Consider the following 144,179-nt stretch of genomic DNA (forward strand, 5'->3'; position numbering starts at 1 on the left):
AGACCGACTGACTGCCTTCACGTTTTCTAGCTCCCCCATTAAAGATACATGCGTAACATCATATTAGCCAAATTCTTCCCGATACTGATATTCAAAGTCATAAGTAGCTAGCCCAGGAATGGGGAATCATGTGTGCAGATCAGATTGTTTTCTTCTACGTAGTCCATTGAATTTTAGGCCTACGAAAATGACACGTGCGGTCCTACACCAGATGTCAGAGTAGTAGTACTGTCGATTAAAAGGATGTTTGCAGTAGGTTGCCCACGTGATGCAATTGACTGGCCGTGTGCTACAACCATTCACATTTACACGTACGTTCACTGATTCAGACATGTATAGGATAATAGGAGGAATAAGCAGAAATTGTTGAAAGCACCGATTCGCAGCTCTGTAATCCACCTATACTACTACTACTACTCATGACATACAAATTATAATTTGTAAAACCAATTTGTTCTTTTCTTGAAAGTTTTAAATCTTAGGGGATTATATTCTCTTAGCTAGCTACCCAAAACAAATAGTACATATATAATTACTTACTTAGGAGATTCGAGCTTTTAAAGAAACATTTCCAGAAATGGTGCATGTAGCTCAAAACCACCAGTTATATATGTGCATGCCATGCATCTTTATGCCCCTCGGACCATTCAGAAAAATGACCAAATTAAAACTCTTAGCTGTTAAGCATCAGATCAATGAGCACTAGACTAGTGTCCACAGCTGGAAGTTGAGGTAATTAAGTCCTTGCTTTGTCCGGCCCAAGCTGATTATATATATATATTCACCATGATATTCTACTTACTACTACTACTACTACTACTGTTTACGTTCTTGTCATTGCTGACTTCTTCAATATTCTTTTGTACTTAACGAATACATTGCTGACTTATTGCGTAAAAAGTTGTCAAAGAACGTGAACATCGATCGAGTAAATCGCAAACAAATACGTCGGTTAGTAGTGCTAAACCTTTTCCCATGCATAAAGGGGCGGTCTGGTGTGGAGCCCTCGTACGTGTCGGTTTAGACAATCCAAAATTTGCTTTTGAAACTCACATCGTTTTTTTGAGGCAATACCATAATTAATTAATTATTAATTTCATGATCACTACCATTGGTTTTTAGACGTGATTGGCATGGCCGGAAATATGTGTCATCTTTGTCAGAACCATGACTAAACTTTATCTAATTGAACTTTAAGTTAATTAATTATATGAGATGATCATGAGATTACCTACTAATCTAATTGACAAGTGACTTGATTGATACAAAATTACCAAAAATGTTGGATATGGACTGAAAAAGTTGCATTAATTTCACTAAATCATATATATCTTTAGCAAACTTTAGATACATTAATCACACCATTTTAGTCAAACTAGGTTGTTGTAGTCATGAGGAAATTAAAAGCTGGGAACACCGACAAATTAAAGTGATTATCGTAAATATTGATTAATCGTGCATGGATAGAATTAATTTGTGAATTTCCACGTGTACACCGTTCATCTCGACTTTTATATATTCAACATCAACAATACACACATTTTTTAATGGAATGGATATATCATATACCCAATTTTCGCCACTGTAATCTATTGTACGTACGTTAATTAATTCGTACATGATGCGTATAATATTACAAGTTTTTGCCGAAAATTTTCTTTTTCGTCTCATTGTCAAGAACGGAAATTGAGATGATTTTAGGAGAAACGTCTGGCAGCCACCATATTTTTCTGTAAATTATGGGAGCTCGATCCTATTTCCAGACTATAATATATATATATATATATATATATGTTCATATAGGCGATTTATCTAAACGTTTCGTGAAAATTTTCCTAACTCAATTAATTGATTAGCTTGGAGACTTGAGAGTGAGATGATATAAAAATTTTATGAATAATAATAAGATAGTTTGTAAATAGTAGTGAGATGGTTTGAGTGGTTTGTTTGGAAAAAGTTTTCATCTCATCCCATCTCATTCTCAAATACAAATATTTTCAAACTAATCATTATAAGTTTTTTAAACTAATTGTTACAACTTTCCAAAACTTTTAAATAAAAAATAAAAAATAATTCAACTTTTTCAAATTTTCAAATAAAAATTATATTAAAAAATTATATTCTAACGATATTTTAACTTTATAATATTTTTTATTCAATTTTTTTCCTCTTTTTCTAAAATCCCATAAAATATTAATTCAAACTATTTCATTATTATTACAAACTCTCTTATTACTATTCATAAAATTTTCATTTTATCTCACTCCCAAACCTATCTTCGAGCACTTTTTCATGACCACTTGAAGATTTTACACGGCATATTGATCTACGTAAAGCTTCATTTATATTTAAAATTCACCTCAATTCATCTCATCTCATTATTACAATTTTTTCAAATTCTTACATAAAATATAATAAACAATTCAACTTTTTCAAATTTCAAAATAATTTTTTTAAATTTTCATACAAAATATAATAAAAAATTTAACTTTTATTCTACTATTCATAAATAAATTCAAATTATCTTAATTTATCTATAAATTAAAACCACTCCAGAATCATTAATTACAAGGTGACGGTTCATGAGTTTGTACTTGAGTTAGCCTGGCAGGGCATGTCCCGCATGCTAGTTGTCATACATGCAAGTTCTCTGTCATTGCTCTTTATACTAATGCATATATTCGTCCTCTCTCTTTCACTCACATATTTACCTGGAAGAAGCAGCATTAATTCGTTTCTTAGATTCTAATTAAGAAAACGATTGTATAAAGAATATTCTTAATTAAATTGATTTGATATGATATAATAAATTATAACTTTTTTACTATAAAATAAATTTAATGTATTACATCAAAATATGTTAAATTGTAAATTTATTTTTATAAGATATTTTTATAGCTAGATGATCTAACAGTAATATTGTATAAATGGTTCTGATTTTTGGATGACTCCTATAGGTATGGCATCTTAAAAGATTTTGCACATATAACTAATCACATTCTCTGTACAGTCTAACGTTGAAATATCCAATTAATTTTTTTTTTTGGAAGGGAAATATTCAATTAATTAAATATAATAAAATGCTCTTAGACTGTCTATTCGTAGCCTTTGACTACTCGTTTAGACGAAAATTCGACGTAAATCCTTAAAAGTTTTGACGAAGAGATCCGGCCCTTGACAAGGAGAAATTGAAACCTCCAAGAGGGTTACTATATTAATTGGACCACAGGAAGATCAAGACGTAAACCAATTTTCTTAGAATAATTAATAAACACCTCAATAACTTGTAGGACTTTGGCTTCAGTCATTCTTGAAAGCTACAATTTGAACACAATTTGCTTGATCATTCCACGCACGTAATTAATAAAACCTTTTTTTCTTCCTTAATTTCCAGTCAATGATATGACTCAAATTCACGAGCAAGTAATTATAACTTTGGAGAAATATACAATGGCTACTATCTCATCGACCTTGTACAGCTCATCATCTACCCTTCCTAATTAATTAATGTCTTTAAAATTTAGTTGTAATTCACGGCTTAAATATTCTAACTACAAAATGATTACACAAAATTAATTTTATAAATTGATATATCTTAATATAGTTTGTCAGATTATAAAATTATTTTTATTATAAAATAGATATAACAGATTATATTAAGTCATGTCTGTTTATAAAATTATTTTTATGTAATTTTTTTATAACTATAGCACTCCTCTAATGCCGTATATATAAATATATATATATATATGGGTATTTTTAATCTTTTCTTTTTCTCTCCGTTTTTCCACTTTTTATATGTTTTCTTTTCCCCAAGCTGCTTATATTTCGTAATCAAATGCAGAATTGGAAGACCCGTACTTGGCACCAACCATGGAGACGCGCGACTGATCTCAACTGGGTCCCGGCCCAGTACTACTGCATATTATATGCATGATCTGAATTTAGGTAAATTGAATTAACGAGTATCACTATATATCTTTGTAAAAAGCGAGAAGTGGTTGTCGCCAATTGGGATATGCCTCCAGCTAAGTCGACGCGGTGATTTTATTCAACCAGATCATTGGATTCAAGTGGCAGACCATTACGTGACATGATCGATCTAATTCTCAACAACACTATATTTAATTCAAAGCTAGCTAGCTAGAACTAGTACTACTACTGCGCCAGGATCTTTCTTTTTAATTAACTAGCTGTTGATTGTAGCTTTTTAACGAGAGGAACATAATCAGCATCCTCTCGTTCAAAATTAATAGTTGGAAAGATTTTTGATAAATTAAATAAAATATTATTTTAGAATTTAAAAAATATAATTATTTATTATATTTTGTGTAAAAATTTAAAAAAATTATCATAATAAAATGAATTGAATTAAGATGAGATGAAATAAGATGAGTATCAATTCAAGCCGGGGCATAGCTAGACTCACATTTCCCACTTTAGGATGCCTCAGACTCATCAAACATTTGGAGAAATGTCCTATCCGATTCAGTTGCCACGTTTTGTGGTGCTCTTATGCTATACCCACCTAGAAGATCATGGTAATTAATTAGTGGAGGCCGTGCCCACAACCCATTGATCAGGGTGTAACTTCTCTGGTTCGGAATTTTTCATAATTTTATTTTTTTAACATTTATTTTATTCAAGGTTGAAGTGATCTATATTACTCAATGGCTGCATTTAATATTGTGGTGTTCATGTGTAAACGAAACTTTTGGAACAGACAAATGGAAGAAATCTCATGATTCAATCCAATACTATAACCATTTCAGATCAACACGCCAACATGCATTAAGAGACTTGGTAGCCAGTATACATGGCGGCCTTGAATTCAGAAATATATACAATATATATAGATCACGAAGGCAGTCGGATCAATCAGAACACGTACACAGTACAGAAGCATCAAATATTAAATGCCAACTTGTATAAATAAAAATATTAAATGTCAACCAAGAAATATAGTACTGTTATTTCTTGAGTTTGATATAAGATACAATTTTGTACCCAAATTGAAAAGAAAAGGGTCATACACTTACGCATGTACTGCTCTTCCTCTAGCTATGGAAGAATATCGAGAAATCTCATTAATTAATCTAAAGGGGAACCATGGATATAAATCAAAATGAATCCTAAATGAAGGAAACGATGGAGAAATAAACAAATAAAGCCATATGCTATATATACGTTTCAACTGTCATATCCCCTGTGATCTAAAGCTCGCCTACATGTGATGGAGAAAATTGTGTTTCAAATAGAGAAATGAAGCCCGGTGATCTTGATGAAGATATTAGTGGCCAACACCGGGGCTTGGGACAGACCGCAGAATCCGATCAGTGCTAATAAGGTGCCGGCCAATGAGCTTTTCACCCACCACCACCGCATGGCCCTTCTTGCTAGGAGTAGAAGCTGGCACCGTACCCTTTGGAAGGGCACTCAGAATCAAAGTGTCCCTCAAAGCAGGGATCGATCTCTTCTCAGTTTGCTTCAAATCCAAGAGCTTCCTGCCTTCTAAACACGAGACAAATGCAGCAAAGACAACCAAGGAAAAGAGGATCACAGCGCTTAACCGAGCCATAGAATTGTAGATAACAATTAAGAGAGGTAGATCAACGAAAGAGGGAGAGAGAGGAGTAATTCTGGGTTTTGTTGTGAGAAAAGAACGCAAGGTTAAGTATGGAGAGGTTTGTCGGGGTTGGCCTGTGTATATATAGGGGATATAGGGATAATTGGGCAGAAAGAGAGTGTTTAATTTCATGCAGTACCCCGTGAGTCAGTGACGGCGAGAAAGAGAGAGCGTAGGGAACAAGTTATGGGTGGCCAAGTCAAAGTGAAGGAGTTTGAAAGTTGAGGGCAGTTGGATTGGCATTGCTTAGCATCGTGTATTTGAGCTTTCAGGTTTCAAACACTAAAAAGAATGTGGAATCGCCGCGTGGAGGGCTGCGTTAGGTGAGAATGAGCTAAGCTGCCGGCCAGTACTGTTTCTTCTTTCTCGGCAATTTCACGCACCGTCAAACATGTCAATATCCCAATATTAATTGTGACCTTTCCACTCGGCTTTATAACTAGGTAGCTGCAGCTCGAGGCAGAATTAAATTATAGATATATCCCATGCTAATTAAACGAGATCACCAACTACTTAAGTCCTGAACTGAAGTGTGATCAATAAAAGCAGATTCCTAAATGGTCCTACGTACTTCACCTAATCTGCCAACATTTTGTTAGTGAGGAGTTGAAATGTAATTAGTAATAATCAACATTTACAGCATTTCTTGCTCACGTAAAATTGTATACATCTAATTATCGTACGTTCTAATCCCACTAAAATCATATGGCCAACGTAAGACCCATGTTTCAAACAAAGATTTGAGATGTCACATAGAACATGAGCAAGTTATCTCAAGATTCTAAACACGGTGAAACAAGATCACAGACCAAACCAAATTAGTGGTCCAATAATATAGCGAGTAATTTAATCTGATACCTAATTCCGGCAAAAGTTGAGAGTGAAATTTGATCTCCGGATGAATTGCTAATCTCAGCTAGCTAGCCAAAGCTTTTGAAGCCGAATTTCCGAGCCAGGGGTCGGCAACTTGCACGAGTCGCAAAACAAAGTCAAAACCGTGAAGCCGAAGTATCTTACTATCTGATCCGAATGGTCCCCCGGCCCCATGTTGATCACAATGGCAAATATCTGGGTCGAGACTTGAATTAAAACTTTTGACTCTTGAGTAAATTCGGGAATCATCACCTTTTAAAATAGTGTCATGCTTACAGTCACATGGCATTGTTTTCAGCGTTTTCTGCATTAAAAAAAATAAATAAATAAATAAAAGAAAAAAAAGCCCGTCCATTCCATGGCCGCAGTTAGGTTCTGCTAGTTTGTCCGCTTTTTTTTTTTTTTTTTTTTAATCTTTTACGTAGCCGCTTCTCCCATTATGCCTACCTTTTTGTTTGCTGGTGTGATTATTGTTCTGTTGATGATTAAATATGTCATTGCTCTGAGGAAAATCCTTGCTATATACTTGAATTAATCAAAGCACTCTGTGGAACCAGATTTATTTATTGAAGGGCTCCACCTACCTTGATTTTCCTACCAACTACTGATACAGAGTAAAAGAAATAATAGAGAAAAGTGTGAAAGAAGTAAACTGGAACTTGAACTTTATTCATTCGACTTGAGTTTACAGTATACATCCTCTGTATTTATAACCAGAGAACAATAGAGAAAGGAAATAGAAATAACAGAAAGTAAAACTAACTAACAGAAAGCAAACTAACTATTACATGTATCAAATGAAACTATTACACGTGTTGCAATATGTCAACTATTTATTAGCTGTGATAGTCCCCCTCAAGATGATGTGTATATATTATGCACATTCATCTTGGATAGAAGAACTTCAAATGACTTAGAACCCAAAGGCTTGGTCATTATATCTGCAACCTGATGAGCAGAAGATACATGCAAAGTAGTAATCAAACCCTCTTGTAACTTCTCACGCACTAAATGACAATCTATTTCTATGTGTTTAGTACGTTCATGATAGACTGGATTAGCTGCTATGTGAAGAGCAGCTTGGTTATCACAAAATAAGAGAGCTGGCTGAGTGTGTTGTTGATGCAAGTCAGCCAATAAGGCTTTGATCCAAACAATTTCACAAACTGTAAATGCCATGGATCTATATTCAGCCTCAGCTGAAGATCTTGATATTGTGTGTTGTTTCTTAGATTTCCATGATACAAGAGAATCCCCAATAAAGATGCAATAACCACTTATTGATCTGCGAGTGTCAGGGCAACTAGCCCAGTCTGAATCCGAAAAAGCTTTGACATGAACCTTTGATGAAGCTGAGAAAAATAAGCCTTGTCCAGGAGCAGACTTGAGATATCTCAAGATTCTCATAGCAGCTTGTAAATGGGGCATTCGAGGGCTATCCAAGAATTGGCTAAGATGATGTACTGCAAATGTAATATCGGGTCTAGTGTGAGTCAAATACAATAACCTGCCAATTAGTCTTCTGTAAGCTGAAAAATCACTCACTAATTCACCATCATCTTTGGATAGTTTTGTATGAGTGTCCATAGGAAACAGAGCTGGCTTTGCAGCAAGTAAACCAGAATCTGAAATAAGCTCTAAAGTGTACTTTCTTTGAGACAAAGAAATACCCTTTTTTGATCGAGATATTTCCATACCAAGAAAGAATTTTGCAGGTCCCAAATCTTTTAATTTGAACTCAGCATTTAGAGATCTTTTAACACTCTCAATTGCAGCTATATCACTACTAGCCAGCAGTATATCATCTACATACAATAACAAGGCAACAAATGAGTTTCCTTCTTTCTTAGTAAACAAAGAATAGTCAGCCTTTGATTGTGAGAATCCCATGTTAAATAGCACAGAAGTAAACTTGGAATTCCACTGTCTTGAAGCCTGTTTTAGGCCATATAGAGACCTTTGCAATTTACATACTCTTTTGTCCCCCTTTCTAAGATAACCTGGAGGAGGCTTCATAAAAACTTCTTCATCTAATTCCCCATATAGGAATGCATTATTAACATCTAGATGAACAATCTGCCAATTGTGTATTGCAGCAAGTGATAAAACACACCTCACAGTCACCATCTTTGCAACGGGTGAGAAAGTCTCAAAAAAATCTAAGCCTTCCTTTTGAGTATACCCTTTGGCAACAAGTCTTGCCTTATGTCTCTCTATTGAACCATCAGAATTGTATTTTATTTTATATACCCACTTACAACCTATAGGAGTTTTATTAGGTGGTAGTGTTGTAAGGGCCCAAGTGTCATTCATTTCTAGTGCAGATAATTCTGTAGACATAGCAGCTCTCCAATGAGCATGCTGGACAGCTTGGTGATAAAATGAAGGTTCTGATTCTGAAGAAATAGCAACCGAGAAGGCTTTATGTGATGCAGATAATTTGGAGTAAGAAAGAACATCAGATATGCTATGTTTATTACCTGGATTAGTAGCAGGATCCCTTGTAGATGATTGAGAAGCAAGAGCAGCTAAATTACAATGATAATTTTGCAAATAACCAGGCCTCTTTTGTTGTCGAGTTGATTTTCTTAAGGGTGGAAATTGATTTGCATCATGTATGGGTAAGTCTGTACTAACTTGAGTACTTGAATCATGAGAAGAAATTTCTGATTGCAATGGTGCAGGAGAGGTGTTTTCTGTCTGTAATGATTCAGAGTAGATTACATTTTCATTGTAATCTGGAACTGGTTTTGGAAGAACAGAAATGGAGTTTTCTGACAATTTATTTGACTGATATGGATTTTCAGTCATAGAACTTGTATTCAAGTGAGATGAAAAAGGAAATATTGATTCATGGAATATTACATCCCTGGAAACAAGAAATATTTTCTGTTCCAAATCATAAAGCTTGTAGCCCTTTATACCAAATGGATATCCTACAAAGACACATTTTCTTGCTCTTGGTGAAAATTTTGATCTATTTTGTGTAAGTGTTGATGCATAACATAAACACCCAAAGATTTTTAAATGATGATATGTTGGAACTGATTTGTACAAAACTTCATGTGGAGATCTGTTATTCAGAATTAATGAAGGAATTCTATTGATGAGATATGTTGCAGCAAGTATACATTCTCCCCAGAAAATCAAAGGTATGTTTGATTGAAATTTTAAAGCTCTTGCTACATTCAATAAATGTTGATGTTTTCTCTCAACTATAGAGTTTTGTTGAGGTGTTTCTACACATGATAGTTGATGCAAAATTCCTTTTGAATTAAAAAAATTTGTCATTTTGAACTCTAACCCATTGTCAGATCTCACACATTTTATTTTTGTCTCAAACTGTGTTTCAACCAGATTGTAAAATGCAATAAAAATATTTTGAACTTCAGATTTTGTTTTCATTAAGTATGTCCAAGTAAATCTAGTGTGATCATCCACCAAGGTAAGAAAGTATCTAGAACCATTATGAGTTGGAACAGAAAAGGGACCCCATATATCAGCATGAACAAGATTGAAAGAAGAACTTTTATTGTATGAATGAGTCTCAAAAGAAAGCCTTTTCTGTTTGGCCAAAGGACAAACTGTACAATGACTATCAAGTTTGTCTGAGAAACTAATGTCTGGTACATTCTTTGAAAGAAGAGATAATCGAGATATGGAAGGATGTCCTAATCTACTATGCCAGATTTTGGAATTTGTAATGGAATTCACAGTGTTTGTTTTTGGTTGAAACTCAACAGCATAAGCACCTGATTGTTGCAAGATGTATAGCCCAGCAGACTTTCTAGCTATCCCAATCATCTTCCATGGGGTAAGTTCCTGAATAAAACAAAGATCAGGTAGAAATATGAAGGTGCATTTCTGAGATGAAGTGAGTTTGCTAACAGAAAGCAAATTATATGAAAAAGATGGTACACAAAGCACATCTTTGAGAATTAAGTTTTCAGACAATTTGACTGTGCCAAGATGGGTGACTGGTACAGTATTACCATTGGGAAGCTTAACAAAAGTGTTTAAAGACTTTGTTATGGAAGTAAAGATATCAATGGAATGAATAATATAGTCTGTAGCACCAGTGTCTACAACCCAATTATTCTGAATTATTGATGAAGATGTTGAACAATTTGAGGAAAAACTAGAAAATATCATACCTTGGGTTATTTGAGGAGTGCTAGAAACAACATTGGCTGCTTGATGGGTTATGGTTTCATTAGATTGTGAGTGGATTAAAGCTAACAATTTTTGACAGTCCTCTTGAGAGAAAGGCAGATTATTATAAGTCTCAAAGGGTGTAGCAAAAGGTTGGCTCGTGACTTGGTTTGCTGATGCAGACTTTCCTTTCTGTCGAAAATTAGTAGATTTGAATCCTGGAGGATAGCCATGTACTTTGTAACACTTATCAACCGTGTGATTAGACATACCACAATGAGTACAGAACAGTTTGGCTCTTCTTTGCTGCTGGTTTCCAGAAACAAATCTTTGGCCTGATGGAATTGATTCTTGTATTTTGCTCATGAAAGCAACAGTCTCAGTTGCATTAGTTCTGCTGATTTCTCTCTGTTTTTCTTCTTGGACTATTAAAGAAAATACTTTGTTTATTTCTGGTAGAGGTTCCATCATCAGAATCTGCCCTCTAACATGAGAAAAATATTCATTCAACCCCATTAAGAATTGAATGACATGTTGTCTATCTTGATATTTCAAGAATTGCCGAATGGCATCACAAGTGCAGGTTCTTAAAATCCCACAAGAACAAGTAGGGATTTGATTGTAATCAGCCAATTCATCCCATAAAGACTTAAATTTTGTATAGTAATCCCTTACCGACATGTTTTCTTGGATCAACATTGATAAATCTTTCTGGAGTTGAAAAATTCTTGGCCCATTTCCTTGTGTAAATCTATTCTTGAGATCTTGCCACATATCCTTTGCAGTTTGTGCACAAATGATACTGGCCCCAATTTCCCTTGACACTGAACTGATAATCCAAGAAGATACCATATTGTTGCATCTTTCCCACAAGACATTTGAATTATTTGTTGAAGCTGGACGAACTATCAATCCGTTTACAAAACCAATTTTGTTTTTCGCCTTCAAGGCCATCATCATGGACCTGCTCCATGTATGGTAATTTTCCCCAGTGAGGATATTAGACACCAAGATTGCACCTGGTGAATCACCACTTTGTAAGTGATATGGATTGCTCTCCATATTCGTAGAATTAGTAATAGAAGCGGAAACAGAATCAGTGGACATAGATCCTCCTACGCTGATACCATGATACAGAGTAAAAGAAATAATAGAGAAAAGTGTGAAAGAAGTAAACTGGAACTTGAACTTTATTCATTCGACTTGAGTTTACAGTATACATCCTCTGTATTTATAACCAGAGAACAATAGAGAAAGGAAATAGAAATAACAGAAAGTAAAACTAACTAACAGAAAGCAAACTAACTATTACATGTATCAAATGAAACTATTACACGTGTTGCAATATGTCAACTATTTATTAGCTGTGATAACTACTACTGTACGTCTCATTTTTTGTTTATTACAGTAGTACTCTCTTGTATTCTGGGCAAACTCAATAAATGCATTGTGATTCCTCATCGTATCATGACTAATATATGCAATTGCAGTGCATTATGACTCTTGCTTATCCATTACGAGAAAAAAACACAGACAGTACACATTGAAATTCTCCATCTTAATTGGTTTCTTTTTTCATACAAGCTTTGGTTGTTTTGTTCCTTTTTTGGGGATGAATTGGTGACTTTTTCTTTGATTTCGCTTTTTGGGCAAGTGCTTTTAATTTGTTTTATATCATGACAAAGTGATATCCACAAAGTTAACCATTGGTTTGCAGAAAGACCGTACCCTTGGCTTTTCGGCCAAGACAGAGGCTCACTTGGACAATAATCCATGCATGCAGACATGAAAAAAGCATCTTTAATCAAGTAGTATCGGTCGTTTCTTTTAAGAGCAAACGAGGAGCAGAAAGTAATTTTTTTTTTTCCCCGAGTTGCAAAAGACATTCAACAGTAAGTCAAACGCATATGTTAAATATTGGATTAAAAATATTGAGCAGCCTGCTGGTGCTTGGCTTGTAGTCACCCAAAAGCTGCCGTACTAAACCAGCTAATCCTCCGATGACTGTCTACACAATTTAACTAATAAGCAATATTCTCGAGCCAATGGGCTCTGCAATGTGATTTTAAAATCCCTAATAGGTATTTGATTATGATAGAATAGATGCCATCGAGCCTTTGACAATATTGTTGATCGATACATTATCTTTGCTTTCCTCATACCATATGTAAGCACAATTAATTAATTGTCTTAACCTCCCGAAACGATCGATCTGTTTGACTATTGCAGCAGAGGACATGCATCATGTCTCGATCTTAAGTGGGACTTCCTAACAACTACAGGAATATCTAATGAAATCCTAATAAGATATATTCCGAATTTGCTATGTACTTAAGATTTTATAATTCAGCTGATTTTGTCACGGCCTTTCTTAGATAATTAATTAATTAGCATATTTATTTTGTTTGGGACTGTGATTCAGTCACAGAATATGGTGTTAGCACGACAAAATTAATATGAAATTCTTAATTCCAAGGTTGGGGAGGATCAAATTAACAAGCAAACTTTTGTTCAACGCCTCCCATATTTATTTTTTTCAAGCCAGCGAGAATAGACAAAACATAGCCTCTCTGAACAGTCGTTCCTCCACTTTTCCTCACCACCTGAAAAAGAAACACCAAAAAATTCTTAAAGTTGTGCTCTTTTCCGTTGAATGCATCATTATCATACATTCATGCAACAAAGATCACAAGCTGCTAATGGACTTAGCGGACCTCAATACACCTGAGAAATATATAATTGTTGTACCCAACAGTAATGCAGAAGGAGAATAGTGCTAATTGCGTTGAGGGTCTAGAAGAATGTTAGAGCAAGTCAGTTATTGTTGAGAAAATCCCATTTTTGTTGTTGATATAAAAGTTAATATTTCCAAGTTCAGACTCCAGAGCCCTAATCATATCCAAATCGTGCAGAAAATCAACATAACTGATCGGCCATTATCACCTTCATAAAGGACATCGTCTGTGTGAAAGTCCTCAGTTTTGCACTTGATGTTGAACCACTTCTTGACCAATGTCTTGGGCCATTAAAGCTTTACCAAGTAATACAGAGTCAGGAATCTCATTACCCAGAAAAAGGGAAAAAGCGTACAAATTGAGAGAAGTGGCATTTCTTAAACCTTGCTTTTCTTCGAACTCTCATCTCTCATTGTCGAACAAACTTTTTACGACAATCAAGAATTACATAAGCTAATTTCATTGTCGCACAAACTTTATACGGCAATCAAGATTTATAGAAGCTAATTTCAATTAGTTCTTCAACTATACAAAGAAATTTCAGAGTGGAAAAATGAACCAAGACCATATAGAAAAATCAAATCTCAGAAGGAAAAAAAAACCGAAACCCCTCAAAAACCTGTATCCCCCCTTCTCTAGAATGAATTAAAATATAAGAGGAAAAAAATCGATTTAATCCAAAAACAACGGGGGAAAACTAAATGAGTTGCAAGAGCATAACCGAACAAATTGGCAGACAATACATTATGTTTCCTCAGGTAATGGAGAGAAGGAAACAATTGATGGAACAAAGAAAATCTCAGTTTCTCGGCATTTTGTCTTTTGGGCTTCCAAACGTTTAGATAAAGCCCAAGAATACTGAGAAGAAAGTTTTCATTTCACTTCCTATTTTCAGGATTAAGTTGAGAGAAAACAAAAGAAAAAGAAACAGAAGAATTTGAAAGGAAAATGTAGAAAGGGAGAGTGGGATGCCACCTAGATGCCATTTTTTAATCCATTCCGCACGTCATTGGGATGCCACATCAAGCGGGATGCATAAGCGGGATGGACAAGCAGTGTGCGTAGCATTATTCTATTTTAATTAAGGAAAATGCTACATGCCCTGCTGGGGGCTCCCGCTGGGGCATGTAGCATTTTTTTATATATATTTTTTAAATTTATTTTTATATAGATATTTTTAATATTTTTAAATATTTTAAAAAATAAAATAAAAATTATAATATTATTTAAAAATATTTTCTTAATTATGAAGTAGAATAAAAATTAATATTTAATGATTTGTATTTTACTTTTTGATTAAGGAAGTGTTTTTTTTTTTTACTTTCTGATTAAGGAAGTGTTTTTTAATGATTTGCTTTTTACTTTCTGATTAAGGAAGTGTTTTTTAATGATTTTTTTTTAATTTTCTGATTAAGGAAGTGTTTTTTAATGATTTTTTTTTTTACTTTCTGATTAAGGAAGTGTTTTTTAATGATATTTTAAATTTATTTTATTTTTTAAAAATATTTATAAGTGTAAAAAATATATATATAAAAAATAAATTAAAAAATTACACAAAAAAGTACATGTTAAGCTCAACGGGAGCCCCCAACGGGGGCTGTAATATGACTATTTTAATTTTTTTTTAAAAAAATCATAATTTTATTAAAAAATATTTTCTTTTTATAATTTTTTATTTTACTTCGTGATTAAGAAAGTATTTACTATTTTTTAATATATATTTTTTACTTTTGAATTAAAAAAATATTTTCTTAATAATATTTTTATTTTATTTTATTTTTTAAAAATATTAAAAAATCTATATAAAAATTATTTAAATAAAATATATATTAAATAATACTACAGCCCCAGCGGGAGCCCCCAGCCGGGGCTGTAGCACTACCCTTTAATTAATTATCAGGCCTAGACTTTAGAGTCAAAAGGTCATGTCAACGAGACTTGTCATAACTTTTATATATATATATATATATATATATATATCTCCTTCAACTTAGAAGTGACTATAAACGATGTGAACAGTAATAAACAGTATAGAGTACTATAGTACTACAGTGTTGAACAGTGCGAATAGTATGAGCATGCTACAGTATCAACAGTGCCGAACAATGCTACAGTAATAAACAGTGCTCGTGAACAATAATAAACCTTGCTAAATAATAAAATAAATGATAGAGTTTTGTTAAATATTTTTAAGAGAGTAAAATCATATAAATAATTAGAATTTTTAATATAATTTAAATATCATAATATTCTTAATTAACTAAAATTATTTAGATAAAATGATTTTCTACCATTATAATATTTTTAGAGTTTCCAAAATAGAAAAGACTTACTTTAATGATGAAAAAATGTGAGAGCAATATAGAAATAAAAGATTCTATTTTTTCAGTGCTCTCTGGGTCATTGAGTATTGTGGTTGAATTCTACATAATTCATATATTTTGCTAAGAAAATTATTATTAAAATATTCAAAATCTTTTAATTTTCATATTATTCATATTACTATAACGTTTTGTTATCATTATAATGCTTGTTAAAATTTATTTTCCTACTCCTGTGTATTAAATTATTAACTAATTAATTTTCTTTAAAAAAACATATTATTTTTATACATCATATTCTTTTTTTGGACACATCATTTTCAATTAGATAAATGGACAAATGTACTTTATACGTTATATAACTGCTAGTGTATGTGTATATATATATATATATATATATATTTTATCAACAACATCCTTCGCAATTAAAAGCTAGTTTAACATAATGTTAAATTTACTCATTCATATCAGTTTGGACTGTTTAAACGAACAGTATTTTTTATAATGGTATAAATAACTGGCCATGTATACTTGAAATATATTTATATGATGTAACTCTATCGTTAAAAGAAAATTGAATCAACCAGGAGTGTTAAATTAATGAGAAATGATACTTGCAGTCGTGAGTATACAAGCGCCGTACAGTCACTTTGAAAAAAGTGAATAAATATAGGACCCACATGAAAAGAAATTAATTTTTTAATAGTGGACTCCACTCTTTTTCAAAGCGACTGCACGGCGTTTGCGCATTCCAAGACTGTATGTAGCGTTACTCTAAATTAATACCCATTAAATAATTAAATTTTTTTTATAAGTTGATATTTCCTTTAGAAGTTATATGATGAAAGTGTGGATTAACATTTATTTATTTATTTTTACCATCCCTCAACTTTGCAGATATTAAAAAAATTCAGTAAAGGAGATTAACTCATTGCTAGATCTTTTTAATTGGGTTCTCGACTATTAATTATATCTTCCATCCCATGCTGAGTATTTATTGTCACGAATCTCACGATCGGCCTGTTTATTTTATTTGGGCAGTATCAATGGCGGAATTAGAAATTTGTTATAGGGGGTTGAGTAAAGTTAAAATTATAATAAAATATTTTTTATTTTATTTTTGAGTCAAAATAATTTATAAGATCAAAATAATTTTATAGAAAAGGTTAAGATAATATTTTAGAAAAAAAAATCAATACAATATAAAATAATATAATCTTATTAAATCATAAAAAAATTAATACATTTTTTTTTTTTTTTTTTTTCCAAACTTTAGGGGGCCATCCCCCCCCCCCCCCCCCCCTCTGTAGGTCCGCCACTGGGCAGTACACCGTGTGGTATTTTTTGTCCAAGTACGAAGAAAGTCAGCAACAACTCTCAAACGAGGCCTCATCAAGGGGACAAAGTCACAATTTAAATACTATTTTTATAGGTAAAGATAACAAAGATTATTAATTTGTGTGATTACGTACAGTGGTCTCGATAAGTGCCCCTGATCATGGAGTCGTATTGGGCCTCCTCTTTCTTTCTTTCTTTCGGGAGCATACTCCCCGGCAGTGACCTATGGTTGGTGTTCGTAGGACCCCCCGTACGTTCAACATCTCGATTGGTAAGATTTTGCAACCCTTAAAAAGAGTTGATGCATCCTACCATTAGAGTGTAGTTGAGTAATATTATATATTATATTCTCATTTTATTTTAATTATATTAAATAGTATGTAATACATTCATCACCATTAAATGATAAAGAAGTATGTAATAAATGTTTATTTAATGGTGATAAATTTATCACATCATATTTAATAAGATAAAAGTGGAATGATAATATAGTATATAGAATTTTCTAATAAAAAAATGAGTATAGCATGTCTTACGCGAGCTCATGTGGAGGAATCATATTAATATATAATATCCCACCTGATTTGCATTGGCAATATTGTAGATATGGAAAAAGAAAATATAAATGGAGCCACGAGGCCGACCACCGTATATCCACGACCATTTTGTAGCATGTCCTAACAGGAACGATACCAAAGTCGTCGTCATTGTTGACTAATTACATGTTTGCAAAAAGAAAAACACATGGAAATTAATGCCAACATGACGAACCCACATGCAGGAGAGAAGTTGCAGTAGTACTAACTACTAGTGTTGAATCGTGTAGGGTGTCGGCAATAATGGGTATAATAAATTAAGAAGAATGTCTACAAAAGACCATTGAATTTGTTCATCTTTGTCTACTGTTCAGGTGTCCGCCTTGCAACAGCCATCATCCATTGCCATGGCCGAAAGTAGTCGTGATTATCGATTACGATCAAGATGGGATTCGAAATTGGGTAAGGAAATATGAATGATTCAAATGGCAAGTTAAATTATGCGGTCCACGATAATTTTAAATCGGACACTTCAAATATTTATAAGAGAAATAAAAATAAAAATGCGTATAACGCATTAATGGTTAGAACAAGATCATGACTTGGTGCCCTAAAATGCGGGTCATAAGAAGGAAATTTTGAGAAAGGAAAAGTTTTCTTGAGCTGGTGTAGACACACGTGCATAGAAGAGGGAAAGATTACAAGGGAGAAAAAAGAATAAAGAGGTGTCCTCTCTAAGGACAGAAGTTTGACATTCACTTTTTAGATCAGTGTGAAACAACGTGAATAACAAGCGTCCGTAGCTAGCCTAACGGATAGTATAATTGCCTTTAAACGTATGTATGCCAAAAGAAGTTGTTCTTTTGCAACAAATTCCAGGTTTGTACCATAGGTCATTGAGGAATAAGCAAAAGAAATAAAGATATGTTTGTGTACGAAACAGTGCTAGCTAGCTTTAGGCTTTCAGGAAGACAATGATGCCAAGAAAAAAAAAACATCACAAAGATGGCCTAGTGATCGATTCCCTCCTCCTCTCAAGATTCTCATCTCAAATGCATTTAGAGGCTTTCTCCTCGAAGGAGTGTGTTTAACACCTCTTTTGTTGGATTTATGGACCTCTTTTGTTGGATTTATGGAGCCTGATTTATTCTTGTGGCACTTGATTTGATGACCTGACCTAACAATGATTCATCACAATTTTTTGGTAGAGTTTCAACGAGGCTTGGGCCGATAGGTGCAAGCCGAAGTGAACATAGGTATCGTGAGAGACAAAAAGTTTGCTCGATGTTTGCATGACAGGTCACTGGAGCAAAGTTTTAGCAGAGAGTTCGTTCGACACTCGCCTGACATGTCGCTCAAGTGAACATCAAGCAAAAAGTTTGCTTGAGATTCGCTTGACATCTCGCTCGAACGAGTAATGCAATAATTGAACAATTAGGACTTGCATTGTGTAACTAGAGACGGAACAAGAAAAACTGATTTGAGGGGGTCAAGTTACAAAAAAAATAATTTTGGGGAGTCAAATACTAATTTCCATATAGTCTACTTTATAAAAGTACATTTCAAAATTTAATTTCATAAAATTTTGAAAATTTTGGGGTGCTAAGGCCCCCCTAAGCCCCTTAGTAGTTCCCCCCGTGTGTAATTTATATATATATATATATATATTTATTATGAATAATATGACCGTTTTAAACATTGTAATTTCATCCCACAGAGTACTTTAATATTGCTCAAGAGAATAAAATCTTATGCAGTTTCGTGAACGTAGGTACGTTCTCAAATCACATAAATTTTTATATTGTGTGATTGATTTTTTGTTCTATTTTATTTTTTCTATCGGCGTTTTTAGAACATCTCTCTTTCATAGACATGCGATCATTCGAGGAATAAGATACAGATCATAAATGCTTCAATCTTCTAATTTTTCAAGGAGGTGGGTTTGGATAGAGAGTTCAGATGATATTAAATAAGATGTTTTGTTAAAAGTTGAATAAAATATTGTTAAATATAATTTTTTAATATTATTTTTATTTTAGGATTTGAAAAAATTGAAATTATTTATTATATTTTTATATGAAAATTTAAGAAAATTATAATAATAAAATAAAATTAGATGAGATAAATTTGTGTATCCAAACTTAATTTTAGCATAAAGTTTCCGGCTTGTAAATGCAAACAGTAACATATATTCAAGTATTATTACTTCAAACACAAGACAACCATGCTGGCTCCTTGCGTTAGCCCATCAACCCAAAAGAAACAGACTGATTCCCAAAAGCCCCATTATTAAAACCACTAGTTATTTGTTCAGTTTTATTTCAAACAGTAAATTGAAATGATATAAGTTGAGATAATTTATGAATATAAGTAAGATATTTGAGTTTAGATAATATGAGTTAAAAATAGTTTGAATTAAAATGTTTTATGTGATTTTGAGAAAGAGGAAAAAAAAAAGAATAAAAATATTATAAAATTAAAATATTATTAGAATATAATTTTTATTTTGAAATTTAAAAAAATTAGATTGTTTTTTCTGTTTTGTTTAGAAGGTTGGAAAAATTATAATAATTAGATAATGATTAGATAAAAAAATTAAAAATTAAAAATTAAAAAATAAAAAATATTTGATGTATGGATATTGAGATGACGTAGAAGCATCTCTCTATCCAAATCAGACCTAACGTTATTTGCCTAACACGTGGTCATTTTGATCTATATTAAAGTAGGCATCTCACATGTAAGATGACTTTCAGCTACACTAGTTTAACATCTTTTATTGAACACTATAGCTTTAAAAATGTTATTTCATTTTTCTCTTCACGCCTCAAATAATACCGAATACATATTGAATTGAAATATTTATAGTTTTCATTGTACGTGGGCAATATAATTCTTAGGATGGTTGGATTCTATAAAATAAGACCGTAATTGGAAATGTACATTTTTAAAAATTTGACAATTAAATAAAAAAATAAAACATGATCTATAGATCTGAAAAATATGACAATTGAAAAAGTGGATAAAAAAAAAATGTTTTATTACTATAGAGAGTTAGATGTCTAATCTAAGATGGGTTAAGTTTTTTAATAGAGTAACCAAAATGTAAAAAAAATGACAAAATATTGGATAGTGAGTTGAAATGAAATGAAAGTTGAATAAAATATTATTAGATTATTATTTTTAATATTATTATTATTTTAAAATTTTAAAAAGTTAAATTCTTTATAATATTTTGTTAATAAATTTAAAAAATTTATAATAATTAGATGATATTAAATGAAATGAATTAAGATACTTTTTGAATCTAAACAAGACTTAAAACTTTACCAAATCCAATAAGAGTCCTTAACATAGCTTATAATCGAAAGCCACTCAACCAAACACTAACGTGTCAATGGAATGTCAATCCCAGTCACAAAAAAAAAAAAAAAAGGCAATCCCAGTCATTCTCACTGTTCCAAAATGAGGACTGGAGTAAAACCAAAGATTCATATGGTGTGATATAGTATATATGAGACGTAAAAAAAGCAACTTTTAATCTTGAATCTTACAAAAATATATGTCCTATATATCCATCCGTGTAATGTATAACTTTTAAATTGATCCAACAGTTGTAAAAGATCACATATACCTAGGTTCAGAATCTTTAGGGCCCATTATTGCAATTGGCATTAAATGTTGTGTGGGTTCCTCCAATATTGAGGATCGCCCCATGTGCGTCCATTAAGCCTCCATGAAGAGAGGGTTTAGGTTCGGTTTAATTAGGTTTACTAAAGTGCTGTTGCTATTAGCAGAGTGTGTAAAAAATAAAAAAATATCGTGTGAGAGAAGAAGACAAAAAGGCTGTAAAAAACAGAACATGGCGTACAATTTCTATCAAACTTTTCAATCGGCGTCGTCTGTGGTCTAATCGAGTTGAAATTTTGTAGACATATTTACGACTCAAGGCCATACAATCTGAACGGTAGAGATCGGATACTGCATCTTCTTTGATAAAATCTCTTCTATTATAATGTTTGGTTGTTAAGAAAGTATTTTCTTGAGATTATTGTTGATTGTATGTCTCTAATGTTATATAGAGAGAATATTTGTGTATACATTATTGTTGATAGTGGAAGGTTTAACTGGACTAAGTCTTGTGATTTTTTCTTTTGTATTGAAGGGTTTTCCACGTAAAAATTTCTTGACTATTTGTGTGTATAATTTTGTTTTAGATTATTCTCTATTAAATTACTTCCACTTCCTAACAGATTCACACAAAGTATATGAGAATTATTTCTTATGTTTAATAATTGATTTGGTTATTCCAAATTGCTATTAAGATTTCTCCTAACATCAAAGATATAAAACAAAACAAAACCAGAAAGGAAATATAAGGATAGGATTTAGATTTATATAAAGTGGAAAAAAGATAATGTTAAGAGTCTCCCAAGGCAAGGAGCGACATAAAACAGGCTCCTAGAAGGAGTGTTAAATTAGCTCCGATTTGAAGTCTAAAGTTAGTTAGCATTTTGGGGTTCATGAAGTCAGCAGCAAGAAGATCAACAAGTGCCATGTATATCAAAATTCCAGCCGATCCTGATAAGAGAAGCCCCTGAACTATGAGTGCGGTAGGGCTATTTTCCTTGTAGACGTTCGAAATGCCTATGCCCACTGCTATCCCTGCTGGGGTGGTCAGGGAGAAGAATAGTATCATAATTGCTACGGTTCGATGCTTGAATTTAGCCTGAAAAAAAATTACATATGCTTCACTATAAGCACTTTGTTTTCTTCCACTTTTTTGGAGTAACGCTCCGATCCTTGGCTTGACTACCCAAAGCCACAAAGTTGAAAGTCACGGATCTAAAAATTCAGTTGAAAGTCACGGATCTAAAAATTCAGGAACAAAGGGAGGAGTATTCTACCCCAATCTTTCGAGAGTTGAGTTGAATTAAATTGAAAATTAAATAAAATATTATTAGAATATAATTTTTTTATATAATTTTTATTTTAAAATTTAAAAAAATTAAATTATTTATTATATTTTATTTAATTAAAAATTTTAAAAAATTATAATAATTAAATGAAAATATATTTTTTAAGAGTACCTGAGAGATGCATCCGCCAAGTCCGATGCCCTCAAAAAATTGATGAAAACTCAACGCTGCTATTAGAGGCTTGATTGTCTTTGGACTTTCTGAAGCACCAAGCGATACCCCGATAACAACAGAATGAACCAAAATACCCAACTCCAGAACCTGTGCATTGTATTGATTTATACGAAGTCAAGCTTTTTTTTTTTTTTTTCTTAACAAAATTATTGCAGAAATGCTTTTAGGCCTAACGTAAAAAAAAAAAAAAAAATTAATAGAAACGTAGAAGCCAGTGCCCAGCCAAAATTATGGAAGAGAGAGAGAGAGAGAGAGAGGGTAAAGGGAGTCCTCGATCGACTTACCTGGGATATTATGCGGTGGCGGATAAGATCAGATGAATTCGAAATCTCTGAGACAAATGCAGGACCATGAACATGTGCCCCATCACTTTCCCCATCGGCGTTCACCGGCTGAGCTTTTCTAAGCTCAGACCTCTTTTGATACCCTGTTGCAAAAGCTTCCATCATCATAGTTCCAATGGCCGACACCATTGCTACAAAACCGGTAAAGGGAAACTTTCCCCACGGATTTCCCCCAATGCATGGGCTCGTCAAGCTTTCAAAAGCATCAGGAAGTACGTGAATGAACCCGGTTGCCAAGATCACCCCGGCCGCGAAGGCCTTTATAAGGAAATAAATATCTTTCTCTGGGTGAAGAAATGTTTTCTTTACCAAATATGGAAGACAAACTCCTAGCGAACTGGCAACTAGGATCGAAGCCATGGCAACTAGTTTGTATTTGAGTGCGTCGGATGTTTTTCGATCTTCTTCTTGGGATTCACATATGCACTTTGAAGAGACTAAGATAGGACCCCCAACGAGAAGAATAAGAGAAGTGATGCTTAAGAATTTGCAGGAAAATCTTCGGAACTTGATCATTGTTAGGATACAAGTAACTAGGCATGCGCAAGACACAATCGAGGAAATAATTTAGCTTCGTTTTGAGAATTAAGTATTGACGCGAAGTATATATAATACATAGAGGTTAGAGTTAGACTCATACTACATTCCCAGAAATCCTTTTTGTGGGCATGTGTGTGAGAAACAGACAGTGACACAGGGAAAACAATTGGTTTAGTTGTTAATTACGCACCCCATTGGCTGGACGTACGAAGACCATATGTATAGGTCATTGAAGGCAGACTGCAAGATGACAAGCGTAGGATTGCTAGCTTTATCATCCTGTCATGTCATTCGACACAAAGAGATTCCATCCACAATAAATCAGGAGCAACTTACAAGGGCTTGTGATAATTTGTGTCCTTTCCTACCCCCTCTCCATTGAGTTCTTGCCTTTCTAATTCTACGAAAGAGAAATGTTTTGGTTCTCGAATTTGGGATCTTTTGAATAGGATTTTTTTTTTTTTTTTTTCAAATGATAAAAAATTTTTTTTTTTAATAATATTAAAAATTTTTTTTAATAATATTATAAATTTTTTATTTTTTTTAAATATTTATAATAATTAAAAAATACATATAAAAAATAAAAAAAATAAAAAATTCGGGACATGTTTTGAGCCCCGAATTCGGGACCCGTAGCACGAAACTGGTTTGGATTCGTAAGTGATCTCAGCTCATCTCAACTCATCTCAGCTCATTTCAGCTCATCTCAACTCATCTCACTACTATTCAACAACTTTAACTCACAAATCTCACTACTATTCACAACTCATCTCATTACTATTCACAATTCATCTCAGCTCATCTCAAATCATCTTAAGTCATCTTCGAATCCAAACGTCTCCATATGTCCCTTTCTTGCAAATACGAAACTCTATATGTCCCTTTCTTGCAAATAATTCAAAACTAGTAAGACAAATGAACATCTTGTCGAGATTATCTTCTCGAATTATTGGTCTACATAACACCTTTTGATTTCCTTTGTATATGTTTTATCTTTTCTATTTCTTTTTGTAGCCTTCGAGATAATAGGTCTAAGAGTTGTGCAATTATGCCGCCTGCAGCCGGCCATTGCCGTCCAGTACAAATTGTATTTTTTTTTTTTAAATATGCTTAAACATTTTTAACGTTTAAAAAAATTAAAAAAAATACAAATAAACTAATAGCCAATTCTTTATTAACTATTAAAAAAAATTAAAAAATAAATAAATATATGAACGGTCAAAATGAAGAAATAAAATGAATAGACATAATAGCATTATTCATAGTTCTAATGCCTTAATTTGATCGACCTAGGCAGTCTTTCTGTACAGATGAACTGTCAATTGCAACCAACCCATAAGGTGTCATTTGGTCACGATGGTTTTGGTGATATTTTTATTCTTATTGGGTGCACTTAGCATACAAAAACAAAAAGTAATCTTCATGAGTGCCACTCCCAAACACCATAAACACACATAACAGGGTCGAAGGATACACTACAGGCAGACGCATTTTTGTTGTTCCTTTCCGATATTCATCGTTAACTTAATGACCATTGACCATCATTCCAAGTGCGTGGACAGGTGTTAATTGTATTATTATTGATTACTCATCACTGCCTTTATAACGAATTGGATAAAAAATATCAATTTATTAGGAATTGATGATGAGGCTTTACAAGAATAAAGTTCTATTCTTTGCAACATATATAGCAATAGATGATAATGCGAATTGAGAGGCTCTCTAATTGCCTGATCAAATTGAAAGATTTCATGCAGAGAGATAGAGGCTCGCAATGATTTCTCCTGTACATTAATGTCAACATACCCTATAATTTACATCATGTGTGTCTCTAGAAAAGCCAAGAGTGCCAAACCAGCAGCCCAAACATCATCGTCCAATACGTGTTCTGCAGGGGAATGACTTACGCCTCCACGACAGCGGACAAAAAGCATCCCAACCTGTTCCAATTTTTGCATATTATGACCACAAAACACAAGGTATAGATTTGAAAAATGTGAGTGAAGCAAAAGAGAACAAACCTGTGTTAAGTGATGCATAGCCATTGCATCATGTCCTGCACCGCTCATTAAAGCAGGTATCTGTTCTTGAATCTCACCTGCCATTTTCTTGAGTGCAGAATAAGCTGCAGACTTGAGCTGAGAACTCAACTCAGAATCACAAATCACTGCATTCGCATCATGCTGAAATGGTACACAGAAAACTCTGTTATTTGGTTATTCTCGTTGCGAAAGAAGTTCACAGAGAGATGAAAGTCCCACACCTTACGGTCAATGACACAAGAAACTGATCGCCTTTCACATATTTGATAAATCTGTTTAGATAATTCATAAATAACTGCCTCACGTCCCAAGTCATCCATTGCTCGTAAATCCACCGTGAATGTCACCTGCATCCAAGGTTCATTTTCACTTCAGCTAACAATAAAGTAGTCCAATTTGGGCTTCATTGATAAAGCTCTTACCTGGCCAGGAATGACATTACTTGCACTTGGCCATGTTGATATCTCTCCAACAGTGCAGACAAGAGAACTGGAAAGCGATTCCACTGTTATGTCGTTGCAATGACTATCATAACTAAGAAAATCTTTAGGATTTTTACAGAGGCTTTCCAACAATACAATTAGTTCAGCCGCGGCTGTCATGGGATCCTGACGCATTGACATAGGGACGGTTCCTGCATGCCCCTGTGAACCTCTCACAATAACCTGCAATTGTATATTTGGACTGCTCAGTAGAGAAATTTTGTACTGTGAAAAGTTTTGGTTGTTTTAATGAAAAATAATACGGGAACTGTTTTGTATACCTTCAGTCGTGTCTGTCCGGCTATGCCTTTAACCACACCAAGAGGAAACCCGAGCCATTCTAATACAGGCCCCTGTTCAATATGAATCTGCAGCATCGAACCAATATGGGGAGCACAATGTGCATTCAGAATGCTAGAAACTTAAAGAACTAAGCTTATTGATGAACTTTAGGGCATACACTATAGGCTTGTTCTCAAGATAATTGGTGTAGGCTGTTATACCTCGATATAACCCCAGACAGATCCTGGGTCATACTTGAGCTGTAACAGGTTTTTCTCTGTAATTTCTATGGAGTTCTTCTCAAGAGCCTCTTGCACTGTCAAACCACTGAACAAGGATTATGCATGAATATATTGATAATAAACAGCCGGATCATGAGTATCTATAAGCTTCAAGTTGCTCAAGGGAACCTCTTATCAGATATTTGCAAGGCTGTAACTGGTAAAATACCAGCAACAGCGGCACTGCCCAAGAAAGTAGACTGAAACCTCACTCCCTCCTCGTCACTAAATGCAATCACCTGTAACAGTAACAAATTTATGACATCCTTGATCGGAATTGTTCCATAGGCACCACATCTAACATATTCAAATATAAAATTTAGAATAAAAACAGAATATAGTGCAGCAAAAGCAGTTAAGGAAAATGAATGGGTCTGCATTAATTAAAGCTCTAGCTGAATCAGATTACAAAAAAATAAGAACTGATCTATTCACACATGTCAGAGATTAGGTCCTACAAAATCTGCTTTTGATCAGTGACCTCACTTATATTGTTAAATGTCCAATAATCAATTCCTTTATTCCTTCGTTTTCTTCTATTTTATATGGGGGGATTGGGGATATTGTTCCCAGGATATGTTTCTGGACACATTTTATCACATATCGTATAAAATTTCATCAGAATCATCTCACATGCATGTCCAGATAAGACAGTAAGTACTTCGGAAAATACTCCTAGTGAATGATGACAAATGGTGGGCTTTCCATTCCAAAGTAAACTTGTGGCAAGACTCCTCTTTAAATTCAAACAGTCACAAATCATATCACTCGTGATAATGTTTCAAAGCAGATACTTCACTGACCTCAACTGGACGCTTTAGTTTTCCCAGTGTCCCATTGGTATTTAAAACCTTTAGTGCAGATAATGCACTGATTATTCCCAATGAGCCATCGAATATCCCAGCATCAACAACAGTATCCTGTTATGAAGGAGGATTATCCACAATTAATACTGATGAACTCTCTCTTTCTTGTCAATGTGTTCTCTAGAGTGTGTTCCTTTGTATGCAGAGTAAAGATTAAACTAAAATGAGAAAATGGGAAAAATAAAAGCATCACCAAGTGAGATCCAATCAACAGAGCCTCAGCACTTGCATTCATTCCCTCCACTCGGCCATGTACATTGCCCATCTGGTCTACCCATCTGCAAATGAACGTGAACATCAGTTTGAGTTTCCAAATACTTGTTTACAACAGAAAAAAAGGTAGAAAGCTAACGTTCTTAAGCCAGCATCCTCCATCCATCCACGGATAATGTTTCCTGCCCTCACAGAAGCTGGGCTCATGAACGTCCTCTCAAGATAGCCATCTGCATCACTTACCTGTTTATCCCGACTACAACATTAACATTTAAGATCACCCAAAGTATAGAACATGTATCCAAATCAAACCAGTAAAGCAAAGGATAATCTGGTGCTGCGACTTGGGTTTAAATTTGAGTAGGATGACTGTGTGAAGTATTCACTGACACCTCTAAATGCAATTTAACCATTTGGCTAGTCATTAGATTTTAAAGAAACATTGACAGTTGAGGGTACAACTATTGGGCACACATGACATGATTAATGTTATGGTGAGATGCAGATTCTGGCCAAATTGGGTGAGAAAATGGCATTGATAACCTGGCCCGTGTTTGCAAAAGGTGGATTCCTGATTTCCTTTTGGAAGCAAAAACTTTAATTTCAAAATATACTATCAATTTCAAATATAAATTTCATATCATTTATCACGGAAAAAGTAGATAATCTAGAAATATATCCATGTAGGTGTTTTGGTACATATTCAATGGAAATTTTCAAAATACTAGCAAATAATCAAGGAGGTTAAACTGTGCCAGATCTTTTCCGAATCCCACTAACAGCTGGGATGATGGTAAACTAGTTCTCCAAATCACACACACACTCCACATTGCTACTGTAGTCACTGGCATAAGTTTTAGCTCTGAAGTAGCAGTAGTTGTGATTACAACATTACTAATAGCAGTAGTACTTTGAGGCGAATTACATCAGAAATTGAAGTTTGGGCTCGAATTTGATACCTTTCCAAGATCATCAAGCCTTGCCACTGCCTCATCCCTTAGGATTTTGCGAAACAAATCGCCCCTGCTGCTTCTTTCAGCATCATCTACGAAACAAATTCATTTCCATCGTCATGACAACTGATAGATGTAAATCAAATTATCCCAATTGCCATTGTGACCGTCACCATCACCACCATCGTAACACAGAAAGATCCTGTAACTTATTGACGTGGTCAGTATTCAAAACTCGACATTACTGTCGCTTTCTTGGGTTCCAATGCAGAACAAACCGTCGATATCAATCCGAAGTAAGATCATAGTTAAATTAATTTCCTTTTCAAAAAAAGAATTATGAGATACAATAACCAAATCTGACCATTCAAAAAAGAATAATTTTATTGTTTAATGACAAAGTCAAACATACAAACTCGGTGTGAATATTCCTTGTTCTTATATACACCGGTCCCATATCCATAAACAAAAACTGGTCTATCTGGATTTCTTTTTTCTGTTTTCATTTCGATAGGAAAAAGACGATTGAGAGGGAACGAAAGAAGGAACCGAGGGATCGAAAATACCAGAGAAGATGAAAGCGGAAGCAGCAGCAGTAGATAACAGAAAGAGCACCAATAAGTACTCTTTTGTATAAGAAGAAATTGCCATGGCTGCCTGGGGAGTAGGGAGTCGCTTGCAAACTGTATAGCACTATAAAGGCATTGAGGCTATACAGAGGTTTCAATCAGATGAAGGGTTGCCAACGAATCCTCCACTCCACATGATTTTAAGGCAATTTTGTTTTGTTTTGTGGTTGTGGCGGCTATGGCTGCTCTCGTGAGTGATGCTGGTGAGTGGGGCCAACTTCCTCACATTACATTAGCCATGCATAGCGATGGGGGCAGGGAGGGATTGCTAAGGCGCGCCGTGTGGAATGGGAATATTCATTATTCATCGACGGCGGACATTTTACATGACGTGTCAAGAAGCCATGCACTTGATGAGCATTATTTAGGTTGGTGTTAAACTTATCTAGGCTCACACGGCAATAAGGGCATAGGCTAATGTCATATAAGATTATGATATATCTTCACTAACATCACTTAATTGTAGATACAAAGAATTGACAACTCATGATATATAGTAAATTGTCAATGTGGGCCCACGATGTATTATGTAGTGATCCGCATGGATTTTAATTGGAAGATTAATTATAGAATTATTTTAAAGAATAATCATCTCACCGTCATTTATTAGATATAATCATGCATTTTGACTTTGGTTCTGTTTGTAATTCAGTTTAATTTTAAGTTGAAACGAATATTCAAAAACACAATTTTTAAATTACTCAACTCAACACTTTTTTACATGTGGGATTCATAATTTTTTTCAACTTCTCATAAATACATTTAAATTCATTTTAATATCTAAACTCATCTTAGGTAGGTCTTACAAAATGAACTTCACCATCTCAAATTATTACTTTTTATAAAGAACTCATAATTTATCTCAACTCAGTTTAACATCTAAATGTGACCTTAATTATTTTAGTTGACAACAAAATTTTCAAAACTCTTATTAGAGAAAATTGAAAACTTTGGTCATCATGGTTCTGATATTGATCTAGGTAAACCTGTGGATGAAGTTGTGCTGTTTTATAAATGGTAAAAGTAAAAATAAAAATAAAAATATATATATGATTTTTACCTTAAGATTTATTACTGCTAAATTTTAACTACATCGATCACTTGATATATGTCACACTTTGAATAACACTTAAAGCATGGTATCGAGAGTGGGTCTAAATTAAATGGCAAAACAGACTGAGAGAGTGTACTAAAATGCGCCTCGCTTGGATTCTGTGAATCTATTTGGAATGGTACATGGATGTTGGGAACTGTGTGGGACCTCTCTACTTACTAAAAAAATAAAATAAAAAAGACAAGAGAAAGAGAAGTGGTCTAATTAGTAATGGGAGTCCACAAGCTCCAGCACATGGTCTAGGTGGACTGCAGTAACGTCTAATTTCGCAGGAGGGGTTAAGAGGTGAGTTGAGATGGTTTGAAATGATTTTTAAATAATAAAATAAAAATTAAATTATTTATTATATTTAGTATAAAAATTTTAAAAAATTATTTTAAAATTTTAAAAAATTATTTTAAAATTTTAAAAAATTAAATTATTTATTATATTTTATATAAAATTTTAAAAAAATTATAATAATAAGATAAGATAAATTAAAATAAATTTTAAATACAAAAAACACATTAGTCACCCACTCCGTTTTCTTTATAAGCTTAACTTTACAGCGATTATATTTTATAATTGTCATTACATTACCGTCTAATGTGTTTTTTAACAAGTATTGTTAGTCTGTCACATCATGGCACACGTATCGCCTAATGACAGGGATTCGCAACATAATTCTGCAGCTTTTAATTTAGAGGGGAAACGATAGGATTATTACTCATTTACTATTATTTTTATATTTGATTTTTTTTATAATTTTTTATTTTACTTAATAGTCAAGAAAGTGACAATTAATAAATTTATATATTTTTTTAATTTTTTCTTAATGATTAAGGATGTTAAAAAAATACTTAAAATAAAATGATAAAAAAATCAAAACATTACAAGTAGTAGATGGGTAGTAAGCCTATCACTACCCAATTTAGAGTAGCCTATTCATCATTCTATATTATATATTTTATATATTTTAAAATTATTTTTTATTATTTTTATTATTTTTTATTTTTATTAAACTAATTAAATTGTTCTACTTATTATCTATATATTATATATTTATCATAAGAAAAATCAAATAAATTAAAATAAATAAAATGTGTAGTACATAGATATAATAATTAAGAAGAGCTATTCTTTAATTTATTGTGCATTAACCAAGTATGGCATATAAAATACCATTCCCATATCCGTGATCTGGAATATGTGTGGTCACCAAATGCTAATGTCCAGCCACAGTTATTATAATTTTATATACTTTAGAGCGAGTGTCTGTCACAGTCATATTTTATGCTACCCAATAATGCTATTATGTTAGATTAATAAAAATATTTTATAAAAATAAATTTTTATAAATTGATGTCATTTGATATAGTAGAATAAAAAGTTATTTATAATCTGATATATTATATTAAACCATGTCAATTTATAAATTTATCTTTATAAAAAAAAGTTTAATAAATGAAGCATTTCTCTATCCTAACCTTTTATGTTTTTTGGGTTTTAATTGAAGGAAGTGTACGTAACACGTGATATATGTTTAGAAATGTGAATCTCATTTTAAATAAAAATGTGATCAGGATGAGCACTACTCAGCTGGCTTGAAATTATGTATTATTTTTTAAATAATATTGTGTTTCAAATGCATCCCGCAGGATTTATAATCTATTTTTTTAACATACTTATTTATTACAATGAAATACTTATGGTAATTTTTTAACAGCACCTATGAGAATAAAAGTCCATTAATTTGTTATTTTTAATCCACATACCCAAGATTAGAACACAATTACATCCTCCTTTGTATTACAGTAAAAAGAAAACCGTTCCTCTGATCACCATGTTACCATGTTTAAGTAGTAGACAAAATTTAAGATTAAAAATTGAGAAGTATGGTTACTGTTGTGATAATCCGGCCCAAAGGAGGCCCAAGACCTTATTAAAACAAGAAAAATTCTATTCATCCCTGCATATAACACTTTTTTTTTTTTCCTCTCTTACCAAATGTGTGATATATGGATAATGGGTAAAATAATTCAATTAGTTTAAGAAAAATAAAACAAAAAAAAAATTAAAAAAAAAATGTAGTATATAATATGTGGGGATGATGAGTAGGAAAGCTCTTAAAATAAACAGTGTGTTTCAAAAGGTTTGCAAAACACTAGAGGGTTATGGCTTCCAAAGTTCCAATTAACAGTTCCTCTTTGGAACGGCAAATCTGACGCCATGAGTTTAACAAAAACTAATAATGAGCTGACACATCACCTAAGCGCATAGAAAACTCTTGCACCGCATCACACTATAGCAAAAGCAAAATCAAAATCTCACCCGTGTGCAATTTTCTCTTGTGAAGAGACCCACTTTAACAAATTGCAAACTTTGCACGCCATATGACCTCCGGGGATCAGCGGAGGAGCTCCACACCATAGCAGTTTCTACGACAGTTGTTTATTGAATTAAATAGCCATTCTTTTCTTAAGAAAGCTGGGTGATCTTCCTCCATTGATGGTTAGGGAAGGCAACAAGTGCAGTTTTGGAGATTCTATCCTTGCATAGATTGTTTGAAACTTAAAGATTTTGTTAATACCAATCATTTCGTATGACACTGATAATTCAACTTTATTGTATTTGAAGCACATGGATCAAATGCAAGGTTTTGAATACAGTGTTGTACTGGTCGGTACGGAATGATTTAAAACATTAATGTGATCAAAATGTTTTTTTTGCAATAAATATGTGAATATCGTTATAGAGTTTCCTCTATAAAATGACTCTAGTTTAGATACATATGAACATGTCAGTTTTACACTAAGACCTCGTTAGGGAATGATTGTAGTTCTAGATTCTGGTTTACTCATTTTAAGTCTAACATTAATTATTGAGAATATGGGTAAGGGTCAGAAATCTATGATGTTTACCAAGATATGATTAATTACTACATATCAAAACTTTAGGAATGAAAATTGTGAAATCTTCTTATTTTTATATAGAATGGTTTATTTCAGATGTATTATTATTTTATCAAAGTGATGAAATATGAACGAGTTAGTTAGATTGATATACATTTATTTTGTTAATTTGTATTGAAAAACAATTGTATCTTTTGGGAAATGAAGGAAAATGATGGTTAAGAAAATGCAAGAATTGTGTCAATTAAATTTTGAAAGAAACAAGGACACATAAAGGTTTAAATGCCCTAAGCACAAGACATGATTCAAAATGAATGGTAAATTTTTTCTATATAAGTCTCGAATCAAATCTTATAAATGTTTATACTTATTTTGTAGGTTATATAAACTCAAGTACAAATGTTCATGTTTCTTTTGCTTGCATGAGTTTCACATGAAACTCTATAAATATTTATACTTATTTATTTAGTTTCTTTTTTGTGATTAAACTTGAATATAAATGTTCATGTTTCAATTTATTTCAAAATATCATTTATGTTGGTTCAATTTTTTCTTCGAATAAAATCTTTTATTTGTTATGCCTTCATATTAATATTTTAGTTAAAGTTTTTCACTCATGAGGCATGTACTAGAATCGAAGGAAAAATGATTTATAAAAACTTTTACAATTTGTGGCATAGAAGTTTAAAACATGATTGAAGAAAAATCTTATTTGTAGCATAAAATGTTAGAGAATATCTCCAAAGAAAACTTGTAAGGATTAGTAAATAAAAGATTTTCCGTATTTAGATTTTCTAATATTAAGATATGTGTTGATTTATATAAAAAGAAAGTAAATCAAACATATCAAGAAAATATGTCACAAGAAATAAAGAATTTCTTAAGATAATGCATATAAACGCATGTAAACCTTTTTTTCTATAATGTTTTATAGATAGAAGTATCTCATTGCTTTCATAGATGATTTTCATGGTATGAATATATATATTTGCTACATAAGAAGTCTCAAGCCAATGGTAATTTTTGAGGTACCTCTCATGGGGAGGAAATGCAGCTAGATAGAAAGGTGAAAATCATTGAATTGGATTGAAGTAGTGTCATGAGAAATATTAAGAGTTGAGCCATAATCCTGACCTATTTCGTTAACTTCTTGAAAAAAAGAAGTAACAAACTCTTAAAAATAATGGTGTAAAACTCATATCGTGTTCTTAGTAATGCAGTTTTAATGACTTATTTTTTAGTTATGGAATTATTTAAGGCATATACATGTATGGGTAGTCAAGTTAAAGTAATACTTTATAACCCAAATGAAAGAAAGTTAAGTCCTATAATAATTATTGGGTACATTATCATTATTGATTAGTCGGGAAATTCAAACGATTTGGGCTATATTGTTTCTATTTATAATTTGAATTTTGAGGAAATTGAAATGTCAAATTCTTTAAAGTTAGCAAAATTAGTGGGAGCATAAAAACTAGAGATGTAATTGTCGTGAAGTTCATTCTTGTACTTCGAAAATGCTTGTAGTTTTTTTTTTCTAATTATCTCAATGATAACATGGAATAACAAGCAAATCAGAGAAACACCACTGAAGAATTGGCCATGAAGACATCATAATATGTAACCTCATGTAATCTTCTTAATTTGCTATTTAATTAGACTACATTGTGTATTTCTAAAATTTGAATTTGACATAGAAACAAATAAAAATTCACGTGTTTTCACATGTTATAGAAAGAAGTGATTCTGTAAAAAACCGATGCGTTAAAGATTGATTGAAATCCATAAACCAATGTAAAGCTAGTAATTTCATCTAATTGTCTAAAAAGTATAAGAAGTCGAATGTAAATGGGTCTTGGCGACAAGATCCTGACTTTAAAAACAATGTTAAATGATATAAAGTCAGACTTGTAATAAAAAATTTACTCAGAAATGAGTATTGATCAGAAAGAGAGATTTTGTAATAACCATGAAAGGACTCATTCAGGATCACTCTAACATTAGTTACTCATTACAATTTAGAATTACATCAAACAGATGTGAAAATAATTTTAGAGTGAAGGTTTGAAATCTACAAAAAATGAATAAAAGTAGTACTTAGAAAAGGTAAAAGATTTTGAAAAATTGTATCTGAAATTTGATAATACCAATATTGATTTTGGATTTAAGAAAAATATTTATTGTTAATGTATATATCCGAAGGTCAATGAGAGTATATTTATATTTATGGTCATGCATTTATATGACATTTTGGTAAGTATAGGTATTGTAATTGAATTTTAATACGAAGATAAAAACTATTAGGATTGTCTCAGCATATTTGCATAGAGTTTGGAAAGACTTTGTATGTAGAATTGTTAGTCAATAGATGCTTTAAAAATAAAACGTGACATGCTCAGTATTTTAAAGTATTCTCAAATTGATTAGGTTGTTAAAGAAATTATGCATATGATGGTTATAAGGAATTTGATGGCTGCACAAACTTGTATACAGCTGAACATCAGTTTTACAGTTGACATCATTGGCTGTTGCCAAAGTAACCCAAAGATGTTTGACCTAAAAGCTGTGAAAATAGTGCAAAATTATTTGTAAAAAATTAAGGACTATGTTGTTGCCTTTAAACTGATACTCTTAAAGTTACTGGATATTCAGATTCTATTTTATGGAATTGCTCTAATGATAGAAAATACAGTTATGATTATATATTTTGCTATCTAGTACAATTATTTTATGGAAAAGTATGAGATAAATCTCTTACTGTTTCACGTGTAGTAGGGGCTGAGTTTGTGGTATGCTTTGAGGCCATAGTGTATGGTATAAGATTGAAGAAATTTATCTTAAAACTTAGAATTGTCAACTTTGCTAAGAATGCATGACAATAATTCCTCATAGTATTTTTCTCCGAATGACGAGTAGTTAATAAAATATTAAATGCCTGAGTGTTAAGGAGAAAATATAGAAACAAATATATCCATATCAATATTGCGTTAATAATTATATTTTAAAGAACTTGCTGAAAAGATGGGTATTATGTCTTTATCCATAATGTAAACATGTTAAAGAGATAATTGATATGCTTAGTATTTTGTTAATAGACATTGAAAGATATCTATTATGGTTGTTTCTGTTTTCTTGTTTGTCCACTTTATATGTATATTAAATGGTGTGAATGAATGATAACAAGATAATGTCTAAAATAGACATATATTGAAACCCAAGACACTACAATATTAGCCTTAATTGTCACAATTAAAGATCGTGTTAAATTAAGTTACTAGTGTTGTGGGACATAGAAGTAAATTTGTTGGTTATATAACAGAGGACCGCCATTACTAGCATTGGTAGCTGATTTGACATTAATATTACGAAACTCATGTAACGTATTTTGAACTAAGAAAGTTTTATAGAAATGAACGTGCGCACTATGGTTAATTTCCTATAATAAACCCATGAACGGAAAAAGTTATTTTATGGGCGTATGGGTCAAGTGGGAGAATGTAAGAGTTTTATTAAAATTTCATGTCCCACACACCCATATTCTTTTTTTTTTTTTTGATAAAGGATCTCATTCCATTAATAAAATAGACATACAACTTTGACTTAAAAAGTCAGTTACAAACGTTAATAGCACCTCAGCACACTTTCGTGGCTGACATGATCTAGCCCAGACGACAAAACTCTAAAGACCGAGGTCTAAGAGATTCGTCGTACACATCTCTGTCCCCGACAGAGTAAGCAAACCCCATACCCCGACTACGCGAGGTAGGGTACACCAATCCCATACACCGCCAAAGCGGAGATGGGGACATACCACCAGTTCGGACCACGGTCCGCGGGGACTAAATTTTTGATTTTTTTTTTTTTTTTTTTTATATATAAAACAGAACACAAGAAAAAATATTGAAACACAGCTAAAACCAACAGCAGAAGAAAAGCTCCGAACGGCTGCGGAGGCGCGTGCAGAACACGCGCCACCCTGGGAGAAAACTGTCGACTGATCTTGGAAGTTCCGGGCTCACAGACCCCAGCGGCGCCGCGCGTCGCGACGGTAGAAGGCCTCTCGACGTCGCGAGAAGGCCACTCGCCGAACGCCTACGAGTTTGTTGGCCGCGCGTGCGAGCAACTCGCCACTCCGGATGGCATCGCCTTCGGTAGACTTGAAGATCGGCGACTGGGCAACACCAAGGGGAGCGCGCGTGCTGATCTATTGTCGCCGGAAAGACCATATCCGGTGTTCCCCCTTATTAAGCCTACAAAACAAAAAACACAAAAACGGAGCTGCTGAGTGCACAGAGCAGACGGAAGAGGGAGAGGTGGGGCGAGGGGGAAGGAGCCGAAGCTCCCACCCCCTCGAGAGAGACGGGTTCGAGGCGCTGAGGGAGGCGGTGGGATCGGGAGAGACCGAAACTTTTACTCTATGACTATATTTAGTATCTCTCTTATCTTATGCATCGATGGTTGAGAAGACAAACCAACATTAGCAGCAAAACCAACCCACACACCCATATTCTAATAGGTTTAGACTAGTTCAAATATTATTACTTAATTAATGAGTCATAGTGGGACATAAATACCTGTATTCTAGTCATAGTGGGACACGAATGTCTTTAAATTTCATGATGACCAGAAGTTTATAAATAGTACTGTCAGGTTAAGGGCTCTTACTTACAACATAATTGTATGCCTCTAGCCATCGAGAGACACTCAAAAGTAAAATTATTTAGGTGATCATTCTCTCATAGTCAGGTCAAATTCTTTATCAAACTAAGATGGATGGAGATACATCTTTTAACTGTTATTATTTTATTATCATAGATCATAAAAAATCAAATATCCTTATATTTAAGGTTTCATGTTAAAATATTTAACATATATATGTTTGATGATATTTTAGATAAACATTATTGCATGTTGTAACTGAATATGTTATATAATGCCAGCATTTATCTTGCGTGGAGTGTTCAGTTTATTCCAAAAGGTTTGTTTCGAACTGTTTCTTCTCTTTCTTCCCTATGGAGAAGTTCTAGCAAGGACTTCTCGACAATCTAGTGCGTGATATGAAAATGGGTTTTCGTGAATTTTGTTTATAAAGGGTTAAAAACAACATTATTAGATGCTGGATGCATGCATCTGTGCGCTAGCTTTGAGCCAACTCATGTGAGAGGCCAAGGATTTGCTGCAAGTTGCTTGCTTGATCTATAGAATCAAATGGCCGGCATTAGTTGTTGTATTGACCATTGGGGCTGTTCTTGTTGGGATCTTCTCCCTTTTTCGAGTGAAGGACCTTTGGTTATCGTATAGAGATTTTCCAATATTAGCAGTTGATTTTGAAATGAATTTGGAGGCAAAGATCACTAAAATATTATCTGCTCAGACACTTTGACCCGCCCGAAGGAAAAAAATGAATCAAACAATTTAGTACAACATGTGATTTTAGTCCCGAACCTCCATGACATATTAGGCATTTTGGCAGATCATAACACCACAAAATCACCTAAAATGACTGTATCTATTTAAATAGGGCCAACCAATTTGGCAATCATAAAGGACCTGCAACTGCAATGAATGGATTCTTAAACCTGCTCTTGTAAGGAAACATTTAAAAAACCACGTGGAGTTGCTGCCGACAATGAAGACAGACGGACACAAGCATGCATAGAAATTTCTTACTTCTCATTTCATCTTCATCAATCAATTTACTCCACACCCAACACCTTACCTAAGACCGAGATAAAAAGTTATACAATGAGCCGTCCAGAAGTTATTTTCTCAGATGCATGCCTGTCTGACTAGAAACAATCACTTCCTACATAACTGTCCTTGTTCAATGTAGTTACAACTGTGACATTGATCTTATTTCTAGCTGTCTAGTCTGTTTCTTCCAAGTTCTGTATTTTCTCCCACTTTATCAATTTAAGAGTAAAAAAGAAAGCAAAAGTGACGGTAATATTAAGCAGAAAGTGGGGTTGGGTTATCTAAAGCTACCTAATTTGCACCGTACATGATTTCGGTGATGTAAGTAGATTTCATTGGATTATGTGACAAAAGATGTACTAGACCATGGATGTGATTTTATTCATAAGTTAGCAACTACGGTGTGGAAAAGGTAAATCTGTAGTTGGACCCAGCTAAGGTGGATGCGTTAATCCTGTGAATGTACTCACCAAATCCCATGTGTTCGAACCTTTTCCTCTTTTCCTTTGTAAATCACATAGATTTATGTGGGTTTTGGTTGAAAAAAGTTGGAAATTATAGCTCAGTTGAGTTGGAAATAGTGATTCATATACATGTTAGTCAAACTTTAATCCAAAATATGTGCTATCATTAATACTGCCAGGTTGAACTTACTCCACTAATAAATCAAGGAATGAAATAAAAAAAAAAGTTTCATCCAATCCTGATTCACAAACTAAAGTTAAAATTGTGATATTCTATAATGAAACTAGTGGAAGCGTAATCATAGCTTCTAACTGCAGGCAAATTGATTTGCCACATAAGCCAAACATCTAGTTCAATATATCTGAGTAGGGGCACCTTTTTCCTATAGTATTGTCTAATTTGTAGTGTCTCAATCTATGTAATTAATTATGTTCACCCAACCCAGATATGCAAGATTGTACGAGGTGAGCCCAACTTCTGGCCGGGCTTTGATTAATTATCCTCTCACATTCGATATATTCCAAGATTTGATTCTCCTCTCAATCACGAAGCTAACAACAGTGAAACAACATGTGTACCTATGTTGTTGCCGTCCTATTACCATACTTTCTACTCCTCTTGATTTGCAGTTATACATTAAAAAAAGGAAGATGAAAGGGAAAAAGAGTTGGCATAAATGGGTTTTCCTCCTCAGAGCACCCTATTACTCTGCACCATAACCTTCTTCACTGGCCAAAATCTTAGCTTTTCATTCAGTGCATCCCCTCAATGCCATAGAAACCATTGTAAATTGCACAGACAAAAGAATGCTTCATTATGAGATATGTCCACCAAACGCCCATTTTTTTATGAGTACCAAGGACCAATTATCATATCATCACCTACCAACTAAACCCATGATTTGGGATGCCTACAATGAGGTACACGGAGCCCCTATACATTATATTTCCCTAAAGTGTAACGCTTGTCTTTTTTTGTAAAAAAAAAATACCTTATATTTCCCTAATGTCAAACTTCTTAGGATCCCAAAAGTAAGAAGTTAGTAACTGCTCACTTTCTGACAGAGAAAAGAAGAAATGATTCAAATGCTTGAGGCAACTCCCATTTCTCACTCTTCATTATAGAAACATGGATACATTAAATAGAAAAGAAAAAAGGAACAAATGCTGGTGTTGTGTGTGTGATCTTATATTATGAATAAAGATCCCACCATCCTCCTATGAAATCGTATTAGGCTTCTCTTTCCATGTTCCCTAAGAACCAAGTCTCGTCCTATCAAATCCTATCACAAACCCGTCTTCAACGAAGGAGAGAAAGACCATGGAAGCAACAATGGCAAGAAGAGCTCTACTACTCTCCATGAGCATGACATTGGCTAGTTTCTTTCTAATTCATGTTTATGGAGAGCATTCTGCGGTGGGTCAAATTCCTGGCAGTCGTTATCATGACCAAATGCGTAAAATGCAAGCCTTCAGGGTCTCCTCTGCCCGGCATGATTCGGTTTCTCTTCCACTATCCCTCTCTCCTTCTCTTAGCTCTACTGGCCAACCACCGGTACTAAAACTTTTGTTTTGATTTACTTCTTAGAAACTTTTGTTCATTTCTTTATTATTGTTCATTTCTTAGAAAATATAAAAAATTCGACACTGCAATATATTCCTGGTCATCTCTCTTCAAACATGTTACTGATGATCATGATGATGGTTGATGTAGGAGGCTGCACCAAGTCCACACGTCTATCATGTGACGTCATATGGTGCAGACCCAACAGGAAGAGAAGACAGCACAGAGGCACTCCTCAGAGCAATATCAGATGCAGCTAGAGGTCCAAGCACAGGGTCATTACTGGAGGGAATCCAGAATCTTGGGGGTGCACAGATTAATCTTGAAGGTGGAAATTATGTGATTAGCCAACCACTACGATTGCCGGCCACCGGTGTGGGGAATCTCATGGTATGCTCACAAAGATGTTTGAGTTAATTTGTCTTTTAACTTTTAAGTGTTGTTTTCTTATGTGGAAAGGATCATCTTAGAAATGTGTCAGTGCCACATGGCACAGTGTCGCAAGCCAATGCTTCAAGACCAAATATCGAGTGTATGCCGTCCTCGCGCGTTCTTTTTATTTAAAAAAAGATTAGTGTCTGAACATTACTCGGAATAATTTTGACTTTCGAAAAATGAATGAATTCTCTTTATGTTCTAAGCACAGCCATGACAGGTTTGAATTGAGCACACGCATTCTGGGCACGTAGCTATATGCTTTGAGGAAGCAAATTCAACTTTTGGCAGCCTTTCGAAAATACTTTCCTTTAATCTAAAGGAGAATATCGTTCCATGGTTTGTTGTGAAAGCAAAAGGACCAAAGGCCTACCTTTAAAAATGTTAAAGCTAAAAGTATCCATGTTAGATCTTATACGTGTTAAAAGTTTGTAGTCTTGAAGACCAAGATGCACCAATTTCTCGTGATATGCAAAAAATCTTATAAGTTGTTGGAGTCTGGCACCTAGAAACTCTTCAGCTCTGCATAAAGTTTATAAGGGAACGTTTGAATAGTGAGGTGATATTAGATATTCAGTAAAATAATAATAAAAAAGTAATAATAAAATATTGAATAAAAGTAAATAATAGTAAAAAGTAAATGAAAAGTAATTATAAAATAATGAATAGTAGTACTACCCAAACGGAGACTTTATCTTCTCTATCACACTTGTTGAAATGTTGTAATTTAAGTGGCGTAATTCTCTTCTGCAGTTTTTGATGCAGGTGTAAATTTTGGTGTATTTGATAAGGAAAATGCTACTCATCCCGCACTAAGGTCCCGTTCGGCCATCCCGCTTGACGTGGCAATTAAAATATAAAAATCAAAGCGCCCAAATTAATAAGGGGCAGAGAAGAACGCAGCGGAGACCAGCCGGCAACACGAGCATCCCCGCGAGCTTCCTTCGTGAGCAGAGAACCCAGACCCCGTTCAAACCCAGACCCCGCGAGCAGAGAACCCGTTCCGACCCAGAGAGCGCGAGCAGAGAACCCGTTCCGACCTCATCTCCCTTACCTCCATCTCATCACCGACCTCCATTTGAGTTTTTTTTTTTCCTCACCCAGACCCCGCGCAGCGCTCTCTGCGTCGTCTCCCACCCGTCTATCCCGTTCGACGCAGCCATCTCCCCCAACCCCACAAGTTCGAGCACCACCACTCTCTGCCATCTCTCCGTCGTCGGACCCAAGGTCTGTTGTATTTGTTTCCCTTTCTCAGTTTCCTGCAATTGATGTCCGAAGGCTTATTATTATTATTTTCGGTTTGGGTTTGTCTGGAATTCGTATTTTCTGCAGAGCTATGTTGTTATTATCTCAATGTATTGTACTAAGGAAGGGAAATAAAATAGAAAGATGAAGAAATTTGTGAAACAAGAAATTGCACTTTACATGTTTGTGCAAATGCTTGTGAAAACCGAATATCAAAATGGGTTGGGTAAATTAATTGCGGGGGCTGCTACTATATTTGTTATATATATATATATATATATATATATATATATGCATGTTTGGAGATGTGGAAGTAGTGTTGATGATTTACATTTGAAAATGCTACTGTGATGGCGCCTGCTGTGATAATACACCCAAAAATGAAATTGTTTGAGAATAAGCTAGGCAGGCGTCTAGAGATTAATTTTAGCTAAGCTTGAGTACTTAGTATAAGTAATTAAACCATTACTAATTCGTATAATTAATAAGAATCAATAGTACGTAATTGCACCATGAATTTGTCTTTCTTTCATCAAGCTGGTTTCAACATTTTGATGGAATCATGGAAGTAATTTAATTAAAACAGTTCTAATAGATAGTGTAGCAATTAAGCAATACAACTATACAAGAGATACTAATATATATTTTGCCAGAGAACAAAATCTGGACTTAGTAGTAGTGGCATGTATATAATTTGAGCTGTCACTCTTAACGCTTTTCATCTTCAGTCATGTGATTTTCATTCAACTCCATGTATATTTGCTCTCACGGTCATGCATTATGAAATATGATATTTGTTAATTTATTAGTTGATGTTAATTTATAAGCTAGATGTGTTGTCTACCATTTTTTCAATTAATGAAGAAAAGCATATCTGAACCCAAGCTATGTTGCCTCTTCCTGCACGAGACTAGATATTCTACAATGTCGGAAGCACGTAGTAGCACTAGCAATATCTCACGCTCAAAGAACACTTGTCAAAATGAATACCCAATATGCTTTTGTGATATTAAAGCATGCAGACGAACTGCGCATACAGAGGATAATGACGGGCGTCGATTTTTCACGTGTCAAAACTTTCAGGTATCTCAAATCTAAATTTTGTTTGCTATAAAGTGAATGGTAATCCTTGTTTCCTAATGTGTTGGCTGATTTTGCAGGCTGGGCATTCTTGCAGATATTTTTGTTGGTATGACCCAGAAATACCACCATATGGCGAGAAGAAAATCAACCGTTTGAAAACCGAAATTGAAAAAATACAATTAGCAATGGATGTCCAAACAACTCGACGTCGACTAGAAATAGAGATTGAGATGCGCAAGAGAAATGTTGAGAGAGTCATTGTAATTCTAGTAATTTCAATGTCATGGATACTTTGTTTAGGCTTATTTTTTGGAGGAAATTCTAAGACAATATGTAATGTTTGAATATGTAATCTTTGAAGTTAATTTCAATGTCATGGGTACTTTGTGTAGGCTTATTTTAAAGGAAATGCTAAGACAATATGTAATCTTTGAAGTTAATTTCAATGTTATGAGTACCTTGTTTAGGCTTGTTTTGAAGCAATTTCAATGTCATGAGTATGATGAAAATTGCATCAAGCAACTATTATAAAAATGACGATTACAAAAACAGATTCAATACAATCCCAATATTACATAAACATGATCTAAACACGTCAATACAAAAATATGTTCAATAATATCCCAATATTACAATATAAAATCCCAAGTACAAATTTGTCTCTTGGCAACTACCAATCAAAAATAACTGAAGTCTTGATGAAAAGCTTCCGTAATGTTGTCCTATAAAGGCATAAAAAATATTGTCAGTAGCAATACAATTCAGTAAAAAAATTATCAAAATATTTTATTTTTACATTACCTGTGAGTGATGAGCAGTTGAAGGAGTTGAAAAAAATTCCGGCGCATGTGTCCAAACTTGACTTTGTTCATCCTAGTGTTGAAAGTATAAATTAAAAATAAATTAAAAAAATAACTACAAAAATATTCAAGACCAAGTGAATTGTAAATTTAGTATACAAAATTAATAAAAATGAACCTCAACTTGGTTGTTGTGCAATCGCCTTTTCGTACTCGATTTCTTAATACTCTTCTCAGCGGGGTGCACTTTTCTCTTAGACGGTAGTCTTCCCTTACTCCGAACTACCAAAGGACTAAGAACTCTAGGGGTTGAAGCCTCCGTCGAAGGAGCTGTATCAACTGTGTTGCTAGTGTCATGATCAGCGATACCAGGGTACTGTGTCTTCAACTGTTCTATCTGACTAATCAATTTAACACAACTGCTCTCAGCCTTTGAAGCATTGGAACACAGTTCATAGAAACAATTTTGGATCCTATCGTACCTTCGTGCATCGTCGATGCTAGTAGTGTCATAACTGCTTTTCACGAAGGTGTATTTTCGCTTAATATCTTTTCTCCACCGATCCAAGATGTATTTTGATGGTATTGTATGTTGGCCCATTTGAGTTAATACACGGAGAGCGTGTCTACACAAAATACCCCTAAACTCAAATAACTTACAACTGCATTTCACATCAAGGGGATCTTGATCAACTTCCACATTAAATGTTACACGTTTTAATAAGTCATTAACAACTTGAATCTCATCCACAACAACGAACATATATCTACCATCCTCACACCCCATCTCCTTAGTAGTCAAATATAAAAATCCTCGCAATTCCTCTTGTACCACTTTGAATTTAGTAAGAGTATATGCACTTTGAAATTGCTTCTCAAGAGGATAGCGACTGATGTAAGGAATGTCCGTGTTAAAGGAATTAAAGTTAGCAATTGCTTCATTCTCTACCTTCCTCCTAAGGGCCGAATCATACTGGTCAACAAATTGCTTCAGAGTAGTTCTAGAGTGAACATAGTCGTCAAAAAATGCATTCATTCCTTCACTTCGCTGTGTGGTAGACATTCCTGCCCAGAATGTGTCTCTAACATAGGCCGGCACCCAATAATGTCGATCACTATACAATGATACTAACCATGCATTCTCATGCAAATCATATGTATCGAGCATACGGCACCAATGTTCATCAAACTCATGCTGACTGAAAGAGTCATATACGCATCTATGTATGGTACTCTTTATTTTCCCGTATCGACAATGTGAGCCAAATTTTTCAGGAAGTTTTTTCATTATATGCCACAAGCAGAATCGATACCTAGAAGTTGGAAACACCCTCGATATTGCAATTTTCATGGCCTTGTCTTGGTCTGTGATGATTGCGTTTGGCGGTTGGTTATTCATACACTGCAACCATGACTGAAACAACCACTCAAATGTATCTGCGTCCTCATTGGATATCAATCCGCAACCGAGTAGGATTGACTGTCCATGGTGGTTCACACCCACAAACGGTGCAAAAGGCATTTTATAAGCATTAGTGAGATATGTTGTATCAAATGTAATAACATCCCCGAATGATTCATACACAGCTCTACTCCGAGCGTCTGCCCAAAACACATTCTTCAACCGCATTTCATTGTCAACGTCAATCTTATAATAAAACTCCGGATTTCTTTTTTGCATATCTTCGAAATAGTTACATAGAGCTACACCACCTCCAACCCCGAGGCGAAGTCGTCGTGCTTTGTCAATGTAGTTTCGACACTCCTTCTCCCCGAATGCGCAATTCTCATAACCCCCCGCCTCAACAACCAAAGACTTAAAATTTTTGGACAACCTTATACCTGCCTCGTCATTTATTTCAAGCCTCTTGGCAACACGAGCATCAACCTTCTTAAAGCATCTAAAATGTCTTGCCTTCCCCGGACTACAGGCGTGGACGTGATCCAATATCACCTTAGATATAGTATATCCACCTCCAACATTTAATACCACATTAATTCTAGCCTTACATCCCATCTTTACAGTTTGTCTTGGTTTCATAACATTGGCAACCGTACTCTTCGATGTGCCTCCTCGCGCGCATGCCAAGCAAAACCATCTTACTGTCCCATCATCATCCTGTCTAATATTCCTTTTGGATACCCCAAACCCTTTCTTCTTACCATACTTCATATAATAAGCATACACTTCTTCTACAGATGAAAATTGCATTCCAACCGTAGGTTCTTCAATTGTTTCATCACTTCCAATCTCCTTATCAATTTCTACCTCATCACACTCATTATTTGACAATTCTATATCGGCATCCATTGCAACGTTCAAATTCTCTGCAAATATAAAACATGTGAAACAAGGATATTAAAATAAAGCATTTGGCATAAGTCTTGAAATTCATCACATCAGCTATTCTATGTACTGATCAGCTATTCTCCACAACTTATTAAACTTGAATAAAATAAAAATATTACATTCAGCCAAGTATCTATTGTATAATAAAATAGCATAGGGAGATCAAGACTTTTTCTTTTTCATTTTTAATCAAGTTGTGTTCATCATTGACCACAATCTGTGTAATGACAATCTGTGTAAATGCATTGATGCTGAACAGAACCACTACGGAGAATTAGTGAGATATATTGATTTTCGGTTTTCACAAGCATTTACACAAACATGTAAAGTGCAATTTCTTATTTCACAAATTTCTTCATCTTTCCATTTTATTTCCCTTCCTTAATACAATACATTGAGATAATATAATAACAACATAGCTTAGAACATACGAATCCCAAACAAACCACAAAAAAAAAAAAAAAAAAATCTAATAAACCTTCGGACATGTTGCAGTGGGAAACAACAATGCTGGGAACTCGGGAACTGCTGGGAAACAAATCCTTGGGTCCGACGACGGAGAGATGGCCGAGAGTGGTGGTGCTCGAACTCGTGGGGTTGGGGGTCTCTGCTCGCGAAGGAAGCTCTGCGCCCGCTGCGCGGGGTCTCTGCTCGCGAAGGAAGCTCTGCTCGCGTGATGAGATGGAGGTAAGGGAGATGAGGTCGGAACGGGTTCTCTGCTCGCGCTCTCTGGGTCGGAACGGGTTCTCTGCTGTGGAAGGGCTCGGGATGCTGTGGGGGGGGGGGGGGGGGGTTAGTCTGTCCGCGTGCGTTCTTCTCTGCCCCTTATTAATTTTATTGCTTTGCTTTTTATATTTTAATTGCCACGTCGAGCGGGATGGCCGAACGGGACCTTAGTGCGGGATGAGTAGCAGCGCCCATTTGATAAAACAGATACATGGAGGATCATTACGTGCCTCAGACGATTTTCCAACTGATGAGAATCTAATCGACCTTTCAGCTTCATCGACTAGTAATAATGAAGAAAACAAAGAGAGCTCCAAGGATGCAGAGCTATTGTCCTCATCATCACCTTACAATTACGAGTATATAACCATCAGAGACCTCATGTTGGATTCAAACTACAGGGGTGGAGGTATTGAGGTAATAAACTCACTCAGGACTAGCATAGACAATTGTTACATTACCCATTTCACAACCAATGGGATTTTAGTCCAAGGTGGCCATGAAACCTACATCAGGAGCTCCTTCCTTGGCTAGCACATCACTGCTGGAGGTGATCATGGTGAAAGGAACTTTTTAGGAACAACAATAAACCTAATGGGTAATGATAATGCTGTAACCGATGTGGTAATTTTTTCAACTACAATGGGAATAATGGTTTCTGGTCAAGCCAACATACTTATAGGTGTACATTGCTACAATAAGGCCACTGGCTTTGGTGGCACTGGGATTTATCTGAAATTGCCTGGTTTGACACAAACCCGAATCGTGAATTCCTACTTGGATTACACTGGTATAGTTGCAAAAGACCCTACACAGCTTCATATCTCTAATAGCTTTTTCCTTGGAAATGCATACATTTTCCTGAAATCAATAAAGGGTGTTGCACATGGGGTCAATATTGTTGACAACATGTTCTGTGGGTTCGATAAAGGTGTTGAAATTGTTCAACTGGATCAATCCAATGGACCTTTCAAAGATATCGATCAAGTTGTGATTGAGAGGAACAATGTGAGAGGGATGAACATAAAGTCCACAGTTGCAAGGGGATCTGTGAATGGGAAAGGAAACTTATGGATTGTCGATTTTAATAACGTTCTTCTATTTCCCAACCTTATTAGGAATGTGCAGTATTTGTTGAGTGCAACTGGCAGCCAGTTCCCCAACCATGCCTTGCGGAATGTATCTAATAACAGTGTAGAGATTCAGATAGATTTGGATGTTCCGACCACTGTATTCGTTATTGCAGATCAAGTGTAGCAAGTTAAGCTGACCTAAGTTTTAAGTTCAAGATGTTCTGGCTCCCCAACTGTGAGTAGGTCGGAAGGTCCATTTATTCATGGCAAACTTTTTTACTTTCTTATGATACAACAACTTCAAAATGACAACCAAATCTCTAGTGATGGTGTAAAAGTATGGTAGACAAGAGAAAATGATATTTTCTTCATGTTTGGCTTTAGGATATTTTCTTCCTCGTGTCAAGTTTCAGATTTTAAGTTGGAAGAAACTTGAAATTCCGGCCAAGACCAAGCTAAACAGGATATTTAGAAATGCCACACGAAATGAATTGTTTTAATGAACCAAGCTCTCTAATTTTGGGTTTGCCTTCAGATATTATGTAAAACCAAATAAATCATTTCATGCAACCCTATTCTTTTATAAAATTGTCAACGTCTTTGGTCCAAACATTCATGGAGTTCAATGCTGCAGTCTGCAGACACTCCACAGACAAATAAATTCAACAAATGTTAGTCCAGATCTAGAATGTAAAAATCACTCTTGTTGATATTTTAGACATTGAAAAACCTGGGATAGTTGGTAATATATTTGATGTGAACATGAGCCCCCCGTGGTGAATTAGACAAACAATTTTCAACCCTTTCAGGTAGAATAGGCATGGAGTAGGAGCAATGGCAAAAGTTCTAAGGGTTCAAAAAAAGTTAAACTAATCTTGGCTGGGGTTTAGTTGTTAGTCATAATCATGCTGTTAGAGTTGTTGAGCCTACTTAATCTGAAATCCAACCTAAAAGAAATGACAAAGTAATTCCTATTGATAACAGAATTCCCCTAGTCAAATTTATAATCCCCACCAAAAGCAAAGCAAAACTAGACTAAAAACCTCTAAAGCCTGGTTTAGTTTTATAAAGCGTTCAAACCATCTCATCCCATTTTGTCTCATCTCAATATCCAAATATCATTCAAATACAAACATTTTTCAATTTCAAATTTTTAATTTTTCTATTTTTTCATCAAATCATTATCTAATCATTACAATTTTTTCAAACTTTGAAACAAAACACAAAAAAAATAAGAAATGATATTTACAATTGTGAGTGTGCAAGCGCTGCACAATCCTTTTGAAAAAAAAAAGTAAATACAAGACCCATATAAAAAAAATAAAAATAAAAACTAGTTTTTTTAATAGTAGACCCCACTTTTTTTCAAAAGGATTATGCGACGATTGCGTAGTTCACGACTGTATCTAGCATTACTAAAAAACAATTCAACTTTTTCAAATGTCAAAATACAAATTATATTAAAAATTTATATTTTTTTAATTTTATAATTTTTTTTATTCAACTTTTTTTTCTCTTTTACCAAAATCTCATAAAAATCTTAATTCAAACAATTTCACAATTATTCATAAATTACTTTATTTCTATTTACAAATTATTTCAATACTATTAATAAATTATTTTATTACTATTCATAATTTTTTCATTTCACCTCATCTATATAACAGCGAGATCTAAGACTTAACGGGTAGGTTGATTATTTGAGGCCCAACCTTGTCTTTAGAACGAAGGTGAAGAGTGCTCAAGAAGAAGCTCCACTGGGCCTGAACTCCCTCCCAAACTTTTGTATGGCCTTTTATTTTTTAAGCAATGCCTTTCCAATGAATTTAAAAAAATAATATTTATATGTAAAATTTCGTGTATTTTTTTTTTAAAAAAAATAAATATAAAATTCATATAAAAAATTATTTTTTTAATTATAGGTCTTATTTTTTTAAAAAAAATATATGACGCTTGCACCATTCATAATTATATTTAATATTACCAACTAATTTAATTGTTAAAATCAGAAAGTCACAGTAGATATGACACATTGTTTGAGTTTTACTGATTTGTATATTTCCATTCTGTTAAAATTAAAAATTCACTCGTTTAGACCTTGCACAGTACAATCTTTGCAACCTATTACTCTCGACCTTCTAGTTGGGGTTCATCGACGTTCGATTTCAGTACAACAAACAATTCTCAACCCGGATCATCGGCTGGTACATGCCCATGTTTCAGTCGATTTCACACTTTTGTGTCTTGTTTCATCCCGTACTTGATCTCTTCCTATATCTTTGCACCATGAGAAATGCTGTTTTTCATTTTAAAACTTTTCATTCTTAGTCACATGACTTGTTGATATCATGTTACATTTTAATCATTGTTAATTAAGTGACTGACATATGAAACTATTTAAAATGTGTCACATCAATAAGTGTAATTAATATTGACATGATTTAACGTAAAATGTAACATTACTCTACAAAAAAAATAAGATAATTATTTTACAAGGTAAAGCTTAATTATTAGCCATTCCACTTAAATCCCAGTTCCTTGTACGTGTTTGCATTTTTTTTTTTTTTTTTTTCCTTTCATGATCCGCATTTTTTGCATGTCCAGTGTAGATTGGACATATATTTCCTACCGTGTCTTGCACACAAGAGAAAGAGAATGTACTTATAATTACTCTTGATTTCTGATTTCAACATAATCCATTCCTTTTCCGTGTACTATACAGTTAATAAATTCATTTAAAATCAACAGCGTTACATGATCCAAAATATCAAATTTTAAAATAATAGAAATTTCAGAGTTCAGATGTTATTTCTCACTGGTCCACATCAAACATGAATATGGGATGTGAGAATTGTTAATGCTTATGAATATTGATAGGGGGACCGAAAACCTTGCCCCCGATGTAACGACAAGTGTTTTTCTTTTCTTTTTTTAATGTTTGTGTGTGTTTTTTTTAAAATACTAAAAAAAATACACACAAATACTTTATAAAAAAAAGCTAATGCCAATTACCAATCTTAAGAGCACCTCGTGACCAAATCTATGTGCAAGAGAGAGAGAAGAAACAGTGTCCCGCTTCTTCTCCCCCCCGTCCCTCTCTGTCCTCCCACGTACAGGCGCACACTGAATCGATAGATCCAGTGTCAAACCAAACAAATAGGTAGCAGTGCTTAGATCAAAAGCAATGAAACCCTTGCCAATATTGAGTTTCCTATTAGTATTGTTGGTACAAGAAGCCTTGGGTTCCAGCATTGAGCAAGCACTGTCTCAGTTTAGAGAAAAAATCGACGGAAATTCAGTCTATTGTCTTACCGAACGAAAATTTTCATCTCCGGAGCCTTCAGCCAAGAAAAGGGTACGTTATTTTATGCACGGTCATTTATTTACTTTCTTCATCATTTGTTGCGAGTTTCTTTATTTGTTTTCCTTATAAATAATGTAGTGTTTATTAACTGGTTCTTCAACGTCTCTGTTTTTTACGAAATGTTTATGCTTTGAATGTACTGTGAAAGGATGGGAGAATTTTCTATCCAATTGGGTATGGAGCAGACCCAAGCGGGGAACAAGACAGCAGTGATGCCATACTGCAGGCCCTGGGAGATGCCGTCCAAATGCAAAGTGGGTTGGAGTTGCTGCCTGGCATTAGCGACTTCGGAGGTGTGACGATCCATTTGCAAGGTGGAGACTACAAAATCAGCAAACCGATAAGGTTCCCTTCATCTGGTGTTGGCAATGTCGTGGTCAGTCTCTCTCTCTCTCTCAAAATCTCAGCCTGCGATCGAGTGTGTTTTGTCGGGTGCGCATCAATTACTTTGGAACGATCTTTGAACGAAGAACATTCTAATAAAAAAATTATGGCTTTAGGTTCTGTTCTGGCTTTTTCCTTCTTTCTATAATACATACGTACGCGATGAGATGAGGTTGCAGTTACAATATCGGATTTTCGTTTTTGTTAAAATTAAGGAACTAATTATAGGAAGTAGGAAGGAGTTTACAAGTTTTCCTTAGAATCGAATCCACAGAAAGGATCAGTATTTAATAAAGAGAGAATTTCTTTTCTTTTTCATGATCTATGATCATTACCTGATCAAACATCATGATTCATCTCACTCACGAGTCACCGTCCAAATTGTTTTTGTTTTTTGTTTTCACTCTTTTTCTTTGTTTATGCGAAGCAATCAAAGAGGGTGCCGGAGTTTTTTAGGTGTCTGCCACGTTGCACTAATGTTTCAGCCTGTGTTCTGCCTTTCGTGCGTGAATGGTACTGCATTGAACAGCGGAACGGAACCGTTCTTTTCGCCATTAAAACCCACCTTTTTAGTATTAGATCCTCTTCCTTCGATACTTTAAAAAAAAATATGACCCTTTCCAACAATAATTTATGATCCAACGGCATCCCTCTTGAAAGTGAAATGATACTGTGTTACGCTGCAAATCTATTATCTCGTTAACTTTCTTCTGAAATTTGTTAAAAGCAGAAGTCGTCAAAAGTGTAGCCTCTCTTGCCGAAAATCATGTATAAAGACAGAAGTTAACTTTCGGAGGATGCTGTTGTTTTGGTTGTTATGGTGGCCGTGTTCTTCCGCCATAAACGTGGATTTAAATAAAATTAAGATTTTGTCCTTTAAAAAAAAAAAACTTTCGAAGGATTTAAGATATGAAGTGCATATTTTAGGTATCGATTCCAGGAAATATTTGGAGTGAAAAATAGTTTAATTTGTCATTTAATGTTCCCATTTTTTCCGGGTAAGTCGTTGGTTGCTCCTATTATCTTATCTTAGTCGCTTTTAGGATTTTATGGTTTGTGGAAAAATTAGGGGTAGGGCCTGTTTAGTACAATATTCTAGCTGGTAAACATTATGACTTGGAACTTAGTAGCACCTTAGAAATTCCTAGCTAAGGTATAATATATACTCAAGGTCAAGCCTTTAGAATCTGCACTAGTCTAGTGTTGAATTTCTTTTGGCTCGAGGGAGTACTAATTCAGACCATTATATTTATTTTAACATGTTTAGATGTACTTATGGTTTGGTTAACTCCACAATTTAGTTACTATCTCCCCGATCATTTTGGATCACTAGGAATCTATAACAAGAGACCTCCTTTTCACTCAAAACAATTGTATTCAAAGCAAGTAATATTGGCATGTTTAACTAGGTACGGGGAGGAACTTTGCGAGCATCGAATACATTTCCCGGTGATCGACATCTTATAGAACTGTGGTCAGAGAATTCTCCGCAATCCGACCAGCTGTGGCTCCAAAGTAATGCATTCTACTATGAGGACATCACCTTCCGGGACATCCTCTTTGATTCAAGCTACCGAGGAGGAGGGATTCTCATTGTTGATTCAGTCAGAATCCGGGTAAACAATTGCTTCTTTCTCCACTTCACAACACAGGGAATTATAGTTAAAAGGGGCCACGAGACCTTCATTTCAAGCTGCTTTCTTGGACAACATTCAACAGCCGGTGGGGATAAAGATGAGAGGCATTTCTCAGGCACTGCCATTGATCTTAGCAGCAATGACAATGCAGTCACGGATGCTGCAATTTTCTCTGCAGCAATCGGCATTGTATTGAGAGGTCAGGCAAACATTCTCACAGGAGTACATTGCTACAACAAGGCAACAAGGTTTGGTGGGATCGGAATATTGGTAAAACTGGCTGGATGCTCACAAACCAGGATAATTAACTGTTACTTGGATTACACTGCTATAGTCATGGAAGACCCTGTACAAGTTCATGTCAGTAATGGGTTTTTCCTAGGGGACGCTAATGTGGTCTTAAAATCGATTAAGGGTCAAGTCTCTGGGTTGAATATTGTGGATAACATGTTTAGTGGGCTGGCTGGGAATATGGTACCGATAGTTCAATTAGATGGGAAATTCAATTACATCGATCAAGTGGTAATTGACAGGAACAATGTGAATGGAATGAGGTTGAAATCAACTGTTGGAAAACTAACAGTGGCCGGAAATGGGACGAGATGGGAGGCTAATTTCTCGTCAGTCTTGGTATTTCCCCACCGGATTAATAATCTGCAGTACTCGCTGCACACTCGAGGAGAGCCTAAGTTTACAGCTCATGCAGTGACTGATGTGTCTAATAATGTGGTGGCTGTGGAGAGCGAGAAGGCCGTCAATGGGGTGGTCTCCGTAATTGTTGACCAGCATAGTGATACTGGAGAAAAACAAGTCTTCTGCATGTAAAGCTTATAGTTGTGCTACTTAATTATATATACAATAATGATATATACGCGCGCGCACACACGTATATATACATATAGAAATAAAGGATCAGATTGACAAGCCTATGATTTCTTCTGCTTTTAGTTTTTCTTCCCAATTTATTGCTGACTTTGGTGCATTGAGCATGTCTCCCTACCACGAAAGCCAGTGTTTTCAATGCTGTGGCTGTGGCTGTGGCTACTCTCTCTTTGGTTTTGTTCGCAGTCTAGCTTACGTATATAATAAGGTAATATTATTCACATGAAGAAATGGATATATAGTACGTCCTTAGATGGCCACCTATCCTAACAATCAAACCAATTTTAAGGCAAATATACAGGAGGCGGTACCCATCAAGGAATGGAGTCGTCGTTGCCATCAAGGAAACAACTTCTCTAGTTGAGTCCAGTTTTGCATAAGAATGCTCAGGATGACTAGGAGATGGTTTTGGTGCTCGAAAAGAAATGCTCAATAGCTCATTTCTATACGGTCGAGTGTAATTTAGGAGTTTTCTCCAAAGAGAAATGCTACTATGCTGTCTTGATGTTCAGATCACTCGTCCAAACCTGATTAATCCTAGAAGTTTCGACAATCCTAACTCGTTCTTTTCAATCTCCAAACAAAATTAAACCAAGGAAACCAAAGCTTTGGGAGTCAGAATTCGAAGATGTATGTGAAGGCATCTTTACCAACCAAGAAGGAAAGAGTTTCAATAGAGCCATCGATCCGGATATAGATCAGACCATTCTTAGCTTGTCTAAAATAAGCAGCCCTTGGATCCCTATCAACTTCCACAGTAATCTGCACAAATTAATTAATGACGCGTATAGATAAAAAATACATAAAAAAGGATGAAGTTGCAACGATCGAGAAATCATCTACAAGAACAAAATACATAGAAACCATAAAGCAAGTCTGCTCAATGGCTAGGCAACTAAGGGAATTTCCAAAGGTTCACAACAAAACAAAATCCCCCCCCTCAAAATAGTATTAAAAAAGGTTCTAAAAAGACAATATAGGAATAAATAATATATTGCCAACCCTATATGGGCAACTGAAATTATTAGCCTGATATTGTTATCGAAAGCAATTTCCAAAAGAAATATATTTTCCTCTCGCTTGATGTCTAAACATAGGAGTGCCAACTCGATCAAGCAGATCTGTTCCATGGGATATCACCAAATCTCTAATATAATTAAGTGACATGTTAACCATGTGCCACGTCTGTCGCAAACTGTTCTGACATGTTGACCATCGTAGTAGATATTATACCGCATTACATAGAATATTCGGTCTAAATTCTTACAGCAGAATCCCTTCACAAGAGCTTTGCCTCCACCATACATCTTTGCTAACGAGTTACTTCAAACAGGAAACTACTTTTCTTTCCTCACAGCATATATGAACATACTAATAACTGAACAAGAAGACCCATCTAAGCTTTGAACCGTTTTCCAAGCTAAAGTTTTCTTGTACCTGCCGAGTAGATCATTTGACCAGGGGTTTACATATATTGCTACACATGAACAAGATCAATGCTCCATCCGGCATCCAGTATTGGAAAGAGCAGCTCATTTTTTGTCTTCGTTGTCATAGTAATGCTTTTCTTCTTCCTCTTCGTCATCTTCATCTTCATCTTCATCAGAGTCATCATAGAAAACATCAAATTCTTCATCATATATAAGCCCCCTTAACTGTTGCCCCCTCAGCCGCTCTTGTATTCGGTCTTTGATAGCTGTTCCCTGACATAAGCCCAGAATAAATGTTAAGATTTAAAAAATCTGAATGGCTCTTCCCTGACACATGTACCAGCAATAGGTGTTTAGAGAGAGAGAGAGACAGAGGAAGAGCTGACCATTTTATGGCAACCTTCTTCAAACATCTCAAGAAATCCAGCAACCAGTCGATCAGCATTCTCCACCCATTCATTGCGATGAATCCTAGCAGTTTTCGCTACAGTTTGTATCTGCAAACTCACGGCAAGAATTCCATCATATTACAAGATGTTTGGCATTGAAAAGCTGGTTTTATTCTATTTTATCTTTACAGGTATGGCATGGCACAGCAACCTTGAAAAGGGAGTGTGCGAGATGGTATTGTGTAGTCCAATTTGTAACATAAAAGCTAATACTATTTAATCAGTAACAGAAAAATAATACTGCCCTCAAACAAATCAAAGTTATTCCACAAATAGGAGCAAAGCATGAGAATTGAGGCATTTTGAAGGAATAAATTGGAAGCTTAAGATCTAAATGTTATTTTTAAAGGTTGACTTGAACTCAACCTTTTATTCCAAAGAAAGTTCCATATGGCAAGCACTACGTATTACATTAGAGGGGGAATGCAGGTGATAATTTCAGTGCTGTACTTGATAACTGCAGTTATAATAAGTGTATGCGCATGAGAGAATCACAAACATCACCATTTTGATAACTAGAACTTGGTGGGCTAATGACCGTTGATTGTGGTGGAATATGACCAAAATTGGTGAAATATTGACTAACAAGGGCCAAGGCCATGGAAAAGAACTGCACTCACCCACAAGTTTCCTGCTCCCCAATGAATAACTCTTAAAAGTAGCTTTTTTTCCCACAGGGACATTGTTGTGTGATTGAATAGTATATCTGAGTCCACGATAACAAAGCAGTTGTTCTAGATTTCAAAATTGAGATTCCATTTGAAAGGTAAATCTGAAAGAAGCAATCATTGGTAATTTTCCAAAAGGGTATACCGCTGGAGGAAAAATAAAAAAAGTGATTAGCTTCATTATTGATAATAAGCATTCACTAGAAGTAACTCTTATACTAATAGTGATGGCAATATGTAACGAAGTCTTTGTCACTGGGGAGGTTTCACTTTGTGGTTCTTCTCTAATTTTGCCATTGTCATAGGTACCTAGTTTCTGAAATGTCCCTGATGTCTCAAGCAAGCAATTTAACTATACTTATTTGAATTTCTCCAATGGCATTAGCCCCATTTCTCACACAAAACACTATCCTGCATCGCAGCCTTAACACTTCCACTCATTGCTTGAAAATGTCTAACATAAATCACAGCATTAAAATTTCCATTCATTCCTTGAAAGTGTGTGCATGCGTGTGCATAAAACAAAAAAATAGATTAAAGATAAATTAATGGAAGGTAACCTATCCCCATAGCCATAACCCCACCACTTACCTCCCTTCCCACAATGGCAACAAGGTAAAACTTGAACACAAGTTTCTTGTGCATAAATATGCAACGTTTTTTTTTTCTTATTCGATAATTGATAAATGCACCCATGGAGTTTTGACCTCACAGTCTCATCTTCCATCCTGTTCTTACATGTGGATGAAGAACCACTAGAGCTAGAGTTCATTGGCTATATATAAGCAACAATTATTATCAGTTTGATTGTATACTCAAAAGCTCTCATACTTCATGAAAATTCCATGACACTTCTGCAATCGACTTGACTAACATATACGAGCAACCATTAGTATTAATTATTAGTGATTTGGTCTGAACAGTTATCTCAGCAAAATTTGTAGGAAATCATCCGTGCTGTTAACACATCTAGCACGAAGTTCCAAAAACCAATAGCAGGAGATGCACAAACAGCGCCAGTTTATAATTTTCTTCATACATACCTTCTCTCCAACTTTCTCTTGTTGTTTCTTCACTCTCTCACGCAATTTCTTCAAACCCATGTTCACTCTAAGCCGCTTTTCCTGATAGTAAGAAATGACATGATTGAAATCGGTTCACACTGGAACAAATATCTTAAATAGTGCTTGAAAGAAGTACACAAAAAATGAATGTTTTTCAAAAGACAAAACGAATGTGATGTGTGTGTGTGTTAAGTAAAAATTTTATTCATAAAAGAGTATACATAGCCCATAGCCCAAATACACAAGAAGTATACAAGAGAAAACACCAAATTAGAAAACGAATGTGATATATGAACAAGAAAACACCTTGACATAGCTAACACCCAAGTCCTTTCTTGTATATCCACGGTCCAAATTACGCATCACATACTGATTGTAATCTTTGAGAATCCTCATTATAATATCAGATGTGGAGATCCCATCAGTCCGTTTTGTTTCCTTAAATTTCCCAATGGACTTGACCTGTATCAGATATCTATGTCAAACATATTGAAATAAAGACTACTGGAGCTTTATGTTAAAGAGCAAATTGAGCAATGAGACAATCAAGAAACAAATCCACAACACATGACAAGTGTTCAGAACAGTTAGAAGCAAAAGGCTTAACCAACTGGTGACAGGACAAAATAAATAAATAAATATAAAGAAACATCATCTGAAATATTTCCACACACATCACATAAGACAATTAAGGAAAGAGGGAAATACCGAGAGGAGAAAAAAAGGAAGGAATGACAAAAGTCAAGATGAAAGAAAAGATCAAGGGAAAGAAGAGGAGGCATTAAATGGATAAATAATAAAGGCCCACTAGCAAAATATTTCACAGGATTGAGCCAGTACACACCCAATATTTATTGGCATGAAGTAACTATGGAAAGGATTTATCTAGTAGATTTCAGACTTACAAATTCATAGACATCTTTTCCAGCCCCACTTGCATCAGCATAACTACAATTCTCGAGGAAAGAAGAGACAATTAACATATTTGAGAACATAGTCACCTTAAGATGCATAAAACTGTTAAAGTAAACAGTCTGGTAAAAAGATATGACATAAAAATAATATTTACTTCCATCATATTCACATTATATTTGAATACATTACAATGACATCATACTGGGATGCACAGTTACCATGTTATTTGGAGATGATGGCCCCTATATAAAAGTAACAAATGGGATTTCCTCCCCTCATAAATATAATGGACAGTGACACCATTGGTTAAAGGACCCACCAAGTGCAGGCGCAACTTATCAAAAAACAAAAAGCAAAAAGAAACAAATAAATAAAAATAAATAAAGTGAGCTATTCAAGTACTAAGGACCTTGTTTGAAACGAGTATCACTAAATTACAAAGAGGAAATTTGTAATGCTATAAAAGAAAATAAGCCAGTGTCAAACATTTCAACAACAAAACAAAATGAGCTTCACTTTATGTGGTTTCTAACCAAGAGTGAAGGTTTCCGTTGTTCTAGCCTGATCAACTCAAATTCATGCACCCATCCATCAAATATAGACAAGGGCCTGGGATTTTTGGAAAATCTTAAGCTAAAGAAACTGACAATAGTTAACTTGGGGCTGGTTAACCTTACGGAAGAGAATCATGTGCAACATAATCAATCTGGTGTTTGTCAAGGAATTCCATTGTTAGCACCCATGGTGCATTGGGGATAACCTCATCAACCCATCTGCATCAAGCATAACAAAAACGCTAATAAGAGATTTAGCATATATATACCATATCTGCAAATCAAACAGCAATACCGATGTGCTAAAAGCAATATGCTACCAGGTTCCATGAAATAAGACCTTAACCTCTCTTTGGATCTCAAAGAGACAAAGTGAAGCGGAAATACATTAAGATGCTTAAAAAAGGCTAATTAGAGCAGTACAATCATTGTCATTTCCATTACTTTGTAATATCTGACATACAAACCAAGTCTATTTACAAAGTGTACAAACCAAAAACTTGTGTTCATAAGTCCATTCTAGTTAAATGAATAAAATTTAGATGTTTAACATAAACCAACCTGCAGTGGCGGAGAGACTCGTATCGTTCCTTCTCATTCATGACAGTTTTGCCCTTGTACTTGTGGGTGAGTTCATCATTGCAGCATCCAACGAGCAGATATGTGTTTGGAAACCTACAAATTAAGATGGAGAGTGTAACTATAAATGAAGTCTAATCACATTCAAATCCCATAAGCATAAAAGCAAGTTCTTTTTCTTCAGACTCAGAAGAACTGAAAATTCAATGGGCTGTTTTCAGCTGATAAAATTGGATTTAATTTTGCATCCTAAATCCACCATACAACTGCATTTGTAAAAGCGAGAATCAATCAAACTTAATTTCAATGCTAAAGCAGTACTTAAAAAAACAGTGGAGGTGTTGTGACTTATGGAATTTCTGGTCAAAAATTAATTCCAAACCCAACCTAGTAAAATCATTTCGGTGGGGGAGGGGGGTGGGGGGATACTCCACTTGCACTTCAATATAAAGCTTCACCAGTAGCTACACAGAGAAATCTGTAAAACAGTATCAAAGATGGACAAAAATGTAATACGAAGTTCACCTATGGCCTTTTTGGACGTCCTATTGAAACTTGACCCAACCTATGGGGACGTCTTATTGCAACTTGACCCAATCTGTTTATCACAACGCCCAAACCTACACATGCATTATCGCAAAAGAGAGACCCTATAAAAGCTTTTAGCTTATCATTACAAATGACGACAATACAAGATAAGTTTGATAGGTTTGGATGGAGGGTGGAGGGTGGAGGGCTGATAGGCCGGAGCCCAAGTCAAAGGCCCGGCAAGAGTGGAGGGCTAGGTCAGTTTACACGGGTGGAGGAAGGAGGCCTTCTCAGATGCAGTTGTCGCCGCGCCGCCACCAGAGGGTGGTGGACTTGCTGGAGTCTTCATCATGACGCCATTAGAAGATGCCGATGAAGGTGGAGCAACTGGAGGGTGGGCTGATTCTGCAGGAGAAACAGCAAACGGCAACCGAGTTGGAGGTGGATCTTCCACCACGACCGAGTGCATTTCTTCCTCCGGGGAGTGCACAAAAACTGCCGACGGAGTGTGGGGGAGGCGACGAGGGTCCGGCGAGTACCCCTAAATTGTTCAACGACGTCATTTTATTGGGGGATAGCGAAATAGGGGACTCGGTCAGTGAAGATTTATTTCTTCCAGATGAGAACTCGCAGAGGCTTATTCAGGTGTCTAGCAACTTTGTTGGGGAAGTTGGTTTGGTGCTCTGGGAAGAGAACATGGAGGAACAACCGAATTTTAGAATGCAGAACCCTATCCCGTTGAAGTGTTTGTTTCCAGATTAGTCTAGTGTATCAGACTGGATGTTTAACACGGTGAAGGATATTCAGGAAATGGTGGGTTTGAAGTGTGAAGGTTATGAGGAGCAGTTCATGGCATTGCTCACTGCTATCGAAGCGGGTCACCAACAACGGAAAGATGGTTCCAAGAAACAGCGTAAACTCAAGAGGCTGGCTTGGTCAATGAACTCTGAAGGTGGCTTTAGCAAGGATAGGACTAAAGGAAAGAGGGCTGACCTTTCCCAAATGAAACCAAAAATTGTCTCATGGAATGTTCGTAGACTAAATGAGCCTAGTAAGCGTCTTCAAATAAGAAACTTGTTGCGAGGGTGGAAGGCAAGGCAAACATTGTTTGTTTACAGAAAACAAAGTTGAAAGTTATTACTACAAGTATATGGAGCTGCGCACACGTGGAGTAGGTACATTTGGCAGCTAACGGGGCCTCAGGAGGTATGTTTGTGATGTGGGACCAACGGGTGGTGGAGAAAAATGAGGAGTTTATTGGGTTATCTTCGGTAGCATGCTCTTTTAAGAGCGTATCAAATGGCTTTTTGTGAGCATTAGCAGGGGTTTATGGTCCTAATTCAGACAAAGATCGTAAATTAGTATGGGATGAACTAGTTGGAGTACACAATTGGTGGGTGGTTTATGCACGTGGGCCAATAATCAAACATGATCTCAATTAGATAGATTCTTAATTTCCCCAAAGTGGGAAAATCATTTTCCGAAGGTTTGGCAGAAGAGATTGCCTTGGCTATATTCGGACCATTGGCCTATCATGTTGGATTGCGGTGGGATTCAAAGAAGACGTCGGTATTTAAAGTTCGAAAACATGTGGCTGAAAACGGAAGGTTTTGTGGATAGGGTCAAACAGTGGTGGTCATCTTATCAGATACACGGTACTCCCAGTTTCACATTTGTAGGTAAATTGAAAGCTCTAAACAAGACTTAAAGCTTTGGAATAGTCAGTCTTTTGGGGACATTGGAGAACACAAGAAAAGCAAGACAAGGGAGATCCTTGAACTGGAACGGCTGCAAGAGCCCAAGACCTTAACATAGGAGGAATTAGCTCAAAAACTAGTGCTGGTTGCAGATCTTGAGAGGATCGTTTTATTAGAAGAGATTTCATGGCGGCAAAAGTCGAGAGCGTTATAGTTGAAGGAAGGTGATCGATGTACTAAGTTTTTCCACAAGGTAGTCAATTCTCATAGGAGATCGAACAATATTGAGATGCTGAAGATTGATGGGGTGGATTGTAAGGATGAGCAGAGAATCAATGATCATGTAGTTGGCTTTTTTGAACAGCTACTTACCGAGTGGGAGGGTTGGCGACCTAAGCCTGATGGGCTAATTTTTTACTCTATTGGGCCTATGGATGGTAACCGTTTGGAGAGGCCTTTTAAGGAGGTCAAGGTTTTCGAAGTGGTGAGGAAAATGGCTAAAGACAAGGCTCCAAGTCCTGATAGGTTTTCTATGGATTTCTTTCAAACATGCTGGGATGTATTAAAGGATGATCTCATGAAGGTGTTCCAAGAGTTTCATTCAACTGGACAATTTGAGAAAAGCCTAAACGCCACTTTTCTTGCTTTGATACCGAAGACGGTTAGGGAGATTTGGGAGTTCCGACCCATTAGTCTAGTAAATGGGATTTACAAGATTCTTTCCAAGGTACTTGCGAATCGCCTTAGTGAATTAGTGGGAAAGATAATCTCAAAGTCTCAAAATGCTTTTGTAAAGGATAGACAGATTTTAGATGTGGTCCTTATTGCAAGTTAGACATGAAAAATGCGTATAACCATGTTAATTGGGACTTTCTACTTGACCTTCTTGGGAGGTGTAGTTTTGGGGAGAGATGGTGATCTTGGATCCATTGGTGTATATCTATGGTGAAATTCTCAGTTCTAATAAATGGAAGCCTAACAGATTTTTTTAACAGCACACGAGGCTTAAGACAAGGAGATTCGTTGTCCCCATTATTGTTTGTTATTGTAATGGAGGCTTTGAGCAGAATTACCTCAACCCTGGTCACTAATGGGCGTGTGACTAGTTACTCGATTGGATCCCCAAGTGGGGGACTTGTTAATATTTGGCATTTATTGTTTGCAGATGACACTTTTATCTTATGTGAGGCAGATCATAATCAGGTTCAAGTAATGAAGGCCCTTCTTCTTTGTTTTGAAATAGTTTCTGAGTTGAAAGTGAACCTGGACAAATCAGAGATGGTGCCTATTGAAGGTGTTCAACGTATAAGACAGTTGGCTAATACTCTGGGGTGTAAGATTGCCTCACTCCCTATGACATATCTTGGTCTTCCGTTGGGGGGCCGCCTTGAGAACTGCTTCTTTATGGGATACAATGATTGAGAAAGTAGAGCGTCGATTAGCAGGATGGAAAAGAATGTACCTGTCAAAATGCGGTAGGATTACCCTGAAAAAGAGTACATTATCTAACCTACCGACCTATTTTTTGTCCTTATTCCCTATTCCAGCAAGTGTGGCGGTTCGTATTGAGAAACTACAACAAGACTTCTTATGGGGAGAAATAGGTGAAGAGTTTAAATTTCACCTAGTCAGGTGGGAGAAGGTATGCAGTCCTCTCTCTTATGGTGGTTTGGGCATTAGAAATTTGAGAATTTTTAATCGGGCACTACTTGGAAAATGGTTGTGGAGATACCATAAAGAACCAGAGGCTCTATGGAAGGTGGTGATTGAGAATAAATATGGCGGATTATGGGAGGGATGGTGTACCAATGAAGTGAGAAGGGCATATGGTGTGGGGTTGTGGAAACATATAAGAAGAGGATGGGGGTCTTTTCTCGCCACACAAGATTTTGTCTAGGAGATGGGGCCAATATCAAATTCTGGTTTGATACTTGGTGCGGTAATTGTGCTCTGAAGGATCTATTTCTTGCTCTTTTCAGGGTGGTAAGTGCCAATGATGTCTCATTGGCAGAAGTCATGGTAATAGTGGGGGAACAAATCCAGTGGAACATCAATTTTAGCCGGGCGGCACATGATTGGGAACTGGACAGTTTTGCAATTCTTTTCAGCTTCTTGTATTCACTCAAACCGAGTAACCAACAAGCTGATTTATTATGGTGGATACCTACAGGTAAAGGTCTATTCTCAGTTCACTCATTTTATACGTCTCTGTCCCAATAACTTCCAACTCAGTTCCCTTGAAAAAGGATTTGGAAACATAAGGTGTCTCTCAAAGCAGCGTTTTTTGTGTGGACTGCTTCCTTGGGTAAGATCCTCATAATGGATAATTTGAGAAGACGAAGGGTGATCATCGTAGATTTGTGTTGCATGTGTAGGAACAAGGGTGAATCAGTGGACCATCTTCTACTACATTGTGAGGCAGCTCGAGAGATATGGAATGAGGTATTTAGAAGATTAGACTTGAGTTGGGTTATGCTCGAAACAGTAGTGGCAATGTTGGCTAGTTGGACAGATCTAAGAGGTAACCAACAGATCAAGGTTGTATGGAAGATGATGCCTATTTGTATCATGCGGTGTGTGTGACAGGAGCGCAATGAACGAACGTTCGAGGACAAAGAGAGATCGATGGAGGAACTAAAAGCTTTCTTTTTTAGAACTCTTTATACTTGGGTCATTGCCATTAATTTTAATGGCCAAGATTTCCATGATTTCCTTGTTTCTAATGCTCCTACATAGTTAGTGCATTCTTTGTACTAAACATGGCTTTTGCCTATTCTTTTTATTAATATACTTTTACTTATCAAAAAAGAGTATCTTGAAATTCTCATATCAAAATGAGTAATGCTACAAACCACACCATCATCCCACTTTCATCCCACTAAAATAAAATGTGGAACTTTATCGCCCTTGGATCATTTTTATTTTTTTAAAAAAATTCAAAAGTTGATGGGTGTTGGGTTTGTGGAGTCTAGTTTATTCTTGTGGCGGCCCAATTTGATGATCCAACTCGACAAGGATTCATCACGGTTTTTTAGTGGGTTTTCAATGAGGCTTGGGCAATGACCCCCGATAAAAATTGTTGACCCTGTTTGTGACTCGAGTATCGCCAAACAAAGAATTCGCTCGACGTTCGCATGACAAGTCGCTCAAGCGAAGCTCATGCAAAGAGTTTGCTCGACAACTTGCTCGAGCAAATAACCCATAAATTGTAAAATTAAGGTTTCTGCCATACAACCCTCCCTATATATATATATATATTATAAACTGTATGACCAATATAGAACAATGTATTTTGTCATTCCTCGAGACAATAAAATCATCTATAGTTCTGTGGACGTAGGCACGTTACCGAACCACGTAAATTTTTGTGTCATGTGATTGATTTCCTGTTTTGATTTACTTTTCTATCATCGTTTTTCACAACAATGGTCAATGTCTACTCGTGGATAGGAGCGAATGTAGAATTTTCCTCTCGTAAATAGAAAACAACAGGAAAATGTATCTTTCAAAGGAGGTCCAAACGAGTCCTTATATTACATAAATATACGCCAAATTAATCTTCACAAATGACCAAATGATTTACTCCAAACTGCAGGTTGATATTCAGCATCAAGTTGCTAAGCCGATAATGTAATTACAATTATTTTTAAGTAAATAGTTACATATATAGACCCTATATCCACCAATCTAAATGTTAGTTCACGTATATGCACAGCTTGAATCAAATTATACAAAGAAACGAAGTAACTGAATTGACAGATAACATCGCCTGAAAAGGTAATGAAAGAGACATTACAAAAATATCTGCATATATAGGAGTTTCTTCCTGAAGACCGAAGATAATGAAAGAGACATTACAAAATCTACCATGAAGTCAAACAACGCATCCACCAAGGAAATAAAAATGTTTTCCAAAAAAGATGTTGAATTTATAACTTTCCGGGGGAAAAAACGGAATAGAAAGGGAAAAGGGGGAATAATACAGTTTCTTGGCTTGCTCGAGAGCGCGGGCGTGACCGAAGTGGAAGAGATCGTATATTCCATCGGCATATACTCGAACTGGTCTTTCCTCCACACCACCACCACCACTCTCCTTGTTGTTGTTGTTATTATTGTTGCCGTTGCCATTAACACTCTGCTGCTGATCCCCCATATCTCTCTCACTCTCTCTCTCTCTCTCAAGGAGAGAAAATTGAAAAGGGGTCGAAAAGAATGGCTTGGGTTTGAGGCAACATGGTACACTGAACTCCAAAAACAGGACTCTCTCTCTCTCCCTCTCTCTCTCTCGCCCGTTCCTCGTTTATTTATTTATTTTTTTATTTTTTTATCTTTTAAACGAATCCATTCCTTGGTAGAGCATCTTCATTGGTTTGGTCAAATGAGGAGATTAGTTAAAATTTAGATAATTTGTACTAAAAAGACTCTACATTAAATTGGTCATCTCCAAAATAATTTAAATTTCTGCTACAGTGATTAATCAAATATAGAGAACCACAATTGGTTTACCAAACATTAAAATAATAATTTCTCACTCTAATTAAGTTTAATCTCAATTTTTTTAATTAACATTAAATGACATTTGAAAATATGATTTTTTTAATATTAATTTAATTAGAATATAATTATTATTAATATTAAATTAATAGAATTATAAAATATGATACAAATAAATTAAATAAAAAAATTATTAATTTAATAATATTTTATTATTATATAGAGAGTGAATGGCTAATCCAATGTAGAGATTGAATTTAAATAGAATAGATAAATGTAAAAAAGTATGATATTGACTAAATTTTAAAGATAAATTTAATCAATCTAATGAGAATACTCTTACTTATCTAATTTGTTTTTTTGTTATTTTATGTATGTGGCCTCAATTAAAGCCCAATTAGTAAAAAGTTTGAATTGAGAAATATTCTCGATTTATCTTATTTTATTTTATTATTATAAATTTTATAAATTTTTATATAAAATATAATAAATAATTTAAATTTTAAATTTTAAAATTTTAAAATAATAATAATATTTAAATATAATATTTTATTTAATTTTTAATTTTCATTTCATCTTTAACTCACCGTAAAAACCAAACTTAGGTACCGACTTGTTTCCTTTTTTTTAACGTTTTCTATTCAAAAGCATAACTTTTTTTTTGTTTTTACTGTCTTTGACTCTTTCTTTGGTCTCTTTTTCCCTCGGTTGATTCCTTCTCTTCTCTCTGTTTTTTTTTTTTATTATTCTCTTTTCTTTCTTTCCACGGAAATGTGTTAAAATATTGAAGGAGAGTAAAAGAAAAATGAAAAATAAAAAAGGAACACTAATGCAGTAACGCGACTAGCTTCCATGACCGAAATCAATAACTCTTAGGCCGTCTGCGACGTACATATCTAAAAATACTATTTTTAGATATTTTTTAAAAAATATCACTCAAATATAAAATATTTATAAAATTTTAAATATTCAACCGAGAAGAAATCGAGAATTTGGGATGGTCATGACTTACTATTATAAATTAAACAATTGAATAAATATCATTTGATATTTATTTTTATAATCCACGGTACATTAGAGAAGAAATCTCAAAATATTAATTCCTTCATGACTTGATAAGAAAATCATGGTTCCTTCCATGCCCAAAACTCAAGGAATTATCTCTACTGTTAAGAGTGTATTCATAGATGACTTTGCATAGAAACATCATCAGACAAATGCAATCATTATATAGAAATTCAAACGAAAGCCTCGGGAGAGTAGTAACTTTGAATTCAAATCAAAATGGCCATTTTGCTGTTACTGTATGGAAAGAAATCGAATGTATTTTTGGAAAGATTTTAATTTGACTCAATGACTAAAGAATCAGATCGTCCAAATTTGAAGGAAACACATCTCATTAATTTGACTCAATGACGTCAACCCGACATTTTTTAATGGTCCATTTAAAATGTATATATAATTAGACATTGGTAGGCGAAGAACGAAGCCAACTAGGCACTAACTTGCTCAGTCAATCGGACTTAGCTGAACATCATCCCAACTTATTGCACCTCATGATCTTGTTGCTCCTGCAAATGCCGCAGTACATAGCTATGGTAAACCAGAGGTTCTTGGGTATCCTCCAAAGGCATCGCCTCCAGGCTTTGCCAGCTCTATATAAATGATTCTGTCATCAAAGTCTAATAAAAAAGAGAACATGAGAGTCTCATATCCTGAATAAGGTAAACCTCAAACTGTAACATACACAATTACAACATTCAAGAGAGGAGCTGTGTGGACAAGGAATTTGAGTCGTGTCTTGTATTCAGTTCTATATCTATGACAATTGTTTTGCCTCAGTTATTTGAATTGAGTTGGGAAAGTCTAGATACCTTAAATTCGTTTCATTCTTCGTTTAAAATGTGATAGTAGGCTGTCGAAATTCCTGAACATCTAGAGGATAGAGACTTTTAGAAAAGTCCTCTTTGTTGACCATGTCTCAACCATTACAATAAATCTAGGATCTAATGTAATGTCCATCTTATCCTTTAATCGTCATGTTTCCAGAAAAAGTTCTTTTTAATCTACTATCTTGAAATTAGGGCAGTGAGGTTCAGGATTTTCTACAGTATAATACCGATATATATCTCATGCAGCAGTTTTCAATGGACTCCGCCTTCCCCTAATTCTTCTCCTCTTTGACCCAAAATAAATAAATTCCGCTTACCCATAAATTGAGTATTCAAAGAACAGAGATACTAATGTAACAACAAAGTCTCAAACATTAACAAAACCCAAGAATTCACATGACTGGTTGAAGAAAAACCAGATGGGAATTCAGCCAAAGATGGAAACATTCAAGTAGTAACAAACTCTCAGAACTTAAACAACAGAAATACACGAATAATATTACCAATTGAAGAATTAATACCCATATGACCAAGAACATGAGAAGAAGGAGAAGAATAGCAGGATACCCATATGAGAAATTAATCAGGGGCGGCTTAATATATTTTGTGGCCTAACGCGATTATTAAGTTAATGACTCTTTAATTTAAAAATGATAATAATATTTATATATTAAATAATAAAATTTTATTGAAAATTTATGAGATGCAAAACAAATATTAATATTGTTTTGATTAATAATATCTATATAAGTCATATAACAATTTGAAAGAGAATCTAACTTTTATGTACATAAAGTATTATCCCTTATATATCCATATAAATACTTTTTTTAATACTTCATTTTGAAAACAAATAAGGCCATCAATATCAAAATAAACATCATATTTTATCAAATATTCAAGAGTAATATATCATCATTTTGCTACTTCTATTCCAACTATTGTCTGAAAATTTTGCAGCAAGATTTTTTTTTTAGTAAAACTTTTATATTGACTGTTTTTTTTTTTTTTTTTTACTTTTTTTACCAAATTCTACCATTTAAGATTGATTTTATTTTAGGGAAAAAATTTCATCTTTTATGCTAACTAATATTTTTTCTATAGTTTATTTTTTAGGGTCATAATAATTGTTTTCTTCTTTTAATTTGGGAGCCTACTCAAGGTGGGGGACCTTAGGCGGTGGCCTTAGTTGCCTACCCTTGAGCCGGCCTTGAAATTAATAATAGTTGGAATAGATAAATAGCCCAGGAGGAAAAATCAGATGATAAATTAATTAAATTAACATAACAAAAAATGGGAAATCAGAGACAAATGAAAAAAAAAAGAGAATGACTTTACTTCTAACCATGATTCTGCTTCCAGAGGGGATATTCAGACAATGCTTTGAGGTTCAGAGAGCTGGGTTTAGTGAGATTCATGGGAAAAATGAGACTTGTAGAACGTGCGGACTTTGCATAACATGGGAAAGAAACTGTTGTTGACAACGTGGTTTGAAAGCATAGACAATGTGAATCTTTCAGGCTGAGGCTAGCTGCTCTCGCACAGTCCCACTCAACCTAAACGAATTAAAGCCACGGAAACTGTGCGTTTGACACCTCTTTTGTCATGAGCTAGTTATTAGTAACGTGTTAGGTTCTCCTCGCATGGGTTGTGGAAGAGATTGATAATATTATATGTGTGAGGAAAAACCTCATCTCATGAGCTAATTTTTGGGATTGAGAGAGGCTCATGAACATGTAACAATATCAAAAGCCAAGATTCGGGTTTGAGGGAGAACGATGACTGGAGAAGAAGTAAAAATATCTGGGATCGAGAAGTTTGAGTGCACAGATTTTGGATACTGGAGGATTACTTGCTGAATAACATGGAGGATGTTGATTGAAGATAGAGAATGACAGTGCAAATGTTGTAACTAAAGAAGTACAAAATGTACTACTTGCAATTCACAGTTCGGTCGATGATTAGATCCTAAATTCAGGGGCTTCCTTTCACACCTCTTCGCAACGAGAGATCATGCAAAACTACATTGCCGAATCACGTAAATTGGTATCGTGTGATTGATTGTTTGTTTATTTCTTGTTTACTTTTGCTTTATTGTCCTTGGTTTTCGCAACCACTAGTATCAGAGCTCAGCTTTACCAACAGTCTCAGGCCAACGGTCTGCAGGAGAAACAGGTTATCGCTACTCCAATCTAGGGCCCGATGTGTAAAGGGGAGATTGTTGGGATTGTCTCACATTAGTTGTGGAAGAGGCTGGTGATCACTTTATAAGTGTGAGGGAAAACCTCACTTCTTGAACTAACTTTTGGAGTTGAGAGATGCTCATAACCACACAACACAACGTTTTCTCACTATTTCATCTCCTTTTTTTCTATTTTCCAATTAAATTATACACATACATTATCTACATTAGTCTGCATGAAGACAACATGGGACTGATTCACTGAAGTTCCAGAGTTGATAATGTTTTCTATTCATACTATAATAGTGGGAATCAAGTTTGGACAAGAAAGATAACATTTGCCCATAAAGAGTTAACTCAATGAACATGCATGAAGCTTCATCCTTAATATCTTATTCTTATCTGTGAGGTACTACTTTTCAAAAAATAATAATTTGTGAGGTAGTAAATGAAAGATGTTCTTCGTTTGTTTGAGAAAAAAAAAAGGGAAAAAAGAAAGCTTCAATATCCTTGTTCTGGGAGTTGTTGAGTTCAAAAGTACAATATCAATTAAATTTTTTTAAGAAAATTGACTTTTGCTCTCTCGAATTAATTATCAGTTCTTTCCCAATGAAAAAGTCTAAATGCAAGCACCATTTTTGGACTCCCCGCGCATGACCCAACGTTGCCAACACATTGATTAATGAAACACGGCATTCTGGACGCATTTTGGGCAGAAGGAGATTTCAGTTGCATTTTGTTCCCCTCCACTGCCTTTTTTACCTAAATTCATTTCAAATGCCTTAATTTTTTCACAGAAGTAACCTTTTCTTTGCATGCCAAAAATTCCCAAACTTTTCTCTTAATTGTCTCCAAACCAAATGAAGTCTATAATGACTTTCATCGCACCCATAGTGGTAGATTATGCTGATATTTTTAACGTTCTTTGTTAGGGAGCTCTCTAGAGAAGAGAAGGAAGAACGATGAAGGGAGCTCTGATGGAGGAGTTCGAAGGGTTGTGTTTTGTGGAGAAGGAATTGAATAGTTAAGGTAAAAGGGGCAACTAAAAACACAGTGTTTTGAGTTCTGCGAAAGCCCACCGTTTAAGGAAGAAGGGAAACACATCGTTTTGAGCCAGTTAAGGGCTCAGAAACTACCAACCGTTTATGTAATAAAAGTAGCGTGTCGTTTGGACAATTTTTATATTGTTTACAATTCATTTCAATTACGTTGTTTTCATTCTGTTGTTTACTTTCCACGTGTCTCAATATTATTATAGCAGTTTGTTATGGTTGCGTCCATATGTACGTCAAGAGGCACGGTGAAGAATCATATAGAAAAATTGAAGGAATATTGTTCATATTTTGGAGGTTAAGGGATCCCACGGAGTACCCTAATGGCAATATGAAATTCTCAGTTGTTTTTTATCAAACATCTCTTCTACAATTCCATTTCATTCTTGTTTACACTCTATTAATGCTTCCCATCGTCACTATTTACACATTCACACAAACGGAACCCTTACAATTGGTATCCAGAGCCTACGATTCTAATAGCAGACAATACTAGATCTAACAAGCAAAACCAAGAAATGCTAGCCCACCATGATTAGAGCATTCATGAACTCAGGGAGCAAATACGGCAAATGAATGATATGATGAGAACCAAGATAGTTACTCAGACCCAAATATAGAATCAGTTGGCTCACCATGAGCCACAACCTGAAGTTGAACATGAGAAAGTTGACAACAGCAGGCCCATGCACTGAGGCAATAAACTGGAGTTTCCACACTTTGATGGAGAGGATCCAACATGATGGATCTTCAAGGCCTCCCATTACTTTTACTTTCATCAAACACCTCATGCCCATCGACTTCTTATGGCTTCCTACCATATGAATGGTGAAGCTCTCATCTGGTACCAAGATGCAGCTTATACAGGGCAGTTTACATGCTGGCAAACTTTCACTCAAGTCCTCCAAATGAGGTTTGGTCCCATGGCTTATGATGACCCAATGGAGGCCATCACATGGTTGAAACAAACCTCTTATGTTGCAACATACAAAGGAAAGTTTGAAGCTCTGTCCAATCGACTTAAGGGGCTACCAGATTCTCACAAGTTGAGCTATTTTCTCAGTGGCCTCAAAGATGAAATCAAGCTCCCTCTTCGCCTGTTAAATCCTATCAACTTGAATGCAACATTTGGCTTCACATGGATCCAGGAAGAATACTTGATTAGTTCCAGAAAATCAACAAAACCATAGGGGGATAGAAGCAGCACATCAACATTTAATAGGGGTTCAGGGGGATATTCGAGTGACAACTACAACAGATCCACCAAACCAGCAATTCCAACAAAGAAAGTCTACTCAATGCAAATGGATGAGAAGAGGAAAATGGGTTGTGCTACCACTGTGAAGAGAAGTGGAACCCCCTCACATGTGTGTAAGTCCCCTAAAATTTATTTGGTTCATGCTATGAATGACAAATTTGAGGAAAAGGGAGATGAAATTTTTTATGACTCAAATGATTTACAAGACAATAGGTCTAACCAGAATCCTAAAAATAACCTTGAAATTTCATTGAATGCCCTCACTGGTACCCCATGCCCCAAGACTATGAGATTGAGGGGTAAAATTGGCACAATTATGGTAGTATTTTGGTGGATTCAGGAAGTACCCATAACTTCTTGGATCCCTCCATTGTATCAAAAAATAGAGTACCTATAGATGGGTCTGGTCAGCTCAAGGTTAAGGTGGCTAATAGTGAAATTTTTCAAAGTTAGGGTAGCTGCACCCATATGTTAACTTCTATTTAGTGCACCAGTTTTAGCCCCTCCTTTTATGTTTTACCCATACCTGGTTGTGATGCTGTTTTGGGAATATAATGGTTGTGAGGATTGAGCGTATTACCTGGGATTTTTTCAGTCTAAGCATGAAATTTTTGTGGGAAGGGAAATGGTGGAATTAAAGGGTGTCCAACTAAGAGCTTCTACTTTCATTAATAAGGGTAATAAATCATTAGTGAATGCATTTCACAAAGGGAAGGGGCTTCTCTTGCAATTAATGGTTGTTGAGAGTAAAAGGCTTAAGGAATCTTGCTGCCCAACAATTACTCAATTGGTGAGCAGTTCCACAAGGTGTTCCAAGAACCTATGGAGCTTCATCTACTAGGTCTCATGACCATAAAATTGTGCTGAAAGAAAGCACTAACCCCATCTCTACTAGACCCTACAGATACCCTCACTACCAAAAAGCAGAAATAGAGAAAATTGTGACTGAACTCCTTACAACTGGGGTTATTAGACCTAGTTGCAGCCTCTTTTCATCCCCAGTTCTGTTAGTAAGGATACAGGATGGGAGTTAGTGACTGGGTGTGGATTATAGGGCCCTCAACCAAGAAACTGTAAGGGACAGATTTTCAAGTCCAGTAATTGATGAATTACTGGATGAGCTGCATGGTTCTCTAGTTTTTTCCAAGCTAGACCTAAGGTATAGTTATCATCAAATATGAGTAGTTCTTGAAGATGTTCATGAGATAGCCTTTCGTACACATGAAGACCACTAAGAGTTTTTGATGATGTATTTTGGGTTTACCAATTCACCCTCAACATTTCAAGCGCTGATGAACATGGTTTTTAGACCATTTTTTAGGAGGTTTGTGTTGGTTTTCTTCGACAACATACTGATGTACAGTAGCTATATGGAGGAACACATTGGACATCTTAAGCAGGTGTTAAGCACTCTTGCTAGCTGCTGCTTATATGCTAAGAGATCTAAATGCTTATTTTGGGTACCTGAGGTTGAATACTTGGGCCACATAGTGACTAGCAAAGGAGTTAAGCCTGATCCTAAAAAGGTAGGAGCTATGTTGGAGTGGCCAGTGCCTAAAAACGCAAAATCGTTAATGGGTTTCCTAGGGTTAACAGGTTACTATCATAAATTCATCAAAATGTATGGTTTAATTGCAGCACTCATCACTGATCTCTTAAAAAAGAATTCATTTTTCTGGAATGACAAGGCTGCTAGGGCTTTTTTGGAGCTCAAAACTGCAGTGACTTCACCCCCAATATTTAAGCTGCCTGAATTCTCCCAACCCTTCACTTTAGAGTGTGATGCAAGTGGAGGGGGTATAGGTGTTGTCCTCATGTAGCAAGGGCATCCTATAACCTTCTTAAGTAAGGCTTTGAAGGGAAGGGTTGAATCTGTTAACCTATGAGAAGGAGTTATTGGGTCTTGTCACAGTTGTTCAGAAATTGAGGCCTTACTTGTTGGGCCAAGTCTTTAAAGTCAAAACAGACCAACAGGCCTTAAAATTTTTATTGAAGCAAAAAGTGGGCATTGTTGCCCAGCAGAAGTGGATCACTAAGCTTATGGGCTATGACTTCAGCATAGAATATAAAAATAGAAAAGAAAACAAGGTGGCAGATGCCTTGTCTCGAAAACATGAATCTGACAACTGCACTGAGGCTCACTGACAGTTATTACTTTTCCCACCCCTATTTGGATTGAAGAATTGAAAGACACTTATGCTAATTCACTAGAGTTACAAGGGTTGCTGGCTAAATTCAGTTCTAATCAAGAAGTACTTAAAGGTTTTTCTTTACAGTAGAGATTACTCTTTAAAAAGGGGAGAATTGTGGTAGATGTTCAATCTGCCTTCAAGACCAAGGTTTTGAAGTTTATACATGAAAACTCTCAAGCTGGACACTCAAGTTTTCTTAAAACCTATTAAAGGGCCAAAATGGATTTTTGGTGGAAGTGGATGAAAAATGATATTAAAAGGGCAGTGATTTAATGTGACATCTGTTAACTCAACAAAATAGATGTTGTACCCAGGCCTTCTCCAACCATGCACTCCCTATTCCTAGACAAGCCTGAGAGGTCATCTCACTTGACTTTGTAGAGGGTTTACCTAAGTCATAAGGGGCTACTGTTATTCTGATAGTAGTCGACATAATGACCAAGTATGACCATTTTATAGTCATGTCTCACCCTTATACAGCTGCTGGGATGGCCTTAAAATTTTTTCAAGAGATCTTCAAACTTCATGGTCTTCCCAAGACCATAATTTCAGATCGAGATCCTATTTTCCTTATCTCCTTTTGGAAATCCCTATTTGAACTCCAAGGCTCAACACTACACTACAGCTCAACTTATCACCCAGAAATAGATGGGCAAAAAGAGGCTCTTAACAAGACTCCAGAGGGGTATCTTAGATGTTATGCAAGGCTAAACCTAACTCTTGGGCCCAATGGTTGTCTATGGCAGAATTATGGTATAACACATCCTATCACACGACCACAAAGACTTCACTTTTTGAAGTCCTCTACTGGTACAACCCGCCTAAGCTTCTCACCTACATACTAGGCACCTCTTCAAACAATTTAGTAGACGGTCTACTAAGAACAAGAGAACAATTGAAATCATTACCCAAGCAAAATCTCGAAGCATCACAAGCAAGAATGAACCTTTATGCGGACAAACGAAGAACATAAAGACAGTTTGTAGAGGGGGATTGGGTTTACCTCAGGTTGCAGCTTTATCGTCAGAAATTTGTTGTAGTGCGACAGAATCTCAAACTTTCACCAAGGTTTTATGGGCCATTTAGAATCATTCAATGGATCAGAAATATAGCATACAAGTTTGATATGCCCACCAGCTCCATGATCTACCCAGTTTTTCACGTCTCATGCTGGAAATTGAAACTGGGTGATCACATCAACCCTCTGCCACAACTACCACCGGTAAATGTTAAAAGTGAGATCTTACTCGAACCAGAGGCCATCGTTGACAGAAGGCTCAAAAAACAAGGCCATCGAGCCACCATTTAGGTCCTCATCAAATGGGTAGAGGTGATGTCAGAGAACAAAACTTGGGAATCATTGTGAAAGTTGCGCGACCTTTACCCACACATTGTGGACAATGTACTTTAAGGGGAGGGGATTGTTAGGGAGCTCTCTAGAGAAGAGAAGGAAGAACGATGAAGGGAGCTCAGATGGAGGGGTCCAAAGGGTTGTGTTCTGTGGAGAAGGGACTGAAGAGTTAAGGTAAAAGGGGCAGCTAAAAATGCAGTGTTTTGAGTTCTGCAGAAGTGTACCGTTTAAGGAAGAAGGGAAACACATCGTTTTAAGCTAGTTAAGGGCTCGGGAACTACTAATCGTTTATGTAATAAAAGTAGCGTGTCGTTTGGTCAATTTCTATGTTGTTTACAATTCCTTTCAATTACATTGTTTTCATTCTGTTGTTTACTTTTCATGTGTCTCAATATCATTAGAGCAGTTTGTAATGGCTGCGTCCATATGTACTTCAAGAGGCATGGTGAAGAATCATCTGAAAAAGCTGAAGGAATATTGTTCGTATTTTGGAGGTTAAGGGATCCTTCGGAGTACTTTAATGGCAATCTAAAATTCTCAATTACTTTTTATCAAACATCTCTTTTACAATTCCATTTCATTCTTGTTTACACTCTATTACTGCTTCCCACCGTCACCATTTATATATTCACACAAACGAAACCCTTACATTCTTTTTATTTAATAAGATGCTTGAATTTAATGCTTCCATGGAGTTGAAGGCTATATCTGGTGAGATGATGGAAATTATAGATTGTTGACTTTGCTAACATTTCGATTGAAGAGTTATTAGTGAAAGAAAAAAAATGATTCATTTTGGTATGCTCATTTGTATGATGGCCTCATTTTTCTTTCTATGTTTGAGCTATGCTTATATATCGCTTATGGCCGACGAGCTTCTGGCTTTTGCTCAATCTGATGACGGAGCTCAGGGGAGGAGAGTAGTCAATCTCGGTCTAGACGGTATGGTCGAGGAGTGGGGAATGACCTGTTGATCTTAGGCTGGATCTCACCAAGAGAGAGAGAGAGAGAGAGAGAGAGAGATGATGGAGGAAAGAGAAAATGAGGATCTATGAGTGTTGGAGGAGATGAGCCACTCAATGCTAGTAAAGGGAGATTTTGGTGGTATGGGCTGGGTGGAATTCGGTTGCTGCAAAGCTTTGTTTTGGGACATCTATGGTGGTAGAGGAGCTGCACAGGTCGAAGATGGTGGAGGATCTGCATAGGCCAACGTTGGTGGAGGAGCTAAGCAGGTCGATGTCGGTGGAATGCACAGGAAACTCGAACGGCACAGAGGAGTGCAGGCTTGCTAGGCATAAATGAATTTAGTGGCAAAGGGATTTTTGGTAAAATCGAGAACATGAGGAACGTTTTGGTTATTGAAGGGAGTTGACATGGATTATCTGTACAGGAGTGCGTAAGGATTTTATGTAGACGATTGTATATAGAAGAACTCTTTTCCAATATCACGGATCACAAAAATATCATAGTTATCTGAATCCATGACAAACTCCTAGCTTGAATGACAAAAACAAAAGAAGAACCATGCATATACATAATATCCAGCAACCCATGCATCAATGATCAACACAAGATCAGTCTTCGTTCCCCTCTTGGTCTAGTACCTCGCCAACACATGATGATTTAGATCGTGATCAATGCATATGCGGGATTGTACAATGCTAGAATCAATATAGAATAGAATATGCTCCAATTTTACTGATGGATTGCATTTGAGAGAAAGGAAAATGATAGGTTTACTACTCTCCTACTACTCATTTACTACTCTTTTTGTATTTGATTTTTTTTTAATTTTTTTATTTTACTTAATGGTTAAGGAAGTGACTATTGGTAAAATTATATATTTTTTTTAATTTTTTCTTAATGATTAAGGATGTTAAAAAAATACTTAAAAGAAAATGATAAAAAAACAAATACATTATAAGTAGTAAATAGGTAGTAAATGAATTGTAACTCTATCACTACCCATAATAAAATAAAAGGGTCAAAACTTGCATTTAATTAAGATAGATTTGGATAGTGAGTTAAAATGAAATAGTTGATATGAAAGTTAAAAGTTAATAAAATATTATTAGAATATTATTTTTTAATATTATTATTTTGTAATTTAAAAATGTTGAATTATTTATTATATTTTATATATAAATTTAAAAAAATTATAATAATTAAATGAGATAAATTAAAATAAGTTGGAGAACTTTTATATCCAAACCGGGCCTGTTAATCACTGATGACGCCATCCCATATATATATACAAGCCGCCCAAAAGCACAAAATGGAGCTTCCATCGTGATCATATTGATTTGCAGGTGCAAATCTAGTGGAGCTATATATTTTGTTTGAATGCCGTAATTATTTGATGACAAACAGTATCAAGTCGTGATCATCTAGAAATCCGGTACGATCAAAATTGAAAAGGTGAATTTATTCAATAATATTATATTACAGTGGGGGGTTTTTATTTCTAAGCAATAATATTATATAATATATATATATATATATATATATAGTGGGTTTACTTGCCCCATGTGTTGGTTGGTTCATAAAATACTAATTCAATTCGTAAACATCTCTAGAAGTATAAATTGTTTACATGAACTGATAAAGTAAAATACTAATCAATAATCTTAAAGAATGTTCATCATTTAGCTATATATATATATATATATATATATATATATGAAAAATTCTATACATCATATTATCATTCTATTTTTATTACATTAAGTATGATGTGATATATTTATTACTATTAAATGAGATTTAATTATATACTTCTTTATCATTTAATAGTAATGAATATATCTTATATTATTTAGTATGATCAAAATAAAATGTGAATATGGTGGGTAATATATATATATATATATATATATATGTATTGCATTTATTTTTGTCGTTGCCGAAAACATACCGTACTTGACTTTTCTTCCCCGCCCTTTGTTTTGTTGGGTATAGACAATATTGATGATTTAAAAGCATACATAATTAGGGTATGCCCAGTCAAGAGGCAACCGGTCCGAAGATTGAAAATCAACTAAGATGAGGTTGGACTTTTGGATAAAACAGAATATTTTCTTTGATGGCTGACGCATGCATGCATATATATATATGGAGCACTTGGATCGACCCTCGAACTAGTTTAATTTGCGCGCACTTCAATCCTTCGTTCACCCCTTTTCTCACTCATGAAGTCAATCTTATTGACTACACCATTTATGGTGACGCCTATTAGACTTGTATATAAAAAGACCTGCAAATACCAATTAAATGCACTAGTGCTGGATATATATCATATATGATCATGAGAAAAGGCTTTTCTTGCACTATATATTGCTGTGATTTTGGAACTTTAGAACAATGTAATGGATTTTTGTGGTTCAAAATCAACACCGTCATATATAATAGGGTCATGCATGTTAACAAATTGTCATGCATGACGTTCACAGCCTTAAATGAGTTAGGATTAAAATTAAAAATTAAATAAAATATTGTTAGAATATATATTTTTAATATTATTTTATTTTAAGATTTGAAAAATGTAAATTTTTTATTTTATTTTATATGATAATTGAAAAAAATTATAATAATTAGATGAGATAAGTTGATAGGAGTACTTATGAAAACAACAGTAGTATGTTATTGAAATATTGCTTGCTGCTGTCAAATTATTGTTGTTATTTCCGACCAAATTAAAACCTTAAATAACTTGTACGTGTTGCTCATTTATATTATGTATGTACTCCTGAATTAATGGGATGCATCATCCTACACGCCCTGCTTAGAGCAAATAACAGAAAATATATCAAGTTGGGGAAAGCGAAAGAGAAAGCTTTATTAGAAGATGATTCAACAGTTAATTAAATTGTCAAAAGTGTTCCAAAGAACACGGCCAACTTTTTCAGTTATATGATTCATAACCTATGAGACTTTTCTCTGCTATTTTAAAGCATGCGTACTAGAAGCGAGAGAAAACATATGAACTCGCGGGCTATTTTATCGAAATAGTCATAAAAAGACAATAAAAATTAAAAGGAGAGCAAGAACAAGGAGAAGAGAGAAACAGAAAATAATACATCTGCTAGTACCATGTTTAAGGCATGTAAATAGAGAGCATATATTATATTCATAATATATAGCATATATATATATATATGTATATAATCCAAAGGGATTACGCAGAACAACAATTTACACAGCTGATTGATGATCGATCGACGGTGAAGACTATTGATCTGAAAGTCAACAAACTACAAACTAATTATATATATAATCTACTATTTCCTAAAACAAACCATCATTCTTAACATCACTGGAGAAAGAATCCATTGTTAGTTCATGAAAAAAAACATTATCGTCCATTACGGCAAACCCGTGATCAGCAGTATCCACGATGGGCCTAGGGGCGTTGCTAGGGGCGGACGAAACAAAAACATCGCTGGAAATATTGTTGCCAAATGAATACATACTGATCTGCTGCTCCTGTAGCAGCAGTTGTTGCTGTTGATTGTGGCGTTGATACTGATGATCATCTGCAAGTACTGGCTGTTGAGACTGCGACTGTTGATGATGATAATTGGTCCCAAAGGGTGCCACTACTGAAGTAACCATTCGTTGGTTTTCTTGATTCGCTTTCCCAAAGTTTAAGTTGACCGGTCCTCTTTGGTTCCCAAATGAGATGGCCGTGCTTGGACAACCGGTGAATTGCTGCACCAGGGCTCGAAAATTGCTTGTATTGGCATTGAGGAGGGTGGTTGGTGTTCTTTTGGAAGCCCTAGACCTCCTGCGGATAGGTTTCGATGGACTACCCTTTGGAGTCAACTGACCATTTGCTGCAAACGATGGATTGCTGCTTGGACTCGAGATATTGGTGTCAGTTTCGACGCTGGTCGTGACCACAGTAGCATCCGAGATCTGTGCTCCATGAGAAAGCACTGGCTGCCGTTCAATGGCGACCCGGTCGTAGAATGGCAGCCAGTCACTAGAACTAGGCCGGAAAGTGTTATCCATGGTTTTTCTGATCTAACTCCCTTCTCTAATCCTGTGTTATGAAAGGAAAAAGCAAGCTGAGATCTACTGCTTTTATACTGGCTATTTTTGGTCAAAGTAAAACATGTCTAACTTGACCATTCTTTGATAGTGAGAGGGAGAGAGAGAGAGATAGAGACTTTGTGCCAAAGTATATGGATGCGTTGCTTCCAGGAAAGAACATCTGTTTATATCAACGAGGTCATCATAATAAAAGAGAAGCTTTAGTTTTAGACTCCATGGAGGGTTATTGTGAGAAGGTCTCTAGCCCCATAACTGGTCAAAAAGTTATTAAAATGATAATAAATAAACAATCGAATAAAAAAAACACATCCTTTTACTAATTAATTACCTCTGATGTACTGCATTCACACCCACCATATATATCCATACATGTTCTCCATGCAAGTTTGAGATATATATCCCATCACCAAACATGTGTGTATGTGGCATTTATTTTATCATTATTAAGCTATCACAAACAGCCAAAGTTTCTTTGCCACGTGAATTGAAAATTCCTTGTTTTATACTACTAGTCCAAAACACATCATAACTAATCTTAGCCATTAAGTTAGGTATAAAAGTAATGCTACATACAATTTTAGAATATGTACGTACTCTTGTATACTTGATCATTTGAAAAAAAGTAGATTTATTCTTAAAAAAATCATTTTTTATGAGTCAAATGTATTTAGTTTTTTCAAAATGAATGCATGTGACTTACACATCCTACGACTTAGATATCATTTATTTAAATATAATATTTTATATATATATAATTATCCTAGAACATACAGGGATATGATACGTAGCTATACCGTACCCTAATCAATCCATATTTTCTTTTTTTTTCATTTTTCATAAACATGAGTTTTTACAGCTGAAGAATCGAATTAGCAACCTAAAAACATAAAGAGGCTCTAAAAAATAAAGGAAATTAGAACAATAAATCATATTTTTTGTGCCTGTTGGGCACAAATTAAATTAGATATCAAAGCGTGAAGTATGGGAAGCACTAGGCGCTAGTACGTACTGCTATAGTATATTGACTATTGATCAAGAGTCTTGTTCCACACATTATGAATTAATTCCAGTGCATGAAACGGACATATATAAATTAAGCTAGCTTCTTGCGAAGAAGCCAGTCCTCCATTACATTATAGCTAGCATAAAGCTCATGGCTGACATAAGAAAGCATTAGTACTATAGTCCAAGTACTCTAGAAAGAAATTAAAAGATCATCATGATGATCAGGATCGATCGGTAATGGCAAAAAGGTTGTGAAATTAGCTAGGTAGCTCGAGTACTTTGGTTTATTCTCTTGAGTCTTGCTAGCTTTAATTAATTAAACTCCCATCAAGCTTTGCTTCGTGCATGATCGCGGCATAATTGGGGAATTAAGGAAGTGATCTCTGGTACTGCACCTCACCCCAAGGTTCACGTCAATCGCTAGCTAATTCGTCAACCATATATGAAAAGTTGAAAACAATACATACAATCTTCCTGCATGCAGGGTCGTCTTTGTGGAAATATTACTAATGGATTCAAGCCTAGCTAGCTATTCTCTGGTTTTTGTTTCTTAATATCCTTTCCAGGAAATTATGCACGCACTATTAAACTTCGGATGGAATTTAACGCGCGTTTATACATGCATGATGAGAAAAGTACCACAGGGAATTGATCATGATATAGCCAGCTCGCTAGTCACCTATCAAAGAAAAAGTAATCCCGAGAATATTATAGCAAAGTCGAAGGTGTCAAATAACATATATATATATATATATATATATTTATATATATATGCATAATATCATGAACCGATAAGCTTAAAAGATTATAGATCAAAGAAAATGACTTCAGCACGCCTCTATATATATATATATATATATTTATATATATATTCACAAATTAATGTCTGCTTCTATAAAGAAATTATTCAAATTGTATATATACATGATCAACACCTAAGTACTCAAGCTAGCAGATAAAATAACAATATATATATATATATATATATAATTACAAGTACGTTCCGGCCCCATCCATATTTGTTCAAGTTCATCATGTTGTGTATGTTTGTGATTAGTGGGCATAGCTAGCTTGGTTACATATTTAAAGCGATCATTAACATTAAGCTAGCCAATATTTATGAACTTTTGGACAAGCTAGCTATAGCTAATTATATATATTAATGTTGTGTGAACTCGACATATGTTTTCTTCAAAGGTAAACTGAACAAATGAAAAACAAAGAAATTGAGATAAGGACATGCTTATCATGTACGGCTATGTGAACGTACGTGTTGGATATTAAATGCTCATTTTTTTTAACGCAGGAAACATACATATACATGTCTTCCAAACAGAAGTTGGTGTTAATGCATGCACGGCTGCCCAGTCAATATATCGTATAATCCAAGGATTTTATAGCTAGCCAGATCTGCAACCATAGGCTGCATGGGCCCTCCCATCATTATCACCAAGGAATATATAACTTGCAAAGCAAGCACATTGCATGTGAGTTTTGACCGAAAATTGTATCCAAATTGTCGTTAAATTTGACCTGTGAATCGTGGTTAAATTCTGTCGATATCAAAGTCGGACCTAGCTTCGATGGATATATTAATACCATGACCAAGTATATGAAAATTATCTTCATCATCAACCACTATTTATTATCTCACATTACACACCCCATAAAAAAAATAAGAGTAATACTATACACCACATGTACTCTCATCCTATTTTAATCATACTAAGTAGTATGTAGCACATTCATCACCATTAAATGATAAAAAAATATGTAATAAATGATCATTTAATGGTAATAAATATGCAACATCTTACTTAATGGGATTCTTTATCATTTAATGTTGATAAATGTATCACATCTTATTTAATGGGATGAAAGTCGGATGATAATATGATATATAGAATTTTTCATATATATAATATGTATCTATTTTTTCTAAAAGTTGTTTTCTTTTTAAAAAAAGAAAAAAAAAAGCTTAACATGGATAATTAATAATTAATGGTGTATGGAACAAAAAGAAAGGAAAATAACATCTTTCTCCTAAATTTTTCTATAATTGATTAGTACACAAGCTTTTTTCCTCCATTAATTCCCATTATATATATACTTTTATTAAGATATACATGAGGTAGCGTGAAAGGAGCAAGTGGTATAGAACTGATGCCTAGCTAAGAGGGTACAGCATGGGTGATGATATTGGGTCAAAGATAGCGCCAATCTTAAATCATAAGAAAACACAAAATAATCTTCCCAAGTGATTCTGCTTCACGAATTTATGACCAACCACGTTTGTATTTTGAAAGTTTTGACCAAGTATTTGGCGTCACCTCAAAGCTGCAAAATCTTTGATTAATCAGCGGAGAACTTTTGTTTGATTTGAACATTTGCTATATTTCTTTATATGCTGCCATCATTGAAAGCAACCATCGATCCTTTCTGAATGTTTATCATTTTTATGATCTAGAAGTACACCATGTATAATACAAAATCCAATTTCAAACCCAAGTTGGAAGCATGTCTATTGATTAAAGGAGAATAATGACCAGATCAGAGGATGAAGCTCGACAAGCAATACGAGAGAGAGAGAGAGAGAGCATAAATTAAAGCTTAAAGGAAAATTATTATACAAGTTGCAATTAAATGAACAGGGTACAAAATTTACAGTACCACCACTGCAAATGAAACAGAAATCATGTACAAAATTGGGATAACAAACTGAATTCAAACCCATCTAATAATCTTCATATGAAGCCGAAACTTAAAAAAATTTTAAGTTTCTCAATTTTCTCTTTCTACTCTACAGTAATTTCTAGTATGGTTGTAAGTCTGGGTTTTTTGTATCTCCTAAGAAGCAAAGAAGAGCATACTACACTTACAGATGAGAGAGCCATGCATGCACCAGCCGCCCATGGTGGTAACTTAATCCCCAGAGATGGATAGAAAACCCCAGCAGCAATAGGGATCGCAACCACATTGTAACCCATGGCAAACACATAATTCAATCTGATACGTGAAAAGGTCTTCCGCGAGATATCAATGGCTGTAATTACATCTTCCAAGTTATTTCTCATCAATACATAATCCGCTGCTTCTATGGCAATATCTGTCCCGGCCCCAATTGCCATACCAACATCAGCTGCAGCTAGAGCAGGGGAGTCGTTGATACCATCACCCACCATTGCAACTACGCTCCCATCTTTTTGGAATGATCGTACAACATCAGCTTTTCCTGCTGGCATTACCTCTGCCCTTACATCTCGAATGCCAACCTGCCCAGCATAAATATTTTTTTGTCTTTATAGTTGACATATGATATCAATTTGTATCCCACAAATTTAATTCTGTCTGCATAGAATAGCTAATCCACTAAAATTAATAATGGATAATTACTTAAGAACCATATGTTTGATGCTAAGTTCCTTTAACAATATTTTTTTTTTTTGGTAAGTTCCAATAACAATATTTATATAGAAATTAACAAGAAAACCATTTTCCCCAACGATATTGAGGATAAAACGTTGGTTAGAGTCTAATTTATTGGGACCCTAAAAAAGACATTAGCATTTCTCTAATATCATAATTCTAAGTTAAGGGTTTGATAGTGAAAAATGGGTGTTTAAATTACTAAGAAATAAAACTTTATACCTCCTTAGCAACTGCCCTAGCTGTTCTCCAGTTATCCCCAGTGACCATGGCTGTCCCAACACCCATTTTCCCAAGGCCCTCCACTACCACAGCAGCTTCTCTCTTTAGTGGGTCAGCAACTCCCAAAACTCCAATTAAGGTATTGTCATATGCAACGAGTATTCCAGTCTTGGCACTTTCTTCCAGATCTACTATGAAACTTTCAACATCGGTTGGGATAGCCATTCCATTTTCAGTTATTAGCTTCCGGTTTCCAACCTTTTTAGGATAAGTCACCTCCAATAAGCAAAATTATGAAGCATATTTGAAAATAAATCGATATTTGCAAATTTCAATGAAAAGAAAACTCACCAGGACCCTTTTCCCATTTATAAAGCAATTGACACCTCTTCCTGGCAGAGCATAGAATTCTGACACGTCAAAAAGCCATCCAGAAGTTGAGTCTTTGATATTATTTTCAGCATCCTTGGTTTCAGAAGACTCATCAAAGAAATGGAAATGGCGTGCATATTCCACTATTGCTTTAGCCAATGGGTGCTCACTGCTAGCCTAAGACGGGAAAATAAACAAATCAAGATAGCTTCTGGTATGGTGGTATTGCTTGATATTTTGATGAAATTCTAAACCCCGCCTCCCCCCCCCCGGCGGAGAGAGAGAGAGAGTAATGCAATGAGAAGAAGAAAATGAAAAACTAAAATGTTTGTATCTGCCCATCTATGCCGTTAATCCGAAATAGCAAAACATCTAAATACTGTATTAAAAGCAAGCTGTCTGTTTCACAGCGGTTAAAATAGTATGGTAACTATTTTGCTTTATATCATTACGATGTTATGAGGTCTTCTTTGGAATTTCTTGAGGCACCATATTTGGACCAAAAATAGGAAAACATGAAAAAGACAAAAAGTATGTGTTTGAGGGAAAAGAAGGAAACTTGTAAGGAAATTGGAAGTCACCTCTGCAGAAGCCACCAATCTAAGGAATTCTCCACGATCCATTCCTGCAAAAACTTTTGCTGTCGTAACTGTGGCTTTTCCCTGGGTTAGGGTACCTGTTTTATCAAATATCACATACTTAATCTTTTGAGCCCTTTCCAAAGCATCTCCTCCTTTTATCAGGACACCATTATTTGCCCCAACCCCTGTTGCAACCATGACAGCAGTTGGCGTTGCCAAGCCAAGAGCACATGGACATGCAATAACCACAACCGATATTGAAAACATGAGGGCAAATACGAAGTGGTTTCCATTTTCCGGTAGCCATTGTTCTGGGTAAGCTCCAAGAGATCCACTAATATACCTAGAGACAATGGGCAAAAGAAAATATTTAATAAAAAGGAGGCACAACCATTTTAACTATATGGAATAAAATTACTATCCACAAGTGCATGGCAGCATCCTCAAGAAAATGTGAACTCACCAAACCAATAATGTTAACAATGACATGGCAACAACTGTAGGAACAAATATGCTCGCTACCTGCATGTACAAAGACAACCAAGATAGGACCAATGATTGATACCAGTGTATATTATAACATCAATCTATAATTTCGAAAATAAAATTCAAGAACTGACTGCAGAAAAATGAGGGGAAAAAAGAACCCAGAAAATAAGGAAAGTAGCGTAAAGTCTATCATGCACAAATTGTTTATATATTTACGATGAACTTTCAATGAGGTGTTAATCATTATGGTAGCTGATCCAATCAGCCTCTGAAAGGCTTGCACAGAAAGATGCATATCATGTCTCATTCAAAATTAGGGTACTGACTCATTGATACTCAAACTCAACACAGGTACCATGTAACTAAGCTATGCAACAGAGGCTTAGGACTGGATAAATCCATCTCCACCAGAATACAGTAATCCCAGTAAGATTGGTCAGGAAAATACACCTGGGAATAAAACATGACCTTTATAAAAGGCAAAAACCAAGTGGAAGAGTAAAAGCTATCCATTCTGAAGGTATTTTTTAGGAAGGAGAAGGGGATCATATTCTGCCATTTATAAGAATGGAAAGGTAGAAGGCATACATATATATCATGAATGTCAAAAAATGACAGGTTGGCTATACAATAAGCACAAAATAATTGCTATTCACTCATCGTCACTTGCCAAGCTATAATGGAATGAGTCATCTTACACCGTATAGATTGCTTTTTCAGGTGACTTTAAAATGCATTCTTTTCTCATTTTCAAAGCAAGACTGGAGGAAAAGCATATACTCATATGACGCCTATATAGAGGATATAAATAGAACGAGCATGACAAGATTACAGTCAGACAATATCCATAACACTTACAAAATCAGCAAACTTCTGAATAGGAGCTTTTGACATCTGGGCTGTCTCAACCAAGCTAATTATCTGGCTTAAAACTGCATCACCTCCTACTTTAGTAGCTTGTATGTGAAGGGCACCATGTAAATTTATAGTACCTCCAATAACTGATGAATTGACTTCCTTTGAAACAGGTACAGATTCACCGGTTACCATCCCCTCGTTAACATAACTTGAACCCCATACAACTACACCATCGGCAGGAACCTTTGCACCAGGAAGAACTTTTAAAGTGTCGCCAGGCTGAATTAGCAAAGCATCTATTTCCCGTTCTCCAACACTCCTTCCAACTGAAAACCAATAAAATTAAAAGCGGTTACATTTTTATTAAAAAGCGTAAAAGGCGCAACTCAAGTACACAAGACATATACAAGAGAGGCACCTATCTAGAAAAAAGCATTGTGAATTGAGATTGTTCTATAAAATTTTGGAATCAACTTTTTACCCTACTCAATGTAAAAATAAATGATAAAAGATAGATACAATTTCAAAATTTTACTAAAACATCAAGGCTTCAACCATTCTGATGGGCAAATTGAAATACATCACCCTCTATTTAAAAGAAGAAGAAGAAGAAAAAAAGGAAGACACGTGCAAACAAACCTTTGTCTTTGACAAGTAACACTGCTGTTGCTGGTGCAAGTTCCACTAACTTCTTGATGGCATCTGAGGTTTTTCCTTTGGCAAGACACTCCAGATACTTCCCAAACAATACAAATGTTATCAGCATTGCACTTGTTTCAAAGTACGTTGGGGACCAAAATCCAGTCACTGCACCATATAGAAGAGCACATATAGAGTAGAGGTAAGAGGCTGAAGTTCCCAATGCAACCAAAACATCCATGTTAGTTGAACCATTCCGAAGAGCTCTGGCAGCTGCAATGTAGAAGCGCTTTCCAACAACAAATTGGACAAGACTCACCAATGCCCACTTCAACCAATCCTCCATTTGGAAGGGCCCACATCTCCAAAGCAAAAAGGAATACACCGGTGGTATGTGAGGACAAACTACCCTTATGAGAAAGACAGGAATCTGGAGCCAAAGGAAGGATTAATTTAAAAGGCAAGAATAGAAACTGTAGTATCATTGGTGTCTGCATGGGCTACAAAATCATTTTGTAAACCATTTGAAGGATGCATTTTTATAAGTAATAATTTATTTTTACATTAAATTAGACTCACATCTTCTAGCACTCCAAACTACCAACTCCTAGGGTGTAGGTTGGGGCGTGTGACACATTGCAATTCAAAAACATTCATATCAACTAGTATCATCTAGATTTCCAAAAGATACTGATAAATTATAAGATATTACATTGAGATATGAGTGCAATTCTCAATGTAAGATAGACAAAGGCTCAACCCAACTTAACCCTACTAACTGGCATGGACTCAAAAGGAAACATATCCAGGCATCATGACTTAGTTTCTGTTGGCATTATGTTGTAACTATCAGGAAAATGACAACATAAAGGAAGCAAAATACAAAAAGAAATATATTCCATATATTGAATCATGTCAATGAAAGAAAATACTTACACTGAGAAACAAGCTAGAGGCAAAAAGCCAAAACATATTTGAAGCTTCTTCAACATCTTTGGAAGTCATTCTTGCATAAGGGCTTGTTACGTGTAATTTAAACTTCCCATTGGATTGTCCCTCAATCCCATCAACTAAAGATCTGGAGCTGACAATTTCAGGATCAAAGAGAATTTCCACTTCTCTCGATGTTTTGTCAAAACGAAATTGTCTAACGCCTTTAAAGTGGCTTACTATGCCTTCTAAATGCTGTCCGTCCATCTCATTGTATATGCCAGCAACCCCAAATATGATTTTGTCCTGCTCACTGCTCTGTACAAGTGAAGCTTCAAAACCAGCATCTTCAATTGCATTGACAATTTCATCCTTACTAATCACAAGGGGGTCATACTCAACTTCCCCCAAGGAAGTGGCCAAGGCAACTACTGCCTTTTTGACACCAGGCAGATTTCTTAAAATACCTTCAACAGAATTTACACAGGCTGCACACGTCATACCTCCAATTGAGAACTGCCCTAATAGGGTTCCATGTGGATTTGTCCCAAAAGTACTGGGTTCAGGTAGAATCTCAGCCTCAAAGCCCGCATCCTCAATTGCATTCTTAATGTCTTCATCCTAAATTAAAACAAGTCACAAAATGCTTCAGTATTTTACAAATCCACGGTTCTCTGTGCCCATTTGGCAGATATAAACTTCTATGCAAGGTATTTTCACATGCAGCCAGACAGGAAGACGATTAAGGATTTCATAAGGATGCCCACAAACTCTATAACAGAAACCGACCGTTATCAGAAGTATTAAAACAAATTTTTACAATCTTTTAAAGTTTTCTCGTGTTGTCTAGAACTCATTACGTTCCATCAATTCCTCTCCTCTCATATAGCAGTGCCTTTCAAAAAGTTGGCCTTCTGGAAAATTTGGTCCAGCTTTGTCTCTCCCTAGTTTGGAAATTCAAGAAGTACAGTTGTGTCCAGTGGCAGCTAAAGGAATGGAGGCAGGCACCTATCCTGTAGGCGTGATTTATAGTTAATTTGACAGGCAAGTTTAAAATCTAACAATCAAGTTTTCTTTGGGTGTTTCTCATGAATACTTTGCCAGGTATTAGAGTGGCACCCCTTTATTTCGTTTTTCCTCTTAATGGTTAACTTACCCAAAAAAAAAATCATCACAATTTCTAATAATTGCATGGCTGATATCACAATCTTGTTCAACTGAAAAAAAATGAAAACATTATATGCCATATCAAGATACAAACCTAAGAGAGAACTCCGCACAGCACAAATTTAAAATAATAATAACAGTAATAATAAACGAACCCTGGACCCAATTCACCATAAACAAAAAGTAAAGAGAAATTTACAAGATTGAGCAAAAATCACAAAAATTGAGGAACCACTATCACTGGCCCATAGTTCGAAACACCAAGACGAGCTCAAAAGCTCAAAGTTTTCAGAAAACAGCACTAACCCCTTTACCAATTTATAACAAACTAACATTCAAACTAAACCCCAAAGCGAAGATGCGGAATTCCAACCCAATACTAACCTTCACCAACATAGGATCAAAAACCACGTCAGCCTTGTTCTGAAGCAAGGCAACAGAGGCCCTCAAAACCCCGTTGACGCTGTTTAGAGCCCCCTCAACTGAATTAGAGCAAGCAGCGCAGGTCATACCGGAGACGCTGACCTGGACCCTCCTTATTCCTGCTTCGATTTTATTAAAACTATCGCCATCATCGTAGGAATCTAGGAGCCGTACGTCCTCGAGGTCACCGGAATCGTCGCTGTCAAAGATCCGGCCTCCGGCGCCGGCAACCTTGGTGAGCTGTAGGTCTTTCAGACTCGGCGCCATTGGTGGGTACCGACCGAAAAGAGCAGAGAAAAAAACAGAGCAAAAGACACAGGAAAAGCAGAGCACGGATATAAAGAGGAGAAGTTAAGAAAGGACTTTCTTCCCAGAGGGAGAGAAAGGGAGGGACCGAGACTTTTGGCTTCCGATATTACCCTCGAGATGTACTTTGGAATTCCGAGCGAGTTATCGTTGTACTTGCATGATTGCTTTTGCGTGCTCTAGGTTTGTACTGCGCATGCGAACGAGGTATCTCGACCCCGTCAATGGTGTCTAACGTGTCTTCCAAAATGGCGTCCGGAAAAGCTAATGGATCGATTTGAAAACGACGTGGAGAATGATCCGGAGCTTACAGTGATTGCATTGCATATCCTTGAAAAGGTATTCTGTATTCTAATATGGGAGGGAGGTGATGATTTGATGCATCTTTTTCTTCCCTTAATTATCTTTGGACGATAGATTTTTTATCGAGCTAATACAAATAATTTAATTTTTATTTGTCATATCTTTATCTCATATCTTTATAATAATTTTTAAAATTTTTTATATAAAATATAATAAATAATTTAATTTTTTTAAATTTTAAAATAATAATACTGTAAAAAAATAATATTTTATTCAATTCATTTAAAATAATCTCCCCCATCATACAAATCAGTCTATACTTAAATGTTTTTTTAAGACCAAGTATCGAGTTTCCACGATTTGTGTTTATGTGTCGGATCGGATCATTTTATTTTATTTTATTTTTTGGCATTGAAGTTGCGTGTAGATTGCAGCACATTAGCATTCGGATCCTTTGCTTTTACGTACCAAACTAAAACTATGGTGCAAATTATTATTAATGTAACCAATAATCTCTAATCATAAAAATTATTATACCTCTGAAATTATGTGTTTGATCATTCGAGCAAGTGTGAAGTGATCTCAACAACTCCCACAAATAGCAAGAACGAAGGGATTTTGGTTAATGTTTCGATTACAAAAAGAGTTATGCTTAGTGTACAACCGGAAATCCAATCGTATAGGCCGTTGATCCGTCCGGACCAGACCGATTAAGGGATTGGCCCGTCCCAATCCAAGAAAGTGAAGAAATTGAGTTTTCGCTCCGATCTCGAGGTAAGATTTTTCCACCTCGACCATATCGAATTGAATATATAAATTTTTAAATAATTTTTTTATGATATTTATAATTTTTTTAAGTAATTATATAAACATAAAGCAAGTTATTGTATAATTTTCTTCTAACTAATTACAAGTAATTATTTGATTCTCTTCTAGTCTAATTATTTATGCTTATATTATATAAAAATCCAAGGGTAAGAATTTTAATACAAAGTATTAACTATTAATTATTGATAGTACACACACTATTAGCATTATTAATTTATTATACTTAATTAAAATATTTAACTAGTTAAGTATATACTTAGTTAAACAACTTAGATTATATAATTCATTTGATTTTTTTTTTTATCATTTTATATAATTCTTTTGTCAAAAACTTGAAAAAAATAGAAAAGAAAAAATAGTCCAAACCGAAATACCCTGAAAAGATCAACCAACCAAACCAAAACAGTTTGCTCCAGCCAAAGTCCTTACCGGTCCAAACTTTTGGTGGACAAAAAAATTCGGTCCGGTCCGAAATTTTCCTCCAAGATCGACCGAAGAGGACCAATTAAAATTTAAACCACTAGTGCACAGGGTCATAAAAACGGACGCACATGTGAACAGTAGATTTATTATTGAGTAGTGCTACATATACTTATAATTTTACATACAAGATTCATTTAATCAAATTTTTTTTGAAATTAAAAATTTTATAATTTTCAGCATAAAAAAAAATACTAACTATACTTAAGAAAAAAATAATTCTCCACATATAAGCTATTAACAGAAATGCTAAAAGCATGAACGTTGCACAAATGTTTCAATCATTCTAGAATTAGATCAGTTGGACAAGGGATAATTGTGCTTTATATCTTTTTATGAGATACTAGTTAGTCCCTCATCCGACAAGTCTACTTCTAAGTTCTAAAATGAGATGGATGGGTTCAAGTAGAGGTATACAAAATTCGGATCGATCTCAATCTCATACATTGCGGATTGAAAAAATTCGGTCCAGTTTCGAGATTTATAAATTTTAGACCAGATTGAACTATACATATTTTTTTTAATAATTTAATATATTATTTTTATATAGTACTTATATAATTTAATATAATTTTCATCTAGTCTATTATCATTGACCATATAAAAAATTAAATAATATGTGCTATCAATTAATAATATATCATAAATAATGTGATGAAGTTTAATGACAAATTGACAATTATTTATTAATAATATAACAAATGTAAAAATTTTAATATAGTTCATTATGTATTAACTATCATAATACATTTACATACTCTAAGTTAGTAACAAATTAGCAATTAACATCATAAATATAATTATAATTAACTATTTTTCAATGATTTAAATAGTTAATTACATAATTCAAATTAAATAGTTTACTTAATTTTAATTTTACTAATTTAAATAATTTTTTTATTAATTTATGTGCAAAAAAAAAAAAAGGACCAAACGAACTAACCCAACCGGACCGGACTGATAAGGACTGGTCCGATCTGGTCCTTTTGGAGATTCAGTCCAATCCAGAATGGAAAAATCATGAGCCGAATGGATTCGGTCTGATCCAAAAAATACCATCCAGACCAGACTGAATTCATCCTGGTTCAAGTCTTTTGCAAAGCTATTGACTTGAATGGTCTAAATAAGCTAAGTAAACCCGATGATTCAAATTCTCTCCATCAACAAACGAGGACTTCCAATATTCCAAACCCACCTTCCATTGAGTCTAATGGACGCGGCTTTGACCATAAGAAATTGCACCTTCGAGAACATCCTTGTCTCCCACGACTCTCCAAATGGAGGCTTCCTGGTTAACACTTTCAACATACTTGACCTAATCACAAAGAAAAATAAAATCTCGGGTTATTCAGAAAGGAGTCATTTCTATTTATTTGATTGACATTTTGGTGCCCCTTTCGAAATTGGTGCTCAAATTGTTAACATTTTTAAGAACTTTTGTTTGTAAACCTGACACGTTATTTCAATTAGCATATTGATAACAAGATTAACTTTGTTGGCTTAGAAGAAAATGCGAAAAGCTTTATGAGATATTAAACCATGATCGGGTGCAATTTCTACGAACCTTGTTAGCAATGATTTGGGCCCGTGCATGTAGCAGGACCCCATGTTTTTAATTTAGTTCAGCTCGGTGTGATGATTTCATGGAACATTAATTGTATTTTTGAATTTTTTTTCGAATAGGAAAATTCTATTTATTATTTTATTTATCATATTCCTCTCAATATTTCTTGATATGGCATTAAATAATAGACTCACAAGTAAAATATAATAAATAATCTCTAATTATTTAATATTATATAATGAAATGATAAGAAGATGATAGTAAAATAGATAATAAATTTTATTGCTATTTCGAATATAATGTAAGAAAAGTATTTAGTTTGTAAAAAAATATATTATAAAAATAAAACTAATAAATTGAAGTGATTTATTATAGTAAATCCAATTATAAAATTCTTTTAATTATAAAATTGTAACACTCATGTCCAATACCAAACTCAACTCATACCCGCAAACTATTAATTTATTGAGATTAATATTTATAAAATATCCATTTAGATTTAGCGAATAATTTTGAATAGATCACAAGTTTAAAATTTTATTTTGGTGAAATATAAATTTTTATTGAACTCAATAATTGGACAAAAGTCTATTTAATATTTATGGACCAAATAGACCATTTTTAATTGGTGATATACTCAACTATTATTTTAAAAGCTCAAAAAACCGACCCAACAACCAAAAACTTGTGGAGAACCCATACCCGGTTGCACTAAACCCCTAAGCCGCGTGTATTAAAAAAAAACAATGCACTATTTTTCTTCCACCTAACAACACTAGGGTTTCCCCATATCCTTTTCAACCGCACCATATGTATACATATCTATGCTAGGTCATGAAATAACCTTAAGAACAGCCCACCACGCACAACAACCTCTTCCCATACGTTTGAAAGCCAAACACACGGCAATCACTCCCGTGCGTAAAAACATGAGGTGTTGCATGCTGCCAGCCCACAACCTCCAATCACACTGCTGCCCTCCACATTCACGAAGCAACCAGGCAAGCCATCTCAATGACAATCATGAGCCATTGCACCTCCTCATGCCACCACCTCGTCCCACCAAAAACCACACAGCCACAAGTCATGTCCCAGAGTTATTAACTGTTGCACCACCGCTGCACAAAGTGGGGGGACCTCGGCCAACCACTAGGAACCACCCAGACGCTGGCCTAGCACCACCCAACACCAACCCGCAAGCCTCCACACGTTAGTTCTCTCTCTCTCTCTCTCTCTCTCTCTCTCTCTCTCTCTCTACCAATATTACAGGCTGGTGGGTTATGTTGCATTATGGGTCGTGCAATTTTAATTGAGTCGTGGGCTTACACCGATGCAGTATGGGTTTAAGAGAGGTTATCGATTTTTTAGAATTCGGGCTTACGAAAGGTTAGACTAATTTTAAGATTTAGGGAAATATAAATTATGCTAGTATTTTAGGATTTTATTAGTAGTATGCCTCAGTGTTAAATTGTGATGTTTAGGGTTAATTATATTTTCCCCCTTTGAACTTTAACTCAATTTACTATGTATTTCTAAAACTTCTAAAACTAACCAATCCTCCCTTCTGTCTACTAGCAATATCAAATCTAACGAAAATTTATTACACGTACTGCTCATGTGCATAATATTCATTGGAAAAATATAATTTTCATCTAATTTATTATCATTAACCATATAAAATATAAAATAATATATGCTATCAAGTAATAATAAATCATAAATATTTAACCATATATAAAATTTATGATATTATTAATAATAAATCATACTAAAGAGTAAAGTCTAAGTTAATAAATAATAATTATTAACATCATAAATATAATTACAGTAAAATATTTTTTTAATGAGTTAGTTATATAATCCATATTAATAATTCACTTAATTTTAATTTAGTAATTTAATATTTTGTTATTAATTTATATATGGTTAATGAATATCAAATAATTTTATTGTGTACATAGATTATTCATACTTACTTGCAACTTAGGCATCAAATAATTTTATATATGGTTAATGATCTATGATTTATTATTAATTGATAACATATATTATTTTATATTTTATATAGTCATTGATAATAAATTAGATGAAAATTATATTTTTACAGTGAATTTTCGTTAGATTTGACGCTGTTGGTAGACGGAATAGAGGAATTGGTAAATTTTGAAAATAAGCGGGTCCACTCTGATGCAATTATTAGTTTCGAAGGCACATTGTAAATTGAGTGAAAGTTTGAGAGGGCAAAGTATAATTAACCCTGATATTTATCTATTAGTGGTTTTTGGATTAGGTTGAGACACAGATTCTGATCGAGTTCAAAATTTAGATAGTATATTGCAGAAGTCAGGTAAGCAAAGTTCTTATGCTAGACTTTGTATAAAATGAGTGGATTGAGGTTGATTTTATGAAAATATGCATGTTTTGTTATGGAAAAAATAAACTTGAAAACAACCTCGATCATTTTATCTACATTACTCATGAAATCTGTATTTTTTGTCATGACTGGTGTAGACATGAGCAAGTTTTTTGTATCATATTTCTAAACTTTGTAAAAAGAGCGAATATGAAATATGAAAATTTATGCATTATTAAGTGAAGATGCTTTGAATTTGTTTTTTATTATTTGAAGATTATATGAATCTGTTCAGTACTTTGTTTTGATATGATGTGGCATCTTAAAACCTTTGGCATAACATTCTAATTCTGTTTTTGGTTATGATTCCGATATTTCTTATTTTGTTAATGTGTTGGTACTAACATTTTTGTTTTGCTCTGATTTATGATCTTGTCACGGGATACAATAGTGGCCTCTGATCCCGCCACGGGACATAATAATAGCCTCCGGCTCCTTCACGAGACATAATAGTGGTCTACGGCCCTACTACAAGATACAATAGTGCCCTCCGGCCCCGCCACGGAAAATAATAGTAGTATCTATTCTGACTGCATCACCTTGGTGATGAACAGTGATAGGTTCTACTTGGTTAACTACAAACATGCACAACCCTACCAAGGGGATTAAACATGGCTTATGTTATGATATGACGCTTTGATATGATATGATATGATATCATGATGATGTTCAGTTATGCTATGCCAAATGACTTTTGAATATGAATGTTTCGAACTGTCGCTCTGATATTTTGATAACATGTTTTGGTTATGCATTCTGGGACTATAAATATTTTGTTTAACATTATGAACTCTGTAATTGCACTTATTTACATACTAGTATAAGTTATCTGCTTACTGATTTGTTGATAATTCACCCCTATCTCCACAATATTTTTCAATTAATTTGAATGTTTCAGTTAAGAATCAAGATTAGATAGTATGGACGAGATTATTTAAGTATAGTGAATTAAATACAAAAATGATGTCATGATTATTGGAGAATGTTATTTCGTAAATTTGTTATGCTCTGATGACGTGGTATGTTGAGAGGTTGACATTTATATTAAGACTTTGTGGTGTTCTTAGTTAATTATTTTGGAGTATTTGGTTTAAAACAATGAGATCTATATGTAATTGAGAATTTAGAGCTTATATCTTTATGGTGAGATATGAGTTTAATTGTGTTTAGAATTCTTAAGTTGATTAAAAAGGTTTTATAAGAATAAAACTCACAAATTGATATGTTTTTAAATATATTTTTGTAACGCATCATACCTAGATGGATCGAAAAGACAAAATCACAAATTGATATTGTGATTTTTGTAACTCACAACTATTCAATTTGTGAGATTATTTTTATTATGAATTGTCTAGAGAAAAGACAAAAGCAACATGTAATCGGTGAATACTTTTATAATCATAGGAAAAACTAAATTACGAATAGAAAAATTCTTCTTATTAGTTACTATTTATCATCTCATACTCTACAGTTTATAAAAAATTTATAAGTATAAAGTGTGAAAGTAAATAATTACTGATTCATGATACATCTCTTGCTAATAATATAGCTACAAGAACTAAAGTGATACAATTGGTGAGAAAATTGGAGGTTGCCATCGTCTTTTACCTTGGCATTGATTTTAGCATCCGTGAGAAAGGAGCATGGAAAATGGACGAAATTCTATGAAAAGCAATACTTTTTGTGAGAAAAAATTAGTTGGAACATGACACATTTTCCACTCGCAAGAAAGAGGGGAAAAAATAGTGTTCCACTGGCGGAAGCAATCCTTCCACTTGCAGGGAAGATGGAAGGATGTGGCAGCCACGTGGGAATTCACTTCTACGTCTACATTGGCCTTTTTCTTAGATAAATATTTACAATCTTAAAATATATATAAAATATACGAATGCTATCGTACACTTACTTAAAAATAAAATTAACAAATGTAAAATCTACATAAAAAACAAATTTAATAATTGACCCATCTTTTTTAAAAGGAATGTGCGTCGTTTGCACAACTCATGACTATATATAATATTACTCATATAATTTCATCCCATCTTATTTCCTTCTTAAATATCATTCAAACACAAATATATTTCAATTTCAAATCTTCAATTTTTTTTCATTTAATTATTACTCAATCATTACAACTTTATCAAACTTTCAAATAAAATATAAAAAACAATTCAACTTTTTCACATTCCAAAACAAAAAACAATATTAAAAAGTTATATTATAACAATATTTTAATTTTATAATATTTTTATTCAATTTTTTCTCTCTTATTTTTTAAAACCTAATAAAATATCTTAATTTAAACCATTTCAATACTAAGTCAAAAATTCATAAACCATCTTATAAATCCTTGATCTAATTTGAGCACCTCCTTCTCCTCTCTGCTCTGTGTATATACCTAATAGAGAAATGTTTTGGGTCTCAAATTCGGGATTCAAAAATTGTCCCGAATGGGATTTTTTATTTTTTATTTTTATCAAATGATTAAGAAAATATTTTTTAATGATGTTGTGAATTTTTTTATTTTTTTAAAAAATATTTATAATAATTAAAAAAATACATTAAAAAAATTACACTATTCGAGACATTTTTTGAGTCCCGAATTTTGGACCCGTAGCAGTACTCTACCTAATAACAAGGTCAATAAAAATTATTTTTTATTTTTTTTCGAATTTTTTAATTTTCTCAAATTAAAATTAATTTTCAGTTCAATATTTTGGAAAAAAAATTATAGTATTTATATATTGTAATAAGATATTAATTTAAAGAGATATTAATTTAAAGATAATGAAGTACTATTTTCCCATCAGTTGGGACTAAAAATTACATTTCCAACGGTTTTTATTTTCACCACGAGAATGGGCCTTGATTTTATAGCCGATAGGATTGGGACAACCAACGAGCAGCCCAATATCTTTTTACGGCCCGTTTGTCTGCGGCAAAAACAAAATCGTAAGAAAATGCTCTTCTCGCTAAAACCCTAATCAGTAGTAACAAATTTCTGACTCTGAAAGACCAGAGACAGTTGAGAGGGAGAGGGAGAGAGAGCAGAGAAAAATGGCGAGAAGTTCAATTCTTCGCTCCCAAGTTCTGCGCCAAGCACTTGTTAGCAACAAGCTTAGCCCAGCTGTATCTTGTAATCTTAGTTCTGGTAATTCTAGTTCCTACGAAACCCTACTATCGCCGAATCCAACCCCATTACTCTCCCATCCGAGTCCTTCTAAACCCTTCTCCTCCATCTTGTCCAATCCCACCACCGCCACAGGATCTCGCTTTTCGAAGCTTCCATTCCTGCTATCCCGACCCTTTTCATCTTCCTCAGGTACCTGCATTTGTACAATGCGTTCTGTTTTTATTCTTAATTGGTTAACTTGTGTTTATATGCACATATTCTTTTGCTTTTACCAAATTTGTATTTATTCGTTCCTATGCCCGCCCGCCCGCACACTGACACCCACTTTTATATGATCCGGCTCAAGTTATACTTTGCTAGACCCATTGTTGAATTACAGGTTCTGATCCTGCTCCCGAAGAAGATGATCGTATTGAACAGTAAAATAAACTCAATATATGTGATATTTGGCATGCATTATAAATGTGCCAAAGGCGTTTGATCATATTGGAGTTGACAAATATTAATATGGTGACAAGTTTTTGAGTGGGTGTAACATCCGGTTATAACTTTAATGCAAACCATACATAGTACATATAAAGGGAAATAAAAAGTGTTGGTTGTACCGGAAGTGGCATTGGTGGGTGTTGTGACGAAAGTTGTGGTAGGAGATGGTGGGGGTTTTTCTTTGGGGGGGGGGGCGGCGGCTGGGATAAGGGAGGGGTTATTGGTTGCAGTGCGGATGAGTGGGAATGGAGGGGGAATGGCTTGCTGTCAGTGCAGAGGAAGGTGTGAAGAGATGGCTAGTGTAAAGAGATATTGTGGATACAGAAACAATGGTAGCCGTAGTACATAATAGATGTTTTGCTCAAATTCCTATATATGTCAATGTGTTTGATATTTTTTTATTCCCATGAATTGATTTTTTTTGTTGTTTTTTATTGATGTTTGGAACCGCTAATTTTACTTCAATAGTGGTTTCTTCCACATTTCCTTCTCTCACACACTTGGGACCCATCGTGTGAGTGAATGGTGTGGAATCAACCATGATGGGAGTGGAAAGAGCATTTCTCTTGATATAGCTTTGTGTTTTACCGAGAAATATTTTTTATCCGATAATAATCCGACATCATCTTTATATCATATGCCAAATCAATGATTTGATTTCAGGTCCATCCAACATTCTTCTCATTAAGTCGGAAAATGAATTCAATAGTATACTTGGCAAGGTTCAAGGTATATACATTCCTCTTGTATATTTTTTCCACACAACAGATTTCTCACTTGTAAAAAAGTTCTATACAAAAATTCGATAAAACAGAGACAAAAATCCTTTTGCATATGTATTCTTTGTTTGAAAAAATTGTATTGCTTAGTTCCTAGAAAGCTTATGCAATTTTTTGCTATAATTTTTGTGGCAGATGAATCTTTGCCAGCGGTTTTCTATTTCACTGCAGTCTGGTGTGGACCTTGTAAGTTTCTAATTCTTTAGGTTGATTAGTAAATAATTTGAATTAAAAGGTGCTTTATTATCTGATTGCACTCCTAGCTCTTTCTTTTTGTAATTCCTCTTTCATTGAAATGAATGATGGGATATCCTTATTATTCAGGCAGGTTCATATCTCCTCTCATTGAAGAGTTGAGTGAGAAATACCCTCACGTGAAGACATATAAGATTGACATTGACCAGGTAGGAAGGGGTTTTGGTACTGGGATGCTTTCTTTTCCAATTTTGGTTAATTTGCTTGGAAGTTGGAATTGTCGTGTTCATCATACAATGTTTGTTCAAAATCTTATGTTGACAAAAAATAATTTCAAGTCTGAAATGCAGGTATTTTGGTTTTGATCTCATGATTGAAACCGTGTTATTATAGCAATTTTTGGAAACACTAGTTAAACAATTGTTTGTTTAATTTTTTTTTCAATATTTTACCTTTTTACTATATTTTATTTTTTATAAGAAAGTTCACTCTGTCCCTTTCTTCTTATTTTTCTTTTTTGTAACTAATCATTCCATCGTAAGGTAAAGCTTTTGTGGTTCTTTCATATCATTTTGAGTGGAAAAAGAATTTGAGTATCTATAGATATCGTACTTATAAAAAGGGAAGTATCTGTAGATATCCATCACAAGCTCAGCAACAGCTTCAATGTCTTAAACTTGAAGTGCAAGCTCAAATAGTTTTTAATCTATCATGTTGCCAAGAAATGAAGTATTTCTAGGTGTAAAGTTCTCCTAAACAAATTATACAATGGTAAATACTTTGTCAGGCTGGGTAATACAAGGTCTTACCCTGTATCGACTCTCCTCCCTCTGGCCAAAAGGAAAAAGAAAAAGAAATATTACAGCACTAAATATTTTTTGTCCTGAAAATTTCTTTTAATATTGTTGAAACTTATAATGAACATGTGGAAATAATGTCATTGAGACTAGTCAACACTTGTTTTGAACAAGATTCTGTCGCTGGACAGAGAGTTGCTCACAAAATGAATTGGATCATTTTCAACTGAGCTTTGTATTGGAACTTCCATTTACCTTCCACTAAAATATCTGACAAAGCGATTGTATTACATCATGCTTTGCAATTTGTATGGCTGTATTGTATTGGAGTGCTATGTGCGACTTCCTCACTTAGGAGTGAAAATTCTTTATCATACCTTCTCATGCATAAAAGAGGCAGACTGATTCCTTTGTTTTTTTAATAAGTAAGAAATCTTATTTTATTTGCAGGAAGGACTTGGTAGCGTATTGAGCAAGTTACAAATTTCCTCTGTGGTAAACGACTTGATCTTTCATTTCTGCTTTGTGTTCTTATGCCTTTAAGTGACTCCACAATCAAATTTATGTCGCGTGCCTGTATGTTCTTTAATTTCATTATGGACAACATTCTCTTTCTGTGAAATTGTACTTCCTGTGCCCTAAGTTCCATCTTATCAAAAGACTCAGTAACTGAGTATGTCCCCCAATAAATGGTTTTCTGTTATTTAAATTATTTTGAATTAGTGCATGGAGACTTGGAGTGGAGAGTTTATTTTTTGGGAGAGCAAATAGTGCAACATGATGCTTATTCACAATAATTTTTTTTTTTTTTTCTGTTTTTTATGTGATATCATTTTCTAAAATGTGAGAAAGTTCTTGTACATGTAATAGAACAATCCCCTATGTAATTTATCTCTAAAAATATAAATAAATACACTATGCAATTGTTTTATGGTTCCAGCAAGAATTATAGGCACCTTTAGAAAACAATTCTCAATGTAATTGCTCTCCCCAAAAAAGGAAATACTCCGTTTTTATGGTTATGGCAGGAATTATAGACACCTTTGCTCTCCCCAAAAAAGGAAATACTCCGTTTTTATGGTTATGGCAGGAATTATAGACACCTTTAGAACATATGGAAATATCGAGTTTTGAGGCTTTAGAATCCTACTAACAAGTAAAAATTTCTCTTTTTTGATCCGTCGTCGTCTTGTCAATCCTAGTCCACAATACCAAGTCACCAACTTCAGAGCCCCAAGCCCTCGAGTAAAAGCAGTCCAGCTTGTATGGCATCCATAATTGAGCGACTGATTTGGCCTGTCCACCCATGGCTCAATGTGTTGTGCTGCCCACAGCTTGAAGCCCATGAACATGCCAAGCACGCTGGCATCTACATCTCTAAAATGTTGAAAATGACTTTCTTTATATAAAAAAAAAAAACTAAAGACAAGAGATTAGGATTTGTTGGCCAAATTCTATATGATTAAGATGAAATTTTTCCTGACGACAAGAATGGGGAGGACATATAAATCTAATTGTGGGCTTAAAAAGTTGTGGTCCAATATAATTTGTATGACATTTTGAGTGTTTATACTTGGAACGTGTTTGTGTATTGATGTTATATCCAATCTGTGTGATGTGGGTGCATTATATGGGTTTAACCGGGTGGAAGGCATGCTCCTTTGCATAGTGTCTGAGATCCCTCATCATCAAAATGTTTGTGTATTCATGTAAACATGTGTGTTACAAAGCTGAGATATTTATTTTTTATACTTTTGCTACAGCCAACGCTCCATTTTTTAAAAGAGGGGAAAAAGGCTGCTGAAGTAATTGGCGCTGATGTGGCTCGCTTGAAGGATACGATGGAGAAACTCTACAAGTAATTCATTGCCGATCTACTTGACATCATCTTTATGCCTTTTGTGTATTTGGTAATAGGGTAAACATATTTGGTGCTTTTTTAAATTGGGTCTTGCATGGTTCTCATATGGACCTAAAATGGTCTACTCAAGTTCTTTTAAATGCATGTTTAAGAAAAAGGAAAATAAAAGGTTATGTTTAGATGTGTTTGATAATAAAGGTGGCATCAAATGTGGTTTTAACTCTTATTTTTCCCAAAGAATCAGATAACTTAGATTGTTGTTGGGTTAATCATAGAACATGTTGAATCTCCTGTGTTTTGTATCAGAGCTTTGACCACTGTAAAATTTGACACCTATTCAAATTTAAGAGTTATGCAATGTTTAAATTTTAAAATTTGCTTGCCACTTGATGTATAAGTGGTAAGAGCATGAATTGAATGAGATGCTTTTTCATGTTAGAGGAATCGTCCATGCTGTCTTAGTTCTAATTGGAAATTTTGGAATTTTGGCTGAGCGATTAGTTTGTGTCTTATTTTTGGCAGGACTGACTGAGGATACCAGAGGGAATGCATGGCAGAGGATGTATAATTTGATGTCTTAATAACCTTTTAAAGTAAATTCAAGAAATTAATGAGATCGCTCGGGGTAATATTATAAAAGGAAAAAAAAAATGTACTTGGTCGGTCAGGTTCACTTGTGTTCTTGGCCAATGAGGCAATTTCGTGTAGTAATCGTTTTATCAGTAGAATGTTGCATAAGAACTTCGTCTTTTTATCCTTATTATATGATCTTTTTTCTTGAAAACCCTTCAAGGGTTTTTTGTTTTGGGCAGTTATAAGTCAGTAGATCAATGTCAACTTCGTAATTGAATCTGGAAAATAAGTGCGTCAAGGAAAAAAAAAAAAGGTTGAGCTGGGAATCTGGGATGGAACCATATTAATGACTATAAATAAATACACAAAATATTTGTCAAGTTTAATAACAGGAATTTTCACTGAAATCTTGTTTGCCAATTAGATTTATCAATGGAAATACGTATTTACGAAATAAATATTTTAGTTATAAATAAATTATATAAAAATAAATTTATAAATTGATATTATTTGATATATTATATTAAATTATAAAGATATTTTTATTGTAAAATAGATTTAATAAAGTACTTTTGTGGACGTAGCACTTGCAATTAAACCCGCCCAAAGAAAAAAACTTGACCCGCTCAATCTGGACTGGCCGACCCACTCAATCTGTACGCGACCTTAAACGCTGCTAAGAGATGCTGAACCGCAAATCCGAAGAGTATTATCAGAGACCCTTTTCTCGTGTGAAGAGCGTCGCAATGGCCGTGCCACTTGCTCAGACTACTCTCTTGTTCAGAACTTCACTCCTTCTCTCCAAAAATGCCCTCAGAAGCTTCACCTCTTGCATTCCTCCCTCATCCTCTTCTTCCTCTTATTCTTCCTCTGAGCTTCACCGCAAGCAATGGAGGCAACCGGTGGCCTCGGTGCTCGAATTTGGTGGAGTCAAGATCGGTCGAGAAGGTAACTTATCCTCTTTCAGAAACTTTATAATTTTTCGGTCGGGGTTGGTCCAAAATTATGAACCTTTTCGCTTAATCTATAGTGGGTATCCTGCGCATTTTCAAATTCTGCACTGTCTGAACTGGTTTATTGTTAGTTTATTTTCCTTATCTGTAAATTCTGTGCTAAGGCTGTAAGGTTGTAGTTTCTGTATTCCATGAGCATTTTTACCATTTGAGTTGGTGTAGTTTTCCTTGTTATACTGTTACGAGATTGCCGTGCAGTACGGGGCGATTTATTTTTTCTTATTCTGTTGGATGTACGACTGTGTAAAACGTTATGTTAGTCTCGGATTTTGTTAGGACGAATTTCTGAGTTGATTGCCCTGGTCACAATTTGGAAATGCAATTTCTTCAAGAAGTAGACCTCAACTTTATATCGTTTTGACTGCTATACTGCTGAACTTCCATTTCTGAGGATTGTGGGTGAGTCTGAAACCATTACCAGAGTGCAAATAACTTCCATACCTGTTGGATTTATACGGCCAGTGTACTGTTTTGGTTATCTACGCATAAATTCACCTATCTTCGGATAATGGATGTGCAGATGTGGTAAGGGATGATCCCACAAACAACGTCCCGGATTCAATTTTTTCAAGACTCGGAATGCAACTTCATAGAAGGGATCAGCATCCGATTGGGATTCTGAAGAATGCAATATATGAGTATTTTGACACCAGTTATTCAAATACGTTTGATAAGTTTGATAATCTCTGCCCAATTGTATCTGTAAAACAGGTATTTATGCAAATTGTTATAATGTTTCATCACAAATTGCATGTTTATGACGGCTCTCTCTTTAGCTGGTGCTGCTCATATGATGACCAGATTTGTGTGTTGCACATGCAACTATGAATCATCACATAGATTATACGGCTTGTATCCACTTATTTTTTTTGGAAAATGATGAAATATATATTCATAAAACTTCTGGTTTCCTGCAAGATTGGACTCCCCTCCCCCAGATTGCTTCAAATGCATGGCTTTCATGTGCTCATCGGAATCTCCCGAACTTTACAATGATTTCATACTCCTATTTTATTGTGACATGTTTTGAATTATTTTTGCTCTCTCTCTCTCTCTCTGGTTTTCTGTTTTCTATTTTTGTGATGGTAAGTGTACTTCTTGCAGAACTTTGATGATGTCTTGGTTCCTGCTGATCATGTAAGCAGGAGTTATAATGACACATACTATATTGACTCTCAAACTGTTTTGAGGTGTCATACAAGTGCACATCAGGCAGAACTATTGAGAAAAGGACACACTCATTTTCTTGTAACAGGAGATGTGTACCGTAGGGATTCCATCGACTCAACTCATTACCCCGTGTTTCATCAGGTTTCTAATCTTTGGTTCTGACAATTAAAATTATATATCAAAGTTTCTTCTTCATTGTGTTTGATGAATCTGTTTTGTGGATATATAGATGGAAGGTGTTCGTGTGTTTCAACCGGATGAGTGGGAGGCATCTGGCATAGATGCCACATCTTATGCAGCCGAGGACTTGAAGAAATGTCTTGAGGGCTTAGCACGTCATCTATTTGGTAAACTTAAGAGTACCTTTCTGAGCAAATGCTTACGGTATAATATCAGTTGCCACCATGGTTTCCTTGGCTTAATTCTCATGCTTTCCTTGTATCTTCTTCTCCATCTAGAAAGGTGTTCTTTTGTACACTCCCTCTGTACTTGGATTGCGCCTTTTGCACCTTTAATCAAGCATTATTACTTCTAAAAAATCAGTTGCCTCCATGGTGTACACTCTTAGTACTATAAAATAAGTGAAGTTTGAAAAAAACGAAATAATTTGGACGGAATTTCAGTTTATTTTAGGTGAGATAAACCAGCAAAAGTTTTTTTTGGGAGTAAAATTAAATCAATGCGGGAAACTTTTTTTAAGTGTTTAATTCCTTAATCTTCTAATAATTCTTTATAATTTCTGTTCTTAGGCTTGATGTTTATTTTGTAGAATGCGTTTGGACCCTGTGATTTAAAATTTGCTAAAATTATCAGGTGCTGTGGAAATGCGCTGGATTGATGCTTATTTCCCATTCACCAATCCGTCATTTGAACTTGAGATATACTTTAAGGTATGCCATTCTATAACCTGATAGCCTTTCTGAAGAACTCTGCTCGTTTCTTCTGTACAGTCCCTTCTGTTATGGCCATTTCATTAAAATATTTTCTTTCCAATCTGAAAATGCCAGAAAATAAAAAAGTAGTATAAACTCTTCTTTTATCCTGGGGTCTTTCTGATTTTCTTATGTTGCAAAAATTTAATAATCAAGTACTGATATGATATCCGACATGTGGTTATGCCAATAAATGATATAAAATATGAAAAATATGACAGTAACATAAACAGCAGAAGATTAAGTAGCTTAAATGATATGGTCTTAGTCTTGGTGGTATGTTCCCTCCAGGTCTAAAGTTCAAATTCTCTTGGGTGCAAATAATTTTTAAGGGCCATTAGACTGAGAAAACATCTCCTTGAATTACCCGAAGTTCACTTGCGGAAAACTTCTTGACTAGGGCCTGTGCACCCTTGGGATTAGTCGGAACTTTATTCTCGGACATCTGGTGCCAATAAAAAAAATGATGAGTTCTGTTTCTCCAGATTTGATATACAGACTCTGATGTGTTCCAACCCCATGTATGTCCTTTTTCAGTTGAACTTACATGTATTACACCCCTTTCCCATGGGTTAATTTACCACACAAAAAAAAGAGTATTGTATTTATTGTTATAATGTATATTTCTAATAATGTTGGATGCTTGTGGGTTCCAGCTAAAGGCAGATGCATGCGAACTCAGACATAGACGTGTTAGTGCACATTTGTGTTGTACACTGTAATTTAGAATGGATATAAAGCCATGCCCTTCTTTCTAGCTTGGGGATTCAGAAAACTTGTACTACCGGTTGGGGCACAAGTGTCAATTTCTGCAGCTTAGCATGATACTCATGATTTCAGAAAATTTTCTTTTCCTTTTCCTGCTAGTAAAAAATCAGCCTGCTCACGTCTTGATGTGGCACAATAGGGTTATTAATGTGAGTTCACTAATCTTTCCTGGCTCTTGACTAAAGTAGCCAGCCGCAATATGTTGTATTGACTAAAGTACAACCTGCATTGGTGCACCTGGTGCTGCTTGGATCCGTACAACCCCTTATATCTGTAGGAACAAATAAGCTGTAGGAGGATGTTTGATAGTGCAACCGTATACATTGGTGCTTTAGAGTGCCAAGTGACTACGTTAGTCTATGTGATGACCTGGTGTAAAGAAATCTCAAATGAACTAAATCTTGATTCCAACTAAATTGCAGTCAGCTATATGCATCCTCTTTTCTGCTAACTGTGGTGTTAAAATGTATCTGTTTTGCCATTCTATTGTGATAAGGTCATAGGCTCTATAATTCTAGCTAGGCTGTATTTTTTTAAGCAGTCCAATTCTAGCTAAGCTGTTGCCTATAAGTTCTAAGGAAAGCATTATTGCGACAATTAAGATAGCTTTGTAATTTCTATCTTGATTTTAGAGGCTTTGATATAATTATTTTGTATCAATGAATATTTCATTTTCATTTCTTGAAGGCCAAGAGCTTTAGTTACAGGTCTTGATTAGATCTTATCAAGAAGTTCCTCGTAGAGCAATAAAACATTATTGGCGCCACACGTGCATGTTTGTTTTTTGGGGCATTTAGGAAGGTGTATTTATGCAGTAATTTTGAAGAATCGCCATTTATAGGCACTAAGGCTTATGGTCATTTGCTAGCTGACCAGGGACCATAAATCTATTTACTCTATAATTTGCTTGGGTCCACTGTTGAAGTGATTGCTTGAGCTGGAACCAGCTGTATTGTCACATACTATTTGGACAGAACTGTTCATCTATTTCATGAAAAATAGGAAATAGTCGCGAGGCATTGTTGCTTCTTCTGAAAGGTCAGGCCACAGGAGATCTTTGGGGCAGCTGTAGAAGTCAAGTTTCTTTAAATGGTTCCATTTGAACCTTTGGTGATTGCCTTTTCTTATTCCTTTTACTGTGGCTAAGACTTATATTCATTCTCTTACTTGGAAAAAAGACCTTTGAAGCATTAACAAATTGACACCTGACCTAAATAAAGGATTAAAGTCTTGCAGTTACTGAATTACAATTTCTTAATACTTAGCTTGGTTTCTGCTTAATTTATTGAGCATTTTAAGCAATATATATTTTTTAGCTAAACTCAACTGTGGTTTAATCCCAAATCCAAATTAAATAGGGGTCAGCTCTATGTCTAAGCTAACTTGTTGAGTTGGAAAATAATTTTGCGGCCACATAATGTATTTTGAAAGTAATGGCTATTATTTGTATAGATTTTGCCATATCATTGAATGTATACTCTATCGCTACTGTTTTATTTTTTCTTTAAGCACTGCATATAATCAAGCATCCCATGCCCAATATTATGTCAGGAGAAATGGTTGGAGGTTTTGGGTTGTGGCGTGATGGAACAAGAAATCTTAAAGAGAGCTGATAGAGTGAATAATGTTGCCTGGGCTTTTGGCCTTGGCTTGGAGCGATTGGCAATGGTTCTATTTGACATACCAGATATCCGACTTTTCTGGTCAAATGATGAACGGTTTACCTCGCAGGTCTTTCCTGAATCCATCAAATGAAAATGTTTTATGGTTTTCCTCTCCCCTGCTGCTTTGTTAGTTTGTGAATTAAAGTCTTCTTTAGAATTTAAATATCGGAATCCCTGATTGCATACTTGGTATCCATAAGACTTGAGTACCTAATTTAGAGCTTTTAGCTTACAGTTTTCCAAGGGCCAGCTGGGAATCAAATTCAAGCCATTTTCAAAGGTATTATTGACTTTTTTTCCTTCGGTATCTAATTGAAAACTTTTTGACAGAAGTGTCCTTGTTTATGAGGAAAGGTGCTACAATATTGTTTTTGTTTTTATATTGCTTTGTGCATCATGTGCATGGAGTTCTTTCAGTAAACAAAATTTACATGTGATTCTTTTGTTTACCAGCATTAACCAACTTACTTTCTAACTAGGTTCTAGGCATCTTACTACTTGTCAGAAAAGGGGTTCTATACATCTAATGCTACTTCTACTTGTAAACACATTTTGAAATTATTGTATTCTTTTGCAGTATCCTCCTTGTTACAAAGATATGAGCTTTTGGATCAATGAATCGTTCACCGAAAACAATTTATGTGAAATTGTCAGAGGAGTTGCTGGAGATCTTGCTGAGGAGGTATGTCTTTAGATGTCATTCCTAGCAAAACTTTTCTACGACTCTAGACCTAGTTAGCAATTGCAGGGGCTGGAATGGATGTGGAATCAAGCTAAATGTGAAATTTAATATATTCTCTTACCAAGCCATTGGATATCATGGGCAAGTTGGGAATTATTTTGTTTATGTCCATCTCTATACTCTTTGAAATTAGTAAATATAATGCTTTCATTAGTCCTTTAACCTTGTTCCCCAAAGGACTCCAGAGCATAGCTTAATATTGGTGTCTTGAGGGAGGAATGGATCTTATACTCGGATAAATTTATTCTCAGCCAAAATTGAAATTTGGCCCCGAAGCTTGTCATCAAACCACATTTTTGACTCTCAGGTGCTTTTGATAGACAATTTCACCAACAAGAAAGGAATGACCAGTCATTGTTATAGGATTGCATATCGATCCATGGAACGTTCACTCACAGATGAGGAAATTAATGAGTTGCAGGTATTATGATATAGTTTGCAGACATTTCCTCTTGTTTAGTATGTTTATATTGAAGATGACTAATAGTCTTACCAAAAAAAAAAAAAAAACCTCAAACTAAATGTAATTTTGTATGCAGTGGAATGTGAGGGACCAGGTGCAGAGCAAGCTGAAAGTTGTTCTCAGATGAGCGTTTCTGATGCATTGTGCAGCTTATATCATGTATATTTCCTCATACCACATTGCTAATTTACAGCTTTTACTGTATTCTTTAGTCGTGATTTTGCTTTGCAATACACAATTTTGAGTCAATAATGACAAGCAAAGCACCCCCATAGAGTGAAGGGGACCTGAAATTCCACAATCAACAATTTTGTTTTGGTATTTTTAAATTTCTAAGAACCATCATCTCATGAGTTTGGTTGCAATCACCTTTTTCGAGACAAACGCGCTTATTTGGAACCACCATTTTGTGATTTCACGTGTGGCCTCTATTAACTGTGGGGCAAGTTGACGAAACTTTTATAATGGACCATTACAACTCTCTAATTGCAGTGTTTTCCACTTCTCTGCCCATTTTTCCCAGTTCTCTAATGCGAGTAAAAGCTTTTCTTTCGACCAGATCAGATCTGGGGCTGAGTAATCTGTAATTCAGCAGCCTCAAGGCCCTCAACTCCGCGCCACACATGCACACGTCATTGCATCATTTGGGTTCTTCGCTTCTTTTGACGTCTATTTCTTACCTTTTCCATCATTTGAAGGAGATTGGATCTCTTTAAGCGGGAGCCACCGTTGACGTATACACATCTATCCGGAATTCTCATCAACTGCCTTATTTCAGATAACCTTAGTGCACATTTTATTGCTGTTGGATCCATTGGCTTAAGCATATTCCCCACTTAATTGGTAGAAAATGGAAATACATCCTCTTTTTTTTTATTATTTTTGTTAGTTAAAGGCCCATTGGCTTGGGCTACAAAATGTTATAATGGTGTCAAACCCCCTCGTGGCCCGCCCGGGGGGCGCCCAGCTGTTACCACTGGACGTATCATTTTTTTTTTCCAACAATTTTTTAATATTCTTAATTATTAAAAAAAAAATACACAATTTTACTAAAATAATTACTTCCTCAGACATTAAGTTAAAAAATTAAAATAATTGAGCACTAGCATTTTCCCTACTGTCAAATGGAATTTGATCGATTGCAGTTCTTTTGTGCAACAAGAAATTTTATACTTCCACCATACCATCAAAGTGGCTTTCTTTGAACTTTCTGGCATGAAAAGATTGGACTGCTATCTGTAAGTGGAGATCCCTTGTGATCGTGGTGACACCAATAACGAATATGTCTCAAGTAATTTGTTGGGGGGAATTGTTTTGTGAAAAGATATAGGGGGGCACAAATTGCAATATTGCCCCCAATATCATTGTAATTTGTTGCTATCATTAATGCTGTTCTTGGTTGGCACGATATTCTCCAGCCAAAATGTGAGAGTTAAAGGATGCCAACAGGCCTATAGCCCCGCTAGGAGTAGCTAGCAGTGGCGTATAGGGTCAAAGGAGAAGGATAGAGAAGCACAGAAGCCGAAGACCGTTGGGTCAAGGGATTGGGACAATGATAGGATCTGTAATATCTGAAACTGGGTCCATGTCCACCTCCACCTTCGGCCTGTTGGGAAAAAGAAGGCAGACTGTGATAATTAATGGCGCCCCCTCATGTCTTCCATTACTCACTGACGCATATCTGAATAAAATAATAAGTTCATGTGGAGTTCAACAGTGTAATAGCACCAGAAAATTGTCCAGTTACTGCAAGGGATCAATGAAACTATATCTGCATTTTAAATATCTTCTGCCAATTCCAAGCTCGTGTTTTCGAGCTTTACATTTTCTGTCATTGAATATATATATATATATAATTTTTGGCTAATTCTTCTGATAATCAGAACCAATGGTTCAAATTGTCTTCAACATTGGAAATTAGTGACTGGTTCAAGGGCAGTATAATAACCGGGTGGCATGTTCGAAATATTGCCAACAATACGATCAGTACGAGTTTTTTGCTGGTAGGAAAGCTCCTTTTTTTAATTAAAACAAGGTGGGGGCAGAATATGAAATAATTATTTAGATAACGAGAAATTTGTATTACAAATAACTAACGATCTAAGCTATGATCACGATAGTGACCGAACATGAAAAAAGAAAAATTATGATGTTGACAAAGAGAAAGAGATTGAGATAACAAAGGTCAGAAAGAAGGTGACACTAGCCGCCGAGAGAGAGAGAGAGAGAGACATAGAGAGTTGAGAGAGGTAGGCCAATCCAGCCGTTCCAAGTTGGAAAAGGCTGGATGGAGGTGGCTGGGAGTCTGATAGGGATGGATGTCTCTGCTCTTTAAAGCAAGAAGACTAGCTCTCTCTCTCTCTCTCTCTCGATTGCAGACATGCTCCAAGTCCGTCCCATCTATGTCCCCAATCCAACTCAGATTGCAGGGCGTTGATGGCTATATATGGGACTGCTCGCTTTTTATTATTGCTTTTACGCGCAACATATCATTAATCATCAAGTAGGAAATTGAATAATCTTTCGCCTTCCTTTTTATTTTTCTCGTTGCTGAATCTACCTTAAAAACACGCTTTATCCCCCCATTTTGCCTTGGTTTCTCGTTAATTCTCATGTCCCTAACCGAAACACAATCCTTTGTTTCTCTGTACGTAATTAATTATCTTTTAGTCATCAAAATGAAGTTTAGACCCACCCGTTGCAGAATTTGTTGAGTTCTTTGTCGTACAAATTTATGAGAGTTAACCTTATCATGATGATTTATTCATCAGGCCAGGGATGCAATGGCCGGCGATTGTCAGGTTTCCTTCCACCCTCATGTCTCGCACAGATTAAAAAAAGTAGAAGTTCAGAATATGTTCTTTTCTTCTTCGTTTTATTTAAGTATTAGGTGTGCTTGTGTGGGGTTGGTTGGTTTGAAGAATCGGACGTGACAAATTCGTGGAAAAACTAGGGTTACCCAATTCATACCACCTAGCTACCCAGTTTCATAAATCTACGTACACGCGCACACATATATTCACGCATCATGTTTTTATTTACAAACTAGCTAGCTAAAACTACTTCACCAATTAAGCACAATTATCACGACGTCGAAGAGGACCATGCTAGTATTAATAATTAAAAGAGACCAATTTTAAGAGGAAAAAAAAAAAGAAGAATATTAGGGAACATTCATGATCCGAAGAGGAACATGATGTACTTAGTAATGCCCAAAAATATTAGAGAATTCATTTGTTACAACCTAAGGAAAAAATAATTGTCTCTTCAAAAAATTATAGAATTTAAATATTACCAATATTAATTAGAATACTACTGTTGAATTTTCAAGCACTGTCGCCTTTTACAATTAACCTTTTCCGCTGCATGCATTCATTTTTAATTTCCTCTGATCTGGTACTTTACTATATATGTATGTTTATTTGTACATGACCAATCTCTTGATTAATGTAAAATAGCGCCAGGTAAAGTTCAATATTTGAATAAATAAATATTATTCAACTAATAATTGCTAGCTCTACATTGTCACTAGTCACATATCTGTGAGAAGTGAAAGAATAGATAAAGCTTTAAAAAGAAAATAATAAATATATACTCGGTTGAAGTCCGAATTTATTTATTTATTTTTAATTTCGACGGAGTACGAATTTAAGAGTAATCTATGCAAGAGTTATGGAGAAGAAAAGACACTAAACATATATATATATATAATTTTAGGTAGAATCGAAATATTTAAACGTCGTGTAATTATTTTAAAAAATAGTAAATTTTATTATTAAAAAGTTAATTTTTTATATCAATCTCATACTTTATTTATTTTTTTTAAAATAATTATGACAATTGTATAATTTATACACATTTTAAATATTTTTTCTCTAATTTTTTTTAGGAATACATGACAAAATTATATATTTCAGATATTAATAACTTTTATTGTGATAATAAGAATAACATTGTTGTACGATGATCAATTAATAGTGACATCTGTAATTAACAAATTCCTCGGAAACAGGCAATTGCTATATAGGGCAAAATAAGGTATTTTCACCCAACGAGGACAAAAAAAAAGGTCAAAGGTATTTTCGCCTCAGGTTAAAACAAGGTTAATTAATTGGTACGGAAAGGGAAAGGGTAAAAGATCACCTGATTCACCTCTACCTCCGGTTACAATCCTGTTACACACACTTTTATATATACTAGCAGTAGGTAACGTTCATGGGATGTTTGTCTAATTTTTTTTTTTATTTTTTTTTTATCTAGTGATTGAAGAAGTATTTTTTTAATGATGTTATAAATTATTTATTTTTTTAAAAATATTTATGATGATTAAAAAAATATATGAAAAATAAAAAATAAAAAATAAAAAAATAAAATACACATTCAGGACATATTTTCAGACTACTTTTTCGTTAGTTGTAGAAGTTCTCTTTAGTTAATTAAAAATATTATTATATTTAAATTATGTTAAAACTCTAATTATTTATATAGTTATACTTTTTTAAAAATATTTAACAAAATTTCATAATTTATTTAACGATGAAATATTAGTATTTTATAAATTAAATTTGATAATTTATTTATGATATGATATTTATATGTTAATTATCTATTTTAAATTAATTTAAATCAGTATTTAAATTTTTACCATTTGATCAAATTTGGAGAGTTATGATGAAGGATTAGATTTAAATCCTAAAAAATTTCATTTTCGTCTCGTTTTTTCTTTCTCCCTCTCTCACCTTTTTTTTTTTTTAACCTAGTGATTAAGGAATTGTTTTTTAATGATGTTGTGAATTTTTTATTTTTTTAAAATGTTTATGATGATTAAAAAAATACATGAAAAAAAATAAAAATAAAAAAGTGAAATACACATTCAGGACATATTTTTTGACTACTTTTTTGGTAGCAGTTCTCTTGTAATAATTTTTGTGATATTTTGTGGTGATTTTGTAAAGATGATTGCTGTGAGGATGTAGAGATAGACGAAGAAGGGAAGCGTAAAATAAGAATACTGTTTATCATTGTTCATTACTGTTCATCTTACTATTTATCAGGCGATACACACTTTTAAATATAAGGAGATATATATACGCACACATATATAAAAGGTTAATTGGTATCCTAGTATAGTAAGGTCGGCAATGACAGAAGCGTCAGATCGGCCAGACGATAGTAATTAATTAGTTCTTATTTTTTTATTTTTTTTTCTGTTTTTGCAATTTATTTGATTTAGTAACTGCGCTGATCTCTATAATGGGTTTGGTTACTTTGAAATTAGTGGTACTTGTGTAAAATCCTGTATGGTATAAGATTTTCTAATTGATAAAAAAAAGCACGTTTGCCACATCTGTCAAATTGAAGAAAAAAATAAACTATAATTTCGAATATTAAAATAGTCTAATGTATAAGAATAAAATTATTATTTATTTATGTTCATCATTTATTATGAAATTTAAATTATATTAAAAATTCAAATTAATTAGATAGTTTTTTTTCTTAAAAATGTACAGTAAAATTTCATCATTTATTTAATGATGAAAAATTAGTATTTTATAAATTAAAGTTAATTTTTAGTGTATGATATAATAAACAGTAATAGGAATGCGAAGAAAAAAAAAATAACTTCTTTATTATTCATTTAAAACTTAAAAATCAATATTTTTTTCCACTTTTTCTTTTTTCCTCTCTCTCATTCCCTACGCACAATTGCAGTATTACGTCCCACATTGGCATTCATACGGACAAACTATAAAAAAATAGAAAATAAAATAAAATAAAAAAATATGCTTTACTGTTCATTACTGTTGATGAATAGAAATAAACAGTACACATATAGATGCTTTTAAGTAATAGGCAGATATATATTTCTATATCTTAAAAATATGTATAACGGAAATAGTAATGAATAGTAATTACTATTTATATTAAAGTATAATGAATAGTAATTATTGTTCACGTTAAAAGTCAACAATATAAACAGTAATTACTGTTTACGAATCACTATTTATGTTAAAAGCCAACAGTAATAAACAGTGATTAGAAAATTAAGATTTTAGACTTTAAATCTCAACTCTTCATTTTGAATATCTATAATCAATCCAATAGTAGAGGTTAAATCATTAAAAATAAACAAACTTAAAATAGATAATTAAAATATAAATTCAACTTTAATTCAGAAAATATTAATCTTTTATCATTAAATAAAAAATAGAGTTTTGTTAAATATTTCTAAGAGAATAAAATCATATAAATAATTAGAATTTTTAATATAATCTAAATCTCATAATATTCTTAATTAACTAAAATCATTTAGATAAAATAGTTTTTTTAGTGCTCCCTGAGTCATTAAGTAGTGTGGTTAAATTCTATAATTCATATATTTTGTTAAGAAAACTATTGTTAGAATATCCAAAATCTTTTAATTTTTATATTACTCATGTTACTGTAACATTTTGTTATCATTATGATGCTTACTAAAATTTATTTTTCTACTCCTATACATTAAATTATTGACTAATGAATTTTATTTACAAAAAATTATTTTTACATTTTATGGATATTAGTCACTAGAAAAACTTGTATTGCACGTCACTCACTGCTATATATATATATATATATATATATATTAATATTAAAATTGTAGGTCCATATAGACCGATATATATGGTAAAAGCGATGAATACTAGTGCAGCTGGGTGAATAGCATGCATGATCGGTACTTTAGAGGCCACCAAACAACAATTACCCGGCAGGCTCAGTTATGGAGTTTACAAAATTTAGGGCCATTCAAGTCTCGATCGATTAAAGGTATCATTGTTAGGTAAGTTTCGCCGGAAAGTAAAATGTTACTGAAGGATTGATTGATAGATAAAAAACAAACCATAGTACTGTTTGGGATTATTCCATGCACATCGCTTGTTCCATGAACACCCAACAAGTACGTACGTATTAAATCCATAAAGACGCTATTGTTGACTCTTTTGTAGGGAACGATCTGGCCTGCCATGCATGCATATATCAGTTTAATCATTAATGGTAGTAATAAAACGATGCAGGCCATCATGGCCAGTCATGAAGTTGGAGTACTGGGAAGGTCGACTTTAGGATATTGAGGTGTTTGTTTCGATCGGTTTTTTTGTGGAAGAGGATCGATGGAAGAACCAACGACAGAAGTTTGTCTGGTCATTGAAATCATGTGGCGAACGTCTGAATCGTTAATTTATGGACTCTTATAATTATATGTAAGTTTATTAATATTTATTTATAGAAAAAAGTACTACTGAGCTGGTGTCAGGAATTGAATTCGATCTACATGTTCGATCCAACTGCTAGCTAGCTGCGTAATTATGATCATATATATATATATGTGTGACTAGGGATCGAGCACCTGATCTATGATCAGAATATTTGTTATTTTAATTATCTATTTTCATTCAAAATCCTCTCTTCTAATTGGTATAGTTGGTAGAATTATCGTTTGGATAATCATTGACAAAAGTTTTGTTTTTTTCCTTTAAATTTCAGCAGCACTAGAAAACGGTACTAAATGTCGCCGAACATTTGCATGCATCTCAGTATCTAATTAGTAATGGACTTAATACGCTAGCCATGAAGATTCCAAACTCTACCTAAGAGCATTAGTAATGCAATCAATAAAATTTAATTAGATATTTTATTTTTATAAATATAGTTAATTATTTTTTAATAATATTAAACAACAGACTTTTCAAATTTATTATTATTTTAATAAAATATTAATTTTGATATTTTTATTTATTTTAATTTTAATTATAATTTAAATATTTTTTTATTATTAAAAAATATATATTAATTTTCTAACGTTATTATTCCTAACAGATAAATAATGAATTTTTCTTCATCTTGTAAGGTGTAGTTTAATTACCAAAACAAATTTAACTATATAAACTAAATGGAAGTTGTATTTTAACAACCGTTTACTAATATATAATTTTTTATACTTCTATTATTTATTCAATAATGTACCGATTTTTCTTTTAAAAAAAATGCAACGCCTATGATTGCCTGCCGCCAATAACGAGAAAAAAAAAAATACTAACGAATTTTTCTTTATTTTTTCTTCTTGTTCGGGAGGAACAAAGATAAAGGAAAGAGAATTATTTACAGTAAAAATAATATTTAAGACTGATTAAATTTGGCCAATAAATAAATTTTTGATTAAAATTACTGTTTATTTATTATTATAGTAAATTTCTATACAACCTAACCAAATTTCGACTAAAATTTAACTAAATTGAAACTACTAAGATGCTCTTAACAGAGGAAAATAGGACATGCAGAACGGTAAATTACATTCAACAAATTCGGTGTTCATGTCAGGTGGTGAAAAGTTAATATTGGGGTCCAATTTTGATTGATTTGGGGACAGTATGCCCACCTGGGAAAAATTAACTGTGACCAATTGAAAAGACCTGTCCTTTATTGGATGTGGATCCCTTTCAACTAATCAAAAGACAGGTGATAGTTTCAAAGTAAAAGGATCTTAAACTGATCTAGCACTCCAAAAGCAGGGGCCCCCCCATATATGCAACAGAGGACTAGCTAGGCCGATAAAAAAAAGTAAAACACGAATCGGGCCCTACTTTGATTGGGTACGGTGATCACGAGTCTCATTGCTGTTTGGTCGGTTTTTAATAGTTCAAGTGGATGACAAAACCATAAGGTCATACATAACCAAACAACAACCCTAATCACATCAGTCACAGCAGTACTGCTATCATTTTATGACCCTCCATTTTTAAGATGAATTCCTCGAACTTTATTCCACCTTGAGACTCTAAAAATATACACATTATTCTCTCCGTGATAATAAGTTCACAACTTTGGTTGCTTTTACGTAATATATAATTTATTTGTTATGATTTTTGGTACCTTGGAATGCTCAGACCATCCTCAATATGCCTTCTGCAAGTGCTGCATGGTAGCCCATAATCGATATATATAGGCCGGCCCTTGCCCATGGGAGTCTGTTTCCTTTAATGACTGGTTTGTTTATTAGGGTTTATTATCCCATCCTCGATTTACGTACCTTACGTAGGAGCTAGGAGCTGAAAGGACGTGTATTATATGTGCACCATATCAATATCCCGTTTCTGCAGGCTGCTAGATTAACCATTCACATTTCACTGTGGAAATTGCACAAGTCGACATTCTGGTTCAAAAGTCGAAACGTTGCATGCATAATTGTATCAGTTTTGTGAACTTTCAGTATCGTATAAAATGTTGTATTGTACCTTCTGTGTTTACTATTTTTCTCTTATTAATTAGGAGTTGGAATCTTAAAAAGTGTGGAGATTCGAGAACAGATCTTTCATGAAAGAGAAAGACAAACGACAATATATATCAGATAATAAGATCCTTAATAACTTATTAATGTTCTTAATATATTTCTGAGTATATATATTATATTAATTAACCCGTGATCTCCGATTTTCAGTTTCCTTTAAATATTATTTTTACTAGTCTTTGAGCTGGCACGGTCTAAGTAGAAATTGACTCGTTCCTTGTCATTAAGCCGTTTATCTTCATTAACGAAAACTTCTTTTTATTCGATTAATGTGTATCTTAAGTCACGAGTTAAGATAAGAGTTTGGTGGTACTCTATGCCGCGGGTCATTAGACAATGATCAGAGAGTACGTCGTGAGAGATAAGAACGAGATTATCGACGGGAAAGACAGTTTTGTATCGACGTATCGTTGGTCAGAGAAGCTAGGAATTAGGCTCAGAAATTGCTAAAAACTTAATTAATAATATATATTATATTTGAGTGATGCATGACATTTATAATTAGTATGTGAACAATAAAATCTATTGGAAAATTAATCAGATGGAACCTGATGCATTGTACAAGGGTCTATTTAGATTCATGTGCATGTTAGGGATAATAATAATAATTCAATTTGAAAAGGATCTGCAAATAATTATGAATCGACCTTAAGGACTGTACATCTAACATAATTTACGTACCTTGAGATTAATTTTTTTTTAATACCACAGCTAGGAGTATTTAATTTGGGTCAACCTGGTATTAATGAGATGGAATATAGAATTTGGAAACTTTTTAGCTGGAATAATAAAAGGATTATTACTCTACTACTACTTATTTATTATTATTTTTTATTTAATGATTAAAGAAGTGTGTATTGATAAAATTATATATTTTAAAAAATTTTCCTTAATAATTAAAGATGTTAAAAAAAATAAAAAAAACTTGAAATACAATTGAAGAGTAGATGAGTAGTAATAAGACTTGGGGGAGGGGGGTCAACAGTTGACTGACGGAGATCAACAATGGACACAAGGGTTTACCCAAAGTAATTGGAGAGAGGCCGAATCTCGTCTCTAAATAGCATATTATATATAGAAACTAATTAATAAGTATACGTATATATTCAGTGTACGTCAATAAGGTACGAAAAATTATTATCTCGTTTGGATTAAAAAAATATTTCATCTCATCTCATTTTATTTCATATCATATAATTTTATTATTATAATTTTTTTAAATTTTCACATAAAATATAATAAATAGAGAAATAATTTGTACAAATCGTAAATAGATAAATCACATACAAACCCTTATAAAAAAGTAGATCTCACTTTTAAAAAGTATAAAAAAAATTATTATTTATTAGTATGATCCATTATTTTATAAAAAAATTGTATGAAATTTGTCTATTTAAAACTTGTATCTTGCGTTATTCTAATAAATAATTTAATTTTTTAAAATTATAAAATAATATTAATATTAAAAAATAATATTCTAACGATATTTTTTTTAATTTTAAACTAAAACTATCTTAAAGGTGCAGATCAAGACCCAACTGTTCACGCAGTCAAAATAATACATAACCAAAAAAAATAAAGAACAAAGGAGGGAAGTGATAAGCCAGGAGTGGCGATCTTAATCCCGTGCATTAATTCTCGGCTTTGGGATTGCTTTCATTACTGAAAAGAAAAAACGCATTTTGATCACAATGCAGTCTATCTGTACGTGGACTTTATAATTTACGCAGCATTTAGCAAACTCTGATGCTAAAATAGGGTTCATGTGTTAACCTTGACTAAACTGAAACAACGATAAATAACCTTACACCATCACTATAAGCAAAAGCATCCATAAACTTCTTTTTATTTACACATTTCCAGAGAGAGAGAGAGAGGATGGCTTGGATTCTACTGAAGTAAAAGTACCTGAAGAGGTTGGATTTGGAGAGTAGCAAATTAATTCGGAGGCTGATCAATGGCAATATTTAAGAGCAGTACTGAAAGAAGAACTATGGGTAGATAAAAGAAATAAGTGAGAGAGGTAATAAGTGGGAATGAAAGGTAAAAGATGAACGAAAAATTCTATTAAAAAACTTCTCCAACTACACTTTCGAGATTCATTTTGATTTGTAGTACCAAGTCAGGTCATGGTGACGGAGACAAGTCACAACTCAACAATTAAATCGAGACCTGCAACAATTAATTAATTGATTGAAAGAACTCGATCGTAGGCCAATAAACCCTTTACTAATTAGCCAGCCAAGATTCATTTTAAATCGCTATTTCTCTCTTTTTTTGAAGTCTTATAACTCAAGAAACAAAAATATGTATTAATAAATATATATATTTTTTAAATTTTTTTAGTGATTAAGAATGTTAAAAAAATATTTAAAAAAAATAAAAAAATAAAAAAACATAAAATGTCTTTTAGTAGTAAATGAATAATAATAGAATAATAAACCTATCACTACTCAAAAATAAACAAGTACTTTGATATATATACTTACAGAAATAATTCGGTATCTAAATAATGTTTAGAATGAATTTTTTTTATTTAATAATTAAGAAAATATTTTTTAATAATTTTGTAAATTTTTTATTTTTTTTTAAAATATTTACGATGATTAAAAAAATATATAAAAAATTAAAAATTAAAAAATACTATTCAATAAGAATATCATTTCGGTAACTGTAGCACCGAAGGTACTCTCGAGTCTCAGGGCTTTATTAGGTGTCAACATAATGGTCTTCATGCTGGCTTTTTGCCACGTGTAACTTCCCCAAGCATCCCACCTATGATGAGCTACAATGGAATTTGCCTAGCTAGCTGGTTAATAGGCTCTTGTACCCACATTGGAATTATTAGCTGCAGAATATATAAAATATTGTGAGGCCATGATCTCATAGTTCCATGCTTGCCTATCTAATAGCTAGCTAGGTTGGCTCTAATGATCACATGTTGCTAGGCACGTCCCTACCACCGTATATAACAACAGGATCAGTGCTACACGGTCTAGCCCAACAGAAAATTTGTATTTATAAGTATCATACATCATTTTTTTAAAAAAAAAAATTTATATATATAAATGATGTATAAAATAATTTAATTATTTAAAAAAATAAATTAAAAACAATTTTTTTTAAAAAAAAAAATATATATATTGTGTATGAAATTTATAAATATCAAAGCTCAGCCCAAAATGGGTTCAGATAAGGGAATTCTTTTTTCATTCATATTTTTATTTTTTAAACATTAAATAAATAAAAAAATTATCTGAATACAATCGGACGCACTCTGGATGAGAATAGATTTTTTCAATGAATAATGATACATTTATAATTAATTTACAATTACTTTTAAATCAATTAATATAATTGTGACACTTTATTAAAAAAAAAACTTTAATTTTACTTAACTATCCTTATTTTAAATAGAATAATAAATTAATTATAGATTAATTGTAAACTTATCATTTTTCTTTTTCAATAACAAGAGAGATGATATCTAAAGTGTATATTTCACAACTTATATTATAAAATAAAAATACTTTTATAAATGATAATATATTTTATAAAAATCTCCCCTTTTAAAATATTAACATTATATAAAATGTTGTAAAATACGACTCATTTTTCATACTACAAATATGGCAACAGAAGAGTATTATGTTGGAAGAGTTTGTTATTTATCATCTTCGCACAATATAAATCAAAATTATTATTTTGATTATATAAAATTAAACTATATCATTTTATCTTATATAATTATTATAATTTTTTTAAATTCTCATATAAAATATTATTATAATTATAATTTTTTAAATTCAGAAAATTAATATTATTTGTGATAGATTATTTCTGATGATAATAATTATTTATAATAAAAATATATTTATTTTAACATAAAATAGTTATTTTCATTAAAAATAACTGTTTAAAAACAAATAAACACAGTATCTTTGCAGGCGCCGGAAGGAGCAGCATTTCTCTTTTTCTTTTTGGAAAGCAGCTCTTTGCAATTTCTATATATCTTGCCCCAAGACGCAATGCAAGTGTTCGAGTACAATTATTTTGATTTCTTATATTGTTTGTTGCCACGTCTAATTCAAGCATCTCTTTGTGTATTTAATGATGAAAGCACCCTTTCACCCTGTAGTACTGCTTTCTTACTGTTTTCATATCTGCAAGACTGCAATACAGATCAAGCTGAGGATCCTACGAAATTAATTGACAGATACCCAACTGAAACACTTGATAGCAACCTTACAGTATTGTAATCTAATTGTTAATTTATTAGCCGATGATTGAGTACACTTATCTAGTATTAGCATTTTTTAAAAGAAAATAATTTATGCATAATATTTTTTATAATTATATTTAAATGAGAAGTATTTTTATAAAATATCTTATAAAAATAATATTATTTTATAAAAATACTTTTATTTCATAATATTATTGTATGATATATTATGCATTATGCAATGTATCATGCATATATCGATCTGTCTAATTCCATTCGTGGAAACTAAGGTTCCTAACAGCTAGTACTAGGACTCTAAGATCTTGTTTGTTTTAATAATTCTTTTTAATTCATCTAATTATTATATTTTTTTAAAATTTTTATAAAAAATAAAATAAAAAATTTATTTTTTTAAATTTAAAATAAAATAATATTAAAAAATATATATTATAACAGTATTTTATTTAATTTTTAACTTTTAATCTCAATTTATTTTCTTATATGTGAATTATAAATATATATATATATAAATAATGGATCATATTAATTATATCATGCGTTTGCTGTTTTTCTTGTTACTAGTAACTAGCCTGTGGTTGGTAGTTTTGCGCCAAATTCTCATTTAGGGCACAAAAAGTTACTACTGGTTATGGACTCGTGGTAATATGGGTGATGCATAGATACATCAATTAGGCTAGCTAAAAGACTAGTACTGTAATTAGCTCGTTTCGAATTGAAGAATTAACATGAGTATTAAAGGCAGTACTGAAACACAAGCTTCAGCCTTGATCTGCTGGGCGTTGATTGTGAGTCAGTAAAATCCATTGTTTGGACCTTAGGAAAAGACGAGAGAGAGAGAGAGAGGGGGGGGGGGTTGTTTAAAAGGAGCATTTCAAATCAACTTGACGTGCATGATAGATTAATTAAGACCTCCTTTATGATCTGTAGAACAAGCATAAACATTTGCAACTAGTTTTAGATCCTGACTGAGCAAACTTCGGATACCTGGGTATACACGGAGAGAGAGAGAGAGAGAGAGGTTTTGCAGAAAAAATCTACCGTTAGGTCTTGGCTTGGCTACTGGATAGTGTTTAGTGCACTGCATGGTAACAAAGAAAAAAATAAAAAAAAGGAAGGACTCGGCGAAAAAACCAAAAAAATAATAAAGAAAGAAATAAAGAAACTGGCAAAACCGATAATACAGGTGTGTGTGGGGTTAACGTTAAACAAGCATACGTTAGCGTGACAAATTAAGTTTTTCTTTTCGTCACAAGATTCGAAAATCCAAAGGCAAATCGCAGTGCAGCAGCATGTGGTACGAAACACAGCAAAGCCTCGGGTTTACCACTGTCATTTAGTGCACCTAAGTGTTAACCACATCGCAGGATACTGTAGTTCTGTAAGAAAAAAAAAATAAAAAAAAGCGAGACGACTTCATATTCTAACCACCCTCTGTTTTTCCTACCTGCCTTTAGTTTTTCCCAGTACTCCCGCTGCTTTTTCCCGGTAATAGAATCATAGTGTCGAAAGTTGAAACGTACTCTTTGACTCCAGCAATTAGCGCCTCATTCTTTAGTAACCCTAGCTACCGGCCACCAGCTGTTGTTCCGGCCGTTAGCCCTTACGAATCAGGACGCGGAGTCAGTCAGCTTAGATATTTCCTCAAGAACTAACTCGATGATACAGCCAGAAAACTGTTACTAATTAGGGTAGATATCGGATATCCTAAAGAACTTCAGAAATAGAGAGAAAAAAACGACAGACTTGGGATGATTTTTACGGTTTTGCTTTGTTGAATATATGGGATGTCTCTGATTATTGAATATCCTGAGAAGTTTTTCTACCCATGAGATTGTCTTGATTGATATAAATCGAATCAATTAAATAATATATATGAAAATGCGAAGTTTTATTGCAACATACAAATATGGTTTATAATAAAAACCTGTCGGCCAACTTCATTAAAATAATTAAAATTTCATCGTACTTGATTCATTACTTTGATACAGATGAAATAAAAAATGAAATCCAATTAATTTTCAGCAGAAAAATAAAACTGATAAATTGGAAGAAAAAATTAAATAACGAAAATTCTATACATCATACTATAATATCATTTTTATCCTATTAAATAAGATATAATATATTTATTATCATTAAATAATTATTTATTATATATTTTTTTATTATTTAATAAAATATTGTTTAAAAACTATGCTTAAATATTGTTTTTGTGTAATTTTCCAAACAAGTGATCAGAAGCTTTTGGTCAAATACCTCGGTTTACTAAACATCGAATCTTATGATTAAAAACTGGGTTCTCGCACTTGTTAAAATCCAACGTCATGACTGTTTGCTCTCTCTTGGTTTAGGAAACTAATAAATTTCTAGTTCGTTCATCATGCTGATTAATGGTCAGAATCATCAAACGTGACGATCTGTAAACCTTTCCATGATCTGTGTTTAACCGAAACATCAAAAAGTACGGAAGTCAAACCTTCATGAGCTATCTATATATATATATACTGCACTACTGCAGCTGCTATATATACATCGAAAGCTTGCTTCTATAAATTGGCAGTCAAGTAATTAAGCAGATAAGAACTTCTAAAATCTAAAAAGGGCGAAAAAAAAAAAAGGGAAAAAAACTCCAACATGAAGAGAGTTACGTACGTATAGAATGGTGTGTCGTGTCCGCTTACACTTGTTTGTCCGACAGACATTTTTGGCGTTTGGCGTACAACAAGATTATGACCAGCTACTGCAGGGTTTTGCGCTGCCGTACGCATCTCACTGCACAGTGCACGCTGCTGGCCTACGTAATATAATATTAGAAAGAAATGTTAAGCTTTCTCACCGCCTAATCTTTGTAGTGTAAAGACTTTAAAAGAGTAGTGTGTTGGGTAGCACCGTACCAGATCTAGGTTTTTAATATGTGGGGGATCGAACTTCAAAGCATTTCCCAAGATGGCAAATACAAAATGAAATTCTTTGCCCTAATTAGCTAATATATAATAGCCTTTTAGCTTTCCCGTGAACACCTCGTCCCCTCCCAAGGATATCATGTCAATTAACTGTACATGTTTCATATACCAATATCTTAAACCGAACATATATATATATATATATATATATAAACGATAGAGATATACAGGTAAGTCTAATCTAACGTATAATTGTAAAATATGTAAATATTATATAATTATTTTAAAAAAATAAAATTTATTATTAAAAAATTAATTTATTTTCATATAAATTTTATATTTATTTATTATTTTTAAAACAACTGTATGATATTTATATATTTGCAATTATAAATATCAATTTTTTATTTATATATATATGTACGTACGTGCACATTAATGAAGTTATTATAAATAGCTATATATTCAATAATATCGAGGCAGTGATCATGAGGTCGTGACCACCTAAGTTCTTTTTTCACGTACGTTACGGATTTCATGAGCTCCAATATAAAATGCCATTCCATAGAAAAAAAAATATTTACACAGAATAAATAATATTAAAAATACCGTTACCTTACAATATTGGTATAAAATATATTGTAAAAATATATTGTATGTATAGTTACTGATCTTCCATAAGCCATGCACAATTCTGATGGACCGACAGACTTAGGTGTATTGATATTTATTCTTGAGTTTTGCTATTCATTATTTATGCCATACATCATACTTATTTTTATTTATTTATTATTTTAATCTTTTTAAACTAATTAAATTTGTTTACTTATCATTCATAAATAATATATTTAAAAAAAAAAAATAGTGTGTGATGTATAATGTGAGAATGATGAGTAAATTTTTTTTTTTTTTTTTTCTCACCTAATTGGACATTTTCACCTAGACAAATCTGGACTATCAATCTTTATGCACTAGTACTACTTCCTGTTCGGTTAGTTATACACAAGAAGAAAACAGACTACTTGCCGCGACCAAAATTGCCGTAAAAAGTCTCAAAATTGCATAAATATATTTCTAGCAATTTCTTATTTTATTTTTACTTGATATTCAAGACCAAGATATTCCTCCACCAATAAGAGTATTCTTAATGCCTTTTTTATTTGCAATTTTATCTAAAATGATTAACAATATGTCAAAATAAAGCTTCCATTCGATTACGTAAAACTAATGTAAAATACATATAAAATTAGTTTTTTTATTTTTCATGTGAATCCCATATTTACTCATTTTTTCGAAAGAGATTGCACCACGATTATGCATTCCACGATTGTATATATCATTTCTCAAACTAAATGATCGTTCTCTACATTTAACATGCACTATTAATCTATATAAATATTTTTTGTTATTTATTTATTTTCTTAATCTTTCTTATATTTCTAGCATTTACATTTTTATATATAAAACGTTAAAGGCTACAATATTATTAGAATATTTATTTTAATAAAAAGATAAAATACTCAGAAAATTTGCAGAACATGATAAAAGGATAAAATATTCACAAAAAATAAGATGAATGTGTTTTTTCCATCTTTATTTTCTTTTTAAATTTTTATTAGCTAGGTTAGTAATGTAGTTTTGGTAACAGATCAGAGATATTGTGTTCATAAGAAATATTAAAATATCTTAGAATATTACAAATTTAACAGTAGTTAGAACATATAATTAAATTGAATAAAGAATATTAAAATGATATAGAGAAGTTGATATATGGTGTATTGCAAAAGTCTTTAATTAGCTAAATTAGAAAATGCGGGTTTTTGTTAGTTATTTAAAAAAAAAATTAGAAAAGGAATGCTCTTAGGAGTTGTTAAAAAATATAGGGTTGAAAAAGAGTAAAAAGGTAATGAATTCTAACAAAAATGACAAAAAGAGAGTAACGGTGCAAATTAACCTGTATAAATTCTTTGAAAAAACCAGATATTCCATCATAAGAAAAAATAATTTTAAAAGGATTCCATTTTTTTCAAAATAACAAGGCTTATATATCTATATATATATATATATATATAAATATACACACACACACACGTATATATATATATATATATATATATATATATATATATATATATATATACTAGTGGTGATAAACGTGCAAAGCACGTTTGCCACATCTATCAAATTAAAAAAAATATATATATATAACTTTGAATATTAAAATATTTTAATGTATAAAAATAAAATTATTATTTATTTATGTTCATCATTTATTATGAAATTTAAATTATATTAAAAATTCAAATTAATTAGATAATTTTTTTTCTTAAAAATGTACAGTAAAATTTTATTATTTATTTAATGATAAAAAATTAGTATTTTAATTATCTATTTTATGTTAGTTTAAATCAATATTTAAACTTCTATCGTTAGATTAAATCTGAAAATTAAAGATGAAGAGTTGTAATTTAAAACCTATAAATCAATATTTTTCCCCACCTTTCATTTCTCTCTCTCTTTCATTCCCCACGCATAATTGTGGTATTACGTCGCACATTGACATTCACACAGACGAACCTAAAAAGAAACAAAAAAACAAAACAAACATGAAAAAAAAAAAAAAAAACCTCTTTACTGTTCATAACAGTAATGAACAGTATATGAATATGCGAAAAAAAAAACCACACAGCTTATTTACTGTTCATTACTGTTGATTAACAGTAATATGATAGCCTCTTTTAAGATATCGACAAATATATATATATATATATATAATATTGAAGTTAATTTTAAGTGTATGATAGAATATTTATATTTTAATTATCTATTTTATGTTAGTTTAAATCAATATTTAAACTTCTACCGTTAGATTAAATCTGAAGATTAAAAATGATATATCACTTTTAGTATTACTCTATAAAAGTCTAAATAACTTAAATAAAAATCTAAAAAATACTTATCACACAAATTTGATCCAATCAATTCAATTATATATACTTGCTTTTACAAATTCTAATATAATCACTAAAAATTCAAGAATTATAAATAACAATTACATAACAATTCGACTATAAAGCAAGCATTTGACAGAAGTAATAATTTATTTTACTCTTTAGATAAATACAAAAAAAAGTCTATTTAAAGAGAAAGAGATAATATAAACATTTGCGGAAAAAAACATGCGAAAAAAAAAAAAAAAAACTTTACACTGTTTATTATTGTTGATGAACGGTAATAAAGGTAATATAAACAATTGTAAAAAAAAAAAACTCTACACTGTTCATTACTGTTGATGAACAGTAATATCAACAGTAATGAACAGTACCTGCATAGCCACTTTTAAGTTATAGCGCAAGGCGCAGATATAATCTAAGCACGCACAAACCTTTTTTTAAAAAAGAACAAAACCTTTTTGAGGGGGTCTGGCACTCAAGGAGATGGTTCTTCCCTGATCCAGATATCTATGCCTTTTGTTATGTTCACTTCTCAAAATACCCTTTTGAACTTCAAAGATCCGAGGAATGGTACTTCGAAGGTTTATGGAGATTACTTTTGTATAATTCTTTGTGATTTTAGCGTTCCTCTTTCACCGCATCATACAAACTACAATCACCACAAAATCATATACGTACGTACGTACGTACGTTGTATTCTTGTACTGCTCTGAGAAAACATAATTATCAAAAAAGAAAAACTAGACACATAGAAAGTCATTACGTAAGATAAATAATAGCATATATATATATACCAGCAAGTTCCATTACATCGATACAAAATTGGAGGAGTCGAAGGCAAGCTAGCCTAATGCCAGTCCATCTTCACCCACCTGAGTTTAGTAATGAAAACCTTGCGCCGTGCCCCTTTCGATAAAAAGATGAAAAATCCAAAGAGAAAAAAACACAATGAAAATAAAGACTAATTAGGATAAATATCAACCATGACCAGCCAGCTTAATTTTACCTGATAGCATGTAGTTATATAAAATAATACTAATAGCCAAATTCAGATGATCTCTATTTTTGGAATTTCCAAATCCTAAGAAAGAGGAGCCCTCTGAGGAGCTCCCTTTCTCCTGCTACTGAGAGAGAGAACGATCCCAGGGAGCAAGCCGTGTCCTTTTTTCTTCTTCTTCACCATTTCAGGTTCACGAGAAATTACAGAATTGCTCGTGGCCTCGTTGGAACATGATGAGCTTCTGTATTGCAATGGTTCCTCTAGGATGGAGCTTGTGGTAATTTGGCCGTCATCATCAATGATCTCTGATCCGTCCATCTGTAATCCCTCGAACTGGGAAATTGCAAAATCCGATTCATCAAACCTGTACAGAATGCTAGATAGATCTTCTCCCTGGTACACCTTGTGATCAACCTGCATTTTTTGGTTTATGGAGTGAAAATAAGTTAAAGAAAAGCTTACATTTCATGTGCACTTTCAAGGCGAGTTAATTTCATAACAAAAAGAAAAACAGATTATTATGTTAAATCACAATAAATGGCTGGTAAAGAGTGAAGTCAAGATTCAAACTCAAGGCTAACTGATATAAACTAAGAGATAAATTTAATAATTCAATCAATATTATAATAGTTTAGACACTAAATTTTTATCAAAAGCAAAACCCTTATGAGAGTTTTTCTTGCCCACCCCTATATCATGCGATTCTCCCATGATTTTGAAAATGGGGTAAAGAAGTTAGGCATACAAAAACATTTTTTGCTACAAGAGTAATGCTACTCATCATCCCAATTCTCATCATCTTATGATGTGGCATCCTATGATGGGTCCTTGACTGTGTCCTTTTGAAAGCACTGAATCAAAATATTATACACTTGAAATGGGCAAACAAGTAAGGGAATGGGGAAACCAAAATGGACCTTGCATGAGAGTGAACAGAAGTGGAATGGCTCTTGGAGAATCCTGTCACAAGTCAAGCATATGTTGGCAGAGCCCTTGCAAGACCTTGACTGTGGCCTCTGATTCAAGAATATCACTTTTGCACTGTTTATAGTGTAGGGCTGCCAAACAAGGAATCACATCATTACTCGATGCACAAAACAAGTAATAAAAGTTATTACGATTTGATACCAAATTCTTGAACATTATTATATATAAGAGTAAACTCTCTCATCAAGTCATATCAGAAAAAACCTGAATGTATGAGCAGTCAATGAGCTTTTCAAGATCGCCCAATCGAACCACGTCGTGATAAACATATCGTCTCACCTGTCACGTGGGATCATAACAACAATAGGATCATCCCAGCTAAATTTGTCCCCCAATTTGGTAGTTAATAAATGTCCAGTACTAGGTCAATTATTGCTGAGTGTGAGGCATAATTTTTCCTGAATTAGGTAAAAAAATAATCTAAAGGAAAAGGGTACAAAATTCATGTCTTATATTGTTTTAACTTTTATATGTACAAATATATATAAGAATTACAGCATCTTGGTGGTAATTTAAACATATATCGGGTGAAAAAGTTGGGCAACTAATTACCTTTAGCCAAGGAAATATAAATGAATCGATCGAGTAGAGATATTTAAAATCTACCTAAGAGATCAGTTCTTTAAATGACAAACAACAAAACAAAATGTATAGAATTGGGTCAAACTTTCGCTTTCACTGAAAGCAACAGCTGAGGAACCTTTGCAGGAAATTGGAATAAATAATAAATCTTCCACAAATGGGAAAGAAACCAAATACAAAAAGTGGGAATCAAGGAAGACATGGTGAACCATTTACGCAGAACCAGCTTTCCACATAACAAATACAAAAACTTGAGTAAAATGACAGAAATAAGACAATCTTGGTTTGGATGTATTCAGAACAAATTCAGAAGATAAAATAAAAAAATAAAACAGGCAAGAATTATTCTTTACTTGATCTCAAAAAATAGAATGTGCAAGAATTGTGTGATAATTATAAATTCAGCAAAAATTGGGAAATGGGTAAGATTTTAAGTTCATTACAACAACAGAAAATCTGATGAAATTGTGATTTTTTCCCCTTTTCTGCTTCTATGCAAAAAATGAAAATTGTTTGGCAAAGTTTTTGGGAATTGATTTTGAACTTCAAATAGAGAACCATGGAGAGCTAAGAGAAAAGGTCAGAGAAGAAGAGACAGCATAAGAATTCTTGGTGTAGTGAGTGAAAATAAAGGCAAGCACGGGGAAAATTCAGGAGAAGGGAGTAGATACGGAAAAATTTCTGCCAATTCTCGGAACAAAATCACCACATACCCAGGACAAAGTTAAGGTAAGAAAGCCACACCAAAGTATGTGCGAGTTAAAATCAACGTATGGAGAGTGATTTTTCTGAGAAATTCAAAAGAATCAAAACAGATTCTGGATATATCTACCCGGTAGAAAACTGCACCTGAATTTCATTTCAAATGAAGTCAAGAGCAATAGAACTGAAGGGGAAACAAATTAAACTTGTGCTGTGAAATTAAAGAATTCCAAAGCACCCACCAAAGAATTGAGGCCAACTGAGCTGAAAAGCACTTAAAAGAGCAGTAAAAGTGAAAGAATAGAACAAAAAATGTTCAGAAAGACCTAAAACACAATCGCATGGGTGGAAATTAAAAGATTTTGGAAGGAAGTGAAGATCTTGGTGCAGTAGCTAATATTCATGATGGGTGAATGCATACATACCTGGAGGAGAGGATGGGAGCGGTGAGAAGGGAGGCAGTGCGGGCAAATACTAACGCAACAGTGCAAGCAAAAAACGTTCTTCTCGTTCTTCCTGCGATTCTCGTGGACCCCACAGCCACCAAAGAATGTCTCAGCCATCAAACCCTCTAGCCATGCAGGCTTCATGCTCATGTTGTTCACCCCAACTTCCATACCTGAAGAGTATGAATCTCTCACCATCTCTGTCTCTCTCTCTCCCTCTTTTTTCAGTCCCCAAGAATTGAATTCAACCTTGTAAAAGCCCAGAGAGGGTGGTGGCCTCGCGCTATATTTATGACCCTTTTTTTCGGTTTTGTATCCTCTCAAGTGCCCCTGTATGTAAAAACCTACAACACTCAAAAGACTCTTTTCTACTACAATTTTTTATAGCCGAGGAAGTTCGAGATTTCTTGTCGTTTCAAGACCTAAAGGGAGAGAAAAGGAGAGGGTATTTTGAACGTTTTTCTTTTTCCTTCTTTTCCAGAGAAAATCAAGAGAACCCGATGCAGAGAAAGAAAGAGAGAGAAAGAGGATTGGGTGTGGAGGTGAGTTGTGGTGTGGTGGAGAATGGGGAATGGTGTTAATGGCGGGGAGACAGCCCACCAATCTGTACGTTTCTCTGCATACTACCATTTCACTGAGAGCATCCAAGCTTATCCCTTTTTGACCAATATGCCCCCCTCTCTCTCTCTCTCTCTCCAGTTTGGTCCCATTATCAACAAAAGTATTATGGAAACCAGTTGGCTATTTGTCAAAGGGAAAATACTAGCCCTCAAATTTATCATTTAATCTTATTTTAATTTTTTAATTAATAGTTGAAGAAATAATTATTAAGAAAATTGTGTATTTCTTTTATTTTCTACTTAATAATTAAGAATATTAAAAAAATTCTTAAAATAAAAATAAATAAAAAGAACAAAAAATTTATAACTAACCGCTGGCCGATCTACTAGCATGATCCTTATAAATATTAATTACTGTGATCCTATAATTCATCGGATTGTGAACTCCTCTTTCTATAAATTATAATAAAAAAATTCTACTTATCATCTTTATATTATATACCACACATAATTTTTTATTTTTTATTTTTTTTTCTTATTAAATGTATGATATATAAATAACGAGTAGAAAAATTCAATTAGTTTAAAAAGAATAATAATAAAAAACGTATCATATGTTGTGTATGGAGATGATGAGTAGTAAAATTCAAATAAATATAGAAATTGTGACTTTGTAGAGTCTTATTTAATCATTTTATATCATTAATTAATGGTAATAAAATTTCAACTTTGTTATTCATATTAATATGGTAATTGGCTTCTAGTTATTTTAGGAAAATTCTCATACTATTTATTATATTGCTTTACATTTAGTTTTACAGATTAGGGATTGATATTTGATAAATTGGCGTAAATTTGTAAAATCTCCTTATAGTTAAAAGATTTATCTTATATGAGTGATTATGAAATAATGTGCACTTTATTTGTAGATTTCTTAGGGTTAAGTTATCATCATGACAAAAGTCAAATATTGTAAATATGAGAGATTTCATATTTTTTCTGTTCATAATAAAAGCTTCATGACTTGAACTTTTTTTTAATTAAATACGAAGAAAGTTTTAAATAAATTTTCTATCTAATTATCTGAATAATTAAATTTTTTAATTGAATTACCCAATTTCAATAATAAATTAGAAAGCATCTGAGGTTTTCATGTCTTGTCAAATAAAATTATTGAGCATGGAAGTCAGAATGCCATTCATATTTCTTGACTGCCTTTATTTGATTGTTTGTTTTTTCCAAAGGAAATAATTAGCCTCTTTTATTGACACTCAAGAAGTTGGAGGCTAGGAGTGCCCCCAAATTATGATTTTTGAGAATTTTAATTTTAAAAAATAAGAATAATGTTACTATATTTTTTTTAATTTATTTTTTTTTAAAATTTTTTAAATAGTTAAAAAAGTCATGACTATTATTGTATTGATATTTTTTTTATATTTTAAAAATGTTTAAATATATTTAAAAAATATTTAAAATAAAAAGCGAAAAAAAAAGAAAGTATAATTTGCACTAAGAGGCATCCTAAGTGAGCAAATTGAGGAAGTATAGTATCACTTCTCAAAAAAATAATGCTGTGAACAATGGCATAAGCATTAGCACTACCTCGGTTAGAAAGCTTTGCATATGACTAAAGATCCTTTTATTTGTATGTTTGCATACTTGTCTGTCCACTTTCTTAGTAATTTTGTTCTTTTATATTTATTTCAGGCAAAGGATATGTACTTGGCCACTCTTTTTTTAATCCATAAAAAAATTCATCGAATTACTAAAATAAACATTATTGTATGTATTGGATGAATCAAAATACCTAATTGTAGTCATGCTGTCTACTAATAATCTTGGGAGGTGTGCCGGATTTGGAATGACCAAAGGGCTCTTAAATCCTGCCACTTTTGAGTTTTGAGGATTCTGTTTATAGGACAACATCGTTTCGTTAGTTCAAGGCTTAGCTTCATTCAAAAGAGGTCCCAATCCTGCCTATGAATAATTAGAATAAGAGAAATAATATTTATAAGTTATGTAAGTTCGCATATTATTTTTTAAAAAAATTGATAAATTTAAAAGAAAAAATTATTATTATTATTTTTTATGGTGGATTCATATTTTTTCAAATAGAGTATGCAAAACTTGCACATCATAATTAAGACTGTATATAGTATTGATAGATGTGAATTTTCTAGATTTAAATCCTTTTTTATATTTTTAAGAGTTTTTTTTTGTATCTCATTTTTAATTAAATGAAATATTTATAGAATCTCAGTCCGTGATATTAGGATGTGTGCATGTGTTCATAAAGCTGAATGCAATTAGTGTTACATCCCACAACTTTTGCAAAAAGCAGGAACAAATTTTCAAATGTTTGATTATTGTGTTAATCACGTTGGTTTTGGAAAACGGTAAGAGAGACAAAGATCAGGTGTCGTTTAAAGATCCATATTTTGAAGACTATTATATATGTTTGGAGATTTGATAGTCAATTACCACTTTGGTTACAATGGAATGCTCGCAACTTCACCGACTTTGTAAAAGAATTATTTGTGTACGATTAGAGGGAGTTGCACGTGAAATTAGCTTTCCAAAATATTCTCTTAGAAAGATTTGAAATAATTCTAAAATAAAAGACATATTAATATAATAATTAGTTTTTATTTTTATAAATAAAAAATACATATTAATATAATAATTTGTTTTTATTTTTGGCAATAACATGTTTATAATAAGATGCTTCATGTTCATGGAGAATATCCCTTGATTTTAATGGCCTTAATTTTAACATTCAGTCATTCCACAACGACTTTCAAGAATATGAAAATGACTTCATTCATGATTATATTAAAGAGAATTATTGAGTAGATTCATGGGATTCCTTCGTAATTACAAAACCAGCCCATGTGGTAAAATATTTTAATTACAAACCACTCCATTAGTTTTTATAATATATACTAGCGAGAGTCGGTTTGTAATTTGACTAAGCCCCAAGACTCTACACCGTACTATGCCTTTAGAATAAAAATGAATCTTACAAAAAATTACTACTTATCCCAAAGTTTAAATTTATAGAAATTATATATTAACTTAACTCATTCAAGTATTCTCTCGGTTGTCTTTTGGTGAAAGAGGAGAAGGATTTTGACTCTTTACTCCCACTAAGTAAAGAGAAATAGTCTCACGATGTGTGGCGTTTTTCCTTCTATGATGGAGAATATGAGGGAGGAGTGAGAGTGTTTGACTCTCAATAGGAAGAGATAATAGAAATAGAGGTACAATGGGAGGATTTGAAGGATTTGAAAACCTGTGAGAAGAGGAGTTTGGTTGGTAGAGTTTTTCCTGATAGGCGTATTGGAAAGGAGGTGCTTCGTTCCGTTCCACCATGCTAAAGGTGTGGAGAGTTGATAAGAATGTGAATTTTAAGCCAATTCGAGATAATATGTTTGCCATGATTTTTGCAACTAGTAAGAACTGTGATCGAGTACTGACCATAAGACTTTGGCTTTTTTATAACAACTTATTTGTAGTGAAGTCGTTTGATATATGTGGCTCTACAACCTGATCAGTAAGGGTGTAACCGGTCTGGTCCGGTTCGGTTTTGGACAAAATCTAGGACCGAACCGGTATGTATCGGTTTTATATTTTTCAAAACTGATTACGCACCGGTTACCATCCTAAACCGGTACTTCCGGTTTTACCGGTTTCCGATCCGGTCCGGTCCGATTTTCCGGTTTTTTTAAAATGTAAGTTTCACAATTTGTCATTATAAATTTGTTTATATAAAAAAAAAAACTAATTTAAAAAATATTGTTTTATACTTTTATTATAAGTTATATATTAGTATTAGTTATAAACTATATATTTAATATTAGTATTAGTTATAAACTTTTAGTGATTTAGTATAAACATTTTATGTAATAATTTATAAATTATAATAAGAAATTATTTCATATATAAATATATATAATTATATATAAAACTTTCACATAAAAAATTATAATTATACATAATATATAAAACTTATATATATTAATATATATATATAATATTTTGTATAAAACTTATATATACAATAATATAAATATTATTTTTATATCTTTTTTTATCAACCAGTCCGGTCCGGTCTGAAAAATCCTAAAATCGGAACTGGACCAGAACCGGCCGGTTTTCACATTCTAAGAATCAATCTCAGACCGGATCGGTTCAAAACAGGTAAAACCGGTCCGGACCGATTTTTCGATTTCAACTTACACCCTTGCTGATCAGATAGATTTTCATTTTGAGATGCTTTGGATTCAGCTACACAATTTGCCTATGGCTTGCATGAATAGGAGGGTTGGTGAGCATATAAGGAACTCCATTGGTAGGGTGGTGGATGTTGATGTCCCAGAAGATGACGTGGGGTGGGGAGGTTATCTCAGAACTCAAGTGGAGGTCGATGTGAGGAAACAAGTTGCGCATGGTAGAACTATCACTTTAAACTCGAGAAGCATGTGGATGCCGATCAAGTATGAAAAATTGCCCAAGATCTGCTTCAACTGTGTGAGAATTTCTCATGCTGTGTCAGGTTGTGAGGGTGGGATTGGTAGAAACAAAAAGGGTATGGATAGGGATAGACAATTTGGACAGTGGTAAATGGCAGATAGTGGGGGGTGGAGACGAGGTGGAGGGTAGTCCACAATGAAGGGTGGGCCTCAATCAAAATCAAGGATGAATGGCAATCACATGGAACATGGTTTTCGGCCATCATGCTCAGTGGCGAATCAGGCAGGTGCAATGGTGGGTGAGAACAATGAGGGGGTGGGAGAGAGTCGGGAAGCCAGTGGATTCTCTAAAGCGGTTAGAGAAAATCTTGCTATTTCAAATGAAGAGGGAGTTGTGGCAGAAAATAATGGAGCTATTGTGAAAGTAGATACGCTGAGTCAATCTATTAATGTTGAGGGGTTTGAAGGGGAGAATGTGGATAAAAGTGTAGTAAGGAAGGTGGAGGTCAAGGGAGATAAAGGTTTTGTCATTATGGGCCCTGGGCCTGTTGGGTTTCAAACTAGTATAGGTGGTATAGAAGGGTAGATGAGGCTTGTGATGATAAGTGGTACAACTGGTCAGCATCAATTTTCAAATGAAAAATTGAATTTTCCTTTGGTAGTTGACATGGCTGCGGGAGAACAAAGACATGGGACTAATGGGAAGGGGCGCCGGAAAAGAAAGGCTCGTCAGCAAGGGCATGAAGGCCAGTTGAGAAATAATGATCAGTTTTCTGTTATGTCTTTTGAAAGGAAGAGGACTAGGTTGGTGTTACTTGATGAAGATGTAGTATTAAATGAAGGGAAAAAATAAAAACTTGAGGTCGAATTTAGCAGTAATGGTGTGGATGTGAGATCGGCGGAGACTGTTAGTCAGCCTTGTCGAGGATTATGATTCTATTAAGTTGAAACTGCCAGGGGCTTGGGAACCCCAGGACAATTCATGATCTTTACCAAATGGTAAAGCAAAATTCTCCAAAATAGTGTTTTTGATGGAAACACTAATTGAAAAACATAGGCTCAAAGTTGTTACAAGGAAATTGAGTTTTTATGGGTGCCTTATGGTGGACCCAAATGGGAGAAGTGGTGGATTAGCAATTCTGAAGAAGTAAGAAATCAATTTCCAGATTGCTAGTTTTTGTTTGAGGTATATAAGTGGGTGGATTACAAAGCATAATCAGTCAAAACGATGGTTATTAACTGGATTCTATTGCCATCCAGATGTTAGTAAAAGGTATTTATCATGGGAATTATTGAAACAGATTAATCTTGGTGATGTCCCTTGGTGTGTGATGAGTGAATTTAATGAGGTTATGTTCCAATCAGAGAAGGTGGGAGGCAGATCATGGCCTGAGCACCAAATGAGGGGCTTTAGGTCTGCTGTGGAGAAGAATGGTTTGTTTGGTCTAGGAGGTAGGGGTGATTCTTATACTTTGAGTAATAAAGATGTTGATGATAGTTTCACTAAGCAGAGACTGGATAGAGTCATGGCAAACATACAATGGAAGGTTTTGTATCCAAATATGGTGGTTGAATGTTTGGCTGCTCGAAGCTCAAATCACAAGCTTGCGTTGATGTCAATTCTAAATGTAGATAGAAGAAGCGGCAAAATTAGGAGGGCTTTTAAATTTGAAACTGGTTGGACTAAAGAGGAAGAATGTGGTAAAATCATTGAGGATGTATGGAAGAATGAGCAAATACACTCCATGGAGAACCTGCAATAAGCATGATCTCACTGCAGTAAAGAATTATAAGAATGGAGTAAAACAAGATGTACTGGGGGTGAGAAAGTTATAAAGCAAAAGGCAGAAGTATTAAAAAGATAACAAAGTGAAGAAGGGCCACATAATGTCACTTTGATTAAAAGCTTACAAAAGGAAATGTGTCTTTTGTTAGAACAATATGATATAAGGTGGAGGCAGAGGGTTAAGATTAATTGGTACCAAATAAGAGATAAGAATATAAAGTTTTTTTATTTGTGTGCAACTCAGAGAAGGAGGAGGAATCAGATCATGGAGGTGAGGGATTCTCAATCTGTTTTAAAGACAAATCAGTAGGATATTCAGAGGGCCCTTGAAGAGCACTATAAGGATGTGTATTGCTCCACTTGCCCTTCTCAAGAGGCCATTGAGTGTTGTTTGAAGAATGTAAAGCATAGAGTTACTGATAGAATGAATAAACTGTAACGCCTCGTACCAGGAAGGGTCGGAGAATTACTACCTGTCACTTACAAACCTGTCTCTCCAAGCACCTAAAACTCCAAAGACTTCATAAATAACACAATCTCATATTTACAAAAATCAGTAATACAAACTCCATAAATTATCATTACAAAATAGTATAAACCAAAGGGGTCCACAATTTTTCAATAATCTCAACGAAATAAAATGACACATGCAGAGGCCCAAAACGTGAGCGATGACAGGAGCTTACCCACAAAAAACCAAGGCAGTAGCACTGCGGGAGCGCGACGGATGTTGGGCTGAGGTGGTGGTGACTTCCTCGACGGCGTCGCACAGGGAGAGATAGAAAGAGAGAGAGCTGAAACCAACAGAGAGGCAACTAATGTGAGAGAAGAGATGGAGGGAGAGTAAACTGGTGTAATTTATCCAATAAGAGGACTAAGGCAAGGTAACTCATTGTCTCCTACAGAAAGACTAAGTTCGATGTTACATGAGGCTGAGAGAGATGAGGCTATTGAAGGTGTAGTAGTGAGCAAAGGGGGTACCAGTGTTAATCATTTACTGTTTGCAGATGACTGTTTAATTTTTTGTAGGGCTAATAATCAACAATGGAGTGTTGTGCAACATGTTTTGTCAAAGTATGAGATATCAGCTAGACAAAAACTCAATTTGCAGAAAACTTCACTCTTTTTTAGTTCCAATACAAGCAAGGATGTATATACCGAATTAGTTAATATTACTGGTGCAAGAGTATGTGTTGATGCTGAGAAAT

General features: G+C 34.0%; 10 protein-coding genes and 1 pseudogene across 12 annotated transcripts; 5 read left to right on the plus strand and 6 right to left on the minus strand.

The window, feature by feature from the left end:
- Positions 1-21,962: 21,962 nt before the first annotated feature.
- LOC108984890 (zinc transporter 5-like) lies at positions 21,963-23,802 on the minus strand. The gene is made up of 3 exons (XM_018956976.2): positions 23,019-23,802; positions 22,672-22,821; positions 21,963-22,310 (listed from the first exon to the last, which is right to left on the minus strand). The coding sequence occupies exons 1-3, from the start codon at positions 23,592-23,594 to the stop codon at positions 22,002-22,004; spliced, it is 1,035 nt and encodes a 344-aa protein (XP_018812521.1). The 5' UTR covers positions 23,595-23,802; the 3' UTR covers positions 21,963-22,001.
- A 1,381-nt stretch (positions 23,803-25,183) lies between these two features.
- LOC108982652 (allantoate deiminase 2-like) lies at positions 25,184-29,510 on the minus strand. Its single transcript, XM_035687992.1, has 12 exons — positions 29,304-29,510; positions 28,744-28,829; positions 27,924-28,027; positions 27,765-27,849; positions 27,509-27,625; positions 26,835-26,944; positions 26,646-26,751; positions 26,424-26,510; positions 26,083-26,325; positions 25,882-26,007; positions 25,640-25,801; positions 25,184-25,558 (listed from the first exon to the last, which is right to left on the minus strand). Exons 1-12 carry the CDS (start codon positions 29,386-29,388, stop codon positions 25,433-25,435), a joined length of 1,437 nt encoding a protein of 478 aa, XP_035543885.1. The 5' UTR covers positions 29,389-29,510; the 3' UTR covers positions 25,184-25,432.
- Positions 29,511-40,850: 11,340 nt separating this feature from the next.
- On the plus strand, positions 40,851-48,989 carry LOC109002518 (annotated as a pseudogene).
- Positions 48,990-51,787: 2,798 nt separating this feature from the next.
- Positions 51,788-55,145, plus strand: LOC109002516 (polygalacturonase QRT3). Its single transcript, XM_018980301.2, has 3 exons — positions 51,788-52,160; positions 52,318-52,545; positions 53,963-55,145. The coding sequence occupies exons 1-3, from the start codon at positions 51,990-51,992 to the stop codon at positions 55,013-55,015; spliced, it is 1,452 nt and encodes a 483-aa protein (XP_018835846.1). The 5' UTR covers positions 51,788-51,989; the 3' UTR covers positions 55,016-55,145.
- A 901-nt stretch (positions 55,146-56,046) lies between these two features.
- On the minus strand, positions 56,047-67,242 carry LOC109002517 (choline-phosphate cytidylyltransferase 2-like). 2 transcript variants are annotated; one of them, XM_018980303.2, is made up of 8 exons: positions 66,940-67,242; positions 60,714-60,827; positions 60,276-60,371; positions 59,589-59,631; positions 58,990-59,145; positions 58,663-58,743; positions 56,889-56,999; positions 56,047-56,775 (listed from the first exon to the last, which is right to left on the minus strand). In XM_018980303.2, the coding sequence occupies exons 1-8, from the start codon at positions 67,107-67,109 to the stop codon at positions 56,605-56,607; spliced, it is 942 nt and encodes a 313-aa protein (XP_018835848.1). In that variant the 5' UTR covers positions 67,110-67,242; the 3' UTR covers positions 56,047-56,604. The 2 variants fall into 2 exon arrangements, with proteins under 2 accessions (XP_018835848.1, XP_035544707.1); XM_035688814.1 differs by lacking the exon at positions 60,276-60,371.
- Positions 67,243-75,132: 7,890 nt separating this feature from the next.
- Positions 75,133-75,654, plus strand: LOC109002505 (uncharacterized mitochondrial protein AtMg00860-like). Its single transcript, XM_018980291.1, has one exon. It carries the CDS (start codon positions 75,133-75,135, stop codon positions 75,652-75,654), a length of 522 nt encoding a protein of 173 aa, XP_018835836.1.
- Positions 75,655-81,463: 5,809 nt separating this feature from the next.
- LOC109002519 (VQ motif-containing protein 22-like) lies at positions 81,464-82,426 on the minus strand. The gene has a single exon (XM_035688838.1). It carries the CDS (start codon positions 82,385-82,387, stop codon positions 81,662-81,664), a length of 726 nt encoding a protein of 241 aa, XP_035544731.1. The 5' UTR covers positions 82,388-82,426; the 3' UTR covers positions 81,464-81,661.
- Positions 82,427-86,031: 3,605 nt separating this feature from the next.
- On the minus strand, positions 86,032-93,184 carry LOC109002521 (copper-transporting ATPase RAN1-like). Its single transcript, XM_018980307.2, has 9 exons — positions 92,503-93,184; positions 90,958-91,572; positions 90,022-90,451; positions 89,383-89,708; positions 88,499-88,557; positions 88,036-88,378; positions 87,434-87,631; positions 87,083-87,340; positions 86,032-86,706 (listed from the first exon to the last, which is right to left on the minus strand). The coding sequence occupies exons 1-9, from the start codon at positions 92,806-92,808 to the stop codon at positions 86,230-86,232; spliced, it is 3,012 nt and encodes a 1,003-aa protein (XP_018835852.1). The 5' UTR covers positions 92,809-93,184; the 3' UTR covers positions 86,032-86,229.
- An 8,220-nt stretch (positions 93,185-101,404) lies between these two features.
- LOC109002522 (thioredoxin O2, mitochondrial-like) lies at positions 101,405-106,486 on the plus strand. Of its 2 annotated transcripts, XM_018980308.2 has the most exons (7): positions 101,405-101,757; positions 102,718-102,783; positions 102,969-103,019; positions 103,158-103,237; positions 104,276-104,320; positions 105,589-105,683; positions 106,209-106,486. In XM_018980308.2, the coding sequence occupies exons 1-7, from the start codon at positions 101,493-101,495 to the stop codon at positions 106,216-106,218; spliced, it is 612 nt and encodes a 203-aa protein (XP_018835853.1). In that variant the 5' UTR covers positions 101,405-101,492; the 3' UTR covers positions 106,219-106,486. The 2 variants fall into 2 exon arrangements, with proteins under 2 accessions (XP_018835853.1, XP_018835854.1); XM_018980309.2 differs by lacking the exon at positions 106,209-106,486 and having other exon boundaries at positions 105,589-105,687.
- Positions 106,487-106,927: 441 nt separating this feature from the next.
- LOC109002523 (phenylalanine--tRNA ligase, chloroplastic/mitochondrial) lies at positions 106,928-113,379 on the plus strand. Its single transcript, XM_018980311.2, has 10 exons — positions 106,928-107,207; positions 107,793-107,983; positions 108,377-108,583; positions 108,672-108,789; positions 109,256-109,332; positions 111,694-111,873; positions 112,042-112,086; positions 112,384-112,488; positions 112,856-112,969; positions 113,088-113,379. Exons 1-10 carry the CDS (start codon positions 106,943-106,945, stop codon positions 113,136-113,138), a joined length of 1,353 nt encoding a protein of 450 aa, XP_018835856.1. The 5' UTR covers positions 106,928-106,942; the 3' UTR covers positions 113,139-113,379.
- Positions 113,380-133,200: 19,821 nt separating this feature from the next.
- Positions 133,201-136,781, minus strand: LOC109002524. Its single transcript, XM_018980312.2, has 4 exons — positions 136,133-136,781; positions 134,628-134,702; positions 134,354-134,494; positions 133,201-133,850 (listed from the first exon to the last, which is right to left on the minus strand). Exons 1-4 carry the CDS (start codon positions 136,349-136,351, stop codon positions 133,518-133,520), a joined length of 768 nt encoding a protein of 255 aa, XP_018835857.1. The 5' UTR covers positions 136,352-136,781; the 3' UTR covers positions 133,201-133,517.
- Positions 136,782-144,179: the final 7,398 nt, after the last annotated feature.

This window comes from Juglans regia, chromosome 3 (assembly GCF_001411555.2).
Source record: "Juglans regia cultivar Chandler chromosome 3, Walnut 2.0, whole genome shotgun sequence".
Taxonomy (NCBI): Eukaryota; Viridiplantae; Streptophyta; class Magnoliopsida; order Fagales; family Juglandaceae; genus Juglans; species Juglans regia.

Coding starts and splice junctions, on each gene's coding strand:
- LOC109002521 (XM_018980307.2), bottom strand. CDS start 92,808: ATGGCGCCGAGTCTGAAAGACCTACAGCTCACCAAGGTTGCCGGCGCC. Junction 90,452..90,957: donor CCTCTAGCTTGTTTCTCAGT/GTAAGTATTTTC, acceptor CTTTGGCTCCAG/ATTCCTGTCTTTCTCATAAG. Junction 87,632..88,035: donor GATTGGTGGCTTCTGCAGAG/GTGACTTCCAAT, acceptor TTCCCGTCTTAG/GCTAGCAGTGAGCACCCATT.
- LOC108982652 (XM_035687992.1), bottom strand. CDS start 29,388: ATGGCAATTTCTTCTTATACAAAAGAGTACTTATTGGTGCTCTTTCTG. Junction 28,028..28,743: donor GGCTTGATGATCTTGGAAAG/GTATCAAATTCG, acceptor CGGGATAAACAG/GTAAGTGATGCAGATGGCTA. Junction 26,945..27,508: donor AACTAAAGCGTCCAGTTGAG/GTCAGTGAAGTA, acceptor TTACTGTTACAG/GTGATTGCATTTAGTGACGA.
- LOC109002517 (XM_018980303.2), bottom strand. CDS start 67,109: ATGGGGGATCAGCAGCAGAGTGTTAATGGCAACGGCAACAATAATAAC. Junction 60,372..60,713: donor GAGTCTCTCCGCCACTGCAG/GTTGGTTTATGT, acceptor TGCTTGATGCAG/ATGGGTTGATGAGGTTATCC. Junction 59,146..59,588: donor GAAAAGATGTCTATGAATTT/GTAAGTCTGAAA, acceptor TATCTGATACAG/GTCAAGTCCATTGGGAAATT.
- LOC109002519 (XM_035688838.1), bottom strand. CDS start 82,387: ATGGATAACACTTTCCGGCCTAGTTCTAGTGACTGGCTGCCATTCTAC.
- LOC109002522 (XM_018980308.2), top strand. CDS start 101,493: ATGGCGAGAAGTTCAATTCTTCGCTCCCAAGTTCTGCGCCAAGCACTT. Junction 102,784..102,968: donor TATACTTGGCAAGGTTCAAG/GTATATACATTC, acceptor TTTTTGTGGCAG/ATGAATCTTTGCCAGCGGTT. Junction 103,238..104,275: donor ATAAGATTGACATTGACCAG/GTAGGAAGGGGT, acceptor TTTTATTTGCAG/GAAGGACTTGGTAGCGTATT.
- LOC109002505 (XM_018980291.1), top strand. CDS start 75,133: ATGGTTTTTAGACCATTTTTTAGGAGGTTTGTGTTGGTTTTCTTCGAC.
- LOC109002523 (XM_018980311.2), top strand. CDS start 106,943: ATGCTGAACCGCAAATCCGAAGAGTATTATCAGAGACCCTTTTCTCGT. Junction 112,087..112,383: donor AATTCAAGCCATTTTCAAAG/GTATTATTGACT, acceptor ATTCTTTTGCAG/TATCCTCCTTGTTACAAAGA. Junction 112,970..113,087: donor AGGAAATTAATGAGTTGCAG/GTATTATGATAT, acceptor TTTTGTATGCAG/TGGAATGTGAGGGACCAGGT.
- LOC109002524 (XM_018980312.2), bottom strand. CDS start 136,351: ATGGTGAGAGATTCATACTCTTCAGGTATGGAAGTTGGGGTGAACAAC. Junction 134,703..136,132: donor GCTCCCATCCTCTCCTCCAG/GTATGTATGCAT, acceptor CCCACGTGACAG/GTGAGACGATATGTTTATCA. Junction 134,495..134,627: donor TTGACTGCTCATACATTCAG/GTTTTTTCTGAT, acceptor CTTGTTTGGCAG/CCCTACACTATAAACAGTGC.
- LOC108984890 (XM_018956976.2), bottom strand. CDS start 23,594: ATGATCAAGTTCCGAAGATTTTCCTGCAAATTCTTAAGCATCACTTCT. Junction 22,822..23,018: donor GCCACCGCATAATATCCCAG/GTAAGTCGATCG, acceptor TACAATGCACAG/GTTCTGGAGTTGGGTATTTT. Junction 22,311..22,671: donor TTGGCGGATGCATCTCTCAG/GTACTCTTAAAA, acceptor ATTTTTTTTCAG/GCTAAATTCAAGCATCGAAC.
- LOC109002516 (XM_018980301.2), top strand. CDS start 51,990: ATGAAACCCTTGCCAATATTGAGTTTCCTATTAGTATTGTTGGTACAA. Junction 52,161..52,317: donor AGCCTTCAGCCAAGAAAAGG/GTACGTTATTTT, acceptor GTACTGTGAAAG/GATGGGAGAATTTTCTATCC. Junction 52,546..53,962: donor CTGGTGTTGGCAATGTCGTG/GTCAGTCTCTCT, acceptor ATGTTTAACTAG/GTACGGGGAGGAACTTTGCG.